Source organism: Juglans microcarpa x Juglans regia, chromosome 1D (assembly GCF_004785595.1).
Source record: "Juglans microcarpa x Juglans regia isolate MS1-56 chromosome 1D, Jm3101_v1.0, whole genome shotgun sequence".
In the NCBI taxonomy this organism is placed as follows: Eukaryota; Viridiplantae; Streptophyta; class Magnoliopsida; order Fagales; family Juglandaceae; genus Juglans; species Juglans microcarpa x Juglans regia.
Window position 1 is genome coordinate 37,701,449 of NC_054594.1, and position 144,179 is coordinate 37,845,627.

The following is a 144,179-nucleotide window of genomic DNA, read 5'->3' on the forward strand; positions in this document are numbered from 1 at the left end:
TCTACTTGATTTTCATTAAACTTTTTGAGGTTCCAGATTCCATGGTTCTCCTTTTCCGTTACTTTTTTTTTTTTATCTCTTCCCCCATGGCTATTAATTCCATTTTCTCGTATTCAAGATTTATATTTATGAATTAATTGAGGTTTTCATATGCTAAATGCAATATTTTTTGTGTCATCAAATTCTCTTCTTAGGTGGAGTTGACACTGGTGCAATTACCATGATATGGGCAATGGCAGAGCTTGTTAGGAGCCCAAAAGTGATGAAGAGAGCACAAGATGACGTCAGAAAAATCGTTGGAAAAAAAGGAAGAGTCACTAAAATTGGCACGGATCACCTTCCTTACCTAAAGATGATAATGAAAGAAACTTTTTGGTTGCACCCTCTAGCCACTTTGCTTCTCCCAAGACAAACCATGGTACCCTTCAAGCTCAACGGTTATGACATTAACCCCCAACCAGTCATACAAGTTAACACTTGGGCAATAGGACGAGAACCCCAATACCAGAAGAACCCGGAAGAGTTCATCCCAAAAAGGTTCATCGATAGTTCCGTTGATTATAAAGGGCAAAACTTTTGCTCTCCTTCTCCATTACAGTTCCTTGTAATAGCCATGGGAAGAAGCAGAGATAAAGAAAGCATGTACATTATTTGAATCTTGCACTCGAAGATCTCACATATCAGATCTTAAAGCTTTTAACTTTACTTTCATTGATTAGCCAAACAAACAGTGAAGCTTAAAAGCAAGCTAGAGAGCAAAGATCCTCCTAAAAGCAAAAGCAGTAGAGACTGAACAATGGAGGTAGAAAAATGGGGTTCACCATGAGTCTGAATCTGCTACTTCTCATAGCCATGGTGATCACCAACATCCTCTCCCTCTACCATCTCTCCTCCACAATTCAAACCTCTGGGAAACCCCAGCTCTGCCTCCTTTCCCTGACTGACTTCTTCACCAGCTGAACACCATACACGCCACCATCAACCGCCTCACCCGCCTCCAACCCACTCCTAATCCTGCCACCAAAGCCGCCGCCACCACCACCACCATACCATCGGATCTCCTCCTCTACTCCTTCCTCTCTCCTATCGCCACCTCCTGCCACTACCACCCAGACCTCCTCCACCGATATATGAATTATACCCCATTCTCTCTCTTCCCCTAAAACTCTGACGAGGTAGCGAGTCCCTCATCTTGCGTGGCTGCCATCCACTCCCTCGCTGCCGATGCTTCTCCAAAACCCCACTAAAACCCACCTCGTCTCTTTCCCACCAAAACCTACCAAACCGCCTCACCGTGCCTTCGAGGTTTCTTCGGCTCTTCGAGGGGACTCGCCGTCTTTGACGGGATGTGCTTCGTGAAAGGATCGAGAGAGAGAGAGTTCTTGAGGAGGGGGAATGAGGAAGAGAGGAAACACATAGAGGGAGGGGGACTGAAGGAAATGCAGAAAGGGAAGGGGACTGAGGAAGAAACTGAAACGCAGAGAGGAAACGCGTTTTGTTTTTTCCAATATTAGTGTGTTTTTTAAAATATTTAAAACTATTTAAATAAAATATTTAAAGAAAAGTGCACAGTCTGCATTAGACCGCACGCCGGCTTGACCGAGTTGGGGGATCTACTCAAAAATTGTAGCATCCGTACAGTTTTCAGTAAAAAGGTGTTTACCATGGGTACGATTTAGATAATGAGTTGAGATAAGACGAGATTAAATAAAAATTAAAAAATAAATAAAATATAGTTAAATTATTATTTTTTAATATTATTATTATTTAAAAATTTAAAAAAATTAAATTACTTATTATATTTTATATAAAAATCTGGGAAAGACATGATAACTTATATATGAATAATATTTAATATTATAAAACATACTAAAAATAACTTCAATTTATTATTTCGTGTAATGTTGGTAAAAACTAATTGAGAATCTTGTTCAGAGCTCACACTCTCTTCTTAAAGATATAGATAAAAAAAAAATACACAAATCATCGTCAAACCGTAATTTATTTTGCGATTACTCTCAAAATGATTAATTTAGACAATAGCTCATAGCTAGACTACTAAAAAATTCGGATTAATTACGAAATCAATACATGAGTTAAATGGAAGTTTTGGATAGTGAGTTGAAATGAGATGAAAGTTAAAAGTTAAATAAAATATTATTAGAATATTATTTTTTAATATTTTTTATTTAAAAAAGTTGAATTGTCTATTGTATTTTATGTGGAAGTTTGTGAAAGTTTTTATAAATTGATGGCTTTAGACCTTGTTTGGAAATAGATTTCATCCCAAAATTCTCATCTCATTTCCTTCTCAAATATCATTCAAATACAAGATTTTCAAACTAATCATTACAACTTTCCCAAACTTTCAAATAAAAAATAAAAAACAATTTAATTTTTTCAAATCTCTAAGCAAAATAATATTATAAAAATATATTCTAACAATAATTTATCTTTATAATATTTTTTATTCAACTTTTTCTCTCTCATTTTTCAAAATCTAAAAAATACTCAACTCAAATTATTTTACTACTATTACAAACTATCTTACTATTATTCATAAAATTCTCATCTCATCTCACCCCCAAACGAGAATTCACAAAATTCTCACCTAATCTTTATAAAGTTTTCAAACTAATGTCACGTGAAATTGTTAATTAACGAAAAATTGATTGAGATATCTAATCGTGAGTGTTTTAAATCCAAAAACCAATTTGTGAAAATTAAAATCTAGGTCTAAATTATAAAAATGTAAAAATTCACCCCAGAATTCTGTAATAAACCCAAAAGATGATAACATGCCTCCTTAATTAGTCCACATGATATCACTAAAGAGAGACGATTTGTTCGTATGAATTTTTTTAATTTATGCGGTATTGCCGCATGGACTGCCATATGAGTTTATAGGGTACATATAATAAATGAGCTTGTAGAGTACATATAATTAAAGTTGCTGCCCTTGTAACACTTTTCTATATGGTAGACTTGGGCCCCTAACATTTATTCTTGTGATAATATAGCATTTAACCACACAAGTAATTTGGGAAATTGGGAAATCCAACCCAAAACACATATTCATACTAACGGTACTTCTTCATCTCTTTATAAGAGTTCAAAGCCTGAAATGCAGAAGTGCTGAAGTCCCATCAAGGCCCTTTGCTTTGAAGTAGACACAGTAGTCTCTTATCGTGGTTTCCCTATACTTTGGAGGATTGTCTTCTGATAATAACTCCTTGATGGGTTCGTAAACTTTTCCGGTAGGCAGATAAGCTGTGCAAAAAAAGCTTGCCACAGACACTCTTGGACCTGCCCGGCTTGCTAAGACTCTGTGTTCAGCGCTCCTAAACGTGTCATTCGTTATAAGCTGGAAAAACCAAGGGGAAAAAGTTAACAAATTGAAATTAGCAGCTACAGAAAATGAAGTCCGGCCAGTCTTGAATTTGGAGCATCCAAATCAAAATTGAGAAATACCAAGAGATTTAGCTGAACCACACCAATTGAAGTAAATAAAAGTAGCAAGTACTGTTGTATCATTAGTACTTAATTAGTATCCAAAGTAGAATGTTCTCATTTGTTCGTAAATGAGAAAATTCTGACACTAAAGCAGAACCAACCTTGGTCCCTTGACATAACGTCAATTTCAATCGCCCCATATCATAGATAAGACCAACAGGTCGTTATTAAATTGTGCGCTTTAGACCGTTCACTTCCATAATAATGACAAGGTCCCCAGCAAGAGAAGACGAGTAAAGAGCACAGCACAAGCCAATGATCTGGCCTGGTGGAATCTGCAACTCTTTGGTAGTGCCATGTCCGTGAGACCAAGAGATTATGTGTATGTAATTACAATGCATTGACAAATATGAAGTGCATGTGATTAGTAAAATAAAGGATAAGAAAGTGCAATATTTAAGGATGTCCAAATCCAGTAACAATTAATACCCGAGAAGACATGTACAAGATTCATGTGAAGAGGCTTGCCTGTAGAAGATCTCCAACGTTAACAACAAGAGCCCCAGGCACGGGGGGGATGTCGATCCACTTGTCCTGATGAAGAATTTGGAGGCCACCAATATGGTCTTGCAGAAGCACAGTAAGGAAGGAATTGTCAGCGTGCCGAGTTGCGCCCAATGTCAACTCTGGCTGTGGGCAAGCCGGATAGTAATGGCAAAGAACTTGGAGCCCCTCAGCGCAATCAATGCCATTTAGGTGCTTTGGGTTTAGCCCAAGAGCCTCCGATAATAGTTCGAACAGTGAAATCCCCAACTCCATCACTAGCTTCGAGTACTCTTCCAGTATGTCTCTACAAGTATATATTAAGATGGCATATGTCATTCTCCTGTCTCTATGTAAACGTTAAAGTCTCCAAATTATAAATAAAAATTTAATAGGGGTCGAGATCGAGTCAACAAAAATAAGCATTTCATAGTTCAAGTTTTATGATATCTGTAAGGGACAAATTAAGGCCAAAAACTCTAGATGAAACTAGACGAAGTACATGACTGAAAAAAGAGAGAATGCAATAGAGGATAAAAGGTTAGATGCATGGGGCAGCAGGCGAAAGAGGAGGCCAGTAGGCCACCACAGAGAGAAAGGAAGAGTAGAATCTTTAACTTTTTTTTTTTCTTTTTTCCTCTTTCTCTCTTACTTCTTCAACTTCTTCCTTTGTGACAAAACTATTGTGCGACAGAGACCTAAAAGCCAGATTTGAGAGCTTGTAATCACTCCTTTCATAGTGAAATCTCTCCCCCACGCCTTGTGACTCATGCTACATTACTGAACTATGTAAAATCTGTATTTCATTTGTTTTCTGTATTTCATTTATTTGGTCGAGCCATAGATGCGTATCACTACCATAAGCACTAATGAAAAGCCATGAATACTGGAATACTTTCTTACTTGTATTGCATTAGTGTAGTGCCTTTGTACACGGTTTGTACAACATTCTAGAGAATCAGAAAAGAATAAAAAGTAGTTACAACTTGAGACAAAAAATATCTACGGTTCCACTGCAGTGACACTTGTTCTCTCTGCTGTGATGTTTGTTGCACTTAATTTCTCTGCTGTGATGTTGCTTGTTGTGGCATCAGTGGAGTCTATGTTAATAAGCACCACCGTCCACAAATCATCCCCAGCATCGAAAAAATGCTATAACAATATCGAAAGAAAAAATATGGAGTTGTCATGATCTGAATGATCTTTTTATGGGCCACGAATGATCCGAAGCACTGCTTGAATGGTGGATAAGATTCTTAGGTGATAAATCAGAAAATAGAAAAGTATATATTTAAATATAAGCCAAGGTGTACTCGTACGCATTAATTCCATGCCATAGCTAACCATTGAACAGTAAAATAAATAAATACAACCCTGTATTACTCGGATCAACTTAAAACACGAAACCCATTATCTCAAAAAATTCTTGGTAGATTCTTTAATTTCCTAATTCAAACTGGATGTGTGTGACATAATTCAGTTGAGCAATGATCAGACGATTACAAATTCATACAAAGTTGTGAGATCGTTTTTAAATTACAATATTAATCCAAAAAATTAGAAATTGCATACCAGGTATATATATATATATACCTGCACGGAGCTGGCAGTTGTTCTGACTTGGGGGATTGGGAGCCATGGAACACGCAAACGTATCCCTCCAATTGGTAGACGGTGCACTATAGAGATCGAAGTTGGTGTTGTACACAACCGGTTTCATGGGGTCACGGTTATAGAACTCTTTCTTAATCTCAGTATCTTGCTCGTAGAACCTCCGCACCCCTTCCTTCATCTCCTCCAGAACACCCACAGGGATCCCATGATTCACCACCTGAAAGAAACCCCATGTCTCTGATGCATCACGAACCGCTTCCACAACCTCCTTGCGTTTTGTTACATCTTTTTCGATGCCTTCTAGGTCTATGACAGGAATTGAGCTAAACAGATTGTCATGATCAGAAACTGAGTTATTGTCGAAGCTGTACTCCGGTGGTAAATGGAATATACGAGGGATCTCGGTAACCCCAGCATCTACAAGTCCTTTAACACCGGCTTTTGTGTCGTCAAAAGCCTTCAATTCACTTGCTCTATCGTAGTGATCTGGCTTGGGTGCGGCTGCGACTTCGGCTCTCATCATTTGTTTAGTAACTGATCTAGTACAAGTTCTGGGAGACGGACCTCATTCTATATAAATTAACTCCAGCCGTACTAGTGCTAAGAGAAGAACTCGTCAAATTTATCTTTAAATTTTAATAAAAAATTACATATTTTTCATATATTTAAAACCTTTTTATCCAACGTTAGATTAGTCATTGAATTTATTAAAATAATAATATAATATTATTTTTTAATAATAATAATTTTTTTCATATTTTATAATTATACTAATCATATATTAATTAATAATTTAATTTTATTCTTACATTATTATTACAAGTCGGTTGAAAATTAAACGTGAATAAAAAAGACTATTAGAGATCAAAAGTGAATAAAAAAAAAAAAATTGATGAGTGAATAGTAACCCTTCAAATTTAAAGAAACACATCTATTACTGTAGCTCAAAACTTTACACGTATCTCTTTAGTTAATCCAATGTCTTCTAATAAAATTCATCATATTTTACATTTGGATAGAGTTTTAATGAATCTAATATCAATGCTCTAACGAGCTAGACCGAATAATTCAAGTCGGGATAGTTGTCGGAATTATGCATAGGGTCGAAAAGAGTAATTGGCATGTGGATAATTATTTATTTTAAAAATTAAAATTTTTTTTATTAACAACAGGTGTCTATAAGAACGTCTCAACTAATTTTGAGAGATGTATAAATTCTCAATAAAGAATTTCTCTAATCTAATAATTCTTAAAAATTATTTACACCCATGAAAATTTAAACCTTAGATATGGGTAGCAAATCCTAGGTCTAAGATTTTTACCGCTTCAGCTAAATCTTAGAGATTATTTTAAAATGTTAACCTGAAAAAATGAAATAGATTTTATTATTTAATTATTTTATCTGAGTAAGTGGGTCAAAATTTCGAGCCACCGAAATGCTACCAGGGTCCACATGAAGGGACCACATGCAAGCTACCGAAATGATGAGCTAGCTCTTGTAGAGCGGCAACCTTTTGCATACAAGCTTAAATTGACCCACTTCTATTGACTTTCGAGACAAAGGCGAATTGACCGTTGAATGCGGGTAAACTGATCACGGGAATTGCCCAGTACTTGAATCCTGGTACAATGTTAGGCCTCTTTGATCGTTCCTTATTTTAATTGTTGACTACTATTATCATTGATTAATATATTCATCGTTTATATACACTATACACTATATTTATTTTTAATTTTTAATTTTAATTTTTTTAAATTTATTTTATTTTTATTTTTCTTTAACTAATTGAATTATTCTATTTATCATCTATACAACACATATTTAGGAAGAGAAAAACATAAAATATATATATATATAATATTTGATGTGTGAAGATGATAGTAAAATTTTTCTTCATTAAAATGTGGAGTCTACATGCTATATTCATGACTTTCATAAAGATTGCACAAAGAGTGATACTACTCTGCTGCTCAGAATAGCCTGTTGCAAGTAATCGGTAGTTCAAAAGTATATTTTTTTACTTTTTTATTCATATTTTTTTATCATTTTAAAATATTTTTAAAAAATATAAAAAAAATATTAATACACTAATAATTACTTACTTAACTATTATGTAAAAAAAATTAAAATATATGAAATATAATGAGGGGCAAGTTGAACGGGCAATAACATTTGGGTGCGGCTACTATGGCGTCCCATCTTGACCGTTTTCTTTTTCTTTTCATATTTTTTTAATATATTTAAATACATTTAAAAAATAAAAAATATACTAATATACTTAAAATCACTTTCTTAATTACTAAATAAAAAAAATTAATCAACGATCAAATAAAGATGTCAACTTAGACGATATAGGAAACTTTCTCGTAACATTTTTATTCTACAAAATGTTTGGTACATATATACGGGATCGTTTCCATATCATTGTCTGCCATTGAATTCCATCGGATCACATCATGTCATCCAACAGTAATGATGAGTTATGAGAGAGCAATCGTTGATTGGACACATTTTGTAGTGTATAATGTACTCTAATGTATGTTTCCATTTTTTGTAAATTTTGTAACTTCCTTTGTACAATTAAAGTGTTCCTTCTTATCAAATTATTAAACTTTTTCTAAATTTTTATATAAAATATAATAAATAATTTAATTTTTTAAAATTTTAAAATAATATTATAATAATATTTTATTTAACTTTTAATTTTTATCTAAAATCATCTCATCTTACAATCTAAACCGCACCTGAGCCAAATAGAGATGACCTTATATTATATGATTGTTGTGTTCCTTCTATTTTTTTTTTTTTATCATATTCCTTCCTTTGTGAGTAGTAAGAGTATTGATATTGGACTCATCAAATGAGTGTCATATTCAAAATTTGATAAATTTGTATTTAAAATTACTGTATTGGATTTAGTATACACTAAAATCTTCAATTTTGAGCTACAGTACATTTAAATTTATCTCTAAATTTAAAGACTAACTGATCACGCTCTATAACCATTATTTTATTTACTTAAATTGTTATTTCTCAATTTTGAGCCACGATATATTTAAGTTAGAAAATAACAATTTAAGTATCAAATTCCTTAAACTACAAGAAATTTGTGATATTCCTCTGTAAAAAAGTTGAAACAAACGAAAAAGTCTCAGAAAATTTTGGAGAAGAGGTGAGGGTATTAGAGCATTCACATCTCATTCTCCATAAAATTCTCTATAATTTAACTAAAACATACATTCCCTAAAATTTTTTCTTAAATTTTACTCATCTTTCAAAAACCTTATACATCTCATTCTCAATCCTTTATTTATTATGTTAAAATAATATTTCTCTTTTTTTTTATTACTTTTTTCTCTCACTTCCATTTACAAACTTAACTACTCAATATTTTTTCTTATATTTTGAACTATTACTCTAGTGAATATTTTAAACAAAAATTTAAATTATTTTTTTTTGTGGATATGATAATATTTTTTAAATTAATTTTTTATATTTTCGTTATTAATTAAATTATTTTTAAAATTATTATTTAAAACTATAACAAATATGAGTATGAGAGAAAGTGTAGATAATTGGAATAAAAACTTATTTTATGTACTAGAATAAAATATTGATAAAAAATAGTTTATGGGATGAATAGTGATTTCCTATATTTAAAAAATTATTGTTCATTTCCTAATCTTTTTTCTAAAATAAGAATTCGGATATAAGGGATATTTTGATCAAAATTATAAAATAAACCTCAAATAATAGGGAATCCGGTGCTTTGGGACACCGAATATGAATTCTCTTACCATCGCCTTCCCTAAAATAGCTTTGTGGCTAAATCTTGAGAAGAAGAAAAAGAAAAAGAAAAATAAAATAAAAAACAAAGAAAACAACCCCAGATCCAATTTCCTACTATCGGGAAAAAGTTTAATATTGTAGCGACCTTCAAATATTTTTAGATGTATTTTTTTTCAACACCTCTAATCTTACATACTTCCTAGATTTTACTCCTTTATCTTTTTTCATCAACACACCTATTATATATGATTTTATAGAAGATCTAAGAAAAAATATAGAGTGGAATTATTTAAATAAAATTATTATGAAGAATATTTTAAGTTTTTTTGTTCTTCTAAGCAAAAAAGAAATATAATTGATGAGGGGTATGGAATTTTAAGAGACTAGAAGTGACAGTAAAAATAGAGATACAATTAAAAAAGATAGAGAAGAAATAAATAATCATATTTAAATAAAATAGATTTTTTAAAAAAAAAAAAAACAATGGGCTGTATGGTGTTTTTAAAAAGTGCATTGCTAAAATTATTATTAAAAAACTGTGTTTTTTACCAAAATGAAAACCTTTAAGAAAATAAAAGTGATACAATCAAATGGATTTTAGAAAAGTAAACTTATAAATTAATGTGACTTTATGTAATATGTCAGATTTATTTTATAATAAAAATAATTTTATAATCTAACAAATCACTTTAAATCAATTTTAAAGCTTTTAATGGTACAGCTAATCAGCTACATTTTCACTATTTGGAGGTAACTACGTGGCAATCCCTATTTGGGAAGGGGCCGCCAACAGCCACTCGTCTCTTTTGTTTTTTCATTAAGTTTACTGTTTAAATGTTTTTTAAAATTAATTTTTAAACGTTTTAAATTTTGAAAGTTATTTAATCTTTTAGATTTTATATAGAACTCAAGAGATGTGAAGGAGTTCCATATGAGTTTGTAGAGCAAGTAAATATAATTAATCTTTTTTGTGTTATAACACTCTCCGATATGTATGGTAGACTTGGGCCCCTGACATTGAACTCTTTTCATAATAAAATATACTAATTATCAACACAAAAAAGGGCCACATTGGGTAGCTCCAAAACAAGATTGAAAAGTAAATTGGAAATTTAACTCAAAACATATATATTCATAGGTTGACACTTTTCTATGTCTCTTGCAAGGGTTCAAAGTCTGAAATGCAGCAGCGCAGAAGTCCCATCAAGGCCTTTGTTCTTGTAGTGGGCAGAATACTCTCTAACCGTGGTTTCTTTATACTTTGGAGGATTGTCTTCTGACAATAACTCCTTGATGGGCCCGTATACTTTTGCGGTCGGCCGAAGACCTGTGCAAAAAAAGCTTGCCACAGACACTCTTGAACTCGACCGGCTTGTCAATACTCTGTGTTCAACGCTCTTAAACCTGTCATTTGTAATAAGCTGGAAAGACCAAAGGAACAGGAAAAAAAGGTTATAAATTAGCAGCTACAGAAAATGAAGGCAAGTCTTGATTTTGGAGCGTGCATCCAAATTGAGAAATACCAAGAAATTTAGCTAAAATGCATTTTGATTACTATGATGAATTGGGTGAAGACTTGCCTGTAGAAGATCTCCAATGTTGATAACAAGAGCCCCAGGCACGGAGGGGATGTGGATCCACTTGTCCTGGTGAAGAACTTGGAGGCCACCTATATGGTCTTGCAGAAGCACGGTAAGAAAGGAATTGTCAGCGTGCTGGGTTGCGCCCAATGTCAACTCTGGCTGTGGGCAAGACGGATAGTAATGGCAAAGAACCATGAGCCCCTCAGCGCAATCTATGCCATTTAGGTGCTCCGAGTTTAGCCCAAGAGCCTCCGACAATAGGTCGAACAATAAAATCCCCAACTTCATCACTTGCTTCGAGTACTCTTCCAGTATATCTCTACAGCACATATATATTATACATGTGTGTGTGAGTGTGATATAGGTCATTCTCCGGCCTCTATGGTATACGTAAAATTGCATGAAAGTATATATTAAAAAAGAAATATAATTTATTAAGAGAAAAAGAGTGTTTCATAATTCAATTTTTAGGGGAACATCATACACAATACTCTCAAAATATCACCCATTTTAAAATCACCTTCAAATATAAATGTCAATAAAAAAATATGAGTAGATTGTTCCGTGGCTTGCAAAAGAATAAGGGTTCAATTCAAATCAATTCCACTGATTCCATTTGAATTAATCAAAAACCGAATTGATTTTAGTGAAGTGTTTGAATTGCTTGCAACTTCAGTTCTATTGACCAATTCCAGTCAATTTCAAACATCTCGTTTAAAAATGATTGCAATCAATTTTAAAAACTTATCTCAAAAGAATGATTGCAGCAATCACTCCTACTCGAGATTGAAAGTCGTTGTTAAAATATAACAATAATAATCCAGAAAAGATTACAAATTGCACAGGACGTTCGTGCGTGCATACCTGCATGAAGCTGGAAGGTCTTCTGACTTGGGGGGGCTGGGAGCCATAGAACACATAAATGTATCCCTCCAATTAGCAGTGGGTGCATGGTATAGATCGAAGTTAGCGTTGTACACAACCGGTCTCATGGGGTCACGGGTATAGAACTCTTTCTTAATCTCTGTATCTTGCTCGTAAAACCTACGTACCCCTTCCTTCATCTCCTCCAGAACATCCACAGGGACCCCATGATTCACCACCTGAAAGAAACCCCACGTCTCTGATGCATCACGAACTGCTTCCACAACCTCCTTGCGTTTTGTTACATATTTCTCGATGCCTTCGAGGTCTATGACAGGAATTGTGCTCAACTCGGTTTCATCAGAAACGTCAGGTACTGAGTTAATCTTGCCGAAGCAATCCGGTGGTAAATGAAATATACGAGGGATCTCAGTAACCCCAGCATCTACTAGTCCTTTGACACCGCCCTTTGTGTCATCAAAAGCCTTCAACTCGCTTGCTCTATCATAGTCTGCAACTTCGTCTCTCGCCATTTTCCTCCTCTTGTTAGCTTGGTAACCGTTGAAGTTCTACGAGAACGGATCTTCTGCTATATAAATTAGGACCAGCAGAATCTGATGATATGAGATGGGATAGAAAAGAGGTTTTATATTTTATTTAAAAAGAGATGATCATCAGAGTGACCAGAAATCTTAAGAAATCAATTATTCTTTAATTACCACCAAAAACTTTAAATCAAAAGTGGTAAGGATAGCCAATACACAACTAATATACAATCACATAATACAATATTAATTTTTTTTAAGAAAAAATTTGAATTAAGAACAGAATATTTTATTATAAAAAAAGTGTAAAATAGTTGTATATTAATTGTGTTTATACCGAGCCTCAAATTAAAATAATCCTGATGTTAACTGTGTACAAAACCTCGTCCAACCATATTTTAGATTTCTGTTTAAATCCAAAAATAGACAAAATCTTACAAAAATATCTTACGTACCCCAAAACCAGCGTGTCAATTGGATTAAAAATTATTTTGGATATTAGAAAATCCAACAAATTTTGGGCTATCAATGACGTTGCGGCCATATTGCCCATATTGATCTTAAGGTACGGTTTTGCGGGTGAGATTAAATAGTTTTAATGAAAGTTAAAAATTAAATAAAATATTATTATAATATTATTTTTTAATATTATTATTATTTTAAAATTTAAAAATTTTGAATTATTTATTATATTTTATATGAAAATTTGAGAAAGTTGTAATAATGAGATGAGAACTCATTTTATCTCATCATTACAACTTTTTCAAATTACCACACAAAATATAATAAATAATTTAACTTTTTCAAATCTCAAAATAATAATAATATTCTAACAATATTTTATTCAACTCATTTAAAACTATCTCAACTCATCTCTAAATCTAAACAGAGTCTAAAATCTTCCCAGAGAGAGTCTATCGACTTGCTTTTTTTTTTATACTTAGTAATTAAGTAAGTGTTTCTAAATAATGTTGTGAAATATCTTTTTTCTTTTAATGTTTAAAGAGATTAGAAAAATACATTAAAAAATGGCATGTGGATAGTGTGGGACGCACTCATCGGTGGCCTTAGCACTACCCTTCTTAAATTATCAAGAGGGATGTGTGCTTTAACATCTGATCGAATTCAACATGTATACCCCAATATGTGAAAGAGAAATACTAGTATACCATCTGAATTTACTCCATCATTTTGATCTGTATTTTATTTTATTTTTTATACTTAATAATAAAGAAATTTATTTTTAATGTATTGGTGTATTTTTTATTTTTAAAAAATATTTAAATATATTAAAAAATATGAAAAGTAAAAAGATAAAAAATAAAAAGATAAATTTATATTCGCGGCACGCCCAATGATTACTGCTGGACGGCAGCTAGCACTCCTCCAAGAGAAATTGGCATCACATTAAGAAAGTCGGGACTCAACGGGCTTCCACAGTCCAGGCCTCAAATTATACATTCCTTTATATTCGACTGGATAAAATTCAAATCTCAAGCCACTGATGCCGGCACATCTGCATCTCCAACATTGCACTGCAATCAAGTTTACAGCCTAAAATGGCGCAAAGGAGAATCAATGCCATCAGTAGCGAGGTAGTCAACAAAGTCCTTCACTGTGGTTTCCCTATACAGCGGTGGATTATCTTCCGATAAGAGCTCCTTGATAGGTCCATACAGCTTCGAGGATGGCTGAAAACTTGTGCTGAAAAAGCATGCCACCGACACTCTAGGGCCTTCATTGTTCGCCAGTACTTTGTGTTCAACACTTTTAAACTTGTCGTTTGATATAAAGCTGAACATTCCAATACAAGAAAAGAAAAGCATTAGCTTTTTTTAAAAAAAAAAAAAGCATTAGCTAGGATCGATAAAGATTGAAAAACAAGAAGTAGGAGAGAGGCTCCTTAATTTAATTGCTGCTTAGAAGTTGAGAGTAAATTTGAGAAAGCAGATCTATAGGCTTGCCTGCAAAAGATCTCCAATGTTTACAACTAGGGCTCCAGGCACAGGATGAACATCAAACCACTGATTGTTATGAAGAACTTGGAGGCCTCCAATATGGTCTTGTAAAAGCACTGTAAGAAAGTCATTATCAGAGTGCTTGCTTGTGCCCATGGTTAGTTCTGGCTGGGGGCAAGCTGGATAGTAATGGCAAAGGACTGCCAGACCTTCAGCGCAGTCCATCTCATTGAGATGGTTTGGGTTCAGGCCCAAAGCTTCGGACAATAACTCAAACAAAGAAAAGCCTAATTTCATTACTTGCTTCGAGTACTCCGTCAAAACATCTCTGCAATTCCATCAACGAATCATACAGAATAAACTACAATGCCTCGTATATAATCTGTTAACAGAGTACCGTACAGGCCTAGATTTTTGGACTTTGGAAAGATATATATATAATATAGTTCAAGTCATCGCGTACCTGCACGCCTCAGGCAATTCTTCAGGCATGAGAGGATTAGGAGCCATAAAGCAGTAAAAAGTATCCCTCCAATTAGCCGCAGACGAATGATACAAATCAAAATTGCTATTATACACCAAGCTTCTCGTGATGTCGCGTGTGTATAATCTTTTCTTTACCTCGTTGTCTTGCTCGTAGAACCTGCGCACCCCATTCTTCATTTCCTCCATGATGCTATCAGGGATACCATGATTTATCACCTGAAAGAAACCGCATGCCTCCGATGCATCTCCAACTTTGTCGATAATCTCTCTACGTTGGATTGGATCTGTATCGAACCCTTTGAGGTCTATGACCGGAATACCGAGTTGGGTCTTGTTGGGATCCGTCGGATTGTCCAAGTCCTCGGGTGGTCGGATGAATATCCGAGGAACTTTCGTAACTCCAGAGTCTACGAGTCCCTTAACCCCGGCCTTCGACTCGACGAAAGCTTTCACTTCAGTTGCGCGGTCGTAGTCAGATTCAACCAAAGCCGAAACTTCAGCTGTGTTGGTGACCACCATTTTTTTTTTTTTTTTTTTAATTAGCAGCTAGAGCTCTTGAAATTCTTTCAGGAAGCAAAGTATATGGTGCAGATTATATATGAGTGGAAAGAGAGCATCATTTTTCTGATAAGGCTAGGCTGTATCTTAGACGAGACAAGCAACATAAAATAAATCAGCCCATTTGTATTGACTTTCGGGACAGAATCCAGTGCACCATTGAATCGGGAGGCGAAATCTTAGATCGTGGAATGCCACTTATTGTATGTATCATCGGACCAACTCTATTGACTCTGCATTATTGCGCGCTACTTGATTGTTTGTTATTTTAATCTTTTTGGTAATGGGAAAGTTAAAAACAGGAGAACGGCATTTGCAGTATGCACAACCACCGAGTAATATTTTTAAAAAAATAATAAATAAAAAATTTATATAAAAAATTAATTTTCTAAGAGTAGAAGTCACAACCTACAATTTATGTCAAGGATTGGAGGCTGCAAGCTGAAAAGGACAAGATATAAATAAGAGGAAAAGTAGCTAGAAAGGGTTGGGAGATGGAGAAAATGGAGACTTGGATTCAAGGAAATGCAAGATAGAAGAAAAGGAGACTTTACTTTCAGTTACTGATAGAGTTATTATTTTATTACTATCTATTTACTACTTATATGTATTTGAAATTTTTTTTTTATCATTTTTTTAAGTATTTTTTTAACATCGTTAATCATTAAAAAAAATTAAAAAATATATAATTTTATTAATAGTCACTTCCTTAACCATTAAGTAAAATAAAAAATTAAATATAAAAATAGTAGTAAATAGATAGTAGAAAGGTAGTCTATCATTTTCTTTGCTTTCAGGCAATAGGGACCTCAACTTTATCTTCCCCAACCTCTCGTCCTCTATTTTACTGCGGTGAAAGATGTTGGAAAAATCAACACAGCGGAAGGGATAAAAGCGGTAATAAAATAGTACACTTATGCACTCAGTGACACCAAAAATTTAACGTGGTTCGGCAATTGTCTACATCCACAGAAAAGAGCTTCACTAATTAAATAGTGGTACACAAGAAAATATTACAGAGGAGGAGGATCACACTCCACTCAACTCAACTCTCTTCTTTTCTCTCAGAGCTCTTTGGGATCTCTCTCTTTTCTCTTCTTCTTGGGTGTGTTTTGAGACTCTCGCCGAGTGCCTCAATTTATAGGCGACTTGCTTCACATATGAATGCATTTATTTGCATTCAATAGACAGTTGAGCGTTGGACGCTGGGTGTTGGGCGTTGAGTGCTGATGGTTGAGAAGCAAGCAGTCATTGTTGACTGCTTGCTTGGGGCAGGGACTTCAACAATTCTCCCCTTCATGCCCATATACTTAGATGCTCTTCATCCCAACTATGTCTCTGCATAACTCAAGCTTCTCACTTGTAACCACTTTCGTCAGCATGTCCACTGGATTCTCTTTCGTATGGATCTTCACAAGCTTCAACAGCTGTTGTTCCATCGCTTCACGTATCCAATGATAGCGGATGTCAATATGTTTGGTGCGATAATGGTACATTGAATTCTTGTTCAGATCTAGAGCACTTTGACTATCACAATGTACTTTGTAGTCTTCTTGACTAACCCCTAGTTCTTGGAGAAAACGCTTCATCCATAACATCTCTTTCCCAGCTTTCGCTGTGGCAATGTACTCTGCCTCTGTTGTAGATAAAGCAACACACTTCTGCAATTTGGACTGCCAAGAGACAGCTCCTCCTGCAAAAGTGAAGAGAAATCTTGAAGTAAATTTCCTATTATCCAGATCTCCTGCTATATCTGAATCTGTATAGCCTTCCAAAACTGGTTTAACTCCCCCAAAACACAAGCACATCTTCGATGTACCGTTTAGGTACCTGAGAATCCACTTGACTGCTTCCCAATGATCCTTTCCTGGATTTGAAATGAATCTGCTCACCATGCCTACATCATGAGCAATATCTAGTCTGGTACAAGTCATTACATACATTAGGCTTCCTACTGCTGCAGAGTAGGGGACTGCTTCCATTTCATCAATCTCTTTCTCTGAAGAAGGACACGAGCTCTTGCTTAACTTGAAGTGGTTAGCAAGTGGAGTATTGACTGGCTTAGCATCTCCCATGTTGAAACGTCTGATGACCCGTTCAACATATTTTTGTTGTGATAGCCACACCTTTTTGACTCTCCTATCACGAACAATCTTCATGCCCAAAAGTTGCTGTGCTGGGTCTAAGTCCTTCATGTCAAAGAACTTGGATAGTTCCTTCTTTAGTTTGTTAATCTTGGACCTATCCTCACCAACGATTAACATATCATCAACATAAAGAATGAGTATGACAAACTTGTCATCCTGGAACTTTCGAACATAGACACACTGATCTGCAACAAGTCTCTTGTAACCATGACTCATCATGAATGAGTCGAACTTCTTGTACCATTGCCTCAGCGCTTGCTTGAGGCCATAGAGGCTTTTCTTTAGCTTGCAGACTAAGTGATCTTTCCCTGGAGCTTCAAACCCTTCTGGTTGCTTCATATAGATTTCCTCCTCCAAATCTCCATGGAGAAAGGCTGTCTTCACATCCATCTGTTCGAGTTCCAAATTCAAGCTGGCTACCAATCCGAGTATACTCGGATTGACATCATTTTCACCACCGGGAAAAATATCTCGTCAAAGTCGATTCCCTTCTTCTGCTGGAATTTTTTGACAACCAATCTGGCCTTGTGCTTTATCAGCTTTCCTTAGCCATCTTTCTTCAGCTTGAACACCCATTTGCTCTTTAGGGCTTTCTTTCCTTCAGTAAGTTTCACCAACTCATAGGTCTGATTTTTCTGCAAAGAACTCATCTCTTCTTGCATTACCTGCAGCCATAGGCTTCTATCAGCATGAGTTTGAACTTCCTGGAAGCTCTCCGGCTCCCCCTCATCAGTAAGCAGAATATAGTCTGATTCTGGATATCTCATCGACGGAATCAGTAGGCGGCCTCTTGCCGATCTTTTTGGTTGAGCTCCATCAACCAAAGAAGGTTCATCACCATCTAAACCTTGTAGTGGTACACCAGCTGCTGGTGGAGAGGGTTCTTGCTCTCCCTGCTGGACACCCTAAGCTTCTTCTTTTGCTTCTGGATCTCGATCCTGCATATCCTCATTATCTGTAGCGAATTGTAATGGTGCAGGATGTGTATAGGAACTAAGCTCTACTGACATCGAGGAAGCTTCAGTTCCTATATGCTGGTTTTCATGGAACACAACGTAACTACTTCTGACAATTCTCTGTCACTGGATCCCATAGCTTATATTCGAATTCTTTATCTCCATATCCAACAAAGATACATGGAGTTGTCTTGACATCGAGCTTCTGTCTCAGCTCATTGGATACGTGTGCAAAGGCTTTGCACCCAAACACTCTCAGGTGAGAGTAAGAGACATCTTTTCCAGACCAAACCTTATCAGGAACTTCAAATTCCAGTGGTGCAGAAGGTGATCTGTTGATCAGGTAACAAGCAGCACGAACAGTTTCACCCCAGAATGGCTTTGGTAACTTGGTCATACTGAACATGCATCTTGTTCTTTCAATGATGGTCCGATTCATTCTTTCGGCCACACCATTGTGTTGAAGGGTATATTGGACCGTCTTCTCATTTCAAATACCACGATCAGCGCAGTATGCAGCGAACCTTTTGGAAACATATTATCCTCCATTGTCTGTTCGCAGGCACTTCAACTTCTTTCCCGTCTCTCTTTCCACTAGGGTGTGGAAATTCTTGAAGTGCTCGAAAACCTGATCCTTTCACTTCAAAACATAAACCCAGACCTTTCGTGAAGCATCATCAATGAATGTCACGAAATATCTGTTACCTCCCAATGACTCTTCTTCCATGGGACCACATACATCAGAGTGTACCAGACTCAACAACTCTGATCTTCTCTTCGTAGAGGAATTGAACGAGACTCTGCGTTGTTTGCCAAACAAACAGTACTCACAAGGGTTTAACACTATTCCTTTGGCAACCTTGATGAGTGCCTTCTTCGCAAGCGTATCCAACCCTTTCTCACCCATGTGTCCGAGTCTCTTATGCCACAGATTCGGTGAAGCCTCGTCTTCCGCTGCATTGAGGCTATAAAAACCAATCTTCACATGGGTTTTGTACAACGTACCGCAAATATTTCCTCGGGCGACAACCATGGCACCTTGTTACAGCTTCCAAGTGTCATTGCTGAAGTAGCTATCATAGCCCTGTCGATCAAGGGCTGTTCCCGAAATCAGGTTGAGCCGAAGGTCAGGAATGTGTCGAACATCTTTCAACACCATGGTACAACTAACGTTGGTTTTTATCTGCACTTCGCCAACTCCCACGATCTTCGAGGAACTGGCGTTCCCCATCCTTACCGTACTCCTGCTTTGTACGTAGTGAAAAATTCACTATGGGAAGTGGCATGGTATGATGTTGCTGTGTCTACCACCCACTCAACATCATGGCTTGCAACGTGCAGACACGTCTCGTCACTGGTGGAGAGTATTGCCACATCTCCCGAAAGAGTGACAAGGGTTTCACTATCTTCTTTCTTCAGCTTACTGCTTTGACCTTGCCCCCTTAAAAACTTGCGGCAGTTTTTCCTTATGTGGCCTTCTTTGCCACAATGGTAACATTTCATGTTACCCGTCTGCTGGTTCCTGCTACTGCTGGACCTTCCACGTGGTTGAGACTTCCCTCTATTTCTGCCTCCACTTTTTCCTCTATCATCACCTCGAGGCCTTTCTCTACTCTCGGTGACAAGGACATGAGTTTGATTCATGCTTGTCTCTTTTCGTCTGGCCTCCTCATTAAACAGGGCATCATTAACCATCGTCATGGTAAGTTTGTCATCTAGAGTAGAGTTACTGAGGGAGACCACCCGCGTCTCCCAACTATCTGGTAACGAACTGAGAAGTAGCAGGGCTTGCTCTTCATCACCAAGATTCAGGTTGACGGATCCGAACTGGTTAACTAGGTTTTGAAACTCGCTAGTGTGCTCGGCAACAGAGGTGTCGCTCTTCAACTTCAAGTTAACAAGCCGTCTCATCAAGAGGGCCTTGTTTCAAGCAGTCTTAGCTTGATACATATCCTCCAACTTTTTCCAGAGGCTATATGCATCTGTCTCTTGGGCCACATGGTGAAAAACACTATGGTCAATCCATTGTCTGATCTGACCGATAGTCTTCTTGTGCATATTTCTCCACACTTGATCCGTAACTTCATCTGGCTTCTTTCCTTCATCTTCCAAAGGGTCAGACAGATCTTTACAGTTCAATAGATCCTCCATCCAAGGCTTCCAAAGACTGTAGTTTGAGGCAGTCAGCTTTATTATGGTGCCTGATGCTGAATCCTCCATAGATTTAGATTGATTCTAAATACAAAATGCAACTACTGGATCTTCAAGATAGAATATCGTAAAACGGACAGCACCGTTGTGTCCGGAATGCTTGATTTTGTTGGAAACGAGTCTTGTTTCGTCAAAATCGGACTCAGGTAGCACAAGGAATGAGCAATAGAACCAAAACAGGAACACTGTCGCGCATGCAGCACGTGGCGCGACTAACAGCGCGTAGGCGCGTGTTCTTCACACGCCAAAAACTCACTGGTGCGCGTGAAACGTGTAGGCGTGTGTATATCACGCACCTTCAAGAGTCAATGGCGCGTGGACTCACGCGCAAGACTCTCTCTGGAGTGCGTGCGGCGCATGCCGAGAGTGGGTATCACGCGCTCGTGCCTCTCCTGGGCTCGTGTGGCGCGTGTCGAGACTGGGTATCACGCGCTCGGCCTCTCCTGGGTGCGTGTGGCGCCTGTCAAGAGTGGGCTCACTCTCCGATATTCAGACGGCGCGTGGAGGAGCGTGCGGCATCCGTTCGGCCTCTGGTTTTTATCGCTTTTCTTGTCTCGATGAGACGAACACAGTGGTATGCTCAAATTTGAAAACTGAGCTACACACTAAAAACAAGTTTTCTGTAAAAACTCTTCCCAACAATCGCTCTGATACCACTTGTTGAAGAAATCAACACAGCAGAAGAGATAAAAGCGGTAATAAAATAGTATACTTATGCACTCAGTGACACGAAGAATTTAACGTGGTTCGGCAACTGCCTACATCCACAGAAAAGAGCTTCACTAATTAAATAGTGGTACACCAGAAATATTATAGAGGAGGAGGATTACACTCCACTCAACTCAACTCTCTTCTTTTCTCTTCGGGCTTTCTCTCTTTTCTCTTCTTCTTGGGTGTGTTTTGAGACTCTCGCCGAGTGCCTCAATTTATAGGTGACTCGCTTCAAATATGAATGCATTTATTTGCATTCAATGGACAGTTGAGCGTTAGACGCTGGGTGTTGGGCGTTGAGTGCTGAAGGTTGAGAAGCATTGTTGATTGCTTGCTTGGTGCAAGGACTTCAACAAAAGAAAGCATAATGTGGCAATGAAAATTTCCACTTCTAGGCAAAGGAGACTTCACTTTGGAGGCAACAGGGACCTCATTGTTTCTCTCATTTTTCTAATTTCTGCTCCTTACTTCCATTTCAAGCTCTAAATAAACACACTGAACTAAACAAGAAACCACCTTTCGAGCACCCCTATAAATCATGCAATCATACATCCAACCTTGACAAAAAAAAAAAAAACAAAAAAAAAAAACAAAAACAAAAACAAAAATGCATCAACAATCTACAAATTGACTCCACTTGGGAGGAAGATCAAGTTTAAACATGTATCTCGTAGGTTGTTTAAACCTTGTAATTGAACAATATGGAATTTATATGCTATGCGTATATCTTTCATAATTGCATAAATGTTTGGTACGGATGATTATAAGAGATATTGATACCATTACTTCTTTTATCAGAGATGGATATTTCAAATGAAAAAGAATGTCATGCAAGAATTTTGGCCAATACAAACCTACATAGATATTTTAACGCTATGTATTTCTCTCGTCCAATTATATTATCCAAATCTGATAAACAACTCCGACAGTTTCTTGGGCATTACATACATTTTAAATCCATAATGTCGATTGATTAAATTCAGATTAACAACAAATTATACAAAGATTTACAAATAAGACCTATGCCAATAGTAGTCAAAGACTCAACATCATCATTCTTCAATCGAAGTTGTTTGTTAACTCGGCCTTCATCGGATGTTATTTTCTCGGTTTATTTTTTTATCATTTTCCTCACTTTTCAGATGACTGAAAGTCAAATGGAGAAAAGTTTAGATTATTTGAGTTCGGAAACCAGCTTATTTGGGTAGCCAAATAGCCAAAATTGAGCAGTAGAGGTTACAAGTCTATCAAGCTCGAAAGGCCTCAATTAAAAATGAACTTCAATATTTATTTGACCAACCTTCAAAAAATTTACGAACGAGACCAAAACTCATTAAAGCGTTTGAGGTAGGATCGTAGAAACAACCTGATCAAGATACACTTGGATTTTTTAGAGCTAAATAAACTATAACACATGTGGGTGAGGCCCAAGATGTCAAATCATATTAACGGATCATGTTCGTGTCGTATCAAGACATATATATTATACTATATAGATCAATTCGAACACGACTCGTTAAGTTTATCATACCAAAATTTCAAATCCTAACACGACCCATTAATATAACAAATTGTGTCGTATCAATTTGTTTTGACCCTTTAGTGAATACTACGAAATAGGTTAATACAATAAGATCTGACTCATTTCAATCCGTTTATGTAAATAGGTTAAACAAATCTAAAATTAACATGCTTGGTCTAATTAAGTTTAGCATAATTTTACATAAATGTTAAAATCACAATATTTATAAAAAATATAAAACTAACTACAAGTCTAAAATTATAATCCATATAATAAAAATATCAAAATTAAAATCTCAACAATTTTACTTATAAGTGTATAAATGTAACTTTAACTTTTTTAACGGATCATAACGAGTTATAATAGGTCAACCCGTTATCAACCCATTAAGCAATCGTATCTTAACAAATCAACCAGTTTTGATTTGAACTCATTAAGACTGAACTCAAACTCGTTATTATCGTATCTTATTCATGTTGGATAAACAGATCGTGTCACATATTGTTACCCCTGGGTGATGAAGGTTTTATCCCACCTAACCTGACAAAAGGAACAAACATATTTTGAGTAATATTTACTAATAACCATGTAGGATACCTAAATACCACCAAGGTGGTAGCCCAATTAGTACAAACTAGTATTCTATAGCCTTGAAGTCAGGAGTTTAAGTTCGACATAAGTCCAAACCGCTTGTGGGAGTAGTGCGAGTCTATTAGATGGGTGTTAGACCAGCAACAGTTTGGTGGTGCTGTGATGACGAACTCGTCCATTGGGCAGTAATTATGGCTCAAACCGAACATTCCACAATGGAGAAGGACTTCTATAGTCACACCCAGCAAAGGTAGCTACGCTAGTCACCCCCACCTCCCCTTTTGAGAAAAAAAATATGTAAGATACCTAAATGAAGTCGAGAATTGTTGGCTCCTCTCAACCTTTGTTTTTGTTGGTTGCAAGGAAGGAGGAGCCAAGGATTCAAAACTAACAATAGCAGAGAACCCAATATAAGAAACACCACATCCGACCCGGATTAATCAATCCAAGTTCTGACACATATCCATAGATTGCAAATCTTTCTAAACCAAAACTGAAATGTCCATAAATAGGCTCAATAGGAAACAGCACCCCTCAAAACAAAAATCGATTTTTTTTTAACCCAAATCTGTAACCCTAATCTTTTGAAAGAGAAGCACTGAATGACATACAAAATTAGTTCCTGAACAATACGGAGGCATAGTTGAACCGATCAACTTGCATAACCCTTCTATTACCAAAATTTCCATTCACACTGTTTTGGATTTGGGAGCCTTTTTCCTCAGTTGTCTCCTTGGCATTGAGTTCTTCATTCCAATGAAGAAGAGCAATGCTCCCAACAATGCCAAATTCTGCAAAACCCAAAACAAAAGGACAAGATTAATTAATTAACAATTCACATGAGAAAATAGATTACCTCCCCTCCCCCTTCCCTTCCCAGGCACCTCCAGGTGACAAGCCTAATCAAAAGGCAGCAAGACTAACCTGTGTAAACTTCAGAAAGAGTTGGGTATATTCTTTCTTCTCAACATCATAGTTATAGAAGTCGTACAATATTGGAGTAGCGATTGCCTGATGCAGAAGCTGTGCAAGTAAAATAACAAAAATTAATACTTCCAAATTTTTAGTGGATGAAGCAAGAAGAGGGATGCAAAGATTACAAACCAGAAGAAAAGCTCCAAGAGAGTTGCCAAAGATGAAAAGAAGACCCCCCAAGCCCTTCAATACCATTGCAGCAGCCACTAAATGTTTAATCTGCCAATAACTCCAACAGTCACAATTCATGCAAAGAAATTGACAATGCAAATGAAAATTGACCATACAGAAACACAATGGCAAGATGATAAAACAAAAAAGAAGGCCTCTCTTACTTGAACTTCTGGCAGTTGCAACCCAGTCTGAGATGATATGTGATTTGACAAAACATTGAATTTTGGTCTCAGATACTTTTCTGCAGGTCCACCATCAACACCAAAATCATTGAACCTGTAAATGGAAACAACAATTTGATCTGACCCCAAGAACAGCCATTTGGTACCAAGCATTGATGGTGTACATTGCAAGATTTAGATATGTAGACTTTGGACAGTTATAACCATTTAAAGCTAAATGCCACTGCTAATTAGTTGAGTGATAATACCGATAAAACAAAATTAGTTGAGTGATAATATTCAATATGCCAGTTCCTATAATTCCGTGAACATAATATGCAGTAGACTGTAATCTAAAATTTTTAGAAGTTTAAAAGTGCCTTTTATGTTTCAAACAAGGGAAGTTACTGCACCCCCTGTTCTTGGTGGGACCAAGTACAAAGACTCCTTTTTTGGCAACATCATCTTAAATAAGACTAATCACACAAAAGCACCGGCATATTCTACTAAGATATCAGGCATCTTCTAGGAAAAAATCAGAAATATTTTTAAGGACAATTTTCAAGGGCAGCTTCAATTGTACCACAAAAATCAGCAACACAAACCTCCCATTGGGCCAGTCCAAAAACCCACCACTTGCATTGGAAGATAAACTATTGCCTAGTTTAATTGCTCTCCACAATGTCATATCTGGGATACTGTATCATTTTATATAACTCTTCCTACATATAAAGAACTTATTTCAAACCCCAAAGCTGTACAATACAAATGGTGAATATACTTAACAAACAAAAGTACAGCAGCACAAAGTCATATAGCACCAGTGAAGAACATATTACACTGATGGGGGCTCACTAAACTATTGAGAAATGTCCTTCAGCCTAGGATCTGTTAAAAAAGCTTTTGCTATAGAGAAAATAATTGCTTTAAATTACCAGTTGTTTGGCAGGAACATGATGGCGAAACATTTCTATTTCCTCCCATGGCCAGGTGACATCCATGCATTTATTTGCAAGTTATATCGGAAGTGTCAAGAATACTACGTTATTCTTTCTCCTGCTTTTTTAAATCCATATAGGTTTCGTTTTATTGGAAAAGGGGCACACTGGCACTTAATTATTGTTGACATCAATATGATTCTTCCAGATCCATACATTACTTTCCTTGAATCAAAACACCTTATATATACCGCAAGAAGATTAGTAACCTCGAAAACAATAATGCATGGTCCAAGTGAACGTTCCAAAGAAACAGGAAGCTTTCCAAGAATAACATCCAATCTCAAACCATTATGACCCAATGACTGTAATGCATATTATTTTCAAAAAAGATGCTATACCACCAAATTGTAAAAATCTAATATGTTAAAACCAACAGAAGCAAACTTGTTGCAAATAGCTTTCTCTACTAGAACCTTACTCCTTAAAAATCTCATGACTTCCCAATCAGAAATCTCATCTCAAAGAGTATCTTTCATCAGCATCAATACCATTTTCTATCAACTTAAGATGATGCATGCTATCATATAAATCTTAAACAACAGCCAAAGCCAATTATTCAATACAGTATTCAAAAATTCAATGTTTCCAAGGTAGGGAAAAGACCTAATACAGCTTTTAAGATACAAAAATATCCAGATTAGGGACTCAACCCATCTTTTTTTTTCTTGGCACCGGGTGTCCGAGAACAGCATCCCAACTAATCCTGGAGGTGCATGGGCCCTCTACAAGGATTTTCCCGGAAGTGTACCTCAGGTAATTCAAGGGAAAAATCTCTTAGTCCAATGGCCCCTAAAGATTGTTTCCACCCAAGGGGATTTGAACCTTAGACCTGAGGGGAGCATACCCTCAAGCCCAAGGCCTTTACCACTTGAGCAGCCGATTTCTCTACTCCCCACCTCTAATCACAGATGAGGAATCAGTGCCAAAGATGAAGAATTCAGTATCAATGATAGTGTTAATTAAACAGTTTCTTGCCGTCACCAAAGTTCTGGTAAGGTTAAGTTGCAGCCTTATTTTGATCAAATTGTAAAATGAAATCCACTAAACCAATTGAATGGCCAGACTACCAGTCAGTCGTCTGTTATAATGTCAACTTCTGCAAAATTGACTAGAAGCCTCAAGTGGCTTTCCAGATCAATTTCTGGAAAAATCATACAAAGTTTTATGATGAAAAGACAAGTCAACCAAAAACATAATAATAAACATTACTAAACCCATTATCCGTACATCATTGCGATTACCTGGTCCAGTCCTTCAAGCAAATATGTAAAGTTCTATAAAGCATAACCTTATTATAGATTCACAAATTGAAGGTCGTTATAATAGCACAATTACCCTTTTAAAAGAAACCACAAACGCGCAGATCGAGAATACAGACAGGCTTTTCGCAATGAATGGAAACAAAACGTTGACAAACAAGAATATCAGAAATATCAATAAATAAACATCAACCCGACCAAAAAAAAAAAAAAAAAGCCACGGAAACAAAATTTACAACCACTAGTTTCTAAACTCGAGAAAGAAGAGTTATAGCAGATCATACTATTCCAATGATAAAAGTCTAGATCGATTATCAATTATATCAGATCCAATGGCTTCAAAGTTCAAAGCAGCAGAAGCAAGGCTAATAAAGCAGTTTCAAAACCCCTATATTTTCTACCAGAATAACTCTTCTAAAGCAACCAGTACCCAAAACAGAAACAACTTTATTTAGTTCATCGGGAAAACAGATTAAAAAGACCAAAAAAAACACGTCTAAATATATGTCACGCAGAACATGCGTTCTTAATTTGCAAGTGGCCGCTTCACAGTCCCATAAGTTTAAAAGCCTATACTTTCCCGAACCCCGAACACCGGAAAAATCAACTATCTAACTTTCGAAAATTTTCAAGCCCGTCTCATTTCCCACACTTTTTTCAGCAGCGAAACAGAGCATATCTCAAACACTTGAAAGGAAACAAAAATATGAGGAAAGGAGAAAAAAGCAGATCTAAGAGCTTACTCTTGATAAGCAGAGAGAATGAACACGGAGGCGAAGAGGACTCTCCCGACGAACGAGACGAAGGCCATAGCTATACGGACGGGACTCGAAAAAAGAAGAAGACAGAGATTCGAAACTTGTTCGGTTTGAAAAAATCAGAGACAGACAAGGGGAGATAATATGAGCAAGACAAGGAACGACGTCGTAATAAACAGAGAGAGAAGCGTGTTCGCGCTTTTGCCGGCTAAATTGGGTCTGCAAATTTCGGCTATACCGCACTTGCTAGTCTATGTATATATAATATTAAAAAGAATAGTCATACGGTAGTGTTGTACTCGCGGGTGTGCGGGAACGAGGTGAAACTCGCGGTAATTGCGTCGCAGTGGTGGAATACGAAGGGTAACACGTATGATCATCCAATGGGATTCATTGGATTCGATTTATATTGATTACGTGGCAGTATGGCGAGGCGAGAATTGAGTGTGTACGTTTGAATGTATCTGATTTGTTCTCAGACCAGCCGTACTTTCTACGATGAGGGCGCCCTCATGCTTCCCTTCACCAGCTTGCCATTGATCAATCGAACGTGGGATTCTAATCTCAATCACATGCCGTTCATTCATCCAACTAAAGTGTGATCAGGAGGGAGTTTATAAAGGTTGTATCAAGAGGATGCATGTTCTAGTATTAGCATTAAGAAATATGTTCTAGTTACAAAAGAATTTTATAAAAATAAATTTATAAATTGATATTATTTTATATAATATGTTAGATTTATTTTATAATAAAAATAATTTTATAATCTAACGTAATACATCAAATCATATTAATTTATAGATTTATTTTTATAAGATCTATTTGTGGCTAAAGTATTTTTTTATATACACTTGGCATGACAATGATAAATACAAATAGAGTATAATTTTAATTAATTATATTTTATATAAATTCATATTCCTAAACACGTTGTTTATAGTAAGATCATATTAATTTTATAAAAATGGATAATATAAATATTTTTATGTTAACTAATGTGATTGATAAGCATGCTATTAATCAAGATTTGTGTATGATTTATGACGACTTGAATCATGATCTTAAGACTTTGAATCATAGTCTCCTATCCACAAAATGTCGTGTGGTGGAATTGTACCATTAAACCAACAACCCTTTCTATAAGTTTTGACCCCAGAAGGTCATCATTCAGTCTTTCACATATAAATGACTGAGGGCATGCATTTATAAGAAGAAATATTTTAATTACAAAAATAAATTTATAAATTGACGTAACTTAATGTGGTGCGTCAGATTGTAAAATTATTTTTATTGAAAAGTAGATTTAAAAGATCTTATGAAATCACGTTAGTTTATAAATTTATTTTTGTATAATCTATTTATATCAGTAGCAATTATCAAGTAAGGAATTGTCTGAAACATTTGTTTGGTAGGAGGAGTAATTTATATAAGAATTTTATGACTAAACATGAATCGCATCCAACCTTTTATTTTGTTATCTTAATATAATTGTAGTTAAGAGTTTCGGGTTTATTACTAGCTTGTGACGAGGTCATTCATTATTTCTCTGGGTTGAATTCAACGAGGTTTGAACATCACCCATTCCTCAGTAGGTACAATGTAGTTGTCGCGAGCTTTCCATGAATTGCTAGCAGGATAGATAGTAAAAAGGCCCCATGATTGTTTTGTTTGAAGGTTGAAGGCCTAATATTTGTGTCCATGAACACCAACAAAATTAGCTAAACAATCAAATCTCATTCAGTAAACTTACTTGTTTAATTGCCAAGAATATCATCAGCAATCGGAAGGAAAAATAAAATAAATCAGCCTCTGATCCCACAATTAATATGTAAAGAAAGTAGATAGTGGGCGGAAAGAAAAAGAAAAAAAAAAAAGGTAAAAGGTTGCCAATTCATAGGCAGTTGCAAAGAATTTGCGAGATTTGAAATCCAAGACAACTTCATACAAAAGCAATGAACGAGACAGCCAGACAGCTAGGCATATGCTACTTACACGACGTTCCAACCTGGAACCCGTTATTAAAGGCTTGTGGCCGACCTGATCTCTATTGAGAAGTTCTACGCGATTTAGGAATATATTTATCTTTGATTTTATAAAGAGTTATCTCATTTTTTTTATTAAATTTTTTATAAAGAAAAATATGTGTTTGTACATAGTATTAGAGTTAAGTTAACTTATTACTGATAATAAGTTCCTGTGATCTACTTATGATGATAGTACCAAAAATATCAGCCCACACGTGAGAGGACGTGTTGAGAAGTCCCACACGGCTTATGAACAAACTCATCCGAAATTTATAAGAAATTACTTTACCCCTCCTATTAACATTTTAAATTAAAAACTCAATAATGTAAAATAAAATATTTCGTATTTTATCTCATATCATATTATATATGATACAGCTAGCTGCACGTGAATGAACAGCTCACATACAAATTAAAGGACTGAAAATTAAAAGCATGAATCTAGATGCTACCCAAAATTATTCTGCCCATGACGACGTTGCTCCTAGATAATATTATATTGACGGTTTGATAAATCCAATACTTTCTTATAATTTTCGATCGGCATGGACTGGACTGATCAGTACTTATCACTGTGTATAGACCGACTGACTACCTATAAACATTTTTTATATAGTCTTTATATATTACCGATGGCATGCTATCAGAGACGGTAGTGGGCGGGCAATGAGTTTCCAATGTATTATATTTATATACATTATTTTAGTATTAGTTTATTTAAACATAATAAGTAGACTTCATACAACTACATTAAATACCGTAAGGTGCATATATTATTTTTATTTATCTCATTATCAAAGAAAAATTTCTAAAACACAAAAATTAATTAGTCTCGTACGTGCGATCCAACATCCAATGAATGATGGATCTCATCATCCTATATGAATATATCATTCAAATGCCATTTATTGTTCTTTTGAGTAGGCAGCTCGTTCTGAAATTTACAGTTACTCCAAGTATCCCATTTAATTATCAATCGATTATAACTTAGATGTGGTGGGAGGAGGGGTCTTAACTTGGATCAGACTCCACCCTTTTACTTTTTATCAAGAGGTAGGTGAGAAAGTTACGTTTCTTTAAAAAAAATTAAAAATAATAATGCAATGTGTGTCATCTCTCAGTGGTAGATTCTTGAAGGAAGTAACTTCCAAGCGTTTCTATTTTTTTTTTTTTTTTTTTTTTTTTGGTTTTTGTTTTGGTTCTTAAAACTCGTCTATGCTAGTATGCTTTGTTTATCAGCAGAACACATTATTAATTAGACTTGGGGTTACGAAGGATACCATGTTGCTAGTATTTTTTGTGCATGATCGGTACAATGCAATTCTAACATCCAAGGCCAGCTCAAAAGGTGAGCAACCAAGGCCTCCTCCCAATGCCCCCATTCTTGACCAGTTAAGTAGCTATTGGGAGCTGGCATTGGTCAGGATGTGCCGGCAGTGTCCTCTCAAGCCGGTAGACTCTAACATTGTGCTCAAAAAGACTGATCTCACTGTATTTCCATCATAAACCAATTCTGAGTTGATGTTGATAAGAATTGAACCCTTGGCCTTCGAACGTATTTTCCATTCAAGTTCTAGTAAAATATTTTGTTATGAGTCTACTGAATAGAACTCATATTTAAAAATCGACTTATAAGGGAATGATGCATAGGGACTTATAAACCACCAAGCAATCTCATACTTAGTTGATGTAGGATCGTAACAACCACTATCCTCCGCAGTCGACATTCACGACTGTCCTGGTACTTACACAGGCTAACTGTGCGCTAGGTCTTTCCTAACCTTAGACAAACACTGCTATATATGCTGACATCACTCATGTACTGCATAATTACAACCGTGCCAACATAAATTGCATACGTGAAGTGACTCTGATATTATTTATTATAAATTTACTAGGTAGAACTCATCTTTAAAAATCACCTTACAAGAAAAGTGTACTAGAGACTTGTAAACTACTAATTAATTTTATACTTAATCGATATAGGATCGTAACATATTTTTAGCATGGAGTTCAATTTCTAATCTCCTGAAGGGTACTATTGAGGAGGAGGAGGGGAGGATTTGGCTTCTTAGGATTGGATGAAATTCTAAATTTAGGAACCGTGATGGAATCCCAGTGCTATTAAAGAGAAGCAACGATGCGAACTCAACAAATAGGACAAAAAGAAACAGTTGGTGTTAGAAGATTCATCTGTAAAGAAAGGTTATAAGTTGTACTCCTCCGTGTAATTGGGTTTTTCGAGGATCCAACAGGGTCAGTGTAATTGATATCCTAACCCAAAAAGAACATTGACTGGGCTGGGCCTAGGATGTCGCGGGATTCCAGCTCCTCTGCCTAGCCATTGTACAAACTTTAAAACAACTTTAGGCGCCGCAGATGTGGTTGACAGGCCGAAAACAATGACAAAAACAGAGAAAAAAAAATAGGAAAATGCTAGATGACCACTGGGGTTCGGCTGGGTTTTAGTGTTTTTTTATATGTGTTTTTTTTAGTTTTTTTTTTTTTTTTATATAGATATTTTTAATAATTTTAAATATTTTTAAAAAATAAAATAAAAATTATAATATTATTAAAAAATACTTCATTAATAATGAAGTAGAATAAAAAAGTATTTTTTTATTATGAAAGTATTTTTTTATTCTACTTTGTGATTAAAGAAGTATTTTTTAATGATAATATTTTTTAATAATATTTTAAATTTATTTTATTTTTTAAAAATAAAAAAAAATTTATATAAAAAATAACTTTAAAAAATACACATAAAAAAAGTAAATGCTAAGCCCAACGAGCTCCCAGCGGAGCTGTAGCATGAACCAAAAAAATAAGGTAGTGTAGTTGGATCTTGATTATAAATGTTTTAGGTGCCCAAACCAATGTGCTTTTTGAAGGTCGAACATTATATATGTTTTGTTTTTCTTATTACTATTTTATTATTATTATTATTGGAAAAAGGTATTCAACCAATAATATTATTATTATTAATATTAATATTATTATTATTATTATTAACCTCAGAAGTTGCAAAGCTGCGTGACATCCACTATTTGAGTTGGTTTATTTAATGAGGCCGACCACACCGCCGTGACCAGTTCTTTTTTTACAAGTAGCCGTATTCTTTACATTTAATATAATATTAGATTTGGTCCACGTTGGCAAACTACTAAAACGGAATTGCCGTTGGGCACGACACTCTGTATGAATAATGCAACAAGTCCAAGCACGCAAGCAGCGCATGATTTGCTGGGCCAGTCAACGATCACCAACTTCGAACGCCCACGATTTCTCTACTACAGCAATTGATGTACAATATTTTACACTTTGAAAAGAAAAAATCACAATATCTTACGCGTTACGCGTACATCAAATCAAATTTTTTTTTTTTTTACCCGAAAGACATATTTTTCTATGTATGTATCATTGTATATTCTGGAGGAGCTGTCCCGTTTTTGTAAATGGCATTTTAGCAACGATATTTTTTTAAAAGAAAAGTCTTATTTACAAATCGATATTTAATTTATTAACCAAAATTTAAAAATTAAAAAGGCTTTTAAATTAAATACCACCATGTCACCACTGGCATAAAATTATAATCCAAAAAGTAAAGAGGACTTATTTTGAAAAGGATGCTTTTAAGGACGGTACAAAATTTCCTAGCGACAAGACAATATAGATAACAACAGATGTGGGCCACACACGTGTCGATCATATCTCTCAAGTAAAAGGTTGAGGATTGACCACGTTATCGGGAGTTAAGCCGTTGGATCTCTGCGGACTAAACAAAATCTAGACCGGTGAGTTATTTTCAAGGGATGGAGTTAATTAACGAATGTTTGTTTTGAGAAGATTGTCGGAGACTTCTATTCTATTCAATTTTGTATTCTTGTAATAGTTTAATTTATCTATGCTATCTTAACTTGCAATAAAAAAAAAAAAAAATTAACGAATGAATGGGATAGATTCGTAACGTAAAGTCCGTTTGAAGCGTAAAGGGTCAAAACCCGATGGTGGAGTTGGGACTGTGGGAGAGATACAAGTTAACTTTACAAAAACCCACCCATGGATTTTTGGGTTGTGGGGTCCGTTAAAGGGACCGTCAAAAACGCACCCAACTCCGGCTTTGACCATAAAGTATGATGCTATTTTATATGTAATTGTTTACCCTTTCTATTTTATATATTTTGTTTCAATATATATATATATATATATATATATATAATAAACTATTTGTTTACATTATCGGCTGGCTTCTAATGTTTTACTTTCGGCTCGGCTTCCCAGCTTAGACTCGGCCCTTTTGAATGGCATTCATTCGCAGAAACAAAAGAAAAACACCCTTTTAAATAATGTCATATTTCGAAAATAAAATAAAATAAAAGAAGGAACTCTACCATTTGCGAAATAGTCAAGTTTGTGTGGCAAGAAATTATAATTTTTAGACGCTAATATAATTAAGCACAAGGAGTGATGTTGGTGCAAATATTGAACTAATATTATCTATTTTCAATAAACTCTATTTTACAGAATTTTTAAAATTTTACCTGGATATTCTCCTATTCAATCCATTCGAATCTTATCTTTTTATCTTTTATTATAGAGAGATTTAGATCTTAAAAATTATTTCCAAATATATTTTAGATATTTATATATGATGCGTCATAAATGTTTCTCTATAATATATAAACTATTCAATCTAAAAAATAATTATTAAATTAAATGTTTCTCTATAATATATAAACTATTCAATCTAAAAAATAATTATTAAATTTGAGGAAACTTACATGTTAGCTAGTAGTCTCTATGGGATTTTAGAGTATCTCGATTTTATTTAGTTTAAATATAAATAACACAATGTTACTTTTTATATTAGATTTGATATCCCCAATTACATATATAGATTGATATCATGTATTTTAAATAACTTTTTATTTGATTGGTTGATATAGAAAGTAATTTAAAATGCATTACATCAATAAAATATCTCTATATATCCTTAAATCCTAATAATTATTCTAATGCTAGGGTAGCTTGAAAAACATAGTAGTTTTTTTTTTTTTCAATATATTATTTTCTTTATTGTCGTTTCCTCTTAAAATAAATCAAAACAATGTTATAGAAAAAGTTGTTCTCTCTCACTTTTTAAAAGCTTGAAATGATTTCTTCGCAAACTAATCTTCACAAATATTCCTAATCTCAAGTAGCAAAATAATAGTAATAATAATAATGATCTCAAATCTCGCATCATATCAACAAACTTAAATGTTAAAATTCCACAACACCTGCACAACCATTTTATCATATTTTTTTTTTATATAGGAAGATAAAACTTTTATTCAAGAACAATCACAATTACATCAAAATTTCAAACCAAATAATTTGTGAAATACACTCTGAGAATGAATCCCACCAAATTACTAAGTCATCTAGATGTATGGCACAATTTGCCAAAGTGTGAGCCGCTTCATTAGTCATCCGTCCCTTATGTTGAATAGAACATTTTGGGAACATTTTCATCATATTCTTTCACCTTATAAATAAGATTATCCCATAAAGATCTTGATTCACATGCTTCAGTCAATTCATTTACTATAAGTAGTGAATCACTTTCAATAATAATTTTATAAATACTCATGGGAATACAGATTTGTAGCCCTCTCAATATAGCATGAAGCTCAATTTCCATTGGGTCATTCACTCCACTTTCCTTCATACTTGCAGTCACGATTACTTCATAGGAAGTATTTCTTAAAATAACACCCACGTCTGCTCTATTTAGAGTTTCAAAAGCAGTCACATCTACGTTTAACTTCAGTGCATTTTGAGGAGGAGCCTACCAATAGCAACTTGAAAGCTTTCTGGTTTGTTTCTGAATTCTAGCTTCTTTGTAATCCTTAGCCAAAATCAAAGTATGCTTAATTACTTGGTCTATTGTTAAGATTTTATTTTAAAAAATCCTTTGGTTTCTTCTATGCCATATGCTTCAAGCAATAAGAAAGAACTTATCAAGATCTTCATGTTTACCTTGACTCAACACCTTCAAAGCAATTTGCATAATATCCAACTTAACATCATCTGCGCTTAAGTCAGGAAAGTATTGCTTCCACGAATGCCTTACAGAGGGGCAATAGCATAATGCATGTCCCACATCTTCCTCCTCATCTGTACACCATTCACAAAGAGCTTCCTGCAATGCAATATGTGCCGAGCTTTCAGATTCCTTCGAGTTGGAAGTTTATTTTTTCAAGCTCTCCATGCAAAGATTTTGACCCTATTAGGCACCTTCATTTGCCAAAGTTTCCTCTAATCTGCTACATTTGAACATTCACCATCTTGCTTAAAAAGCTTTTAAAAGAGATCATATGCACTCTTCACACTGAAAATTCCAGACTTATCATGTTCCCAAATAATGCAATCAAGCCTACTCTCTGTACTAATCAACACTTTGAATACATTTTCTGCATCTTGAAGGGGTAGTAATCTTCTAACTTTTTTCACATTCCACCACTTTGTTTCTTCATCAATGAGGTCAGCTACTACTAGAGATTCATGATCATGTCCATGAAGAGTGCTCTGTATCAATTTATGCCTAGGCAGCCAATAATTAGTCCAAACATTAATAAACTTACCATCCCTAACCCTCCATATGCACCCTTTTAGCAATAATGTCTTTGCTTCCCATATTCCTCTCCAAACATATGAAGGGACATACCCCAATTTTGAATCACTAAAACATGAAGCAGGAAAATACTTGCCCTTAGAAAGCTTGTGCAACAAAGTTGTCTCCTCAGGCATAATCCTCCAAGCCTGTTTTGCAAGAAAGGATTGATTGAAAATTTGTAAATCTTTAAAGCCCATATCTCCTTGTGTTTTAACCTCACACATTTTCTTCCAGCTAACACATCTAGTTTTTCTTTCTTCCTTCTTCTGACCCCACCAAAAATTTGCCATCATATTTTCTAATTCACTGCAAAGGGTATTTAGTATTCTAAAGCATCTCATTGTGTAAGTTGGAATTGCCAATACTACTGCCTTAATCAATATCTATTTACCTCCTTGTGATAATAACTTCTCCTTCCAGCCATTCAACTTGTGCCAAACTTTCTGCTTTAAATCTGAAAAGGCTTGCCTCTTGCCTCTCCCCACAATAGGAGGAAACTTAAGATATTTTTCATACTGTTGGTAGTGTTAGACACCCCCCCCCCCCCCCCCCCCCCCGAGAAAGCCATTATTTCCTCTTGTTGATTGCTATGGACATTTTTACTGAACACCATTGAGGTATTCTCTTTATTCACCCTTTGACCCAATGCTCTTTCATAGATATCAAAGAGGTGCTGGATATTTAAACAAGTTTACAAAGTGGCCCTGCAAAACAACACATTGTCATCTGTAAATAAGAGATGATTAAGCTTAGGAGCTCCTTTGCAAATCTGTATACCTTCAATCTATTTTGATCTCTCAACCTGCTGTAATAAAGAAATCAATCCCTCAGTGCATAATAGAAATATGTAAGGGGAAATGGGATTCCCTTACCTCAAGCCTTGAGATGGAAATACAGGACCTTTAGGCACCCCATTCACCAAAATGGAAAAAGAGACAAATTTCACACAAAGCATTATCAACTTGATCCATTTGTCACCAAGTCCAATTTTCTGCATCACAGCTTCTAGAAATCCCCATTCCATCCTATCATATGATTTACTCATATATAGATTTAGAGACATAACGATTTTCTTTCCAACCTTTTTATAGCCTGAGAAAATGCACCAGAACCATCTTATCATTATTCATTAGCAATTATCATTATTCATTGGCAATTAGTAATGTTTAAATAAATTATTGTTCATAATAAAGGAAAAAAACCCTGAGTGCTATTAAACACCCAATGCCATATTTGATTTTAAACTTATAGGACATTCCTAATAAAAATAAGAAAAAAACTCCAACTCATTCTAGACATGATGTTGAACATCGGTTGAGCTTTAGTTCAATATTGTATATCATCCCTGTAAGGGGATCCCCCCCCCCCCCCCCCCTCCCCCTATCCCAACGGGCCTAAGAATGTCAATTAAGGAAACTTAGTTGCAAAAGCCCAACCCAGAACAAGCAGAGTCTCCAACCCGGCCCATGGGTAGGCTCCCCTAAACGCAACCTACTTCAGGGAACATGTTGCAGAGGTTGAGACTCGCCAACTTGGAGACTCCTTGAATAGTGTATAGCTCTTGAGTGCTTGTCTGTGAAGTGAGTTTAATGTACGGGGTACACTCGATCTTCTGACATGAGGGACATCAACGAACCACCAAGAATGCTAGTGGGGTGGGAAAAAATCAGAGAATCACGCCGCATTAATAGCATCACTACTCGAGCTATACGCCACGTTAATGACGTCGTCGTAGAGTCACTCCGCATTAAAGGACTCTGACAAAAAGAACAATATGAAGGACACAGACTCCATAAAGGCAGACACGATCTGTCCCCCCAGACTTATGGTATAAATAGCAAGTCGTACGAGAAAAGTCTCTGATCTCTAGACTCTCTCACTTATTTATAAACTTTCAAGAAAATTTACTAACTTTGGCATCGGAGACTCTCTAATCCCAAGGCTGCTCTCTCCCAGTTGTCTCCTTTCTTATCTTTTGCAGACTCAAATTCTGAAGATCTGAGTTGCTGGAGCCTGGCCCAAAAGCATGTAAAACACGACGTTAACAATCCCCTTTATAATTACTAAGAGAAATGTTTAATTGTAAGTTATAATCTTGTACGTATATAATTTATTTATTATAATTATAAAGAAATAATATACGTGAGACTTAATCATTACTATAATTAGAATGATTGGAAATAAACTTATATGCTAAAAATAACGGTGCATAACAGATAATACATCAATAATCAATAACTATTTTACAACTTATTTCATAACTAATTAATATAATTATGCTATTTTATTAAAAATAAGTTTAATTTTATAAAATTATCATATATTTAAAATAGAGAAAAATATTATTTTGCAATAGGTAAATCTATCAAAGTGTCGAAGAACTCGAAAATTACAAATTACAAATCTAATAAATAAAATAAAAACACGGATAGAGAACATATGGTCAACAACAATAAAAAAATAAAAAAATAAAAATAATGGCGAATCGGTCATTAACAACAAAGAAAAGCTGGAAAGCCGAGCCGAGCGTTACAATACATATTATTATTCCTTTTGCCCGCTTTTGACTCTCTGTGGACCCCAAGAACGTGTGTTCCCCAGCAGACCCCTTTATATACACCCACACACCTCCCTCCTATCTTTCACGTATCTACCACAACTTTACTTGAGAAAATCACCCACACAACTCACAAGCAACCAACCATGGCCGATTCACAGAGAAGTAAATCCAGCGCCTGCGTGGCAAACCGGCGGCAGCCCAGCCGCTTGCAACGGAGAGCACCGGCGTCCTTGCAGATCAGCACTCCCGCTTCGACTTGGAACGTGGCCATCCCGCTCCTGTCGCCACTTGCGGCGTCGCCGACTTCGCCGAAGTTGGTCACTGATCGGACGGTGGATATGAGGTCGAGGGAGGAGTCGAGGCAGCAGTGCGCGGAGCCGGAGAAACTGGTGTCGTTCAAGAAGTGGCAGCACCCGGCGGCTCCCTTCTGCTACGAGCCGGCTCCGCGTGTCCGGCCGTTTGTACCCGTGTAGAGAGGAATGGACCTCCCCGACCCTCCCGTCCGCCCAAAAAAGCAAAAGAACAGGAGATAGGAAGAATAGGATTGTACGATCGACAAATAGTATGCAAATCTAACGGTGTGCGTGGGGATGGGTTTTTCTTTTTTCAACGTTAACATTGATTTGTGTAAGCTGTACAAAGAATTCTTAATATAATTGGTTTCGCAAAACGAATTTCCTTCGTTGGCATTGTTTTACTTTTACCCAATGGATAGATATTGTTAGTGCGGTATGGCATAATTGCAGTGAAATGATAAGCAATTCTTTTATTCATCAACACTTGTTTTGAGTGGATCTTTCTGTGTAAGGATTGCATCTTACTCTTTTTTTCACCATTAATCAGTACTTCTTACAATTTCTGTTGCGGCCAATGATTGATGGTGAATTTAGCCGGAGGGAGGTTGTTATCGGTATTCTCTTTCGTTTGTGGTTTCTTCTCCTTTGTAATTTGAAGACGAGCTTTTAATTTTCTTCTTTATTCTCAATTTAGTATTTTTTTCTTTTTAAAAAATAGACTTTATTCATAACGGAGTTACAGCTTTAACTAATACATACAAAAATAAATAAATAACATTACAAACTAACTACTCACGATTAAGTTTTATATTTCACAAAATTATTTATAATTGATATGATCTTTAACTTCTAGAATTTTTTACAAATAAAATGTTTGATTGACCACATTTTATCTAAAATAGAAATTTCAAACATGTGGTACTGCTATTCACACTGATTGAAGTGATTTCAATATAAGAAATTTAGGCATGACTTGTGGTACTGCTACAGTGCTATTATTAACAATGTGAATTGTTATTTTTTAAAATTATATGAATGGAGTTACCATTCACAAGGAAAATTACACGCATACAACCTTTTGTTTTAAACAAATAATATATTAATAAAATAATATATTAAAATAAATATTTTCGATTTAAAACATAATTATATAAAGTGTTTGTCTTGTTGTAGCACTATTTATACATGTTTATATAATAACAATGATTAGCCAAATGCATTTAAGAGATAATGGGTTGATGGTTGGAACAATGAATCCTGATTATAATTATTTTTGGTATTTAAATGGATAATGTCATTTTTCTTAATAATAGGATAAACTAGTCTTCTTTTCAGTATCTGCAGGTCGATACGATCCGATTCGAGTGGTCGTACTCAGAATAACCCAAAGAGCAATAATGCATGTTTAAATTAATAAATGCAAACATCAAGCTTACGCAAGAAAAATGTATTCTATTTGCTTTTGAATAACTGTTCTGTGTCTGATCTACAACTACAAGCAAGCACCTTGGTCCTCCTCATCTTTAAAAACTACTAGTGTTATTTTAAAATTACATCAATTTTATTTATTTATTTTCTTGATAATAGCATTATTTATCAGTTTATTGGGTAAAATGTGGTCCCAAGTGTTCTATTATTTGCCTGCCTTGATTTTAAAAATAAGCTCCGTCTATCTCTACGACTCTTATAAAATTTAAAATAAAAGCAAACATCGGCCTTTTTGGTTTTTTCCTGATTTATTTGTCCGCATTAAATTCAAAATAAATTATAAACATCACTTATCACAGTACCCAAAATTGCAAGGAGAGGCGTCAATGTTGATTTGGCTTGAGTTAGGGCCTAATGCCCATCTTCCGTAAAGGATAACTGGTGCATGGACTTTGGACGGATAGACCCTTGCATTAAGGATATGAACAGAATGGTGATAAGATAATTCCATGATATCAGGAATAGATCTTATCATGGCTAAGTCTTATACGAAGTTGATCGATTAACAATACTCATTCTTCATGCCTATATATAAAGACAATAGATAACCCTCTGATCATTTGATTGAACATTTTTAAACTATCATCTCTTATTTATTGTTGATATAGGCATCAGAGGTGTCTTAGTCACATTGTTACTAGTTGCAGGTGAACAATCACAACTGGTGGTAGGACACATCTTTTACAGTGTCGTCATCTGTGGGATCCTGTAATATGTGATTTTAGTTTCTCATTGGACTTCAATGTGGTTTCCTCATGCTGACAGTGACGCATTCTCAAGCAACTCGTGACCTAGACGCAACGCCTATAGACATGGAAACACGATTAATAGAGATAGAAGAAAAGCTGAAGATGACATTGGACGCCATGGAAAACCTGAGGAAAGAGAATGAGAAACTAAAGCGCCGCAATATCGAGCTCAGCAACGCTACCATTGTGGCGCCCTCGACCCCCACGTGTTATTTTTGTGGAGTTCGTGACACCGGGATGATGGCCACATGGATCACGCACCCCAACGACCAGTGCTCAAAGTGTGTACAACATACAAAAATGTACAACATAATATTCGCAGCAGAGAGAATAAAAGGGTCTTTCTTTATTAAGTACCAGAATTGTACAAAAAGCAGTAAAATAACTTTATAAGAATTTTACAGTCTTCCGACAGATAATTTAAAGAAAACAAATAACATAAGAGAAACAAGTTCCAAAACACTGAACAACACATCAATGACTTAAGCTTCTGGCGGAGTCGGTCCTTCAGGTTCATACTCGGGCTCTGCGTCAAACTCTACAGCACCATAAAACGGAACCGTAGGGTAAAACACCACAATGAGATTATGACATCTCAATAAGTAATTAGCCAAAATAACATCCAAGAGATTTAAAACACATTTATATAAACACGTGTCTCCATACGGACAAAATAACAATCCACATTCATTTTTCCCTAAAATACCATTTTTATACTTACACCAAAAATCTCATTTTTAGTCTCAATCATATTTATTATGAAATTACGCATGCACCACGGTCTCCCCTATGGACCATTCGCACACCCTGGCTCTCTTCGTCACATCACGGATAACGTCCGTGCATGAGATTTCGTAACGGGCAATGCCCAGTTTCGCGCCCAGCGCGTACATGGCCAAGCATCCCCTAACCTCGCTAGCCAAAAGGTCACGGAATCGGTACGAGAGCGTTATTGTCTCGTCCGTTCCCGTCGTCGCCCTGCGACAACTCAGGGGATGTCACGTCAGTCTGTTACGCTCCAGAGTGACCAGAGGAGCTCTACCGAGATAATACCCCATCTCGGCTTGGGGTCGTGTTACACACGCACCCACATATTCAGTAACCAATGCAACAGACCACGTAACATCACAACACATTTTAATAAAACCATAAATATACAGTTCAATTATTTAATAGGAATATATAATTCATTTATAAAATTAATCATTTATTTACAATTTCACCATTTCCACAATACACGTCATACCCCGTCCTCCACACCGGCCCAACGACACAGAGAGGAAGAGGCAAGGTGGAGGCGGCGGCTTGCGGCTGAATTGCAGAACAAAGGCTAGGATGGCGTCGGCAGCAGCTGCGTGGAGGAAGGAAGAAGAAGAAGACTGCAGAAGAAACTAGAAGAAAGGAAGAAGAAGGAGCACGGCGCAAGGGAGAAAGAGATGAAGCCCTAGTGGTCATCCTCCAAAACGACGCCGTATTGATAAGTGGGAGTTGGGTTCTCATGGGCCGCACGGGCTGGGCCCTGCTGGGCTGGGCTTCGGCTCAATCACACACACACACAAGGTTGAGTTGGGCTTCGGGCTTCACACAACACTAAGCCCAAAAACAAACACTCACACACAGCCCACAATAAATAATCACTACAATAAAATTACACAAAAAAATACTAACACATATATAAAATAAATAATAATAAGGAAATTAAAAACCCAACATACCAAAATAATTAACAATAAAATAATACACTTAAAAATAACATAAATAAAATAACACAATAACATAATTAAATAAATAATTAAAAACCCATAAAAATAGGGATCTCACAACCATGCCTAGCCAAAGTGAAGAGGGAGAAGGAGAAACATATAGCAATGAGGGAGTAAATGCAAAGGATGTGGAAAAGAATAAGTTGCATGACGAGCTACGTAACCTCACTGGCAAGTACGAGGAGATGGCGAAGAAGATTGGGGATTTTCCTTGGTGGAACAGCTGTCAAGCCTCACAGATTTTCCTTAAAGTGCGGAAGTAATGGTTGTACTACTCCCGCCAAAGTTTAAAGTGCCATAGATAGATATGTATGATAGGTCCAAGAGCCCAATAGATCACCTTGAGAACTTCAAGACATATATGATATCACACTCCATGGTTTCCTAGGAGAAATTGCTTGCTGAGTTTTTCCTCTAACCCTGAAGGGAATGGCGAGACGATGGTTTGGAACACTCCAGCTGGGATTGATCAATAGCTTTGAAGAGTTGGCCACGGCGGGGACCAAGGAAGAAAGCTTTAGGAGATGCCGCCATCAAGCCCGTCCTACTCCTATAGGCCTCACCCGATTCTTCCTCCGGGCGAACACCCCCCAAGTCAACGACCTCACTCACTAGGCCACTCATAGAGACACCCTCCTCTAAGGGAGATGACTCAACATCATCCCTAAAAGAGAAGGGAAAGGGATAGAGGGATAGAAATCTGGTCTCTGCAAGCCTCCAGGTCAAGCGAAGGAGTCACTCCCTTTGAGATAGTGGTAGGCAAAGAGTGGGGAGTTGAACTTTTGTCCCCACATTCTTCTTGAAATTCTTCGACAATAGGAGGGTCGTCGTCCTTATCACCACTCTGGGTACCGTAGTCGCCTTGGGCACCATCTTGATTGCCTTGAGTTTCCACATGGGCCGCTAGGTCAACAAGGCCCAAAGAAGAAACGGTGTCCACATCCAAATTGACCTCACCGCTAGCCTGTGGCAAATCGGAGGCTTCAAACGTAGGAAATTCAAACGTTGGGCTAGATGCCGAATCAAGCTGTTAAGAAGGAAATTTGAAATCAAAAGCGGTCGCCAGGTTAGAAAAAGCTTGACCCATCAAGCCCTCGAGGTTGTCAAGACTTGGAGAAGGTACATGAGTAGGTGAACTACAAGGGGTAAAAGATGAGGTACTGTGAGGTTGGATGGCACAGGGGAGGCGCCAACACCTACGCCTGCAACTTTTTTTTTTTTTTTGGCTCTGGGAGAAGGCGTATCCATAGCAGCGAGGCCAGGGCACTTCTACGAGGCCTTTGGAGTAGTCTTAGAGGAAGTTTCTTTGGGGAGACGGCGCGACGAACTTGGTTAGAAAAAGACAACCTTTTAACATTCGAATGGTCAGACATCACCAAGAAATGATCAATATTAGTGAGTGTCAGAAGGACCTCGGTCCAAATCTCGTCCTCATGTTCAGTGACCCAAGCGGCGACCTTGTCGACACGGCATTGCTCTCATTCTGACAGAGGGCTTAAAGCCACCACCAAACCTTTGTCATCTAGGACCTTACTCCAGGTGGCTCTAATAGGGAGTTCTCGATGCGCAGTCTCTGAACGAGGAAATTCTCAACCTACACCAAAAACAAAAAAAAAAACTTTCTCGTCCATTGTTTGGCATTCAAATGGTTACTCTCAAAACAAGCCAACTGCTGATTTTTATCCGAAAACTACAAACGTTACCTAGAGAGCTCCTCAAAGAATAAAAAGTCATGAACTCTCGGGTGGTAGTTTGGATATTCTTCCCAAACGGGCTCCAAGACCAAACGGGACACAATACAATAATAGAGAAGAACAAGCCATGCGTGAGAGTGAATTTGCGCACGTAGGAGCCAACTTCAAGAGATCAAGAACGTCGCATATTGGATGACATAAAGGAAATCAAAAACTATGCGTGAGGGCGCAGACAGATAGGGCAACCTTTTTGGCAAACCCTTCTTCATCAACACAACCTTGACGAGGAAGTTCGAGGAGTATCGAGTCTGGGATCCCGTAGGAGTTGCGCATATTCACCAAATCCTTGGGGGTGAGAGTGGAACGCCACCTGAAACCTTCGAAGCGTGGAATGTCTTTCACGATGGAAGACTCCAGGACAGAAGGAGTCTGGGATACATTTCGCATGGCCATTTTCATGACGAATGAAATGAGGAGAAAGGGAAAATAAGTAAAGTTACAAGCCAGGAATCATGAAGTGGGAAAGTCGAAGTTGTGGGAACTCAAGAACGAGAAAAAGAACGGGAAAGATTGGAGGGAAGACGAAAGAATGAGAAGAGATGGAGCAATGAGGAAAGGAGATTAGGACTGTGGATCATCATTGCCTGGCTAAATGACGTGATAGGGAGAGAATGTGGTAACAGTTACGGGATAACGTATGCACATTCTTCGAGTTTTAAAATTCCCGCTCCTTTAGGAGTGGAAACGAAAAGCGAGCTAATTAATGGACTAGTTGGGTAGCCCATGGGTCTCGAATCCTTTCTTTGAGTAATATGAGATTTATATACAAAAAGAAAAAGAAAGAAATCTTTTTATTATGAAATTATCCATGCATACACGCGAGAGGAATTAATGGAGTAACTGAAGGAGTTAATGTTGATTTGGCTCGAGTTAGGGGCCCAAGGCCTATCTTCCGTAAATGATAACTGCTAAAAGGAATTGTGCATCGTGAATGGACTCTAGCCGTTCTATTTATTAGGATAGATAGACCTTTGCGTTGAGGATATGAATAGAATGGTGATCAGATAATTCTGTAATATTAGGAACAGACCTTATTATGGCCAAGTCTTATATGAAGTTGATCGATTAATAGTACTCATCCAGTATTCTTCACGTATATATAGAGATAACATGTAATCTTCTGATCGTCTGACTGAACATTCTTAAATTATTATTTCTCATTTATTATTATTATTGACTTAGACATTAAAAATGTCTTAAGCACATCGTGCCGCCGTTATTAGTTATATGTGAACGGTCACAACTGGTGGTGTGAAACGTCCTGTACAATGAGGTAATTCCCAAGCAAATTGCTGCTTTTAACTACTGTTTTCTTTGCTTTGCTTGCTTTCTACGTATGCCCGTTTCCCCATATTCTATATTATACAGTGTTGCCAGATTCCTGCATGCTATAAGCTTGTTTTTAGCATAAACACATGCATGATATCTACATATTCTATATGTTAATTGCTGACTTTTGTTTCTTGAATGCTCTGCACTGTAGTTGCTGCAACCTGCATGCTGCCAGCCTGCATTAATCCTGCGTGTGACACTTCAAAGCGTTCGATGTTTTGTTTGCGTTTTTTATATTCAATCTCAGCTTACAGCAATTTATGAATGTCTACCTACCATCGGTGAAAAAATATAAACAAAAATTATTAACCCGGCCCATTTCTGACATTTCAGTACTTGAAAGATCATTAATATTCAAAGCAACAGTTGGCAGACCAAACTTGCTAGGACCCATTAATCTACGAGAAAACACTACTTAAATGTAGATGCAACAAAGATGATTCATAATAAAGGAAAGTGGGAAATTCAACGGGGCGAATTAATTCTACACCATACACGCATGCTCAATTGAATGGTCAGTCATACATACGTACATATTATATATATATATATAATTTTAGATATAAATTTCACACTCTACACATTTATTTAAAAATATATTATTTTATTTTTTTATTCATATAATAAAAATGATTCCAGATATTTTTATAAATATAATATAATAAAAATATAAAATGACATAATTTTAAAATGAATATGCAGGGTGTAAGGCTTATAGTAGCACAGCTCTCTCTCTATATACATATATATATATATATATATATTTTTTTTTTGGTGTCCAGCATTAATAATGAGTCCTAGCTAGCTAGAAGATTAATTAGGTTACCGACTAGTTTATCATCTCCGCTCAATGATGTCAAGAGCGAGTAGATTTGAAGGTGAACATAGATTCAAAGTACAGCGATTCTTCTCTCTCTAATTAGTCTATATATCTAACTGTACATGAAGCTTGAAAATATTCATTCCTATCAGTCCTTCAACACGCATCTTATCAACTTCTGGAAATACTTGATTTACTGTTACACTTAAATTATAAATTGTGTTGCATGCAGTTAATTTCAAATGGGACATGATTTTCCTGTTGGAGGGACCAGGCGGTGGTTCATCTTCATAAACTTTGTCAAGGACAAACCAGATCAGGCCCATTGATTTGATATTGGAGAAAAGTCGTTGTTGCTGGACAGCTTGGGGAATTCTAGAGCCAGGACACCTCAAATCCAAGACCAGTTCAGAGAAAAAGCAAACTCTAGAAACTACAAGACCAAACATTTAACGTCAACCTAAATGCAAAACTTGCAGCGCTTGTCGTCTCTGACTATTTCGCGATAAATCTAGATCGTAGAGGATTAGCTATTTGCTGCAATATTAAACTCTAGCCAGGTCTCTTAACTAGAGAGAACAAAAAATAAAAAATTACGGAAGGTTTCTACCCATATATATGAATATCAAAGGTTCAATTTGAAAGATTGCAGTCTTAAAGAGTTCCAAAGTAGAACGAAAGAGCAGCCATTAAAATATAGATAATATCCCAATTGAAGGAATTTATGAAGTTAATTCATTTCATAAAATCGATTCAATAAAAGAGGATTGTTTATTTTTTATAAATATACCAAAGATCTTATCTATAGATAATGTGAGATTATTCCTCAACACCCTATCACATGTAGATCAGTATTTTTTTTATCCTTGTCATGGGATAAGTAGTGTGCGCCTCTATTTATCTTATGATAGGCTCTGATGCCATGAAAAAATTCATGAGCCTAACTCATCTCATAAAATCGGTTCAACAAGAGAGGATTGTTCATTTCTTACAAACATATCTAAGACATTGTTCATAGGTAATATGAGATTATTCATTAACACTAAGTGCGGTATTTCTGTATTTCTGATAGCCGGAGACAACAGTAGGTTAAAAAAGAAGAGTATTGATACACATACAACACATTTCACAACAATGTTGTAAGATAGAATACTGCTACTCATCATCTCAATTTCCATCATCTTTTCATCATTTTATGATGTAACATTAGGTGATAAAATTATTTATTACATTTTATTTTTGAACTTGTCATTTAATACCACATCATAAGATGATGAGAGTTATAATGATGAAGAGATTTTTTCTAAGTTGCGTACAAATCATTTTCCAAAAAAGAAAACGTGATTTGGATGCCTGATTTCATTTCAATCGTGTTTGAGTGCAGACTCCAGAGTGGTTCAATGAACGAGCCAGAACAAAGGCACGAAGCGGGTAGTTGAGGAGGTTCCCTGTAGTCCTTTGACTGCAAGGAGCTGGGCCTAGTTCAGCTCGTTTTATACTATAATGGGGCTTGAGTCGTAATGGCCTGCTAAGATTAGGGCGTGTCCCAAATACATGGACAACTGATTGCTGCCTTACTCAATACCCCAATATCTTTCGGACTCAATTGACTATTCTCAAACGAAAAGAGGAGTCCAAAACTTTTGCCAATTAAAGCCCACAAAATATGTAAACTCGAGAGATTTTATGAATGCACGCCACTCTCGAAAGAGTTGTTCCGTATATATCTTGTGTCTATTGATATTATTATGACATATATTATTAATCAGTTTGTTAACAAGTTTATTGATGAGCTGCAGTTAGGGTTGATAGGGTCAAAAACTCTTAAGATCTTAAGACAAAATAAAAACCCACCCCCACCTTCACCTCTACGACATGGACAAAAACTCCCTTGCTACCATGTAAAATGAATATGCTAATGCACGGCAATTACTAAGCATCAACCTCTCTGGTCTCCTTCATGCCTCTTTTTCCTCTCCGTCTTCTTCTATCTAACGTATCTTTGAAGACTTTGTTATGATCCTTTTTCCACTTTTTTCCTAAATAAAAGTCTCTACAAGCACATGCAATCATACTCATATACAATGATTCCATTTCATTGAATTGACATACATACACGGGAGTTTTTATATGTTGATCAGGGTTCCCCCTAGGTCCAGAAATGAACATAACTTACCCATTGATTTGAAATGAAAAAGCGCCCATGCACCTCAACATCCAATTAAGTAAGGGGCAAGAACATGGCTAATTTGGATACTAGATTTGTACGTCTTCTTAATTTTTCTGCTCCCCTTGTCAACCCATCCAATCGCCTAATAAACAAACAAAATACATCACATTAAATTTTGAGTGATTCTAGGCTGCCACCAAATTAAATTTTGAGTAATTCGAGGTTGTTACAGCTGGACGTGCACAAAACTCTTTTTTTTTTTAATTTTTTTTACTTTTTTAACATTTTTAAATATTTTTAAAAAATAAAAAAATATCAATACATTAATAGTTACATTCTTAACGAATAAGTAAACAAAATTAAAAAAAAAAATTAAATATATGAACGGTCAAAATAAAAAGAGAAAATAAAAAGACATACTAACATTATACTTAAATTTTCCATTGATTTATTCACACCGATAATAAGAGTTGTTTCTCACACTTGACTTACCTCACATTCTAAGGAAACACTTGGAGAATTGATTCCCCCCATGCATCTTTCTTCTTGTCATTATTTGGTTGCTCTTTCTGTACTGATCCGAATCTCCATGTGGCTGGTCTTTGCCCCTAAGCATGCTCTGTCTCAAGGAAAACAAGCTACCAACTCCCACTTAGTCCAACCTTTTGACAAAAATCCCCTCGTAGCCGGTCACATTTCATCCAAATACATCATTTTCTCAAGATAATACATATATTATTCTCGCTAATACAAAGTCTTATATTGCAAGCTACACGCTTGAAAGGGATTTTAGATACGGGCATTTTATATTATCTTCATATATTGACGTCACTTTAATTGATTCTTTTGTTTTCTTGCTCTTTTTTCTCTTTTGTGCGTGTGAAAAAGTAGCGAAAGCAAAGGGAACTATCATGAGTTGTTAGGGGAAGTTCAGCTTCCAACACACCCATATTGGCTGTACTTCTGTGAAGCAAATGCAGGATCAAGATGGAAGAGGAGCAAGTGACACCTAAAGCAAATTAACCCAACACTTTAGTAGCAAACTTGTAAGCCAACTATTACCATATTTCTAAACCACTAACAATGCTAGTCCACACCAACTTTTCCCCGTAATTTGCAGCTGCTGCAACCCACAGAAGTTTCTCCTCAGATTGACCAGCATATGCATGATGGGCACACTCCGCTATTATTCAATTTGTTAAAAATATAATTTAAATAATTAAATCTATATCTTTTCATTAGTTTAAATCTTCGAGATAAGCGGTGATTTTATACTTTCCTAATCAAGATTCAAACACAAACAAGTTGCTTCCTTCTGCCATATATGTACACTTTGACATTAAACTCCAAATTGCATAGCAGTTTGCCTACTAAATTGACTTTTAATTTGGGGGAGATGGGGAGGGAGATTAGCAAGTAAAACATGCTTTTGAACCACTTCTTCATGTCATATTGCATGCCCAGATTCAAATGCATGAACCCCAAGTAAAATCCAACCAAAGTTTGATGCATTTCCACTGGGAAGGGTGTCGATCCAAGTATGAATGAATGTAACGTGTCCTTTCTTCCACCTGTTACATCACAGCCTGTACTGTATGTGTATCTATGTGGCTCTTTGGTTCTGACCTAGAAAAAATTTGAAAAAAGATCAGATCTACGGCGAACGTATAATTTCGAAGAGAAACCAAAAGCAATTAATACTTGAACCGGAGATTTGAGCTAAAAATTGTCCTTTACTTGTGCACTTCTTCTAGGGCCAGTCGGCAAGGGCAAACCGCGCACAGTCGGCTTAAAAAAAATAAATTTTTTTTGTCACGTCAATTTAAAAAAAAAGAAGAAGAGAAACGCGAGAAGATGAAAACAGCAAGCTTCTTCTTCAAGCTACTCATATCCGAATGTTCAGGAAACACGTTCTAAGTTTGGCCATGCGGAGAAAGTTTCAGAAATTTGCTTTGCTTGTTGAAAGAAAGTGGGAAAAATACTGAGAATTATCGTCGGTTTGATTATTTTCTTCTGAAATATTCTTCTACCGAAAATCATAGTGTGGGTCTGAAAGCATCATCATCTCACGGTGTGGGTGTTTGTCTTCTTCTTCACAGTACTCTACCGGTCTTCGTCTTCTTCTTCTTCACCGTGTGGTAAGAAATCATAGTTTGGATTGTGCTTTGAATGTAATGGATGAATATCCTCTGTTTTGAAGCTATATTTTGAAGCTCTGTTTTGAAGCTTGAAAACATGTCTAAAAATGTATAAAAATGCGTTTCGGTTTTTCAAAACAGAAGCACTAAGTGTTTTTCATTTAGGGAACACAACACAGAAGCACTAAACTAAGTGGGCTAACTATACTTTTCCGCTCAGTGGGCTGCCAATAGGAATCCCCCTCAAGTGTGTTTCTTTCTCTGTTGTTTTCCTCTAGGAGAGTATGACAAGCTAGCACATTAACAAAAGAACATGAAGCGTCTTTAACAGGATCTGCACAATCAACTATCATTATCTTATCATGTTCAGATGCTCCTTCCATATTAACATCTGTATCCTCAGTACTTTGTTCCTTGATACATCCACCTCTAGATGTGCAGCACTCGGGCTTATTAAAACTTATATCTTCAGAAGTCACAAGTTGCAAGTCTGAATCTACAGTTTTTGTTTTCCCTAAATCAATCATACCGTTAGCTTTGTTGTTGGCTATTTGCTCATCCACTTGAACACAGAGCCTCTCGACAGGTTCCTCATCAATTTCCATCTCCTCATCACCATCATCATCAACATGATGTAATAATTATTAACTTGATGGTGGATAGATATTTCCAACACCATACTAATAATACTAGTATAGTGTTGGAAGCAGAATATACATGCAATAATTATTAACACTAATAATACTAGAATAGGTTTAAAAAAAAAAAAATTATTGCATGCATGTTATGGAAGCAAACATGCATGCAATAATTATTGACACTAATAATACTAGTATAGGTTTAAAAAAAAAAAGAGAAATTTGTGCATGCATGTTATGGAAGCAGAACATGCATGCAATAATTATTAACACTAATAATACTAGTATAGGTTAAAAAAAAAAAAAAAATTGTGCATGCATGTTATGGAAGCAAACATGCATGCAATAATTATTAACACTAATAATACTAGTATAGGTTTAAAAAAAAATAAATCCAGAACATGCATGCAAAAATTATTAACACTAATAATACTAGTATAGGTTTAAAAAAAAAAAAATTTGCGTGCATGTTATGAAAGCAGAACATGCATGCAATAATTATTAACTTGTTGCTGCTATGGTTGTCTACTTATCTATATGAAATAATTAGTTGTGAAAGTAAATTAAATGTTTGAATTGTTGCAAAAAGTTTAAAAAAGCCGTTATTTTTCGAAGATTTTGAATTCTTTGAACTTTTTTCCTCCAATAAAAATAGTTGTACAATTTTGTTTAATGCAGCATGTCAGCATGGAAACAGGGAAAGAAAACTCATCTCTCTCAACACATTGTACCTCAAATCCCTCAACTGCGGTATGTTATATGATTCTTAATATTTGTTAGGAGTTTGTCAACCTCCTACTTGCTAATTATCATTATTATTGTTATGTTAGGACATCCCAACAACTGCTTCAAACTTTCCAAATTACATGCACGGTTACAGACCAGGGCCTGTATGGTCACCGGCTTTTATCACATATCCAAATGCATACCAATGTCCAAGCAACATTCATATGGTGATGCAACTTCATTGTTGGTTTTTTTTTTCCTATTTTTTGGAAGTTTAATTGCTTTCTTTTTTAGCAGAATACTGGTTATCCATTTTAATATGGGATGAGACCTCCGACTCCTCCCATAGATACAAGCTCCGATACAACTGAAAGATTCGAAGAGAATACACCCGAGTGTAGGGAAACTGAAGCCCCATGTTCCTCCTCTAGGATTCATGAACAAGGTGAAGAGGATAGGCCAGATTCAGGGAAAACTGGCGATGGCACTACCGAGACACCTCCGTTAGACCGAATGGATGGTGGTGATATGATTGAGGAGCCAAAAGTGGGGATGAAGTTTGATTCTTTTGAGGAATTAATGAGCTATTATAAACTATATGCTAAGAAATGCAGGTTTGGATCCATGACACAAAAGAGTGAAAGGGATGACGAAGGGAGTGTCAGATATGTCACTCTTGGTTGTGCCTGTGGGGGGAAAGCTTGGAATAGGACAATGAATGTCGCCAAATCACGACCGACAGGAAAGACTGACTATAAGGCAATGATTAATGCCTTAAAAGTTGGGGGAAAGATGCGGTTGACCATAGTTCATAATACCCACAATCACGGGTTGAGTCCACAGAAATCCCGTTTCTTCCGATGTAATCGCGAAGTTAGTGATACTGTAAAAAGGGTACTAGATACCAACGACCTAGTTGTCATTCGAATGAATAAGAGTTTCGGATCTCTTGTTGTGGGTGCGGGAGGATTTGAAAACCTCCAATTTTTCGAAAAAGATTGTCGCAATTACATCGATAAGGCAAAACATTTACGACTTGGAGCTGGTGGTGCTGGAGCGCTTCGAGACTATTTTTGTAGAATGCAGTACAAGAACCCCGGCTTCTTTGCCTTGATGGATTTAGATGATGATGATGGGAGGTTAAAGAATGTCTTTTGGGCAGATCCACGCAGTAGGGCAGCTTATCAAGATTTTGGTGATGTGATAACATTTGACACCACGTACTTGACAAACAGATACAGGATGCCCTTTGCTCCCTTTGTTGGTGTAAACCATCATGGGCAGTCGATTCTCTTAGGAGCAGGGTTAATTTCCAGTGAGAACATAGAGACATTTACATGGTTATTTCAGACTTGGCTGCAGTGTATGGATGGTATAGCCCCGCCAGCTATTATTGCTGACCAAGACAGGGCAATGAAAAATGCAATAGCCATTGTATTTCCAAAAACCCGACATAGATTTTGCCTCTAGCATATGCTGAAAAAAGTCCCCGAGAAGTTTGGCTCCCATCGTGCCTACAAAAGTGGCCTAAAAACTCAGCTGATGAAATGTGTGTATGACAATCAAACTATTGAAGAGTTTGAAAAATCGTGGGAAGAGTTAATTAGCATGTACAGTTTGCAAGAGAATGTTTGGTTGGAAAGTTTGTACGCTGAGCGCACACATTGGGTACCGGTATTTCTGAATGAGTATTTTTGGGTTGGCATGAGTACAACACAACGGAGCGAAAGTATGAATGCATTTTTCGACGGATATGTTCATGCCAATAAAAACTTGAAGAAGTTTATCGACCAGTTTGACAATGCATTGAGAAAGAAAATCGAGAATGAAATCAGTTTGGACTTCCACTAATTTAGCGTTACAATTTCATGCATATCTAAATCTCCAATCGAGAAGAGATTCAAAGAGTTGTACACAAATGCAAAATTCAGGAAAGTTCAGCAGCAAGTTATGAGTGTGCTCGATATAGATCCATCTTTACTTAGACGGGATGGTTTGAAGAAGACCTACCTAATAGAAGATGAAATTTGTATTGAGAAGTTCATGAAACATGTTACATATTATGTGGACTTTAATGAGAAAGATTACGATATTAAATACTCATGTGAATTATTTCAAATGAAGAGAATACTGTATAGATATATATTAACTATATTAAAATATAACGGAATAAATTACTTGCCAGATTCAAATGCATGAACCCCAAGTAAAATCCAACCAAAGTTTGATGCATTTCCACTGGGAAGGGTGTCGATCCAAAGTATGAATGAATGTAACGTGTCCTTTCTTCCACCTGTTACATCACAGCCTGTACTGTATGTGTATCTATGTGGCTCTTTGGTTCTGACCTAGAAAAAATTTGAAAAAAGATCAGATCTACGGCGAACGTATAATTTCGAAGAAAAACCAAAAGCAATTAATACTTGAACCGGAGGTTTGAGCTAAAAATTGTCCTTTACTTGTGAGGTAAAAAGAAAACAAAAACTTACCTTTGTCTCTCTCAAACTTGTCCCATCCGATCCAACAGGAAATTCAGAAATTGCACAGAGCATTAACAGTGACTCAACGAGACTAAAATTTGGTCAAAATTTAACTAAAGTGTACAATAAATTACTTAATAGACTCAACAAATAAACAGTCTTAAGTTATTTGGCTGGCCAAATTTGGCGGCTAAATATTATTTTGAGAATAAATAATTCCTTCCCGCTACCTCTGCTCTCCCACGCAAGAAGGAAAACTGGAGAAAAATTGTGCTCTGTTTTCCTCTCTTTCATTGGAACTCCAGCAGCTGCAACCGCCAAAGGATAGCCCAAGCGCCACCGAAGGATAGCCGTTGAATTGCAGCAGCTGCAACCGCCGAACGCCGTCGACTCCTACAATTGCCACCGTAGCCACTCCATTTTTCCTTTTTCTGTCTTTTTCTTTTGGTCCGTCGACTCCATTTTCTGGGATGGCCTTCATAGAGTCTGAGAGACAAGCATGAGTGGGTTTCTAGCCTCCATTTTTTTTGGGATGGCTTCCTTTTGCAGGGATGGCCTCCATTTTTCTGGTCGTGGGTTTCTGATGTTTGTCGAGAAAGAATGTTGGCCGTGGGTTTTTGAAAGATCAGTGTCTAAAAAAAAAATAGAGCATTGAGAAACATGGGAATGCTCCCATCCCACATATGGCCATGGACTCCATTTTGCGCATCATCTGTATCTGTGTGGCATCCAGGAAGGATTAGTCATGCCTTTTGTCATCTTTTGGATTGACATTGTTCGCCTGCCTTATCTCTTTCTATCATCAAATTCATCTCTCAGTATACATCATATGATTGTATTAAGTTATGCACATTTTCCTCAATTAAAAAAAGGGCTTAATGAAGTCCGAATGGTCTTTGAGTGTTCCGAATGTTCTTTTGCTATTGTCATTGATAGAAGAGTTCTTGGTGTTCATAAAAAAATTCTGTATGAAGATTTAAGCTCAATGCAAGAAAACCTACCAACTGTATGATAAAATTACAATTAGAATACGTGTACTTTTTTAATAATAAATAAATATTAAAATTAAATAAATGAAAATATCAAAATTAATAATTTAATAAAATAGTAATAGATTTATTGATCCTGTCATTTGATATTGATAAAAAATGATTAGTTAAATTTATAAAAATAAATTTTTTAATCAAATTTTATCTAAAATTTGTTGAGGCCACTACTAATAGTCTAATCATCTAGTTTTTGAACAACTGACCTTATTCTCACCCTTCGCTCAACTATAATCAACTGTGTTTATATCTCTTTCAACTATGTTTCTATTCAAAAATTTATGGGCAGTTATTTTTGGTTTAATAAGTTTTTTTAAATTTTGTTTAAAAACTTTTCAACTTCAATGCAAACCTATTTTAAATCTTAAAAAAAAAAAACCTTTTTTTTTTTTAAATTTTATTCATCTAGTTTTCATCTCCATTTCCATAAAAAAACACAAAATTAGATTTCTGTAAAAAACATAAAATTTGAAACAACTTTCACAAAAACGTAGAAAAAGTTTTTACAAAGATTTTGTTCAAATAATTCTTTTGAGTTTAGATTTGGATAGTAAATTGAAATGAGATGAAATTTAAAAGTTGAATAAAATATTATTAGAATATTATTTTTTAATATTATTATTTTGAGATTTAAAAAAGTTAAATTATTTATTTTATTTTATGTGAAAATTTATAAAAATTATAATAATAAGATGAGATGAGTTGAAAATATTTATTAATACAAACTAAACCCAATTTAATAAACAAAATAAGAACACATCTGAATCTTTTTTGTCCAAATGACGTATTATTTTTTTCTACCCTTTTTTATAAAGTTCAATAAAATATATCTCAGAATTTTTTCAAAACTTCTCAAAATTGAATGGTAAAATTCTACTAATAATTAGACATGAATGAAATATTGGTTGGTTTAAAAAAAAAAAAAAAAAAAGTCCGACTCCTCATACCAGCTATTCAACGAAGGAAATTTCAGTGGACTTGTTACTTTTTGAAAATAATAATAACAATATTGAAAAGGCTGAGAGTAGCCAGAGGTAATATTGTACTTTGAAAGGGAAGGGAGTTTCACCGTCGGACGGACCACTTTCAAATCCCTTTTGAAGCAAATCATTTCCTTCATTCACCGCTTCTCATTCAGTCCTCCCAACTCCCAAAGTGTGCGGCTCTCAGTCAGAACCCTTTTGCTGCCATTGTTTACAAGCCAACCCATCTTCTTCTTCTTCTGTGTCTCGATTTCGCACGCCCATTGTCTTCTCCACGCCTATTCAAATGCGCCGCACGCGAGCTATCTTCACCTTCACTTTTCTATAGCACGCGAGTGTGGTGTACCGATATATGATTACAACAGATCTGGCTTTTATGGTTTGAATTCTGCGCTTCTACGTTTTGTTTTGTTTTCCTTAGCTTGAAGGGAGCAATGGTTGCGGAGCCTTGGATTGTAAAGATAGGTAGTCAGGTAAGCTCCAATATCAGACACAAGCTCCTTCTCGAACCTTCAAAGAGGAAGAGCCCCAAGAACAACCATGTCCCAAAGCAAACCATAGGCATCCTTTCCTTCGAGGTAGCCACCGTTATGTCAAAGACCGTTCTTCTCCATAAATCCCTGACCGATTCCGAGATCTCCAAGCTCAAGACCGAGGTCTTGAAATCCGAAGGAGTGTTAAACCTGGTGTCCTCCGACGAGGTCCACCTTCTGGAGCTCGCTCTGTCGGAGAAGCTCGACGACTTGAACCGCGTCTCCAGTGTGGTGTCTAGGCTGGGCAAGAAATGCACCGAGCCGGCCTTGCAAGGGTTCGAGCACGTGTATGGGGACGTCGTGAGTGGGGTTATTGATGTGAAGGAATTGGGGTTTTTGGTAAAGGATATGGAGGGAATGGTGAGGAAGATGGAGAGGCTTGTGAATGCGACGGCGAACCTGTACACTGAAATGGAGGTTTTGAATGAGCTGGAACAGTCGACGAAGAAGTTCCAGCACAATCAGCACAAGGAGAGTAAGAGGGCTTTCGAGGAGAAACTGATTTGGCGCAGGCAGGACGTGAGGCATCTCAAGGAAATTTCCCTTTGGAACCAGACGTACGATAAGGTTGTGGAGCTCTTGGCCAGGACGGTGTGCACAATATACTCTAGGATTTGTATCGTCTTTGGGGACCCTGCAATGAAATCGAAGAACAGCCAAAGTGGGCTTGATTTGCATCGTCGTCTCCAGACGGGTTCGGGCACGGAGCAATTGAAACGGGTTCTCAGTAAGAGTAGTGAGAGCCATTCGGTGGAGAAAAAGGTGATAAGCTACAAGTCTCAATTTGATTCTCGGAGGGGTGAGGTAGCACTGTTTCGACCCGAAGAGCTTAGTTTCCCGTGTGGAACGAGCCCCGGGAGGCTTTTCATGGATTGCCTTAGCTTAAGCTGTTCGGTTTCCAAGTTTGATGAAGACGATGGTGACGGTGATCGAGACGACCGGATTAGCCGAGTTTCAAGAGTTTGTATCTCTGGCAATGCTGGTCTGAAAAGAGAGCACGTGAATTACTCTAATCACGTTAATCGATCCCAAACTGGTGTTCCATTTAGTGGGGATCAACGAGAATATCAGTCCGGTGTAATGCAAAGTGCTCGTTTCGGTCCCAAGAGCCGGTTGACGGTCTATGCTCCTTCCACCACCGTAGGAGGCTCTGCTTTAGCCTTGCATTATGCAAATGTCATAATTATCATTGAGAAGTTGCTTCGCTACCCTCATCTTGTGGGCGAGGAAGCTAGGGATGATTTGTATCAGATGTTACCTACGAGCTTAAGAATGTCTCTGAGGACTAATCTCAAGTCCTATGTCAACAATCTGGCAATATATGACGCTCCTCTTGCCCATGATTGGAAGGACAATCTTGATGGCATTCTAAAGTGGCTTGCGCCACTTGCACATAATATGATCAGGTGGCAAAGTGAGCGAAATTTCGAGCAACACCAAATTGTTACGCGGACAAATGTTCTGTTGCTTCAGACACTCTATTTTGCCGATAGGGAAAAGACAGAGGCAGCATTATGTGAGCTTCTAGTTGGGTTGAATTACATATGTCGCTACGAGCATCAGCAAAATGCGTTACTAGACTGTGCCAGCAGTTTTGATTTTGAGGACTGCATGGAATGGCAATTGCAATGTGGAGCTACTTACCTTCATTGACCACATTGGATATCATGAATATATAATTGGGTGGTAGAGCATTTTTTTTAGTTCCTGATACAAAAATGAACTCACAGATGATAGTTCAACAGGATGTGAATATCTGAGCTTCGCACACTGAAGACTTTTTATTGTTAAGGACTGATTTACTAATGTATCATGTTGCAAGGTACAAGAAGTTTGAATTCTGAAGTACATAATTCCAATTATTTATGCAAAAGAAGTATCGTTTTCTTTCTTCGTTGGATTTGTATATATGTTTGTATACAATCAGTAATTTTTCCTTCTCAAAATGCCAGTATTGATTGCAATTTTTACTTCTTATGCATGGAGTCAGATCATTTATTATATAATGGTGAAGTACATGTTCACTGTTCACTTCGGCACATTGTGTAGTCAGTGACTTGTGTAAAATCTCGTATGGTGCCTGCCTCTTTTACGAATGGTGACATCTTAAAATCATCTTGGAACAATTGCATCCTTACTGGTGTTAAAACTGGTAGCTAAAACTATTTCTTTCACTTTAGCAAACATGGATTTTGAAGGTGTATTGAATAGTTATTCTCTGTAGAAAACTTGCCATCAGTGTAACAATCGAATTGTGTGGTTGATATGCCTCTATTGTAAACGTCAATTTTTATCCCCTCCTAAGGAGATTTCAGTCCACCAGTGCTTTGATACAAGAGTGAGTAGATTCTCTTCAACTTTTTAGTATAAGTAACAGAAATCATACTTGAAAGCTTTTTTATCATCTTGGAACTCGGGTGTCCTGAATTTTCTTATCTAATTGATGCATCTCTTTAGTATGGTTGGTTCCTCTAATCCTCTTGTATTGACAGCTTCTGATCCTCTTAATATTAAGCAAATCTTCCTGTATATCTGGTTGTTTGAAATTATGAAATAAATAAAAGAACGTGTTTACTAGGACCTGGAATCTGTTGTAGTTTATATTCTTAAGTTTTCTACTACATACATTATAAAAGTTTTATATGAAAAGGGAGAGTATGTTCTCCAATGCTCTTATCCCAAGCTAAACATTCATATATTTTTATGATTTCATATTGAAAGATGTTTTTTTCAGGATACCATTCTTACGTCTCATTTGGATAGTCAGATGAGATAAGATGATCTGTAAATAGTAGTAAAATGGTTTGTGAATAGTAGTAAAATGGTTTGAGTTAAGATGTTTTATGAGATTTTAAGAAATGAAAGAGAAAAAGTTGAATAAAAATATTATAAAGTTAAAATATTGTTAAAATATTATTTTTTAATATTATTTTTGTTTTGAGATTTGAAAAAGTTGAATTGTTTTTTGTATTTTGTTTGAAAGTTTGAGAAAGTTATAATGATTAGATAATGACTAGATGAAAAAGTTGAAAATTTGAAATTGAAAAGTGTTTGTGTTTGTGGTGTTTAGATGTTGAGATGAGATGAAATGACATGAGATGAGAGCATCTTGCAATCCAAACGGGACAAAGAACAAATGCCTTTTGTGAAAGGATAATTTTCCTTTCCCAATTTTAGGTGTGGAGACTTGACATATATTTTTTAGCATGAATAGGATGGATATATATTGAACAATGTGCATATATATCCTCTAGGGTTTGAGAAGAAGAGTTATGTTTCATTGTGTTCTAGTAACCGCCTGAAATCTGGTACTTTTTAGCTTGGGCTGAGTTATATATTGTGATATGATCTCTAGTCTCTGCTTGTTCTGTTATAGTGTTTCTAGTGTAAATGCCGTTGAGACTGGGATCTGGATCCTCGCCAATGTATAGGACATTACAGATGATTCGATTTCATTAATCTTGATTGATATTTTGATATAAACAACCAGGATTTTGACCACATCAGCAAAATTCTTTCTAACCAAAACATTTCAGAGCCTGACCTCCTTCATCACTTGTTGTCGTCGCTAATAAGCAATGCAGAGCCCACTCGCTGTTCCCATTTGGTGAACAACAGCCAATGAATGCATGATCATCTGAGAAGTCAAAATTCATATGAAAGTACTGCATGCCATCTGATCTGTAAAGAATGATGTGCGAATTCAAGTTAGTTAATCTTCTTCTTCTCTCTCTCTTTTTTTAGAAAGCACCATAAATTGTTAGAAACATTTTATATACGTGTTACTTCTGATCTCATATCAATTGTATATGAGTTTTTAAGAGGCTCATCGAAGGAATGAATCTCTGCCTGTGCATAGCAAGCTTTCCTACGGTTCTGGTTGTAGTGCATAGCAAAATGGGTTCTTTTGCTTTTTAATTTTTGCTTAAATTTTTAATAGTTGGTTTCCTTTATAAAATGCTCGACAGCAAAATTGACTCAAAACCATTTGATGGAAGTGCAATAAACAGGCAGAAGATGGAAGGCCAATTTTCAGCCTAAAAGATAATCAATGAATTTGGTTGGTCCAACAAGGAAAGCATGTGCCATCCAGTGGCATTAAGCTGGTGAAAAGGGCATTGACTATGATAATAGAAGAGCCTTCAATTTTGTGGTTGGATGTCATTAATTTTTGTGGGGATTTCTGACACAGTGAAAGTCAGCCCCCGAGTTCTCTGTTGTATAAAATTATAATAGCTGCAATTTAAAGGAAACTAGATATTTTGAAGTTTTTCTTAAACAGAGAAGAGGCAATCGTGTTTCGGAATTATTATTATTATTTTTATATATATTTATTTTTTTTAAAATTTTTTGGATGGGATAGCGAGTAGGGCTCGAATCAGTCTGTTTGATAGTTCGCTTATACTCGTCCGGTTAAATTCGAATTGAATTCGACTTGTGAAAAGAAAAACTCACCTGTAAAAATAGATATCCGCTCGATAGTAAATAACACATCTAACAAAACTCGATTCAGCTAAGACTCTTTAAGGACTACTCATTTATACTCGAGTCGATTCGTTAGTTCGATTCAATTAAAACTCATTTATATATTAATAAATATATATATCTATGTATATATTTATTATATTATTATAAGTGGCTATTGAGCCGGCTACAGTAATAATGCATTTTGTCTAGGTTCGAACGCGGTTTGAACTAGGTTCGAATCGACGCCGAACCGGCCGATATCGATTTTCACTATTTGTTGACGTACGCTGACCGGTTCTCCATCGATTTTAGCTGGTTCTGAGCTCCGGCGACTGGTCTGAGTCGGTCTAGGTCGGTTTCTCAATTTTTTATATAGTCTTAAGTTAGTGCATGTATTTTCCGTGTAGTTTAGGGATATATTATTTGCCTTTTAATCATATGAAGGAAATGATTTTATTTTGTTTGTGGGTCAGTTCCCTATTTTTTTGGTCTTCCCCCTTCCTCTCTCTCTCTCCAGACCCAAAACGCCGCCCCACATCCCCTATCCAACTCGCGCCACTGTCGCTGTCACGTTGACCCAAGCGCAGCTCTCTCCATTCTATATATCTCCCGAAACCAAAACCCTAATCTCCATTCTGAAACCAAAATTCATTTTGTTCCAATTTTCTCTGCCGCTTTCACCTTCCATAGTCCCAAAAATCCTTGTTTGGTTCTCTCTGTGAGACGCATTGTTCTGGTTGAGAATAGATTGAGGCAGTTACGTTTTGGCATGATTATCATTGACGGAGGCTAGGGTTAGTTCTCGATCTTTATCGCTCCCTCCACGAGTGCCTTTCTCTCTCTGAAATTCCTTGTATTCATGCTAAGAATTTTGTGCTATTCAAACCCCAGGTCCTGATAGTAATACAGCTACATGTGAAAGCTCTAGGATTTCTATTTTTAACATATTTGCTTGGCCTTCAAACTATAATCCTGTTATTCGTTAGGGTTTCTTCTCTGTTTCATGGAAGTGAACTCCTATTTAAGAATCATTGGATTTCTTGTTCTTCTTCTATTGTTGAATTAATTCTATTTTTGTTACACAGTTCGAATTTTCTCCACAGATATGGGGTCTTCTGTGCGTGTTGTTATGATCTGCCAATCCATCTTTAATTAAAGATGGAGATGTAGATAGGCTTTTTTCTTCAATATAATTTTCTTGACATTGCCTTTGTTCTCGTACTCTGGGTTCTTCCTTGTGAAAATGTTTCTTCTCTTGATTGAAAAATAGATGCTATTAAGCTTGGGTTTGATGAAGGACCTCTTGAGTTCACAAAATATAGGTGAGTAAAGTTGGGGCAGTTACGTCGCGAAGTGGTGGTGGTTCATGGTTGTGAAGTAGGGTTGGTTGTTTGGGGATCACGCCCAACCCCATCGCACTTTTCATGGCAACGCCATAGTGAGCCTTACCACCAGAGCAAGCCCAACGCCACAATGAGCCTCACCACAATCCCGAAGTTTCAGATTTTATTTTATTTTTTTGTGCATGTTTGTTTTTTGAATTTCATTTTTTTTTTTTGGGTAGCCTATTGCAGAAAAAAAAGTTACAAGTTTTACAGGCTGAGACATCTTGAACTATTGAGTCTTCTAAAAAAAGTTATAAGTTTTTGGGACATAGGTCACAGAAGAACAGCTTGCAGCTCTGTTTATCAACTGTGGAATGATCATGGAACTTTTTCTACATACGGTTTTGGCATAGGGTGGTTGAGATTTTGATCTTAAACAAGTGCTTTTATGCTTGAAGTTTGTTGACTGTCGAATATTTGGTGACCCTATTTCTATACTTCGTTTTGCCTTTATTTAGTTTACTGATGAAGGTAATGTGTAGTTATAGGTTTCTTAGGTTGATGTCAAACTCTTTTAACTCTTTTTTGAATGAGTCTGTGAAGGAGTCTGTGATCATCCTTCTGATATAATTTTAAAATTTTATTTCTTGTTGATGCTTGGATAGTTAGATTATCATTTGCAAGAAATGCACTAAAAGGGATAACCTTTTTTTTTTTTTTTAACTCGTATCGCTTTTGTTGAGTTTGAATCTGAGGGTCACTTTCATTTTTTTTTTTCTTTCCGATTCTATTTACATTGGAGAGTCTGTGTTAATTAATTAATTTTCATTTATTTTTGGTTGTTTGATTTTCGCAACTGGGTTGGGCTGGGTCTGGCATATTTCTGGGTATGCTTTACTTTTTACTTGTTACGGTTTTCATTGCTTTTTGCTGGCTGTTTGGTAGTTCTAAAGATTCCCATTGTTTGCTTTTTCCCCCTTTCCGTCACACAGTGGTCTGGTTCATGCTTGCAATACTTAAACTTAGAATTTTCTTTAGTGTTTTTTTTTTCTTCTTTGTATGTTTCCTATTGTCTTATTTTTTTGGGTTTGAACTGGATGTAAGATTTGAAATTAGTGATATTTCTTGCTCTGTGTTTGCTTTTCGACAAAGTGGAGATAATGGAAAGGGAATGAAGGTTTGGCAGTTTGAATATTGCATTGTTGTTTTCTTGGGGTTTTAAATGATGAAAGAAAGAAATAGAAATGTGTTGGATGCTAAAATATTGAGTTTTGGTTTGTTTCTTGTTCAAAAGATCAAATGTTTTATTATTTATGTTGTAAATACTGAAAATTTTTTATTGGTTTTATTTTCTTAGGACTTAAATGATGCTGATTTCTTTTTTTAAAAAAAGTTTCTGAACCAAACTGATTTTGAGGCATTTATTCAAAAAGGCTCACCCAAATGCATATCATATGTGTGTTCTCTTGTTAGAAGCACAAATTTGGTTACAGAAACGCTTCAGGCCAGTGTCACCTGTAAAGGCTTATTATCGGAGATGAATGAGGACATGCCACGTAAGGAGTTGATGAAGACTCTGGCCTCTTAGCGCTGCAGTTGTGCATTCCCCCACCCCCTCTCTCTCTCCCGAACCTTCCATTTGCAGAAATCCCTCTCTCTCACTCTCTCCTTCCCTCTCTTTTTCTCTGTAATCAATAGCTTTCAGACCATGGCCGACTTGAACTCCTTCGTCTTTGGAACATTACCAGCTTCTTCTTCTTTTTCTTGCGATAATCATCTCTCTCTCAAACACACACTCGCTAGTGATCCAACTAATTATAATAGTATTTTTAAAATTTTCCCATGATCAGGAACAGTTGATTATAAAGCCAAACTCCGCCCTCGGAGTCGTATAATCGTGGCGAAAGGTGGTAGGAATTGCTACTCTTTCGGGGCCAACACCGAGTCCTCTGCAACAAATTCAATTTTATCAAATGGAATAACTTCTGAATCTGTTTCGTCTCCACGTTTATCACTGATACCCATTTCGCGAATTCTGAAAGGCATCCCTCACAGTCCTCACTTTCTTCAGCTCCGAAGCTACTCTGAAGTGGCAAGGAAGAGTTTGATGGCCTGGTGGGATCGAGCATTTGAAGAAACAGTCGAAGAAATCCATACTCAAAGACTTTTCCAATTTAAATTAAGTCACAAATATCTAGTCAGTAGCAACATTAGCCGATGCAAACACAAACAGCAGCAACAACTTCCACAATTGAAACAATAGCCGTAGCTATGGACTTCTGCAACTCCAACATCGATCAGCATTAAAAACTCTCGCAGTTTGTAACCACCTAAAATGCTTGTAAGGTGCTTAACTTTTGAGTTAAATTAAAAAAAAAAAAAATACTCCAACATGGACATTTTATCTTTTTAATTTTACTGATAAAAAAAAATAAAATTAAAGCATCATTGATTCTTCTTCTTTTACATAGCAGACGAAAGAAGACCATGGGGTCCAACTTTTTAAACAAATTTATTTGTTTAGTGGAATTAACCAAGGTGATAGAGGAACTCCATTTGTACAAAATGTGGATTCGACGATTGAAGAGCAAGGCCGTGTCTCGTAGAATGGAAAAGTGCAGGCTGGTGAGTGTCATTTTGAGTCAATCACGGACGTAAGCGTGATGTCGGGCTAAGGATTTCAATTTTGATCTTGGACAGTGAGAGTAGTCCATTTTACTTTCAGATTTCGGGTTAGGATTTTCGTGAAGGAGAGGGAAGGAGAGAGAGAGAAAGGGATTTCTGTAGATGAAAGGTTCGGGAGAGAGAGAGAGAGGGGGTGGGGGTATGCACAAAGATCCCCTACAGCGCAGAGAGCCAGTGTCTTCATCAATCCCTTATGTGGCAAGTCTTAATTGGTCTCCGATAATATGCTCTCGTAGGAGACATCGGTTATAAGTTATTCTCATTTGGTTATGGTAGGCCGTTTAGGGACAACCAAGTAATGGAAATCCCTGAAAATGCATGGAGAGAAGACCCTTATGGCATGGCTCTTGGAAATCATATAAACTATTATCGTCCCAAAATATTAAAGTCTATCATTTTACCCTCACAAGAGGTGAGACCCAAATTTTTTGCCTTTTATTTCTTAGGAAATGCCATGGTGATGGAGTGAAGACATGAATTTGTGCTTTTTTTTTTTTTTTTTTTCAAGATTCTTTTTCACTTATTTCATATTTGAATTGGGGCAAAAGTATCTAATAAGTTAATTAATTATTAGGTCATTAGATTGATGCAACTAGGCAACGTGCTTTGCACGTTACTCCCGACCATGTGTGTACACACTCATATATATGTATTAGCTAATAATATAAGTATAGCACTTTTATAATTAAATATATAATATGTTACCTAATTATTTATGTTTATATATTGAATATACTTTATAGCTAAATTTTATAATTTATACAATAATTAGTCAATAGGATTTAATAATTTCATATATTAGTATGTAGAAATCATATATGGAATAAATATATGCTATCATATTATATGTATGTATTAATAATATATGTATGCATATAATATATTGTTATTATGGATAAATATTAACTAGTTAGATATTAATTATTTATGATTTTTTAAAATATTATAATTCAATAGAGGTTTTACTTAGTAGTTGTACAAATTTAATATTTATCTAATTTATTAATTATTAAATATTATTAAAAATAAAATAAAATAAACAATTCGAGTCGAACTCGAGCATAACTCAACTTGAGTGTAACTCGACTCGAGCTCGAATTGAGAATTTAGCTTACCGAGTTGATCTCGAATGAAAAATAAATAAAAATCTCGAGTTTGAGTATTTTGAGTCAAGCTGACATCTACAAGCTAAAGACCGGCTCGACTCAGCTTGATTATAGCCCTAATAACAAGTAATGATTTGTATAGTCTCAAAATAGACAAGTTTCGTTCAATATATTTATATAAAGTTGGACTCCATCATGAACAAGTGTTAAAAATTCTATTATTTTTTCAGTGAAATTCACTTTTTTATAAAAGATTTGCTTGTTTTAAACTTGTATATAATATTATTCTTAAATAATTCTTACTTGATGTACAACTAATGACAGTTTCTGTTGTGAGAATTATGTATCTAATATTATTTGCCATGAACAGAAGCAACACGAACCTTTTGACCTAGAATTTTTAATAGGATTTCTTAAGAAACTTTATACCGTAGATCTCGTTTGAATGTTATGCATTCTAAGTTTTTGAACAAGATTTTAGTGTATGAAATAATAAATAGATAGATACATCAAATAAGAAATACTGATAGCTTGTTGAACCGTGTGGGATTAAATGATCATACAATTTTTTTTTTTTTTTTTTTTTTTTTTTTTTTTTTTTTTATCTCAGGAGAGGTTTGGATAGTGAGTTGAGATGTGATGAGTTGAGTTGAAAGTTGAGTAAAATATTATTAGAATATTATTTTTTAATATTATTATTGTTTTGAGATTTGAAAAAGTTGAATTATTTATTATATTTTGTGTGAAAATTTAAAAAAATTATAATAATTAAATTAGATGAAATGAAATAAATTGAGATGAATTAAAAATATTTTTATATCCAAGCCGGACCTCGTTTATTTTTGTAAGGAAAATTCTCATAGACAATTACAAGTAATAGAGATACTTTCGTTCGTGATTTTTTTTTTTTTCCCAATCACACAAAGCTATGTGGCATATTTTAAATAGCTGTTTTTTTAAGATATAGATATATAAAACCACTTAAAATCTGCTACATAATTAGTGTGATCGGTATTCCTCTGAATAATAAAATCTATTTCATTGGTCTATATCTCTTGCTTTAGAGAGATAACCTTAACCTCATAAGATCTTTGTTATTTGATTGGGCTCAGAAACCTCGCCGGGCTTGAAATTTGAATGGGCTTCGAAACGCAATTGACGGAGCGACCAGCTAGACCCGAAAGGAACCCCGATGCCGTACGTTTTCTTTTCCTTCGTTTCCTCGGCAAAGAAACGGAGCGTCGAGTATGTAAAACCTCTGCGGCTGCCCCAAAACTTGGTTCGTCACCCGCGGCCCGTCAGTTTTATCAAAATTCTAACACAAAATCTGAAACCTTGGAAGCAGAAACGAACGCCGACTCTGTGAATCCTTCTAGGAATGAGTTACAGAAGGTTCTGCTGCGAATCCTTTTATCGCTCACATTCATCTTTCTTTTACACATTTAACATTTTAACGCAATGTGCCGCAATTAACCTTATATTCAATTGATTTTATTTCAAATTCTCTGTAGTTTTTCTTTATTTCCTTGATTATGAAGATCTGGATTTCAAACAAACTCGGTTGATTGTTTTCTGTTTCTTTTTTCTTTTTTTGCTTAATTCAGGTCTATCTTATTGAGTTTCTCGTAGACGTGGGTTATTGAAATCTTAATTTTGGTTTTGATTTTGGGTAGAGGTGTAGGGAGCGGGGGAGTGAATTTACTTGGACTTGAGGTTGTGCAGAACCAATGCTCTTTGATGCAATATTATCCGTAAATTACAAACGCGGTCATTCGCGTATTGTTGAATTCAGATTTTCGTTCCTCGATTAGTATGAATCTAGAATTGGATTAGTTTGGCTGAACGCGATCAACCATTTAGGGAAAATTGCAAGCACGACAGGAGAATAGACAAAATAAACAACACACCCTGGGGAGAGGGGGCGGGGGATCTGATGTAGATTTATATTATTAATGTGATGGTTGGGAATCTCTTGACAATAGGTGTCTATTTTATTTATTTTTATTATTCCTCTGTGATTATTCTTAAACATATACGTGAGAGCATGTAAATGTGAGTCTGCCTGGAGGGTAAAATTATCAAAAAGTTTTGTTAGAAAGCAGGAGATGCATTCGTTTGTTTTCGCAGATGAGATGAGATAATATGAAATGAGTTGAGATTAAAGTTGAAAATTGAATAAAATATTATTAGAATATATTTTTTTAATATTATTATTGTTTTGAGATTTGAAAAAGTTGAATTCTTTATTTTATTTTGTGTGAGAATTTGAAAAAGTTGTAATGATTAGATGAGATGAGATGTGTTGTGAAAACAAATGAGTAAGTGGATTTCTTTCTTAAAACTTTCTCACTAACATTTCTTTTGTGGGAGCCAGACTCAGTTCTATGAAATGTCGGACGGTACAAACCCTTTTCTAATTCAAAAGCTATCTGTGTATTGGAATGCATTTGAAATTGGTATCTTCCCAGTACTGCTTTTTCCCTGTTTTGCAGAAGTCTCTGTTAAGTGTATGTAAACAGAAAGATAACCATCATAATGTATGGTATAATTTTTTGTTCATAATTATGGCATAATTTCTTTCTGTACAGGGAGCACCGTGCTTTCAGAGCATCTCTATTTGATGGGTTTGATGGCCTTGAGGAAGGTGGTCTTAGGGTGCCCTCATCACACTCCCATGGAACTGATGATCATGACAATGAGAACGCTGTAGACAGTCTGCAAGATAGGGTTATATTTCTTAAGAAAGTAAGTTCGGTATAGGAAAAAGGATGACCGGTGTTGGTGAGTTCTCTGGCAATGAGTTTCATGTGATGAATACAAGTCTCCAAAACTGTCGTATATAATCCTAACAATCCCAATATATCCAGTAGCATGCATAATTATAAAAAAATATATATATCCAGTAGCATGCATAAATGTATTACAGTGCTCATTCATTGGATAAATTCCCTGTGGTTTATATATTCTTTAGGGCAATATTGTTGGGGACTACCTTGGAAGCAAATATTTGTTTTAAGAGGTGTTCTGAAAGCATGCTCATCGTTTTGAACAACATTATGTATAGGCACAGTTTTTATATGCCATGTCACCCGGCTCATGCCTGTGCAGACTGTCACTCTCTCCAAAAGATGCATTCATCAAATCTTCTTTTGTCACTATGTTAGGATTACATATTTGTGCACCTTTATGCAGGTTACTGCATGCTTTCTTACTTGTATCTAAAACTGCCATTATTTATGCTGTACAGAACTGAGATGGTGTATGAATGAGTTAGTTCGTTAGAGAAAGGATTAGAGTCATTCTTTTTAGATGTAATTTCCTTACAAAATAACTTCTTATTGATATATTACCTACCGACAGTTAACAGGGGATATACATGAGGAGGTGGAGAGTCATAATCGTTTGCTTGACCGAACGGTAAGTGTGTTACTGACACCCCATATGAGTGAAAGTTGTTTCATCTATGTTGTAAACCAGTTCTATTTAAAATCAGGGTAACGACATGGATTCATCAAGGGGCATAATGTCAGGAACCATGGATCGGTTCAAAACGGTACATGGACAAGATCTACTTTACCACCTTGCTTGTCTTTCTTTTTATTTTATTTACAGAGCTGTCATAATGGTTGACTAAGGTGATATCATTACTGTGTAGGTATTTGAGAAGAAATCAAACAGGAGAACATGTACTTTTGTTGCATGCTTCGTGGTTTTCTTCTTAGTTATATTTTATCTCATGAGGTAAATAATTATACTGTGGTAATTACTGTCATTTGCAAATTGAATGCCGTACAAAAGGGGATAACCATATCAATCATTGTAAATTTATTTTAAAGTTGTAAACTCAATGGTCTACCTCTGTGGAGATGCTCATACTATGTAACTATGGTATTTATACTCACTCACCTATTCTATGGTATGCTATCTTCTTAACTGTATGTTTCTTGCAACAAAAATATTTGGACATGTTTCATTGACTGAAATCGGCTCTCCTATGGTTTATATACTCAATTGCCAATTCTATGGAGTTCTGATGTATTTATGTTAACTCTGGGGGTCAAATAATTTTCTAAATTATAAACTTACAATTCTTTTTTAATCTTCGATACAATAATTCCTAATTACTGCATTACTAGTTATAGGCTTTCCTTAACAATCTGGACTGACAAATTTTCCAAACTCAAATTTGATCATCATGAAACTAGTTTTCTTTTTGGGGCGTGATTGGATTTCAAGTTTTACATGCCACTGTCTTTCATGCTTGTTATCTGGAAGAAGTTGCATACCCTTTTTTGGCTTCATTTGAATGCCATTTTAGGGCTTCCTTAGCAGCCATCCTTGATAATTCCGTGCATGCTGATGTTGTGTCATGAAGATAGTCACACTCATGAAGAGCTTGGTACTTATTCTTTGATCAACTGTAATATAGGTTTTGTGGTATGAATTTTCTTGCATAATAATTAGACATCGAGATGAAACTTGACTCTCTAGTTTGAGTATTTTGAACAACTCTTGTCTGTTTGATGCTGATTGGCCTATTTCTTTGCAGGGTTCTCAGATATTTCATGCTTGGCTGAAGTCTATTGTTAAGAATCCATTTTGCTCCTTGGTCGACGGATGCTGCAAAGTACAAAACATGTGCATCACCGTGTATTAATCCTTTTTTCCTTCTGACAAGAAACTGATATGGGATTGAGTCGTGGTTTCTCTGCAGTTCTGCCACAAGATTGACAGAGGTTCTATGTTAGCTCCAATGGCCAGTGGCTGAAGGTGTAGGCAGCCCTGCCTCCCCGGATTGAGTTTTGAAGCTGTGCGTTGAATCTAAACAAAATATATTTTTTTTAATAGAATTTATTGTGTTTCTAATTAGGGACTAAAATCAGGCCAATAAGCAAACTGAGGATTTCCCATAGCTTCTTCCTCGAATATTTCTTCATAAATAGATTATCTAAGGATCTGACTTCAACTGCCCAGATATTGTTGACCTAACCCTGGTTCTATGCATTCAAATTCCAACGGATCATTTCAAATTTTAGAAGTCTAGATATCCACCTAAAGTTCATTTACGGTAACCCTACAGCCAACTACTGAGCCACGTGTGGCTTGAAATCTCCGTTGGATCCTCCCAACCCGTCTCTTGACATTCTCCCCCATTTGTAGCCGTCTTCATCATTTCTTCCTCATTTTAGCCGTCCCCCCGTGTTCATATCCATCTTTTATCTTGGGTCCTTAACCTTCAGTTATTTCCCATACGAAGGTACACTAGGCATTATTATATTGGTGCATGTTGGCCCAAGCGGTATGCTATAGCTGCATTTGCATTTTGTTTCAGTGAGAGAAGGAAACGTTGAATCCCCACCTTCCCTGCGAAATTTTTCTCTGGCCAATTACAGAAAGAAAGGGTCTTTATCAGTTAGTTGTTCTAGTACTGGTTGGGCATCCAATTTGATTGGGGGGATCACGTTTTTGCTTTACCGGAATTATCTCCTTCCGTATAGCCTATATACCCAATGTATGCCCGAGACATTGAAATTGGAAAAAATGTAATAGGTAGTACTAACCAATGGGCAATTTGTTCCCAGTGATGGAGCCTGAATTTGATTCTTGTTGGATCTCAAACGCGTAACCCCTAGATTGATTTCGGGCGCAACCAACTCTAGGCCCAAAACTCTCTCTCTCTCTCTCTCTCTCTTCGCCTGCAGAATTGGGTTATAGATCTGTCTTAAAGTCATTTGGTAGGTATAACAAAAGTTGCGAAGGCTAGCGAAGAGTCTTACGAATTTAATGAAATTGCAGGGTTTCCAACCCCTTGCATGAAGGTACTAATTTGCAGGAATCTAAAGTCCCCCAAATTGTTACCCTGTATAGGGGTTTTGGATTAAATACAGGATTAATTTGGAACCCCTTTAGACTGTCTTTAGAAGACAGAATATCCGAGTACTATTACCAGTCCCTAATTGCCTCTAAATTCTACTGTGGATATGGCAGTATGCATATTATACGTTCTTTCATCGCGGGAACTTGGACACAATAGAATACCTTCAACTATATGTTGTGGATATTACAACGATTTTGTGCTCTATGTTTCTGTTGTAATTATTTAGTGAGAGAGAGGAAAAGAAAAGCTAATATACTCGAATATTATAATTACAAGCATTCAACATCATTAACACGCAAAGCAACAATTGGATATCAGGGCCCAGGCAACTTCAGCTTCTAAATTTACTGGCAAAGCTGCGTATGTATGTATGGCAAATCGAACCAATTTGCCGTAAATTAGCAAGTACTATAACGGGAATCAAAGCCAGGAATCTCCGCTACTCTTTATACCATGCTAGCTCATGACTCCCACATTTGAACCTCCCTCGCTTTTTGCCTACAAACCTACTGTTGTATCATCAAGAGAAATCGACAACTTTTGATAATGATGTCATTTCATTCATAATTCGCATATGGGGGTGCTCTGTGATAAGATTACAATACCTGAACCCTTATAATGACCTATCAATTCCATCTAATATACATAGTAGGTCGTGATCATTGTTTCTCAAATTTTGGTTCAAATTCCACTATATGCATATATATATATATATATATAGTCATTAATATAAATTTCACAACTCATGATGCATTCCTAATATTAATATAAATCAATATATATATGTCAAGAACCTGATGGTCTGATGGCATATGACCCGGTTCTCCAAATGGAATGGAGAACCTGAGTTCAAACCCCCCCCCCCCCCCCTACCCCTCTTTATAAAAAAAAAAAAAAATATTGATTTTCTCACTAACACCTTATGTGAAACTCTTAACCATTATTTACTTAATGAGTTAAGTTTATTATATCACATAATTAATGAGTTTATAGTTGACAACAAGACTTGTGACTCCGAACATGCACATCCGTTTGGTTTTAATAATTTATATATGATAAATAATTATTAGAAAATTTTCATCCTTTCATTAAAGGAAAAATCTATTTATAATCTTTTTTATCATCTTCTCAACATCTCTTGATGGATGTAGAATTAAATGATAGGCTTATAAGTGAAACATAATAAATAGTCTCTAATCATTTAATATCACATGATGAACGATGAGATGATGATGATGAAATGAATGATAAGACGTAGCATTACTCTTTATTAAAAATTAGTGATTAGGTAAACATTTCGAAAGTACATGAACCATGCACATGAATCACTCCTATATATAGACCCCAAATTGCCTAAGATCTATTATATAAAAAAGTGTTTATATATATAAGAATAATCGTCAATTGAGAAAATCATGGCTGCAGCCTCCTAATTAATATACTCATTGTGGCCACCATTTCAAAGTCCAAACACTTCATTTCCACCACTCTTGTGACTTGTGAGCTAGCTAGGGAAATAACATGAAAAAGGTAATAGTTTTTAATATCAGCCGCACACAGCCGTATTTGAAAAAATTAACGGACACGATAATACCCCTCACGCATCTTGCCCTTTGGAATTTTATATTACTTTCACCACCACGTCTTCTACGGAGCCTATTAAAGGCATGCGGACGGCCACCTGGTCCCCTCATTCTGCGAATGTGGACACTCGATCACCACAGAGTTGAGGTGAGGATTTTATGAGGGAGTACCTACTTAATTTTTCTCTCTAATTTATTACATTAAAAAAAACAAAAAATAGTTATTTTTTTAATATATTTAAGTTATCAACCCAACCAACTATTAAAATAAAATTAAAATATTTTACTTACAAACCAGTATAAAAAACACTCTTTATACAGTGGATATGACATAATTTCAAATGTAACATATTAAAAATCAAATCTAGTGTAAATCAATTTTTTTCATCTTAGCAGTGTGAATGACACAAGCTTGACATAGTGGTGTACGTATATCTTTCACACCGACTTATAAGTAGATCAAGGATTCGATCTAAATAAAAATAATAAATAAGATTTGACATGATTATTTTATATTGTGGAATTATTTACGTGTGATTTTATTTTTATAAAATTTTTTGCCACTGTCTTTCGTCTATTTTGATATATTATATGAATGAGTCGATAAAAAACTCATCAATTTCAAATGGATTATTAGTGAGAACTCCTAAAAATTTAAGGAAAAATAATGAATTTTGAAGTACAGAAAAAAATATTATTCTATTGTGAAATAAAATTTTTGAATACATTAATGATCAATAATGAGTGAAACATAAAATAAACAAGCTAGAAAAGAAACAAGTACAACTATTCCAATTCAATTCCGCATAAATATATAAATAAACATAAACTCATTTTTCATTGTTGTTATAATTAGGGCAAAGTCAATATGCCCTAATTCCAAATTTGACTCTGACTTTGTTGGAGTTCGAATTTGAATTTCGACTCTGTCTTCGACCACTACAAACTCCACTCCAACAAGTCAGAGTTGAAATCAGACTTAGGTCGGATCCACAACCACCCAATCACAGATTACAACCACCCAATCACTGAAATCACCTAAAAATAAAACCAAAATGCAGATATAAACTCAGATTAAAACCAACAAATTAAACCCAAGAAAATTGACATAGATCGAGAGGTAGAGGGTGTTCGTTGCTTTGGTTCCATATCCATGTGCTCTATCGTTCGATCGACTGCGCTCGATAGTGTTGGTTACTTTGACGGTTCTTGATGTCTTAATATCCTAAACGAAACCGCAGATCTTTGAGAGTGAGTGAGAGTGAGTAAGTGAGTTGGACGACGAAGGGGAGTCGATCGACGATCGCATGGCGGGAGAGGACAGAGAGAGGCGATGGGCTGAGTTAGGACTTAGGGTTTCTAAGAGAATCTGAGTGAGATGAAAGTGAGGATGAGGTTGCGCCGAGGGGGGGGGGGTGTGGGTTGGGTAGAATTAAACTTAGTTAGTGAACGTAGTCAAAATGACATCGTTTTTATAGCTTTTTTTTTTTTTTTGGGGGGGGGGGGGGGGGAGGCATAGAAACTATAGTCAAAATGTTGCATTTTTCTGAGGAAAAAGAGCGCTTTATGACTGAATTTGGGTTGTAGTATCTTTTAGGTTGGCCTGTTGTAGATTTGGGCTTCTAAACCCAGCTTTTTTCCCATTTTGGGTTTTTTTTTTTCTCTTAACCCTAAACTAAACCTTGTTTTTTTTAAACCCTAAATTTAATTTTAATCTTAATTTTTGTTTAAGCCTTAAGTCTTTTATTTATGGTTTTTAGAATTGTTAGTATTGGTTATTAATAAATCTTAATTCACTAGTGTCTAATTATATGTTATCATACTATAGTTTGTTAGTATTGATCATTCTATTTATAGTGCTTATAACTTTTTTATTACTCAATTTAATTGTTAGTATTGATTATTAACAATTACTATTTAAATCGACTTGTACTATAATGTTTAAATAGAATTTATTATACTAGTGTTATTATACATTAATATTACATTTTATTAACTCATTATACTTGTACTATACTAGTGTTTAACTTATTCATCTTATAGACTTGTACTATAGTATTTAATTAAATGTTATTATAATAGTATCTAACTTATGTCTAACTTAATTATATACTAATTATGTTCAACCCTAAAGTCTCCTCTCTGGTGACATTTCCAGAAGCAGCGAAAATAGTCTTCTCTGGTGAGAAGAGGCTCTGTGAGGAAGGCCCGGAGGGTTCTCAATGGAAGAAATTGAGGATCTGTGTGGTAATTTATGTTTAACGGAGGAAGATGAAACAATAGTTGAATGCCCTCTGGGTAGTGAAGAGGAAATTCTACAGAAGGGTGAAAGGAGTTTGGTTGGGAAGATTTGTGCTGATCGGGCGGTAGGGAAGGAAATCATAACAAACACTATGAGAAAAAATTGGAGAATTAGCAAAAGGACCAATTTTTTTGAAGTGGAAAAAGACGTCTTTATAATCACCTTTGCAAATCATACGGATAGGCAGCGAGTCCTTGAGGGGAAACCATGGCTGTTTGACAATTATCTCTTCATACGAAAGCCTTATGAGGGTGGTTTACAACCCGGTAAGATGATTTTTAATGTTGAATACTTTTGGTTGCAGATATATAATCTGCCATTGGGCTACATGACTAAGGAGTGGGGAGAGCGTATTGGAAAGTCTTTGGGACAAGTTCTTGACGTTGATGTAGATGAGGATGGTATCGGATGGGGGAAGTACTTGAAAGTGCAGGTAGAATTGAATTTGCAGAAGCCAATTACTCAAGGTCGAATTATTATGGTGCAAGGAAAAAAGCTATGGTTGCCTTTTAAGTATGACAAGCTCCCACATTTATGCTTTATCTGTGGATGGATATTACATGGAGTTTCTCGGTGTACCTTAGTTGCTGATACTGATCGTTCAAATAAGCCACAGTTTGGCCCTTGGCTTCTTGTTGACGATATCTTTAAACGCTGGACTTCCTTCTCAAATTCTGATGCAAGCTCTGAAGGAAAGATGGGAGCAATGAAAAACATGGATCCCAAGGTCCCAGTAAATGATGGTGAAGGTTCAGTGGGCAACATTGGCATGGGGCGACGGTGGAAGGAATCTGGGCAGGGCAATTTTGGATTTTCTGAGAAGTGCAATGCCAGAACGGTTGACAAAAATATCGGCATGCAAGTAGGAAAGGATGTCACTGAGTTAGAAACGGCTTCAAGATTGGAAGATAAGGGGATTAGGGGGTTGTTAATCACATAGGAAGTTAACTCAGAACATTAGGCAGGTTTTGATTCTCATCCTGCAGGGCGGGAAACTTCGCCCCAGGATATGGGCTTAAGTGGTATGGGCCAGATAGAGATGAATGAGTGTGTGTCTTTGGTCTGTGATAAGCCCATTGATAACAATGCAATTAAGAAAAGCCCCCGACCTCATAATCTATTACCGGAGTCTAAAATAGATTTGGCAGTTGGGAATTCTTCTACATCTCAATTTGTGAAAATTTCTAAAAGCAATTCTTGGTGGAAACAAAGGTCAAGGGGTCAAGGTGCAGAGCCAATAGAGCTAGATTTTCTTTCTGAGGCAAAAAGGCCTGCTAGGTCGACTACAGATGATCCTACAGGTGTGTTTGGGCATAAGAGAGGTAAGCTTTTCTCTCTTGATCCCATCGATGATTGTAACGTTGAAGCGGCGCAAGCTGGGATCAAGCCTTGCCAAGCACCATGAAAATATTCAGTTGGAACTGTCGGGGCTTGGAAACCCCCGAACAGTTCAAAGCCTTAGTTTCCAACTCAAGGCAAAAGCTCCCACTATGGTATTCCTTATGGAAACTAAGTCGAACAATGAAAGTGCTTTAAGAATAGCAAGGAAAATGAATTATGAGAGCTGTGTTGCCGTGGACGCTATAGGTAGGAATGGTGGCCTAATGATCATGGGGAAGTAGGAGATAACACTGGAGTTGGTTAATTATTCCCAGCGACATATCAATTTAATTGTTAGACCAAATGACAATAAACCATGTTGGTTGTTGACTACTTTTATGGGCATCCTGATTTGAGTAAGAGAAGGGAGGTTTGGCAACTTCTGAAAACCTTTAATCTGTGGAACATGGGGTGGTGCATTATAGGTGATTTTAATGAGATACTTTCTCATGATGAGAATGTAGGTGGCAGAGTTCGAAATGAATCACAGATTGGTATGTTCAGAGAGGTTCTTCAGGAAGGGGATCTTTATGACTTGGGGTGGAAGGGTTGTAAGTTTACATGGAGTAATAGGCATGAGGATTCCACTTTTACTAAAGAGAGGTTAGATCGAGCTTTGGCAAACAAAATACGGTGGAATGAATTTTATGATGTTAAAGTAGACACATCGAGTGCTATGTGCTCAGATCATCATCCAATTGTTCTAGTCTGCTCACAAAGCAGAGGTCCAGCAACCAGACTTCAATTTCCTTTCAAGTATGAAACTAATTGGGCTAAAGAGGAGGGATGCAAAGAGGTTATCGGTGCTGCTTGGTAGAAGGGGGAGGTTTGCAACCTTATTCTAGTCGTGTACAACAGAAACTAGAGGTATGTAGCAAAGAACTGAAGACTTGGAGTAGGAATCTTAATAAAAATAGAGATGCTACTATTAAACAAAAAATTAAAGAGATCAAATAGTTGGAAGTGGAGGAATGCTCAGAAAATATGCAAGCCATTAAAAGGATTCAAAATGAGTTAGGTGTTACTGGACCAAGAAGATTTGAAATAGAAACAACGTGCCAAGGATCATAGGTTGGCAAAAGGTGATAGAAATACTAAATTCTATCATGCTTGTGTCAACCAAAGAAGAAACAAAAATATGATAAAGAGGTGAAGGATGGATTAGGGCAGGTACTGGAGACGAAGGAAGACATAGCTAGTGGGTTTTGGAACCATTTTCCCCAGATTTTTCAGTCCTCTCATCCATCTTCAGACTCTAATCAGGCTTGTTTACTTGGGGTGAAACAAAGAGTCTCTTATGCTATGAGGGAACAATTGGACAGAGGTTTTGATAAAGAAGAGGTTGTATATGCTTTGAGACAAATGTCTTCTTTAAAGTCTCCAGGGCCAGATGGCTACAATGCAGGTTTTTTTCAGGACCATTGGGATGTTGTTGGCGCAAATGTTTCAAAAGAGGTGATGGACTTTTTAAACAGTGGTAGCATGTAATCAGGTTTGAATCATACTCTTATAACTTTGGTTCCAAAGGTCAACTCCCCAAAAACTGTAAATGAATTTCGACCTATTAGTTTATGCAATATGTGGTACAAACTCATTTCCAAAGTATTAGCTAATAGGTTGAAATCAGTTTTGACAAAGCTTATCTCTTGGAATCAAAGTGCCTTCATTTCTGGACGTTTGATCAGTAACAATATAATGATTGCTTATGAGTTTCTTCATTCAATGCACTCTAGAATGAAAGCAAAGAAGGGTGTATGGCCATTAAATTAGATATGTCAAAAGCTTATGATAGGGTGGAGTGGGGCTTTTTGGAAGCAATGCTAATTCGGTTGGGATTTGGTGATCATTGGATTAAGTTGCTAATGACTTGTGTAAAGTCTGTCACTTATTCTATAGTGGTAAATGGTGAGCCAAGGGAGGTTATTATGCCTTCAAGGGATCTAAGGCAAGGAGACCCTTTGTCTTCTTATTTGTTTTTCTTATGTACTGAGGGTCTTAGTAGTTTGTTACAGCAAGCAGAAGTGACGGGGGTGATCAAAGGGGTGGCAGATTTTAAGGGAGGCATAAGGATCAATCATCTCATTTTTGTTGACGATTGTGCGATTTTTGTGGGTCTAAGGAGGAGGAATGGTTTAATCTCCTTCATATTTTACATATGTATGAAGCTGCTTTTGGTCAAATGTTAAACAAACAAAAGACTTCAATTCTCTTCAGTTCTAACACTAGGGTTGTTGTTAAGGAATGTATTCTTCAACATGCTGAAGGTGTTATTTGTGACAATTACAACAAATATTTAGGTTTACCTACTGTTATGGGTAAATCTAAATATGACACTTTTAAGGGCCTCAAGGACAAAGTCTGGAAGAGAGTTTCAAGTTGGAAATCAAAGTTCCTTTCTACTACAGGCAAAGAAGTTTTGATCAAGAGTGTACTTCAAGCAATACCAGCATACACGATGAGTGCTTTCAGGCTTCCAAAAGGGCTACTCAAGGAAATTGAAATGTTGATTGTAAAATTTTGGTGGAACCACAATAAGGATGGCAAAGGGATTCATTGGAAAAGTTGGTCCAATCTAGGAGCTGTTAAAAGTATGGGAGGTTTAGGTTTTCGTGGTCTCAATTGTTTCAATAGAGCCTTGCTAGTCAAACAAGTTTGTAGATTCATTCAAGACCTTACATCTTTGGTTGCCTGGGTATTTAAGCAAAAATATTTCCCAACAGGCCAATTATTGGAGGCAAAAACTGGCTACTGCCCTTCACATATTTGGAGAAGTTTATGCTCAGTGTTGGATCTGGTCAAGATGGGGTATGTATAGAGAGTAGGCAATGGCAAGAGCATCAAAACTTTGAAAGACAAGTGGGTCCCTATTCCCTTTACTATTCAGATTCAAACTCCTATGAATATTTTGGATGCTGAGGCTACTGTGGATGCAATTATTAATGAGGATTCTAAGTCCTCGAAAGCAAAAATGCTGTACTCAGTTTTTAGAAGGGAAGAAGCAGATTGCATAAGCAAAAATCTAGTCAGTTTAAGGGGCATGAAGGATAAAATAATATGGGGTTTAGTTGAAAAAGGATTGTTTTCTATTAAATCTGCCTATTTTATTGATTTTAATAGAAAGAATCAAAGTATGGGTCAGTCTTCTATGTCTTTATCATACATTAAGTGCTGCAAGAGGGTGTGGAAGCTAGACTGTACAGGGAAAGTAAAACAGCTGATATGGAAAGCTCTCAATAATATTCTACCTACAAAAGAAAAAATCTTTAAAAGAAAGATAGTTGAGAATGCTATGTGCTCAATCTGTTTCTCGGCAGAGGAGTTAATGTTACATGTCTTGTGGCAATGTCCTTCTTCTGTGGATGTTTGGGGGGAGTTGAATAGCCCTTTACAGAAATGGAATTAGGATTATTGTGACTTTCAATCTTTATGGTGTGATTTGGTTTCTAGATTAGATGATGCTAACCTGATTAAAGTGGCTGCTATTTTTCATGGTATTTGGAAGAGGAGGAATGATTATGTGTTCAATAACAAGTTCAGAAGTCCTTCTTTTCTATTTCAATTCGCAACTCAGGATGATAGAGTTGTTAATACACCACATCCACAGGGTCTGAATGAACTTATGCAGGAGAGAGCAGCAACTAAGCAAGGATGGATTCCACCAGGTGAAGGTTATTGAAAAGCTAATCTTGATGCAACGTTTGTTGAAGAAACAGAAAGGATGAGAATTGGGGTGAAGTTCAAGCAGTTTTAGCTGGCTCTAGAAGTGCCATTCAATCTGCTGCATTAGCAGAATGTTGGGCTCTCAGCAGAGCAATTACTTTCTGTGATGAAATGGGATTGAGATGTGTACAATTTGAGAGAGATGCAAAACTTGTTGTAGATGCTGTTAAAAAGAACACAGTAGATTACTCTTGGAATGGTCAACTCATTGAGGACATAAAGGGCATTCTGATGTCTCATCAAAATTGGTCTATACAGCATGTGGCAAGAACTGGAAACAAAGCAGCCGATGCTGCTGCTAAGTTAGGACTATCTCTAATTTCTAAACAGATTTGGATAGAAGAGGAACCACCTGAGGTTGCTCCATTTTTTATTTCTGACAAATCATGTATTCTTTGATTCATGAATGGAATTTCTTTTTTAAAAAAATTAAATATATACTAGACTTAGTATTACATATTATTAATATTACTATACATTAGTATTACATAGTAGTAATACTATGATGTTCATTGTTTACATATATTAAACTATTATTATTCAATTTAGTCTATTTATATTATAGTATAAATATATTATTTTATAATAATTAGCTCATACTACTTACTAGTATATTACTGAATTTAACTAATCATATAGGTTCTATTTATGTAAAAAATATATAATTAATATATATAGAAAAATACATATATGTTTCACATGTTCAATATTGGAGTTGGAGTCTGACTTAGTATTACATGGTCCGACTCTGGCTCCGACTTTCAGACCAAAAAAAATTCGACTCCAACTCCAACTCCAACTCCGAAGTCAAAGTGGAGCTGAAGCAGAGTCAGATTTTCGCTCAACCCTAGTTATAATGTTACCACTTTCGATTATTTGGGTCTTCCTTCATTCATTGGTCGTTCCATAAATGATACTTTCAAAGAGTTGAAGGCACGAGTTTTGGAGAAAATTGTAAGGCTGGAAAGAAAAAACTATTTCCACAAGCTGGTTGGGAATCTTAACAAAATCAGTTGTTAGGCATTGCCAACTTATACAATGAGTTATTTTTAGTTGCCAAAATCCTTTTGTAAGGATTTAGAAAGGATATTTGCTAGGTTTTGGTGGGGTCAATGTGGATCAGAAAGTAAGGTGCATTAGGTTTGTTGGAATAAAATGTGTACTACTAAACTTCGTGGAGGGATGGGTTTTAAGAACTTATAGGTATTTAATCTGTCTTTGCTTGCTAAACAGGGTTGGCGGCTGTTACATAACCTCAGTCTCTACTGTTCAGAGTTTTTAAGGCAAATTATTTTCCCTACACATCTTTCTTGAAGTCAAAGTTAAGGAGTAAACCTTCCTGTGTTTGGAGAAGCATCTGTGCAACAAAATTTTTTTTGCTTCAGGGGTGTATATAGCGAGTTGGGAGAGGGGATCCAATTAATATTTGGCATGATAGATGGGATTGAATTTCTACATCCGAACTCAACAATTAGGGAGTTGTTTAATAGGATTCAAGAACTTGAAATGATGTGTTGATAAGAGCCATTTTTCCTCGTTTTGTGATTGAGCATATAATTCAAACTTTGCTTTCTCGGTATGATGATCAACTTGTTTGGAATGATAATAAAAGCAGAGCGTATTCAATTAAGTCTAGGTACCACTTTGCTTTGAGTTTGTTAAATGCTTAGGGGAGAGTGGAAAGTTCACATTCACAAGGCAATTATGAGTTTTGGAGGAAATTGTGGAATATGAATCTACCTAATAAAGTGAAGAATTTTGCTTGGCAAGTTTGTACTAATAGTTTGCCCGCAAAACTGAATTTGATGAGAATGAGTATTATATCCAATGGCACTTGTGATCAATGCAACCTGAAATTTGAGGATAGCACCCATGCTTTATGGAGGTGCTTAATTGTTAGAGAGGTATGGACTGATAGATATAATATGGTTTTAAAGTTGTTGGATGCTGATATTGAGTTTGATGTTTTGCTATGGGATTTAATGGGGGCTGATACGTCTATAGTTCCTTCTTCCTCACTATTGTGTGGGGTATTTAGAAATATAGGAATCTTCGATTATTTGAAAATTTTAATTGTGTGCTTCAGGAGGTTGTTGATAATTGTTTTTGGTATGTTGAGAGTTTCAATACTACTAAATCTAATCATTTGATTATAAGGAAGGAGAGGTTGCTATCTTGGAAGCCTCAACTATCACGTAAAGCCAAACTGAATTTTGATGGGAGTTTATTGAGACAATCTAAAAATGTAAGAATTGGAGTCATTTTAAGGAATGATAAAGGAGAAGTTTTGTTAGCTTTGAGTTGAAAGGAAGTGGGTGTGTTTGATGTGGATGATATAGAAGTTTTGGCTACTTTATGGAGTTTATATATGATTTTCCATTTATATCTTTGGTTTGATATTAGAAAGAGATTCCTTGACTATTATTGAAGCTATAATATCTAGGGAACCTAATTTCTCTAAGCAAGGTCCTTTAGTTGTGGAAAATCATCCTCTTCTTCAACGGCTTCAAGATTATGAGGTTCTCCATGTTAATATACAGGGTAATGAGGCAGTCCAGTGGTGGCATCAATATCTAGATATTATTGATATGTTGAGAGTATTGCTAGATGCTAGTACGTAGTTGTACATATTTGTATATGGTTTATTCATTCCAAATGAAATCTTTTTATTATATATAAAAAAAGAAGAAGTAAGATTATGATATTGGTATAGAAAAATCGGAGGGTTAGTTTTTTTAGGCCAAGCCCAATTTTGATAGAGATCGACAAAGCTTAAGTTTTAAGCACTCACGCACACACATATACATGTATATGAATTATGAATTTTATTTGAGAATATGTGTGAAATATTCTCATATAAATATTTTTTAAGTTCTATATTCAAATTATATTCAAAACTAGGGGCGGGGAGCCATGTAGCCCCCGGGGGCACTCCCTGGTCCGTCCACACATGTTAAGATTTGCATTATTTTTCTTCTGTACCATATAATAATGTCGTCATGTTATTTAATATTAAATTTCTAATCTTTTTCTGTTGTAAAACTATTTTGCTTTATTTGTTTATGCAGCTGGAAAAATAAACAAACGCCATATTGATATTATTAACATTTCCTTTAGTACCAATGAATAAGATATATTCCTCTTCGAGTCATACTCAAAAGCTAGAGTACCATGAAAGATAATTTTTCAAAAATCTTAAAATATATGAAAAATTCTATTTGTAAGCCGGTGTGTAAATTACACCCTTAATGTTATTGACATGACAATATTTGATTTATAAGATAAATTTTAAAATTAAATCTCTTACAAAACAAGTCTTGTCATGTAATTGAAATGGATGATGTGTTTTACATATTGGCTTACATGTTGAATAACTCTATATATATACAAGTCCAATACTTTTTCTTTTTTAAAGAAGGGGTAAATTATTTGAGGAAATATAAAAGGTTCACTACAATAAAAGGTTATACAGATCAGACATGGCGCTCGATCGGTGATGAGAAGAGTAGTAGATTTTGAATTTTTGGGGCATTTAAGCTGTTCAGAGGTTTTAAACCTTTCTCAAATTGCTTCAGAAGTTATACATGACACACACACACATATATGCATGATATTATTTACATATATCTCGAGTACGATTATAATTAATTAGGCTATATATATTATGCATGATATAGCAATTATTTTATACGATTTTCTTTCCTGAGAACGATCATAACTATATATAACCTTTGAGTTTCAACCGTGCAGGCATGCAAGACGGCTTATAATTGGGTTTGTTTGGAACTATTTTCTAAAATTCTTTTATATAAAAAAGGAAGAATTTTTGTCTCAAAAATCAGTAAAACATAGGACAAGAGTTTTAATCAACCGTTCAACAAGATTGATAACTCTCGAACAAGTCTAAGGTTTATTTCAATACAAAGTACAAGATACAATATTCAAACACAATAACAATACAAGATACGAGAATACATTATTAGGTATTCAAAGTCATTTAAGTATTTTAATTATTAAGTGTATTTTAAGTATTTTAATTATTAAGTGTATTTTAAATATCCTAATTATTATGTATTTTAATATTAAGTGTATTTTAAGTATCCTAATTATTATGTATTTTAATATTAAGTGTATTTTAAGTATCTTAATTATTAAGTGTATTTTAAGTATATTAATTATTATGTATTTTAATATAAGTGTATTTTAAATATTTTAATTATTAAGTGTATTTTAAGTATCCTAATTATTAGGTATTGTTATTTATTTGTTATCTAATAATTGTAATTTAGTAATTAATCTGTTTTCTGTGTTTAACGTTCAAACGTGTTCAAACATGGAGAACCATTTGAATGATGTGATATTGCGATTGAACGGTACCAACCTAGAATACGAACTAGAGAGCAAAACACAATCGCAAAACACAATCAATCATACCAAAAATCAATTCACAATGAAGATAAATACACAAATACATAGATTCGATGCCAAAATCTATAAGTTATGAAATCTAGACATATCTTGAGCTTTGAAAAAAGAAATAACTTAATAAACACCTACAAAATGGTGTTTAAACAAATATTATCACTATAATGAAGAAAATGAGTTAATCTATATAGAAATCTAACAAAAAAAGATACCTTGAATCAATATAGTGGTAATGTTTATAGATTTCGTAGAGAGAATGAAGGATTATGGAGAAAAAAGTGGAGGATTGTGGAGAAAATGGGTGTTTTCGGCGCTGGTTGAAGAATAAGAAGTGAGAAAATGAGAGAAGTGCGGCAGGCTGAGGGGTTTTGAAGGCTTTGTAGGTTTTAGAACTTATTATGGTGAAATGTTTCGTTGTAATAAGTTGTCTATGTATTGAAATGGTACCGTGCTAATTAATAAACCACTTATTACAGTGGAATAAGTTGTCACCTGGGTCATCGTATACCGTTCGAATGGGTCAAAATGACGTTCGAACATGAAAATTCAATGAGCGTCAAAATTTTCCCGCTTGCAAAAATCTTGTGGAAGCGATCAAACAGGTCAAAATGGCGTTCAGACGATTTTCTCCGTTTCATACACTTTCGCGAGAGACAATCCGCCACTATTTCGTGGGCGCAAAAAATTCTACAAAATGTTCGAATGCTCTTCTTTATGTAAATTACAGTTCGATCATGTTACATGCGGTCGAACGTTGTTACTGACTGTTTGAACATACTACAAATTTAAATATTAGTAATTTTATCTCTTTTAATCGAACTATAATTATAATTACTATAGTTATATATTAGTTAGTATACTATATTAGTTATATCTACTATAGTAAATAATATATAATATAGTTACACTATACTTACTATAGTTACTATTATAAGCTATACTATAGTTACTATTAGAAGCAATGATAACTATTATAAGTATAGTATAAGTATAGCTATTATAAGTTATGATAACTTTACTCATTTAAGTTATATAATAATATAACACTAAGTATAGTTACTAGTTAATACTATAGCTATTAGTAGCTATAGTAATAGTTAAGTTAATAGCATATATAGTACTATAGTTATAATATAGTTTAATAGTATGTAATAGTTATATACCTTGAATCAATATTTTATAATATATATTATACTATATAGTAATATGTAATAATATAGTGCATACACGTTAGAACAATACAATACAGCTTTTGACAACAAATTTGAACGAGCAAACAGTCGAACGGGATGATACACCGTTCGAACGAGACTACACTATAAGAGGACCCATCACCACTAATGACTCATTTCCATTCAAAACCAAAAAACATTCGAACGATAGTCGTATCGCCATTGTATCACCGTCACTGTCGACCAACAGTACCATTATTCAAGATGCACCTTTTTTATTTCGTATTTTTGTGCTTTTGTTGTTATTTTTCATTATTATTTGGAATATATATAAAACTCATTTTAAGTTTAGATTTAGTACTCTAGGGCTGTAAACACAAGGCCGAAATGTTTCTATGGACATTTCGGCCTTGTGTGTGTTATTTTGTTGAAGAAATGAAAGGAATCGGTAGATTCTTTTCGTTTCAATGGCCACTGAGTTGACTCAGCCATTGTTGAGCTCAATCTAGTTACCGTTCGAGCGTGTTTATACCGCTTGAACGATTAGAACCCAAACACCTTCATTAGTTCGAACATAAGATTCCTCATTCGAACGATTAAACACATAAATCATATTTAAATTGTTTCATTAATTATATAATTTTATAATTGTTTTGTATATTATATTTTGTAACTAATCTTTTTAATTTTATTATTTAAATTTCAGGTTGAAATGTCTGCTAGGGGAAGGTCAAAGCATGCCAGACCAGGGGAACAAGGTTCTTCTAGTAGTACGGTCGATACATTGTTAGGTCTAAAATTTTATTAGAGCGTCAGGTGAAGATCGACGATTTTCAGGATCTTCTTTTCGAGGGCTGCTCCTTCACATCAGTGTTTGTGGGGCACGGTTGGTCATCGATTGTGGACCACAGGGACGAGGCATTCTAGTTCGTGGCATATATTGATCTCATCACCGACATTTATAGAGGGCTTAGTGCCTCCAGTCTAGATGTTGATGGTAAATATATTATCAGCATACGAGGTATTTCATTCATGTTCTCGGCAGACATACTTGTTGATTTTATCGGCATCACACTTTTGGAGACTATATATCCAAACGTGGTGCCCAAGGAGTCTACAGCTGATGATGAGACAATTGAGGACGAGGGCATTGATAATGATGGACTGCATGGCCTCTCGAATGCTGAGGTGAGGCAGTTGGTTGTTAGTCTAGATGCTCCTCCTTATGATGGGATGAAGAGCATCAAACAAGTTCATTGATCAGATTGCTGATATAGTGCGTACAGAGATCCAGATTGCCATGTCTACTCATCTGACACAGATAGAGACAAAAATAGATGCAATCGAGGATGTCCTCAAAGAGTTGGAGACATAGTATTTTATATCTTTTATTTGTATTTTGTTTTATTTTTGGTATGGACAATATTTGATGTTTTGTAAGTTTAATTAATTATGCATTATATTTTTTTTTTATAAATTCATTGTTGATTACTATTATTATTTATCTAATTGATTAAATGTTTTATTAAATTAGTGTCACCGTTCGAACACATTATTACCATTCGAACGTTAACTGACCGTTCGAAAATTGGTGATCTACATGTTCGAACTGTAAATCAATTTCCTGCGCTTAATCAGCCAAGTTTTTTCCATCCTTGAATAATTATTTTATTAGGAAGGAAATTTATCGTCCCTAAGTTCGAACGGGTTGCATGTTTTAGTATTTTTCGGAATGAAATCAAAATTTCATCCTTAGATGTTATTTTTGGGACAATTTTCATTTTGTTCTAAAGAAAAATCGTCTCAATAGCTCAAATTTGTTGTAGTGCTCACAAATAATCGATCTCGTTGCAAATATCTTGTCATAAATCTCATTTTTCTTATATTGTTATTGAGTCCCGTAAAATTTATTGCTACTTTGTGTAATATATATTAAGTGCTTAATAAACATTGTAAAACCCATTTGATTTTTGTCTATTATATAAAACTTATCAAAGGCTTTAGATCAATTCATACAAGAACCTTAGAAGTAGAATCTCCCAAGTCCCAACAGCACTACCGCTACTTGAAAACATCACTTAATTTTCTCAACTTCTCCCACGTTTCTATTTTTCCTCAACTTCCTGCAAATTGCAATTATCACACAAATGGATAAAAAAATTACGAACGAAAAATTGAATATTTCTGTGAATATACATACCATGGGGAGTCCACTAGTGGCCATATTAATAAAGTTATCTAAAAGACTAAACCACTTCCATCATCACGTGCAAGTATACTAGCTAATAATTAGTAGCATATTAAGAAGATAATAGGGCCAAGAACCAACTTATATACATATATATATATATATGTATGTATGTATGTATTTATGATATAAACTTCAATCTGTAGCAACTTGCACAGGCAAAGTACTCCAAAGACCCGAGGAGATCATTTTTTAATATACATGGATGGAAGGGGATGAACTTGAGGCCACACCAAAAATGTGGCGTAGGGCCGGATTCAAAGATCATATTCAAAGGGAGGCATGGAAAATTTTCTGAGCAATCAGCAAACAGTAGCAGTAACACTGGGTCCTCCCAGGCTCCAACCATCTCTCTCTCTCTATATATAATAGATATATATTATATATACGTTTGTTTATGTCAGGCCCCAAGAAAACGACGTACTCGCCACCTGCCCTCGCGCACGCGACCCCACGAAACCCTAATTTCCAAGAGCCCTAAAAGCAGAACTTACTAGGAAAGTGGGAAAAAAAGAGAGGAGAAAAAAAATTATATATATAACTAGCTCCCCAAATCATAACAGAGAAGAGCTGACAACATAGAAAAGTAAAAAAAAAAAAAAAAAAAAACATTTTTCTTTGATTGTTTTGTTTATAGTTACTTTTTTTTTTTTTTTCAAAAAAGAAAACAGTGTACATATAATACAAATGTCTCGGTGCTTTTGTTTATTTTCTCTCTCTCTCTTTGTGCTGGATTCTACCAAGGGTTTTGCATCTGTACCATGTCCTCTCAGCCGAGATCGATCTCTTCTGGGTTCTTGATCTTATTAATTTAGCTTCACTTGCTAAAGGGTTCTCTCTTTCCTTCTCTTTACTTGATTCTTTGCGCAAATTGAATCTAATTCTCTCTTCTCATCCTCTTTCCTCTCTCTTTCTCTCTGATATGTTCCCTCGTAGTGACTATTTTAGGTCATAGAAGAATCCATACTCTTAGTTTCTTGTTCAACTATTGTTTATGACGTTTTGAGCTCAAAATTCTCGAAGAAGCGAATAGGACAAAGAGCAATCCATCTTCGCCCGTTACAAGACGACTAATTAAATCGTTTGGTCCCCTTACTTTCCAGTTTTTGTTGCCTGAATTTGCAACTCTGGCTAATCCGTGGTGGACAGGGCAATTGGGGCTGCCGGGCATGGACCCGGCAGCAAATTCTTCTGTGCTAAACAAACGCCATAGCGAGATTTCCATGAACGAAAGCAGCGGTAGAAGTAGCGGTGGAAGAGGAGATGAAGATGATGATAGAGACAACGGAGACGAGCCTAGAGAAGGAGCGGTTGAGGTTGGCAATCGTAGACCAAGAGGCCGGCCTCCCGGATCTAAAAACAAACCGAAACCACCAATCTTTGTGACCCGAGACAGCCCAAACGTGCTCAAGAGCCATGTTATGGAGGTGGCTGGGAATGCTGACATAGCAGAAAGCATTGCCCAATTCGCTAGGAGGCGTCAACGAGGGGTTTGTGTGCTTAGTGGGACTGGCTTCGTGGCCAACGTGACCCTCAGACAACCTGCAGCACCTGGCGCTGTCGTAGCACTTCACGGAAGGTTTGAGATTCTGTCTCTGACCGGGGCCTTCCTTCCTGGACCTGGCTCGACTGGGCTGACGGTGTACCTAGCAGGAGGTCAGGGACAGATCGTGGGAGGAAGCGTGGTAGGTTCCTTGGTTGCGGCTGGACCAGTCATGGTCATGGCCGCAACGTTTGCTACTGCAACATACGAGAGATTGCCTCTCGAAGATGATGAGGAGGCGGGGAGCGCAGGGCGTCAGGGTGCCGCAGCAGGAGGTTCCCCACCCGCAATTGGAAGCAGCGGCAGCGGGGGACAGCTGCACCCTTCTGGGCTGCCCGATCCCTCATCGCTGCCTGTTTATAATTTGACACCAAATCTACTCCCCAACGGTTCACAGATGGGGCACGATGCTTATGCTTGGACTCATGCACGGCCCCCTTACTAGATCCATAAGATATATTATATATCAATCTTCTCTTCTGTTTTATTTGATTGTTAGGGAATGAAATGGAGATAGAAAAGATGGGAAGAAGAGAAACCACTGGGTGTTCTTAATGTATATTAGGCTTTCTAATCTGTCTAGCTTGGTTATCCTGATCTCTGTTTGCAATAAAAAAAAATATGACCGGTACTGTCTTTTTAGTTTTTTAACCGCACAAACTGAATTATTAATTGTTTGTCTAGTGTTTGTGATATCCATTTTTTAGGTTGGATTTCGTATTCGATATGCATATAATATTTTTCTAGTAGTATTGTTATTGATTTAATGTGTGCATTCTAATCTGACATTATGGATTACACTTGCAGATAAAGGAATTCAGGTCATTTGAGAGGCATTATCTTAGAATATTGTTTACTACTGTTTGTACAAATTATCAGCAAACTTTCATGTCTGTTTTGACTTTGCATCTGATCTCTTTATAATTTTTCTCACAAGAGCATTACATGATTACAATATACGATTTTGTATTTATTTTTAGTTGTCGTTTGGAGGAACATGTATGAAAACTAGGGTTTTTGAATGATTGCTGTATAATATATACTTGCAAGTTAATGTTATTTGTAGTTGCACTCACAAACTAAAGGGATGAAAGGAAATACACTTTCACTTGGGGAAGCCTTCTGCTGAAGTGTGTCTCATTTCAACAAAGAATTTGTGTATGAAATATATGAATGATTTCTTTGTCCATTAATATATCATTAATTTTTTATTCTTTTGTCAAAAACGATTCCCATGAGGAGATATCCACTCTATTTGTTATTTTTATAAGCGGAATTCAGTAGCTAATTATAAACATTTTATATTGTTTTGCATTTTTTAGTAGTAGATATACAATATTATAATATTTGATTATACTTTGTAAGCAAGAAACTGATTTTAAATTGAGGGTGCAATCTCTCTCCTACACACATACTGCTTATAATTAATAAAACAAGGCAAAGTTCAACCATGTACGAGAAATGGGTTCAGATAGACTGCTCGCAAATTATTGAATGGTATCGAGGAGAAGCTGAGATGTTACATGAACTACGACATAATGTTCCTCTGAATTTTGATCTCTTTGTCCGGCACCCAATAGAGCTGCGTAATGTATCTAATTCTGCTAAAGCATTCTACATAAGGTAGTCATGCACTTAATTGCTTTCATGAGTCAAAAGCAGTCCACACTAAATTGCTGACAAAAAAGGATGAATCATATTGTAAAGTAGATGTAACGTTTTGTATGCAGAAATCATGTCATGAATTTGTGAATTTTCTTTTTATAGAATCTCTTTGTGGCTAAAAATTTCTCTTTATATATATTGATATTACTCTGTTTTATTGATAATTCTTTTCGCTTTACTTTTGTATATAAAAATAGTCAAAAATTAATAAGAGTATCATATATATATATATATAAGGGGCCGTTTTTATTGAGTCAACAAATCAGGCAATCCTTATATATATTTCTGGTTCGATATTCGATGTAGTGACAGTTACTAGCTTGTAACTCATGTTCTTCCGTGTTCTTATTTTATCATTAACAAACAATATCAAATATGCATATTTTAACAAGTGATTTGTGACATGTAAGCACCACAAATAACCATAAACAAGCTTCTTTATCCGGGAATTTTATTTAATTTTAGCTACAGAATTTATTTAGCATTTTTTTCTCTACGTACAGAAGGTATATATACCAGCTAGCTAGGTTTGAAAACGCAGTGCGAATATTTGATATTTCGGGTATGATTTACTTCTTTGATCCAACCTCTCTCTCTCTCTCTCTCTCTCTCTCTCTCTCTCTCTATATATATATATATATGGTCATCATGTTATGTTAATATGTGCATTTTGAGTCTTGAGAGAGGATCAATCCTCAAAGCAGGCTTTCTCGGAAGCCGAAAATCGTTTCAGCTAATACGCTGTACGATTTTTTAATTATGCAATCATTTCCGGCCTAATTTTTGCATCATCATTTTTTAAAACAATGAATATATATAGTCGACCCACAGACCGCGTGCTGATGAATTCATCAGCATGATCCATTTTATAATAACAATTTCTAATTTTGGTTGCGTTTCATGATGTATCTTTCACGTTTTATTAATGAGGCATATGATCATCACAGACTATATTATATATATATATATAGTTAAGCACAGTATTAATTTAATTAGTAGCATATATATTCTAATAGACATTATAATATACTTGCTTAATTTATAATATTATGATATCCTGGCTAGTACTTAGCCGCGGGTAGCGATAGAGGAATCGAATACGAAGTTTGTAATCTTTTTGCATTAAAAACTTACTGTAAATTTAGCATTTTTGGAAAGAATACGGCAAGGCATGATTTAGTTCTAATTGTTTAACAAGCTGTATTACTACGACTATTAATTTGCTGCTAAGCGCATTTTCTCCACAAGCTGGACGCATATATCAACGGATCATCGATAATATTAGGAATCACATGATGGACCATTAGCTTAACTTAGGGCTTGTTTGGGGTTGCATTAAGATACTTGAAAAATGTTTAGATAGCTGTAAAAATACTTTAATGATAAAATTAGGTTGTTTGGTTGATTCATATTAAAGTACTTTTTAAAATGTTAAAAAGTACGTTTCAAGAAAAGCATCCTACCTCCAACGTACCATTCCGGATTTTGCATAACGTAGTCACACTTTTAAAAAAACTGTAAATGGAAAAAAAAAAAATACCTATATAACTTTTACAGAATTATAGTTTTGCCCTTGTCAATCCCATTTTATCAGTATTTTCTATTTTAATACCGATAAAATACCAATATAACTTGAGTGACAGTCTTATTTTATCAATATTTTCTATTTTAATTTAAATTTCAAATTTTAAATTTTACATATCAGTGCGTATGATTATGTAAATATTTTTGTAAATATAGATAGCATTTTCCATCTTTAAAAAATCAATTGACCTTTTGTGTCATTTCTACTTCAAAAAGTATTTTTTAATTTGTTTTCAAACAAATTTAACATATTTGAAAGTACTCTGGACATATAGTTTCCAAACAGTAAATAAATTCTTAATAATAGTGCTTAATTGTTCTTTTTTGCTCTACAACTATAAGTGATCTTAAGCTAAAAAGTGCTATATTACCTACTACAATCCCAAACATGCATTAAGCAATTACCTAATTTTACTTCGATAGGGAGTTGTCCTGACAGCCTACAATTAATTTACGCGACAGTACCTTATAATTGAATTAATTAGAAGGATCAATATTCCAATACGTAGCTTTTTTTTTTTTTTTTTCCAGGTGTTTTACGTACGTATATATATATCATGTAAACACACATACACACTCGATCCTAGCTAGTGTGTTTTCTCAATTGTCCTCAATATTTCATATCGCCTGTAATATTTGTATCATGCTATTAATTTTTTCCTTTATGAACAGACTGATTACCACGCCATTATGCTAAACAATCTTAATTAGAAGGTAATTATCATTCTAATATCGCTGAATGGCAGTCTCTTGGCCAGTGGTAATAAAAAGGTTTTTAAAACCTGTCTACATGATGTAGATTGATCGATCATGTAATTGTTATTTCATTTGATATATTTTCTTTTTATTTTCATTTAAGATAGAAATAAGATCAGGGGCCGATGATCATCTCGATCGATCATTAGTAGAAAATCATGATCGTTGTTTTTCATATGTTTATTATTAGGGATAACAAATTTTTGTACTCATTGATCACGTGATATATATATATGTGTGTGTGTGTGTGCGCGCGCGCGCGCATGTGTGTATTATATATACACATATACGACTGATATATCATGAACTGGCAAACAAAATAAGTTACAAAAATATTCAAGTAAATTAATGGTACCATTAATTCCGATATATCGATTAAAATATTATAAGTACTGTGTTGTCGGTCAAACTTCCTTGAGCCAGCAAAAGATGTCCAAAGTTTATAAAGTTGAGAAAAAATTTGATATCATAGTAGTACGTAATTTAACTTCCACGAAAAGATGTGTTCTACCGAAAGGATCCTAGAGGTATGGCAGCATGGAGGACCCTCTTCACATGGATTCACATGTCATAGATAATAAACCTTAATATAAAACTCTTAGCAACTTGGATACAACATTCCAACGCTAAAGTCGCAATAACAAAGGACCCTTTTGCTTTCAATGATGTATTAGCCCTTTCATTAATATAATCATCATCCAACACCATTAAAAACAAATATATTCTCCATATCCCTTTTCTAAGTCATGTAAGGCACACTACCTCTTGCAAAGTACATCGCTATCTGTGAGATAGTGAGAATTCATATTTAATTTCAATAGTTTGGGGGAATCCACTAAGTTTACATTAATGAAGTTTAAAAGTTTCAATGGATGAGGCAAAGACAAACATCACAAAGAGAAATCCGGAACATGTTCGCTATCCTTTCAAGTCGACATTGATGCTGAAATTCAATCTCGCTCTGCCCTTGTCGTGGAGTACACGTCATCTTCGACCTAATGAGTCGTAGTTTAACCTAATTTTGAAAATCAATCAATGTCTCTTTTCACGAGAGTGAAAAGGCAACTTTTGCAATAATGGAGTGTTCGAAGATGAACAAGAGTCTTTATACTATATGTGATAATTGTCAAAAGATAAATACCCCTAGAATATTGTGCATGGCTTGAAAACTATGGGCATAATACTACAAAGTTTCCTCGTACCAATTCACCTCCAGTGTGTCTGAAGATCAAGGATATATAATTGCAACAAAGATGTGGTAATTGGGAAAGTTAAAAGGAAAAGACACTAAAGGATCAACTAGTAGCCTAAAATGGGAGCTCTCTTTTAACTGAGAAAGGAAGACATCTCTATTGGAGGATCAAAGGAGGGTTTCTTATAATATCATTCAACTTTGAGACTTAATAAATAAGTCTAAAGTTCTCATATATTGTTAGGGGCAAGTAGAGGATTAAGGGTATTTATAAGAGAAGAGCAAGTAGACGATGATTTACTTCCTAATTATGGACACCTTAAGGGTATTTTTGAGAAAAAAAAAAAGAAGAATAAGAGGAATCTTCTTGCAAATATTCTGCTTAAGTTGTAAAATGAACTATAGCATATACCAAACAAGCTGTAAAGACCCTTATAGGGTTTTATCTTTTTCAGTGGTTAAATCCTCCTCGTATGTGTATTCTCAGTTAAGAGGAAGAGGTGGTATCATACTTAAAGGCTCATGGATCAATTTATGAAGTGTGCAATGAATAAGTGTGCAATTCATTGTATGTAATACCCTATACTGAGTGATCCGTATAAGTGGTGAATGAGATTTCACATTATTTAAGAGAGAGAATTTATTGATATCTATAATGATTTTCAAGGACTCCAATTAGATTATTCACCGGTCCTTTTGAAGTATGACCTTAGATGTGGCTTGAGCCTATCTTGAGTTGTTACATTGTATATATTGATTTTCTTTTTACCTAAACAATTAATTACTTATTTAAAAAGAAAAATATCTTGTTGATCTTGAGGTTGGCAAGCTGCATATACTTTAATTCAACAAGGATCATACATGTATCCTAGATGTTTTTAAACCTACAATATTAGAAATATTACTAGGAATCATATTTTTCAGATCGTGAGTCAGGCCAGGTACTTTTACTAGGAATCATATGCAGGTCAGGTACTTTTTTAAGTTGCATCTTAAATTATCAAAGTTAAGAATAATTTACATCCCAAAACACCATATTCTTTCAATATGCACCTGGCCTGCATAAATAGTAGTAGTGAGAATTGAAATCATTCATTTTTGAGTAAATTGTCTAAAATGACTTTTATACAAATACCAAATTTTGTATTTATATACACATGACACTTACATTAAACTATATTAATAACAAAATTAAAATAGAAAAATTAAAAAATAAGATTTATTTGTTTTTATTCATCGTTTGATCTGTTCTTTCTAATTAATTCCTTACTGCACGCAATATTTAATTATTAGAGAAAGCAAAAGAGAAAATAAGTAGGCGTTTTTCTTGGGCCGTTTCTTTCTTTTTTGACATGAGTAATATAAAGTTGCTTGGAGATTAATTTTTTTACCATGATCAGATAGTACTGACACACCTTAGCTAGATATATAAATCGATCGCTGCTCATGATCATCTAATTAAAAAGGAAAATTAGACGTTACAATGAAGCTTCAAATAATTAATGGTTCTTTTTTCTTGTGTACGTACGGTAAGAATATATAATTTATAAATAAAATCTACATGATCTCGGTCATGAGTAGAGTGCTCATATTTCAAACACACCCAATTTTGCAATCCACCATCTTGTAATATATATATTCTTCTCCCAATACACGAAAGTTACAAATAAATAAATATCAATCAAGCACATACGTACGTACAGAAGCAACTAATTAGTCAATCACATTGCAGAGAACATGAATGTTAGACAACTAACTCAAACGCTAGACATGATCAGTAGAAGCTAGCTCCTAGTAAACCAAGCAGTATTAGTGTATTAAAGTTTATTTTAATCACCTGTATGCACGTGCACCCACCTTAGTTAGTGTGTTACTCACTTTTACTATATATTGTTTTTACTGTTTGATGAAATATACGAAGTATTTTCCAGATCCTTCTATTTTGTGCCCTAGTTCTCTGTATCTCTCATCATGGTATCAGATGTAAACAAACCCTAGCGCCGTTTCGTCTCATCTCGAAAATGGCCTTTGACTCTTTACCTTCCCCCCCTCCCGCTGCTCCTTCTCATCAACATGAGGATTACTCTAATCCTTTCTATCTTCAACACGGTGACCATCCCGGTGCTATTCTCGTCTCTCAGCCACTAAACAGCGATAACAATCTTACTTGGAACCGGTCTATGTCCATGGCCCTTATTTCCAAGAATAAGCTTTGTTTTGTGAATGGTGCTTTGCCACCGCCTCCTGTCTTAGATCCAATGCATAGTGCATGGATTCGGTGTAATATAGTGGTTCTGTCATGGCTTCTCAATGCTATGTCGAAGGAGATCGCATCCTCTGTCATCTATATCGATTTTGCCGAGGAGATGTGGAAGGATCTAAAGGAAAGGTTTGCTCAAAGCAATCGCCCTCATATTTTTCAGATCCGAAAGAACATTGCATCTTTAACTCAAGAAGCTTCATTTGTAAGTTCTTATTTTACCCGTTTAAAAAGTTGTTGGGGAAAAATGGTTCATTTTCGCCCTCTGCCTTCATGTTCTTGTGGAGCTATAGAGAAAATCGTTGATTTTCAACAAGAAGATTATGTTCTACAGTTCTTGATGGGCCTTAATGAATCTTATGCTTATCTGCACAGTCAGATTTTACTTTCTGATCCATTTCCCCCAATTAATAAGGTTTTCTCTCTTGTTTTACAAGAAGAGAAACAGAGAGAAATTGTATCTGATTCTCTGACTCCTACTAAATCTGTTGTCATGTTTTCAAATAGAGATTCTACTCGAGATTTTAATCGTGGATCAACTGGACCACCTGGATCTAATGGATCCAAACATGGCAAGACTTTTGTTCCTCGGAAGGATCGACCACACTGTACACATTGTGGTTTATCAAGGCACACTATTGATAAATGTTACAAGATTCATGGGTATCCTCCTAGATACAAACTGAGATCCTGAAACCCTAATGCTAATCAAGTGTCTCCTAGCCAATCTAATTTTTCTGATTCTGTTTTAACCCAATCATTTCATTTTTCTCCAGAGCAATGTAAATAGCTCATTACATTTCTTCAAACTCAATCTAGTGTTCCCTCTGTAAATCAAGCAGGAACAGTTTCTGCATTCTCTAATTATTCTGTACCCTCTACACCTGATCCTTATTTTTCAGGTACTTCCATTGTTCTTGCTAATCATACTCATAATTCTAGTCCATCTCATTCTTGGATTCTTGATTCGGGTGCAACCGATCATATGATTGGTCCCTTATCCCTTTTTTCTTTCATAAATTCTATTGTCAATATTTCTGTCAAATTACCTAATGGGTCATATACTCAAGTCACACATAAGGGCACGGTTAGACTTTCTGATTCCTTTGATCTAACTGATGTTTTGTATGTTCCAGCATTTACTTTCAACCTTATTTCAACAAGTAAATTAGTTTCACAGTTTTCATGTTTTCTTTTATTCTTACATGATTTTTGTTATATTCAGGACCTCTCCAATTGGAGGACGATTGGAGTAGCTAAGCAATCACAAGGACAATATCATTTAGTGCAAGTACCAGGCATTACTTCTATTTCTTGTAATTCTGTTGATAATGATACTTCACCTCATTGTAATTCTGTTAGAAATAATTCTTACATATGGCATTGTTGACTTGGACATATTTCTAATTCTAGATTACATGACATTGCTTCTAACCTTTTTGATCTTACATCTCAGCATGTTAATCATTATGATATATGTCCTCTTGCCAAACAAAAACAACTGTCTTTTCCTTTGAGTACATCTCATACAACATCTATGTTTGAAATCATTCATTGTGATATATGAGGACCTTTTTCTATACCCTCTTATAATGGCTTCAAATATTTTTTAACTATTGTAGATGATTTTAGTAGGTGTACTTGGATATACTTACTTAAGTCAAAATCTGAAACTCGATCTTATATACAAGCATTTTTTAACTTTATTGAGACTCAATTTAATTCAAAAATCAAAACTGTTTGTACTGATAATGCTTTGGAGTTTGATATGAAATCCTTTTTTGTTGATAAAGGGTTATACATCAACTTAGTTATGTATATACTCCTCAACAGAATGCTATTGTTGAAAGAAAGCATCAGCATATATTAAATGTTGCTCAAGCCATCAAATTTCAATCTCATATACCTTTAAATTTTTGGAGTGATTGTGTTTTAACTACTGTTTATCTTATAAACAGAATTCCAACTCTTATTCTTTCCAATAAATCACTATATGAGGTGTTATTTTCTGTTAAACCCCAATATAATCATCTTAAAATTTTTGGTTGCATTTGTTATGCATCCATTCTTGGTGGTTCTTCAACCAAATTTTCTCCTCGAGCTCAAGCTTGTATATTCTTTGAATATCCAGCTGGCATAAAAGGGTATAAACTCAATAACATTCATACTCACAAATTTTTAATTTCAAAAGATGTTGTTTTTCATGAGAATATTTTTCCTTTCATATCAGATTCTATAACTCCATTAGATTTTGGTTTCCTTCATGACCCTATTTTACCAGTCTCTTTATCAGACACTGTTCTAAGTCCTCTCAGTCTCCATCTCATTCTCAACTAGATAATTCATACATCATCTAATATCCCATCCGAATCTTCCAATCCATAAAATGTTTCTGTTTCCATTCCAACCCGAAAATCCACAAGAAATAGAAAAACCTGACTACCTGCAACATTATCATTGTTCCTTGATCAATACTAATGAAGTTACTCCTTTTCCTCTGGTTGATGGTTCTTCAGCAACAAGTATGGCGCCCTCGACCCCCACGTGTTATTTTTGTGGAGTTCGTGACACCGGGATGATGACCACACGGATTACGCAGCCCAACGACCAATGCTCAGAGTGTGTACAACATGCAATAAGTGTACAAAAATATTCGCAGCAGAGAAATAAAAATGTCTTTCTTTATTAAGTACAAGAATTGTTCAAAAACAGTAAAAATAACTTTACAAGAATTATAGTCATCCAAGAGATAAATTAAAGACAGAAAATAACATAAGGGAAACAAATCCCATAACGCTGAACAATAAATCAGCAACTTAAACTTCTGGCGGAGTTGGCCCCTCAGGTTCTTACTCGGGCTCTGCATCAGACTCTACGGCACCATAAAACAGAACCGTAGGATAAACACCACAATGAGATTATGACATCTCAGCAAGTAATAAACCAAAACAACATCTAAGAGATTTTAAAACACATTAATATAATCACGCGTCCCCATACGGACAAATAATGCAGAAAACGATATCCACATTTCATTTTCACAAAAATACCCCTTTAACAACTCACGCCAAAAATCTCATTTTAGCCCAATCATAACCATTATTTTATTATGCATGCACCACGGTCTCCACTATGGACCGTCCGCACGCCTTGGCTCTCATTGTCACACCACGGGTAACGTCCGTGCATGAGACTTCGTAACGAGCGATGTCCAGTTCCGCGTCCAGCGCGTACATGGCCAAGCATTCTCCAACCTCGCCAGCAAAAGGCCACGGAATTGGTACGAGAGCGTTACCGTCTCGTCCGTTCCCGTCATCGCCCCGCGACAACTTAGGGGACGTCACGTCAGTCTGTTACACTCCTGAGTGACCAGAGAAGGTCCACCGAGATAATGCCCCATCCCGGCTTGGGGTCTTGATATACACGCACCCACATATTCAATCACAATTCCAACAGATAACGTGACATCACAGCACAATTTATTAAAAACGATAAATATGCATTACAACAGTTTATTGGAATAAATATTAAATATCTCATTTACAAATTCATAATAATTACAACAATACAGTTTACAACCAATTACACGCGTAATCCCGTCTTCCAATCCGGCTCAAGGCCCAATTCCAATAACTCCAATTAACAATTACAATCTAACACTTCAATGGCCCAAGGTCCAATTTTCAACAAAACCAACAGTTTTACAATACAACACCAATTATAATAACATCAATTTAAATCACTTGATTCGCGATGGAAAATTATATACAAGAAAACGGAATAATTCTGGAAGATCGTGAGAAAGGGGCGTTGCCAAAGGTGGCTCAACGGCGGCAACAGTGATTCAAGAATAAGACAGTGGCTTTTTTGGTGAGTTTCTCTCAAGGAAAAGTTCAGTTTATGAAAAAGGATGGAAAACAACTCACGGAAATTACCAACAATTTACCCAAAAACCGTTTGAAATTACACAATTTTAAAATAAAACAGAGCTCGGCAAAACTTCACAAGCTCACGGATTCAGCAACTAAAATTCTCAAAGCAAATCCTTAAACACCTAGAGATGTAAAATGCTTTAAACAGGAGAGGAAAGATGAAGAACTAAGAGGATTTTATTGAGGAACCCATGGACTATAAATAGACCGAGTATGGCGGTTTGCGAGGCATGAGTGTAGCACGGGTGGAAGAAAAGCAAAAACGGCAATACAAGCCATGGAGGAAATGCGTGGCAGAGAGGGTCGCGTGGTGAAGTGGCGGGCTGACAGCAGCCTTCGGTGTACATGCCGAAAGACACGGAGGCAACAATGGGAGCTCGAGGTGGAAGGAGGACCGCGTGGAGCGGCAGCTGGACAGCAAGTACTCGGAGCCACAACCAAGCGACACGAAGCTGCCAAAGAAAGGTGGAGGTGGCTCATGGCAGCTGCTGGAACAAGAAGGGAGAAGAAGAAAATAGAAGAAACCATAAGAAGAAAGAAGAAGAGAGAAGAAGAAGGAAGAAGTCCAGCGGTAGGAGAAAACAATGTGGAACCCTAAGTTCCTGACCGAAACGGTGCCGTTTGGAATAAAGGGGAGGGCCTGGGTTCACTTACGCACGAGCTGGGCCCTGCTTTGGGCCAATTCAATACATCACACACACACACACACACACACGGGCTGGGTTGAACTTAAGAGGGTTGGGCTTCAGGCTTCACACAACACATGGCCCAAAAACAAACATAAAACACACACACACACAGCCCAGATAAAATAAAAACACAGTAATTAAAGAAGTCTAACCAGGAAACACAAAATAAAATAAATAAAATACCATAAATAAAATAACACAAACAACATAATTAAAATAAGACATTTAATTAATATATACGGAAATATAAACACAAGTAAAAAAATTAGAGATCTCACAGCAGGTATTGTCTATCCTATTTCTTCATTCTTATCATATTCCAAAATTTTTAATTCCTATAAACATTTTTGTTCTTCTGTTGACTCTCTATATGAACCTAAATTTTTTTTCCAAGCCATCAAATATCCTCATTGGTGGGATGCAATGGCAGCTGAAATCAATGCTCTTGAAACTAATAATACTTGGGTTTTAACTGACTTACCTACTGGCAAGCAATCAATTGGTTGTAAATGGATATATAAGTGCAAGTTGAAATCTGATGGCACTTTAGAGAGATATAAGGCATGTTTAGTAACCAAGGGTTATACTCAACGTGAGGGCATTGATTATTTTGATACATTTCCCCTGTTGCAAAGCTATTCATAATTGGGAATTACATCAATTGGATGTAAACAATGCATTTCTTCATGGAGAATTGGATGAAGAAGTTTATATGAAATTACCACCTACTTTTTTGAAACCTGGAGACACTTGGGTATCCAAGTTACTTAAGTCTTTCTATGGCTTAAAACAAGCTTCTCGTCAATGGTTCTCTAAGTTCTCTTCCACTTTAATTACTTATGGTTTTAATCAGTCTAAATTTGATTATTTTTTGTTTACAAAGTATAATGATGGTTCTTTTATGGCACTATTGGTGTATATTGATGATATTGTCATTGCCTCTAATAATTCCACATCTGTTGCTGACCTTAAGGAATTTCTGAATTTACATTTCAAGCTGAAAGATCTTGGCAATTTGAGGTATTTTTTGGGTCTTGAGGTGGCAAGATCTGCTAAAGGTATTTCTCTTTCTCAGAGAAAATATGCCCTTGAGATTGTTACTGATTCTGGTTTTCTTGTTGCTAAGCCAGCCACTTCTCCTATGGATCAGAATTTACGATTGTCCAAAACTGAAACTTCTGACCTTTTACTTGATGATCCAACATCTTATAGAAGGTTAATTGGTATACTCCTTTATTTGACACTCACTAGGCCTGACATTTCTTATTCTGTGAATACTTTAAGTCAGTTTTTGGATCATCCACGCCAATCTCATCATGATGCTACTCTTAGAGTTGTAAGATATGTTAAGGCTATTGCTGGTCAAGGGCTGTTCTGTCCCAATTCATCCTCTCTAAAGCTGAAAGGTTTTTGTGACTCAGACTGGGCCACTTGTCCTAATTCCAGAAGATCCATCACTGGTTTCTGCATCTCCCTTGGTGATTCACTGATTTCATGGAAGTCCAAGAAACAAGTGACTTTTTCAAGATCCTCTGCTGAAGCTGAGAATCATTCAATGGCTTCTACTTGCTACGAAATAAAATGGCTCACTGCTTTACTTGCTGATTTCAGAATTGTTTTTTCTTCTCCATCTGTTTTGTACTATGATAGTCAAGCAGCTTTACATACTGCTGTTAATCTCGTTTTTCATGAGAGAACAAAACAAATTGAGATAGATTGTCATTTAGTTAGAGACTTGATTCAAAATGGCACTGTAATTACTTTACATGTTTCTTCTGAACATCAATTAGGTGATTTTTTTACTAAGCCTTTAGGAACAAATAGATTTCATAGCCTTTTATCCAAGCTGGGTGTTATTAATTTACACACTCCAGCTTGAGGAGGCCTATTAGTGTATTAAAGTTTATTGTAATCACCTGTATGCACGTGCACCTTAGTTAGTGTGTTACTCACTTTTACTATATATTGTTTTTACTGTTTGATGAATACGAAGTATTTTCCAGATCCTTCTATTTTGTGCCCTAGTTCTCTCTATCTCTCATCAAGCAGCCCGCCCATAAGCGTCCTTTTTTTCTAATCTTATATCACTTGCATTAAATAAAATGTTATGTCATTACTGTTTATAAGTGAACTAATTAATACACACATGGATTATATTATATACTCGATATATCGATTGATACATATTTTAATCCAATTATATATAGTTATTACCAGAATATTAATCTGCGTTAATAAATTGTGACTAGTCGATCCTTACAATGTCGATGAACCACAAGGGCGCAAAATGCATTAAATAAATAAATTAACGATTATTAAAGACATATATATATATATATAACCCTTATTAATAGGGGTTTTCCATATATATACACACTAATTCATATATGGTTTTGGCTCATGTACGTATTTTCCCTTCTTTTTCTTACAGATTTTGGCTGTATTTTTGTAGAAGACCAGTACTGTATATAGTATTCACGATGTTATAAGAACGCCAACCACGTACGTACGTACGTACGTATATAAATTAACACTTGAATTACTACTGATCCAATGACCATGACTAGCCTAGCTATTACTCTTGATCTACAATTCTATATTTCAGAGGCAGATATATATATATATATATATATATATATATATATATATTTATATATATATATATTGGGCACAGACCTAGCTAGCTACAATTAATGAGTACTAGTACTGTTGTAAATTCTGGGGTTAAGGAATAATCTTAAATATTCCCAAAGGTTTCCTGATCCAAACATCATATTTTAGTGATCGCCACAAGAAGATAGGCCTGCCCAAATTATATGCATTCCACTTAATCATTTGATTAGCACGATCGATATTGTAGCACTCACGCACATCAGATCGATCAGTTCTGTTACTTTGTGATCATAACTAGGAAAATGATGCCTGCGCTGCACATATAATAAGCATATATATATATATATATATATATATACGTTCCCCTTTCTAATGATCAAAGCTTGCAGTATTATTGCAAGCATGTACTGGTCCGGTAATTGATACGTACGTACCTAGCTAGGCGCTGAATCTCATGTAAAGATACAACTAATTAACTTAGACACGTATTATATACTCTCGCATTCATATATAGTACTACTTCTCAAGTACTTCCATTTTTCTTGTAATAAAATCTCCAAATATATGTGAAGTATTAATTAATATTGTTTACTAGAATCAGATTCGCAAGTTAATTTCCAGGATTTGGCTTGAATATCTCAATTTTCTTTGCATTAGCTCGGGATCAAATTCAGCGGATATTGTACTTCTGCTCTTGAGGTGATCGGGTTCTTATACGCAAGTTAGTATATGTGGTTTGAATGAGGATTGGACCTAAATATAAACAAAACCCTCGATTCCTGAATTATGATATATGTTTCATTAAAATATCTTCTAGATCTCTCAATTAATGTTTGACAATGGTGAGCATGATGATCTGCATGACAACTTAATTGTCGAGTTACAACAAAGGAGCTCATCATGTCATCTTCAATTTACTCCCACTATTTAATATAGCAACTGTACTTATCTGTAACTGCAAGTTGTGATTAACAGTGCCGACGTTCATGAAAGATTACAGTTACCGTGATTTCTGAATTTGTCTTCGTAAACATATACCTAAAAGGGAAATAACGAATGGTAAAGGAGGGTTTGTGAAAAGTTGAAAACATGACGAAGACAACAGAGGCGGCAAGATCGGTACTCGAGGTGGTGGGACCGGCTGAGACACCGGTCCGAATCTAAAACGGAAATGTTGACCAGTCTATGATATGCAGCCACGTGGCAGCGACAAATACTCTTCAGTCCCTACAAATCCGCGGGTTCCTTGTAAGTGTAACGACAACCTTTATACTTTTTTTTGGATGGAAATAGTCTCATTTCATTAATGAATCGAAGTTATAACTGTGACTTGTCAATACATGAAAAAATTTAGACTACAAGCCAACTACGCATAAGTTTTGAGACTTCTTCACACACAAATTTCTTTATTGTAGATATTATCTTTAACTCCTCAATAAACTCTCTCGTAACAGAGAAAGCAATCTGTAAATAGAACCTGAAGGCCCTTCTATCCTCTTAGGGAGGAAAAGTGCGGGACACTGCTATGGATACTAAATCCAATAGTCTATTTCTATTTTATTAAAAACAAGAATAATAAGAAAACAATTAAAACACATTAACAACTAACAACTACTAACTAACAACTAAACTACAAAACCACAAGCCTCAGTGTGACCCGGACGTCACACTCACCGCAGGCATCGGCATCTCGAGCCCTGATGACACGAGCACCCAGCTCACGCATGGACACAACAGCCTCCACTACACAAGTAGCACCTACGTGCGAGCACAGGTCGTACGATATCACCGGCCATGACATCGCCCCTACTCTCGAGTAGCTCTTGCCCCAGATTACGGACGATCCAAAGGCACAACACCTTACCTGGGTCAACAAAAGAGCACAAAAACAAACATAACAAAAACTGGAATAGAACAACAAAGAAACAGAAGACCCAAGCGAATGAACAGTGCACGATGCGTCGGCAGTGGCTCGTGCAGGGTACTAGTCACTCGGAGAGGAAAACCGACGGTCAATCTTGGAAGCCTTGGAGTCAAGGAGTCCAGAGATGCCGAGCATGGCATCGGCAGAGGGCTTCGTGGTGGCACGTGATGGGCACGCGTCGACGAGATCTTGAGCTTCATCTTGCGCGTGCAGGCTACGCTCCACTCCGATGAATGCCAAATTTGGTGGTCTTGAAGATCGGCGGCTGGGTTTCATCCCGGTGAGGCGCGTGTAGGAGGGTGACAGCTGCAAAGACCTGAACGGCGATCCTCCCTTATTCGGCAAAAACACAACCTTTATACTTTTATACCCTATGCATGACAGAAAAGAAAAAGGCTATTATGCTGCTCCAAATGTACCACTCAAATTGTTTGATGAATTTTTTTTATTTATTTAGTGATTAAGAAAGTGATTTTAAGTATATTGATGTATTTTTTTATTTTTTAAAAATATTTAAATCTATTAAAAAATGTGAATAAAAAAATTTAAAATAAAATTAAAAAACAACTGGCAGTTAAGTAGAGCGGGCTATTCTGGGCAGCAGAGTAGCCCGGCTCGACAGAATATATGCCCGGTTTGGATACACAAATCTATCTCATCTCATCTCATCATTATAACTTTATCAAACTCCTACACAAAATATAATAAGCAATTCAATTTTTCAAATCTCAAAATAATAATAATATTATAATAATATTTTATTCAATTTTCAACAAAATATCATATCTCATCTCATCTCATCTGAACTGCATAACCAAACGAGACCTAAAATTAATCAAAGAGTTCTTCTTTCAATATTAGTGTATTGTGCCAACCAATAATGAAAATTATGATTAACCCTTAAGATTAATTATTTCCATGATTTCAACCAAAAAAAAAAAAGATTAATGGTTTCCAGATCGATCAGGACCACCATCATGACTTCAATTCTTTCTCCTAATGAGAAGTAATTAATTTTTAATTGGATTGGCCCGAGAAGGAAGCAAAGTAGCAAACCACACGGGAATGGGATAGGTCCAAGTCTTCAAGAGGGAATAGTCATCACCAACCGTGTGTGTACGTAGTATGTATGAGACTATGAGGCATGGAACTTTGGGTGGGAGGCCGCTTGTGATCAGCTAGCTTTATAAGAAAATTGTCTGATCAGTTATTTTTTATAAAAATGACTATTTTTCATAAAATAGAGTTTCTTTGGTCGCAAATTCTTGTAGGGCACGCTTTTCCTATATATAACGATTGATTTCCAAGTTTTTTATATATTAAAAAAGAAATTACCACGTTTCTTGGGGATTTCGTGGTTGTGTTCTTTTTTCAAACCATTGCAATTTGTTTAAGCAAATTGTTTATAAATTAATACAAGTTGTGTCATCTCCGGCGCCCATTTACTATGTGACAAACTGGCATGATGTACTGTGTGCTTAAGTACTATCATCGACTTTAATTAATACGGCCATTTGTTGAAGAAATAAACATTAGAAATTAGCTTCTCTAATTCCCTATTTTCTCATGTGTTTGAATTATTTCCTTATGCAGTACTCGATCGGGCCTTGATATTTCCTTATACATGCATGCACTGCTACTGCTAGTCTAATTTAATTAATAATTCTGAATTCAAATATAATTCGTCGAACCAAATTAGTCTTTCTGGACCTTTGGTCACGCCAGCCTGCCAAATCAATCGACGTCCTGCCGGCCAGCTTCTTTTTTTTTTTTTTTTTTTTTTATAAAGATCGTGTTAAACATCATTAATATGTGAAGATGTTTAACATATTAATGATGTATACTTTTGATGAGTGCTACTAATCATTGGCTTAATTCATCATCAGGACCATAGTCTGAACAAACTATTATAAAAATAATTCATGGCTAAGTTTCTGTGACGCCTCCAGATTCTGCTTGGGATCGGACGGACATCCGAAGCATCGGGACATGCAACACAAGGTTACCTACCCCCGCTCATGACATATAAGATGCAATATTCCTAACATGCATCTAGCATTATATAATATTCACAGCAGATAATTTTTTTTTTTTAGCAATACTATGCACCAAACTTATAACATCCCAAATAGTTAAAATATAAATCATGCATACTTAAAACATCCACGATTACATCACGGGTCTCAGAAGACTGTAATCTCAAAACAACGGAGACGTGGCTCCAGAATTACTTTGTCAAAATACACTATTGGGCTAGTTCGTTGAGTAACTGGCGTAACTTGACTAACGATGCCAGAATACTATCCGAAGACCTAACTATGGAGGCTGTAAGCTCCGTGTTGCATCTACGACGTCTAGTCAAACTCCTTCAGGCTGCCAGTGTTTGCTCCCTGCTCTGATCCTGACACATCGCCTACCATTCGGGGGGAATGGTAATTGAGACTACCACAGTGAGATTTGATTACAAATCTCAGCAAGTTGACAGGAAACTTCTACACAGGTTAATGATGCATGCATGGCAGTAAAAGCATGAATGCATAATCAAAGTCATAAGTAAGCATAACATAACTTGACATATAGCATGGCATAAATGACATAATTTGAATTGAAACTGAAACTTAGTTTGAGTGACATGGCATGTACGTGAACTAGCAACATAGCATGAATGTGAACTTGAAATATAACATGGACTTGAAACATAGCATGAACGTGAACATACATAATTTGAACATGAACTTGAACATAACATGAACATGAGCATAACATAACATCAACGTGAACTTGAAACATAATGTAAACATGAACATGACATAACATGGACGTGACCTTGGACATAACATGAACATAATATGACATAAACATGAACTTGAAACTTGACATGAACGTAAACTTGAACATAATATAACGTGAAACATGACTTGAACGTGAAATACATGAACGTGAAATCTTATTCAATAGACTTAATTAATAAAAGTGACCATACGAATACTACACGGGTCCCCTTAAGCCGTGTGTCCCTATCGATTACCGCATCACAACACATGTGTTTATACCAGCTGTGAGTGTGTTAATACGTATTCCACAGTTGTTGTGGCCCCACGTATTCTACATGTCACAATTGCTATGTCTCACGTAGTGTATGCTCTACAGTTGTTGTGGCCCCATACTTCATGCTCCACAGTTGTTGTGGCCCCATGAATTGTTTGTACAACACTTGATGTGGACACACGTAACATAATGTGTGGTTCCATCAGCGTTAGTGCCTGGCGTGTTCCGGTGACCAGCTAGTTAGGCCTCATTCGCAACCTGTTAACTGTAATTCGTCAACCCAAGGAATTTCACACATATTTAGATACTCATGCATGAACAAAGGAGTTCCATTAGGATATTACCACATCCTAGCACTTAGGGTCGTGATTGACATGAATAACCTAACTAGCATACATGACATTTCGTAAAGTGATGTGACATGAACGTGACATAAACGACAGAAGTCCTAACATAACTTAACGTGACATGAACGTAAGTTGACAAAAATTATATAAAATGTAACAAACAACATTTTATAACATGGCATAGATGTAACAGACTATTTCGTGACATGGCATAACATGTAACAGAAAATATTTCGTAATATGGCATAACATGTGATAATGAATATTATGTGACATGATATACATGTAACAGATGACATACGTAATTTCACATACTTGCAACAGATAGTAACGTGTGACAGAATATATTATATAACAGATAAGTATTTCGTGATAGAATAATTCAAGTAAAAGATAAACATGAGATGACATAGCATGGCATGTCATGGCATATATAACAACAAATGAACATAAAATGTAGTTCCCTTACCCATCACACATACACGGTAACCCGATAGTAAGTTAAGAGCAAACTTACCTCGATCGTCGCGCTCTACGAGATTAAAGCGCGAAACACAAGGAACTGTAAGAGGGTAATCTAAAAGTTAGAACTTTAATTACTAACAATTAGAAATGTGACAAGAGACAACTTAGAGTAAAATTACAATTTTACCCTCTACATGTGGAAAAATGACCATTTTACCCATAACTTAAGGATTTCACATCCTAACTCCAAAAATTATCAAAATATACATTCCTCATGTAAATTTTATCCTAGAGTCAAATTTCAACTCAGAAAAATTTAAAATCATTCACAACTATGGAAAACTCACAATGGCCAAAACATTCATAGGCCATTTCTCTTAATTTTGGTTGCAATTTCTTCCATCTTCAAAACCTATGATTAAACCAAAATATTTTAACAAGGTTCTTCCTATCCTAATTTTAAAAATACACTTAAAATATACATTAAGAAAAGCTAATCATCAACACTAAACTTTTTAACAAAAAAGTAAACCTTTAAATCACAAGTTTTGGCCTTAATAAAATATCTCCAAGAATTTCAAAAAAATAAATTTTACTTCTAACACATTCATAACATCATCCTAAGATCAACCATGCTTTAAATAATCAAACGAAAGCCACCAAAAATCATAAAAAAACACTTGGAGTTTTTGGTTTTAAACTTAGTCCAAAACATAAACTTTTCTCTCCACTAACTTTGATCAATCTCTTGATCCATGGCTTAAACAATTGTGATATTTAAAATAAAACATCTCATGGTTTAAAAAGGTATCCTAAAAAATATCCAACCATCAAACTTAAAATCACATGGCTAAAACTCCATAAAACATGGATCTAACCCAAAAACATCAAATCTTAGGCCTAACCGAAATCCTCTTGCATTGAAAAATCATACATTTAAAACTAATACTAAATATCTTCAAAATAATATCTTAACATGTATATAAGAAGTTTAGGATCATCATATAAAAATATCAAAGCCTTTGGAATAAGATTAAACCACGAAATATTCAAACTTTCACAGAACAAAAATTGTTTTTCAACTTCCAGTTTTCAAGTTTCTAAAGCTAAGGAAATCCATCATCAAAAACTTTATTCATGCAAAAAAACCTCAATGAACATTCATAAACACATGATAACAACACTCCATAAAATGTTCGGACCAAGATATGTCCATTAGCTCGGTCAAAAATTCCAAAACATATCATACTCTCCAGTTTCACGCCCAGAATGACATTTCCATAGTAAAAAATACTTTTGACTAATCAAATGTACATGGATTGGGACTAATAAGATATACACCGAAACTAGATTTAAAGACGAACAATTTTTATGAAGGAGTCATCATGAGAAAATACCTACAAATGGTAGAAAATGGCCACACAAAAAGATATAGAAATCTGCCCGAGAGAGGTTTTTGGGTTTCTCTCTAAAAACGGGAGAAAGAAGTGATAAAATGGAGAAATATGTATCTTGCACGACAAAATCTCTTAATAAAATCCATCACTTCTCAGAAATCTTCTATGAGTAATCCACTATGCTTAAATAATCATCTCACCGATGCTCCATAATCCTGATCCTTAGCTGGACTATTCAAAAATTATCTGAAAAATAATTGGAGATAAGGGGTGAGTTATCAACAACTCAGTAAGCAAAGGACATATACTAGTGTGTAAACATGAGCATTTTCACAGAGTTCAGAATGCAGAAACAAAACATTTCAGTATCAATATGCAAATCTCAAAAATACATATTATCCGAAAATCAGAGCGACTTTTCAAACATTTCATATTCAGAAACCAACTTTTCATATTCAAAGACTCATTTGGCACAACATGACTGAAGATCTTCATCTTATCATATCATATCAGAGCATCATATCATAATAGAGACCATGTTTAACCCCCGTGGTAGGGTTGTGCATCCTGCGGAAAGTCAAGCAGAACATAAATCACCATGTTATCAAAGCAATTGCACTCAGAACAGAAAACCACTATTATATTCCGTGGCGGGCCAGAGGTCACTATTATATCCTATGACAGGGCCAGATGTCACTATTATATCCCGGGACAGGGCTAGAGGTCACTATTGTATCTCGTGATAGGGCCACATATAAGAGTAAAACAGAATCAGAATCACCATATCAGAATCAAAATAAGAGTCAGAACAGAATCAGAAAGTCATGCTAAAGGTTTTTCAGATGCCACATCATAATAGAGTACAAAACATTTTCAGAACAGAACAGAATCAAACATAAGTTATGCACAAAATTTCATATTCGCTCTCTTTTTTAAAGTTCAAAAATAAAATGTCAAAAATAAGCTCATGTCTACACCAGTCATGACAGAAAATACTTTCTTCTTAAACAGAATCTCATTAGTAATGTAGAACAAATATCTGAGATTGTTTTCAGATTTCTTTTCATAGCAAAATATGCACATTTTCCAAAAAGGACCTCAGTTCATTTTATTTTATACAAAGTCTAGCATAGGAACCCCGCTTACTTGAACTTCTTAGCTTATTCATAAATTCTTTACAACAGTACTGAACAATTGTCACTCGTCACCTATAAAACTCATGTAACTTAAATAAATCTCCAGTGAACAAATAAATCTCATATTACACCTGAAGTACATATTTTTAATTCCTCAATACTTAAAATTCTCTTAACTCTAAATATCATCATTTTCTAATTTCATCAATATCCACTTAAACGAATCCATACCGAAGAGAGTAATCGAATAAATATTATGATAAAAGAATACCGATGTTTTTAAAAATACTAAAGTACCCATAACGTATTATAGATTAATAAAATAATATAGCTATTTAAAATCCCATAAAATAAGGCCAACTTAAAAAACAAGTTCAATTGAAAACTAAATAGCTCAAATTAACAATATAGTCATATTTTTTTTATGTATAATGAAAACCAAGCCCATTCATTATAACACAACCAATTAAACCAAGACCATTAAAACAAAATCCATTAAACTAAATCCACGTAACAATATATCTGAAAACGGATGGCAGTTTCGTAGTTACCAGGAATATCATGACCATAAAGTTTAAAACTACATGTTAATATTTTCAAAGAGTGCAAAGTTTCTACTTGTTTCTAGGTAAACATAAAACACAACAAAGGAAAAAAGGAAACCAAAAGAGGAGGTGCGACGAGGCTCACCGTGAGGGAAAAGTGGTCGCGGCAGAACTAGGCAAGAGAGGGGCATGCAATTCAGAAAGAGAGAGAAGAAATCTGAGAGAGAGAGAGTTTACGGGATGAGCAAGCCGAACGTGAGAGAGAAAACAAAGAGGGAGATTACCGTGCGGCGGTGGTGGCATGAGGCGGACCCGGGGTGACGGAAAACCTCGCCAGCGGTTTCTGGGGCCGCAACATGAAGGAGCTCTCGGTAGGTAGTGGTTGTAATGGCTCAAGGTAGGAGGAAACACATCCTCTGTTTCGGGAGTGAAGAACAGAGGCTTGCAGAATGGCTATTGAAGGCTACACGGCTGGGTTCACGGCTGGGTCACGGTGGCGACGGTCTGGGCAGTTGGTTACGCGCGGTGGACAACCCAGGTTGCGTCCGCTGATGGTGAGGTCGCACGGGAGTTGGTTTTTAAGGGAACAATACACGGAAACAACTACCAATTGTCTCTCGGGCTGGGCTAGACTGCGACGCCCAGTGGCTGGGAATGGTTTCAAGGAGGAGTTTGGGTGATGGCTGTTTACGATGGAAGTGGGTTGTTGTTTGTTTTTACGTGGAGAAAGGAGTTTGGCATCGAACTAGGAGGGCTGGGTGGTTCTGCACAGTGGTTCAGCGATGGCACAGGGTAATTCTCAAAGTATAAGATGAAAGTGTATCTTTATATGGGTGATAAGAAAACTTTAGAGAAAGTGAAGAGATAGACGTGCATGGGTAGTGCCGTGTGTGGGAAAATAAAATTGGAAAAAAAATAAAATAATACTAATTATAGTGCAACCAAAAAATTATACCTTAAAGCAAAGAGTAATTTAATGCAAATACTAATTAATTTCAAGAAAGCACATCAAAGTAAATTTTCACAACCTAAAAATTATAAAATAAATTCAACGAGAAATCTGATAAATTTTAAAACAAGAAAAACAATATTTAAAATTAATTAAAATAATCTTTCACTAAAAATAAATACACTATAAATACGGGGTATTACAGGCTATGTGACATAAAGTGGAGAGTAATGAGGGCAAAGGACTGCCTGCAGCAGCTGTGAGAGATGGAGGTTGATGGAGTGGACTTCTCATCACATCAAGGCACTAATGGGTTGCAGCCAATGGCAGTGGATGGTCTGCCATGTGGGGGAGGAAACTTCTTCAAGAAGCTTTGCCAAGGTGGCCAAATTCGTGAGCCTTGGTGGGTCCCAACTAAGTGGGCTTCAATTTGGGGTTTAAAGGGGGTTTGGTTAGGGTTTGAGATGTTATCAAGCCCAAAACCAATTTTTTTTTGCCCAATCAAATTTCCAAGGTTTAAAATGTTGGATAATAATGTCATAACAAGGATTTGATTAATTAATAGAATGTGGAAGTGATTTAATCAAATGATTAAAAACAATGCTAGAAATCGGATTAAAAAGGGTTTGGAGGCCAATTTTAGGGTTTGGGGAAACCGTTTAGGGTTTTGGTTTCAATCAAGCTTTTGGGATTTCAATTAGATTCCAACCATTTAGGATTTTGCTAGGGTTGAATCCCTATTTGGTCTAGCACAATTTGATTGATCAGATGAAACAAAGTTTTGCTTAGGTGGCGTGATCTCACACCTTGACTTCATTCACAAATCCATCTAATGGTTCCTCATGGTGCCAAATGTCTAATACTGTTCACTATGTGTGGCTAAGATCTTACCAAGTGTCCAAATAAAACTTCTATAACCTAATTTGAACATTCCACACTGTGATTTTAAAAAACACTGCACTGAGTGCGCTTATCGAGGTTACTATTCACTCCAAAGAAATGCATAATAAACTTAGTACTGAAAAATCCTAAATATTCATATTAACCTGTAGTGAAAATCGTTTAGCGAAATTCAAGCTCGAAGTACCCCTAAAAATAATTTCCCAATTTCGAACAGTCATTTCATCCGAAATTATGAAAATTGGCTATTGCGCCATAAAATCATAAATAATCAACTAAATCTAATGGTGTAGACCAAAACACATTCTGACACCTCTAACTACCTCAAATAATTAAACTCATATTTCTAGCATCATAGTGAGTGATAACACTGACTATGTTGACAGACTAAACCTGCGCGATTGGTCGATTCGTAAAAACTTACAGAGTTTTCACGAAATTCTTAAAATAAATAGAAATTCTACCAGTAAATTTCTAGTGGGCTGTTACAGTTTCTCTATCAAAAAAATGCATAAAAACACCTTGATCGAGGGGAAGAAATTAATTGCATAGATATTGCAAGCATGCGACCTTATTTATTACGTTTTTCAACACCTAACACTTGGGCTCATTCATTACGTGAGAGGTCGAAGTAGAGGCTTATATTCGACATTTAAGTTTTTAACAATGGGCTTACCTAGGAAATTGTGTGTACAATGGGCTTGGATTGGATGCCAAAACTCGCTCAATCTAGACCCAGATACTGCTACATTTGTTTCTTTTAAACCCAAGGCAATTAGGAGATAAATTGCTTAGAAGTTAGAAACCCAGCACTGCATGATGCATCAGCCCACATCTTCTTTAATTTATAGGTATTTTTGACTTTTTTTTTTATTTTAATGTTAATATTCTTGGTATGAATCTCATATATGTGTACCTGGAAAAATCTTTAGATCTCGTTGATTGTCCCACTGGTTTTTAAGGTCCGATGAGTCTTCAAATGATCGCTAATCATATTGTTTTTTACTTAAAAAAAATATATACCTCGAGTTTTGAGCACTATGTGTACCATTTCTTTACACTTCACAATAATCTTGCCCTCTTGCCTGCGCAATAGCCCATCGGCATTGGCGTTCACCATCTCCTTCCTCAAGAGAGGACCCTCTTCGTCAAGTACCTAGTCGGCCCATGTTGCAATTCCAGTCAGCTTCAATTCGAATACCCAGGTTGCAATTCCATCCCCTTTCTTAAGTACCCAAAGGCTAGTACGACACTACATTACCAGGTACCACCAAACTCATTGTCGTAAGTATGTTTCATTCATAGATCAGATGAATAACACTACACATTATTTACATTCTTGTAGATCAAGATCATTAGATTTTAAATAAAATACGTACGTCGTGTGTATATAAGATTTGAAAGATGCACCAGCAATTAATTTCGAAGTAAGAGTTTAGAAATAAGAATGGACCTGAAGGACCTTGAAGAGGAGTCGTTGATGGTGGAGGAGGCGAGAGCATATGCACGGCAAGGAGAGGGAGACTGAAATGTTATTTGATTTAGAAATAAGAGTGTTTTGATGAAGTCTATGATAAAGTGAGATCTTTTTATCTATTCCTATATTTGGACCGCAAATGAGTAAAAAAAAAAAGTCCAAAAAAATTGAACTGTACGTAGCACTGCACCTTAATTAATTACGACGGACTTTCTGGAGTCCTGAAACTCGTCTGGCAAGAGTTGAAAAAAAAAAATGGCAACTTCGTCCGGTGGCCAATTAACCAATTAAAAAGTGAAGGCTGTGACAGCGAGCAATTTGATCCACCAAACTCTTTCTTGAAACCATTACGAGGCTAGGCCAAGTCATAATCAAACAGTGTATCATTAATCTATTCACTATAAGCATGCATTTAACAGCAAAGTCGAGATTACTCAATGCAGAAACCTTTACTTTTTTTAAGATAATTGCTAAGCAACTTTAGAATCTATCTCTACTTGCCCAAAATAAAAAGAGAAGAAAATTGTGTTAAGAATCTCTATATATATTGGGGCAAGAGCAGGTTTTAGTACGAGTATTTCAGTGTTGACACCTTACCTTAGGAAGGACGCTGCTCGGATCTGCTACAAGACAAACTACATATATATATATATATATATATATGAATCTGTAAATAAACAGGATTAAATTGATTTTCAGGATTAGTTGCGTAATTTGCACTCTATGCCAATCTTGAAATTATGAGCAGTCAATCTTCCACACACAATCCTATGCGTTTCTGTATCTTTTTTCTTTGTCATATATACTTTTTCAAAATACAGAGCCCTTTGACACAGACTTTAATTTTAGTCCTCCCAAGAATAAAGACTAAAGTAATGCCAAGAGGCCTTGAGGAGGTATCAGGTATGAAAGCCCATCTCTTTCCACCCAAGTTGTCGTAGATTAAGCTGCAAAAAGAAATAATAGATTTAATACTTTTTCGCATAACAAATAAACAAGTAGAGATATGGAGGACTCTAGATTCACTTCATGCAACCCAAGGCATGACAAGTCCAATTTTATCCTATTTTTTGTTGGGATACATGGCCCCTGGCATAACACTCCGTTTCCAGATAAAACAAATCCCAGGAGCTGTTTATTAGTTTATCCGAGAGAGAGAGAGAGAGAGAGAGAGAGAGAAAAAAGGGTGGATGTTTACTAGGCAATACAATTTTTGGACAAGTTCCATGATAGGATTGATGCTCATCCATCAATATCCCCAAAGCAACACACATCAAATTATTTGGTTTTTTCCTTCGAACCAACAAGTTTGACCAAGTCGTTGTTGCTTCCTAATAGACAACAGCGAGCACAATACACATGTTGATGTTAGGCTATTTTCTAGCTAGTTTGCATTGGATCTCCATGCATGCAACCACTACTACTAGACATGGTGCTTCAGATTATTGATTGCCATGAGAGTTTCTCGATCGAGTTGCTTTCATATGTTTTTATTATTATTATTTGACCTGAATATGTACCTTAGATTTTATGAATTTGGATTATAAAAAAAAAAACATCGTTATTTGCGTTGAAGAGAGTTAAAAGAGAGATAAAAGATTTTTTTTTTTTTTTTTTTTTTTTTTTTTTTTTTTTTTTTTTTTTTACCGCCCACTGGATTTGGGGAATAATTAGAAGTGGGTGGTGGGCAGGATTCATGGAGAGTGATATATATGCCTAAGATCTATGGCATAATGTTGACAAGGATTTCACCAACCTAATGATTCAAAATGAGCCACCGCCTAATACCACTTTTCCAAGAAACGTTGTAGCTAGCAATTGATAGATAGGCAAAAGCGATAGATGGCAAATGACAAATTAAGTATGTGTGGGAGAATTAGTCAATAATCCTAAAGGATGTAAACGTCAAGTCCCCGAGATATAATAATGGTGATCGATGGAAGTGTTCTTGTTGGGATTAACTGGTTGCGGTGAGTGGTGTTATATTATAATAATAATAATAATAATAATAATAATAAAGGAAGCTCCTGTTTTGGCCTTTCGGGGGGGCTGAAATATTAAAAGCCAACTTGGGTTGATAGGGGGGGTTGTGTCATTTGTGGGATAAGTGGAGGGTCCACGAGATATGAAAGTGAAACAAAAAGGAAAGAGGCCATGTACGTGCTTATATTCTTTGCATGGTTTCGGAGAACAAGTAACCACACGAAGATAATCAATCAACCCGCCCATAGCCTCCGGCCATATCTTTCGAATCTATTTTCTCTGGAAATAATGACATCTTGCAGCTATAAAGGGAAGTTTATGCAACCAATTTATTAAACGAAACCTGCAGAAAATCGTAGATGGGAGCGCCTGTACGTACGTGTATATTCTAGATAGGCTTCATTGCCATTCACGGCCAATGTGTTATCAAAGCTAATTTGTCCTTGAATCAACTTACTTTATGCAAAACCTTGTTTTACAGCTTCATTACCACTGAAAAGAAAGTGTTACGCTCTCTCTCTCTCTCTCTCTCTCTCTCTCTCTACACACACACACACACACATATATATATACAATCTTTTTTTTTTTTTTCAATTATCCCGGGCAAAGGTGTTTTTATTACGCATCTTTATGTGTACCTGGAATACTGTCATCATGCTTTTAGTACTCTCTCTCTCTCTCTGAGATGGATAACAGCGAATAATATTAATATGAAAACCTCGGATATTCCTCACCGAATGGATTTAACTAATACCTTGTCGGTTTTACTCCGTCGCCTTGAGAAGAAGGAGAAACAAAAAAAAAAAAAAAAGTCATTGGATGACTTATCTTTTTGCATGCATAAAACCAACAAGAAGCAACAATGGCCTTGAAATTAAATACCAAAGCTTTTGTATTACTAATTAAGATGACAAATATATATAATACAACATGAATTAGTAACAATTTATAATCCTTGGATCTTTTTGCATTGACAAGATGCTAATGAATTATTGTTGGCGAAAACAAAAGGTTCTAGCTCCTATATACCCACAAAACACAAGTTATCGTACAATATTGAATCGAACTTCTTTACGAACGATAGTCCCTAAAATTTGTTTTAGCCGTTCTATGATTGTCAATAAATTGATTACCAACTGAAGAAAAAAATTTATGCAAAGATAACTATACATTATGGTTCATTTTCAGATACCCGTCAACAAACATCCCAAAGTAAGCATCTTTTGCTCAAGACATTGTACGATATTGTACGATAATGTCTCCTAGCTGCTCTACCGCTTGTATGAAAAACCTGCAAATTAACTTTATACACTTTCCAAGATACTTTAGAAATTAAAAAATTAGAAGGGTGTATTGAAGATAGTTTTAATTACCTGAGATTAGACACGAAACTATCTATGCAATACAACAAAACTCAAACACGTAGAGGTACGTCAATGAAGTGTCCTAATTTTGTATAGCATTTTGGCTATGAATGTTGTGTATAATAACATCTCTGAGCTGGAAGCTTGTACGGGTACTGGGGGAGCCAAATAAAGTTGTTTGCTTATTTTTATCATGAACCCGAAGAGATGCGAAAGAATTCTGACAGCTGCAAATCTCATAACTTACAGCCTGTCTCGTCAGATTTGGTTTGCCTGCATCAGGACTCTTCTAAGCTCGTTGGCAATACCCTGCAGCAGAACTGGTTTCCGAATGATTCCATTCATTCCAATATGCATACATCTTTCCCACATGTCTTCATCAGCACTTGCTGTCAAGGCAACGATCAGTGGCCAACTACGGCTACGAAATTTCCGAATTCTCATTGCAACTTCAAACCCATCCAACTCGGGCATGTGAAGATCCAATAAAACGATTTGGATAGAAGAGCCTGCAGGGCCAATAGCACTAAGGCATTCAAATCCAGAAGAAACAGCAGTGACAACGCAACCTAGCTTTTCAAGAAGTTTTCGCGTCACACCCCTGTTCACATTATCATCATCAGCCAGTAAAACTTGTAAGCCTCTGAAGAGAGAGTTAGAGTGTGCGTGCTCTGAAGATTCTCCAGGTTCTGAGATGGCTACTGCAATGGATGGTCGCAGTTGAAACCGAAGAACAAGTGCCATGCTTTGAGCAAAACCTTGATGATTTGGGACAACCCGTATGTTGCCTTGCATCAACTGCAACAATAAAAGAGTGGTCAACAAACAATAACAATATTAACTGTTTAAAATCAGACTATATGTTACGATTCCATCTTGATAATGCAAATACTGTAGTGACCCTTTACAAACACAACAATCGCAACAATGATTACCAGAGTCCCCCAAATTTTAAGAAATTTTGTACACCAACAAATTAATCATGTGAATTGGAAGTACCACAGTAACCAAAAGAGCATCAAACCTTATTCTTTCCAAGCAGTCTCAATACATGAAAACTTTTACAGCGTAAGAGCAGCTAATATCTTTGTTTTAAGAATGACTTGTCTTCAATTTTATAACCAATCAAGACTTTTCCTGCGGAAACCTTCTTCAAAATTATCTTTTTTTTTTGTTTTAAGAATTTCATAATAAGAAAATGAAAAGTGTTTCTGAGTCTTATATTACTCAATAACATCACATGCAAGCGTGGACACAACCTATCATTCTCACCTGCACTAGCTTTTTGCAAATGCCGAAGCTCAAACTCTCCTCAAGTCCATCACTGGTGTACCTCCTACCACCAGGCTGTGCAATTGAAACTGAACCCTCCAACTGAGAACCACTATTTTCTATTGCAATCTCAAGTCTAATATGTACATCCACATCAGAGGAGCTATGTCTCCAGGTTGACCATCTCTGATCATTCCTTCCCTGGCTTCGACTCTCAGAGAAAACCCGGAGTATCACAAATCCCCCTCCATTGTTGCCAGCCAACAGGTTCCCAACCATATGCAAAATCACCTGGAAAACCCTTCTTTCATCACCCATTACATGATCAGGCAGTGACCTCTCAACCTCAACTGCAAAGCCAAAGCCCTTATAGACACACAAGCACTTTGCTAGGCAAGCTGCTTCTCTTATCATGGAGTGTAAGTGAAACGACCTCATCTCCATTGGAAATCTTCCACTATCTTTCCTAGAATTGTCCATTGCATCATTTATCAAGGTTGATAGAACACTGCTGGTCCTCACCATTGTGTCTACAACAGTTCGCTGCTCGTTGCTCATATTCTCATCCTGCAACATTGAAAGCAAACCCAAAATTGAGTGCATTGGCCTCCTCATCCCATCACTCATTACCTTTTGAAAGGAATTTCTTGCCTGGCTTGCCATCATAGCATTCATCTTTTCCTGTTGCAATGCTCGATTTCGATCTACCAATTTCTCTCTCATGAGCTGGGACTCTTCAAGGAGTGCAGCATGGGAAAGAGCCACGGCAACCTGATCGGCAACAACCTTAATAATCTCAATTTCCTGGCTGTTCCAAGATCTAGGTTGTCCACTTGGAAGAACCAAAACCAATATTGCATAACGTCTCATCTCAGGAGTTCCCCCTTTAAAATTGGAAACCCGAAGCAATGGCATTCGTATTGCAGCCACAGGTCCTGGTTCACCTGACTCTCCACTGCTTGCAGCAGCAAGTGCTGACTCAGGGCTAAGGATATTCACTTCATCACTCCCCTTGATCCTTGCAACATCTGGATCAGTAGTTGGTATAGAAGAATTATATGTATCTGAATATTTCCTCCCATAAGCTTCATGGGTCAGGTTCATCTGTGTTTTACCCTCATTAGGCATCCAAACTGCACAATTCTGCAAACCCAAAGTTTGAGAAAGCTCCACAAGAGTTGTGTTCAGAATCTCATGCCTATCAAGCGATTTCCGAATCTCATGAGTAAGCATCCGAACGTGCAATCCAGCTTCTTTCTGTTTCATTATTATTCCAACCTCTCGTCCTAGATCCCAAGTCTTCTTTTTCAACATGAATTCCCTCACCTTCACTTTGAGAAGTAAAGGGATGAGAGTGATGAGTGTTATAGCAGTGGCACATGAGACCAAAGCAGTGAGAATCTTGAAGACGGTGAGAGCCAGCATTAGCTGAAATGGGTGTTGGCTATAAGTCCAGCCATTGAGTAAATGGGTCAACCCACAAAGAACGATGAAGGCAATGAATTGAAAGAGAACCCATTTGAAAGGGACGTTCGAGCAGCTGACAAAGTAAAGTAGCTCGATGGGGATCGAGAAGTAGGCCACAGCAATTAAGAAATCACTCACTTTCTGGCACTGTAGAATGCTGTCAAAACTCAACAAGCTACCCTCATCTTCGCAATTACATCGGGGAAATCCATTATCAGCCGCAGATACCGATAAAAAAAGCAGTAAAATCAACAGCCCAGATGCCAATGCCTTTAACATTGCATCCAAAGACTGCTTCTTCAGTCCATTTAACAATAAAGTTTGAATCTTCCAAACCCCCAGTACAGACTAATTTTCTGTAACAAAAATGTCTTCAACTATAACCTCAAGATTCCAATCGTCAATACTCATTTCCTGTCAAAGAACATGTTCAACACAATAGGATACTTACTAAAAATCTGAAGAATTTTACTGCAATGCTTCAAGATCTGACACACCAACTAGCCTAAAAAAATTATGAAAGCTATTTATTTGTTAAAGCAGAACAATTTACCTTAACTCTCTTTCTCCAAAATATTTCCTTAATCAGTTAAATATAACTTTTTGATACTATAGTAAATTCCTGAATACCACAGTGATGAAAATGACGACATTTTCCTCAACCGAAATAATATACCAAAAGAAGAAGCCAAGCCAAAGACCTTCCCGGAAAGAAATAAAAATAAAACCCACAAGCAAGAAAGTATTTTAAACCGGAGAAATACCCACTAACCTTTACAACGCAAAAGACCGGAAAAGACCCAGAAATGCAGGCCAAAAGTAGAAAGCGTACCCGAAGAGCCACACCCACAACTATGGATTTTGCAATCAAGCGCAGCTTCGGATCTTTATCCTTCTTCACCACCACATGCAGAGGCTTTAGACACTGCAGCCCATTAATCCAATCCTTTTTTGCTCTCTCTTCATCAAGAAGAGAAGACAAAATCCACACCGTCCATGTCAAAAATCCCCCTCCCCCGCCACCGCCCCCGCCACCGCCTCCTCTTCCTCCATTGGATTAAAACGTGAAAGAAGCACACAAACAAATCCCAATACGCCTATCAAACCCGGCTATTCCACAACCAAGTTACCGGCTGGCCCAGGCCGTGTAAGCCGCAGGTCCTTCACTACTAGCTGAAGCACGTAGAAAAGCCAAAACCGAAAAGGACTTTATTTTTTATTTTTTTCTCTCTTTCTTTTTTACTTCCTTTTCTTTGCTAATCTTCAGCTACCAGCCTACCTGTTAATAAAAGAAAATTCTACTATTATGACCCTTTCATATTCTCCATCTTAACCTTTCCCTCCTGCGCCTATCTCTCTCTTCGTTTCCAAATTCGTAGACGAACCCAAAAAAAATACGCTTAGCAGAATTTCAGAGAGAGACAGAGAGAGAAGGGGTTTTCCGCGCCGTTGTTTCGTTGGGGGCAGGGGTTGGGGGGAGGGGGGGAGAGAAAATAAAGGAGAGAAGAAGGACAAGGTGGGGGAGGTGGTGTGGGACCCGGGGGTTTACATGAAGAGAACTTAGACGCTCTTTCGAAACATAACGTCCTAGTCAGTCCCCCCGAAAAAAAAAAAAAAGTAAATTGTTTTTCCTTTTATTTTTAGTTTTTGGTTTTTTCTCTCCGAAACGTTTCTTTCTCGCTTTGATTTACGAAACCAAACCCGCTTGTGGTCGTGGCCTTATAAAATATTTGTCGCAGGGAAACGTGGCATAAACGTAGAGCTGCGGTGGACCGTGGTAACATAGCAGCGAGGGCGCGTGAGTTGCTAACGTCCTGCTTGGTCCAACTCCGATGGAATGGGAGTCCTTGTGGCTTGCCTGGAATAATATCACACACTCCCATTCACGTCACACCAGTATGACTACTGCCCTTCTCTCTGCTCTGCAGCATCCTAGAATTTTTCTTCTCTTTCGTTGTTTACTTGTAATAAAGGTGTTCACGGATTTCATGTTTTGTAACTGGTCGAGTTCCTCTCTCTCTCTCTTTCTCTCTCTCTCTCTCACAGAACACAACTGAACTGAAGGACAATAAATAAGAACATTCTCTTGATCTCCCTCTAATTTCTGTTCTATATATATATATATATATATATATGTGTGTGTTAATTAAGCTCCTACTTCTCCCTCCTTTTCCGATCGGTCGGCGGCCTCCCTTTTCTCCCCGGCCACCCCCTCTTGGCTCTCTCTCTGTAGATTGTAATATAGAATTTATAATGCCCTGATCTTCGATCGGCCACTGATCTTCAAATTAACTCAGCTACAAGGGTTGATACATGAGTATTGAGTTTCACTACTCCGGCCTGAATTCAAATTTGCCTTGCTTCATTCCATTCCTATGCCGTGTGATCAGCACCAGTACGTAGGGGTGTAACTTATTCGGTCTGGTTCAGTTTAGGATAAAATTTCGGATCGAACCGGTATGTAGTTTTGTATTTTTCAAAACCGATTACGTACCGATTACTCTCCTAAATCAGTATCGGTCCGGTCCGGTCTGGTTTTCCAGTTTTTTAAAATGTAAGTTTATCATTAAAAAATAAAAATATGTTAATAAAAAAAAACTGATTCAAAAAATCTGTTATAAAAATCTGTTCCTATTACAAAATCTGCACTACTAAAAAAATCTGTTTTAGTAAAAAAATCTATTTAAGTAAAAAAATTAGTATTAGTTATAAACTTATATATTAGTATAGCTATATAATAATATTAATATTATACTATTAGTATAGTTATATATTAGTATTAGTTATAAATTTATAAATTAGTATAGCTATATAATATATTAGACTATATAATAGTATTAATATTATACTATTAGTATAGTTATATATTAGTATTAGTCATAAACTTACATATTAGTATAGCTATATAATATATTAGACTATATATAATATAATTTAATATATATATTTTATGTTTAAAGTATATGATCAATTAAATTTTCATCTTCAAAATTAAACTTTTATTTTATAAATTATAATAACATCATCTTATATATAATTATAATAATAACATATAATGAAACAAATTACAAATGTTCATATTTAAGATTAACATTTTATGTTATAATTTATAAATTATAATATGAAATTATTTCATATATTATATATAAAACTTATATATAAAATATTAATTTTTATATTTTTTTCCCAACCGGTCCGGTCCGGTCTCGAAAATCGTAGAACCGAAACCGAACCAGTTCCAGCCGGTTTGCATAATTCAAAAACCGGTCCAGTTTGATCCTGTCCAACCGGTTTGGTCCGATCCGGACCAGTTTTTCGGTTTAAATTTATACCCCTACCAGTACGCGTCGATATTATTGTCAGTAACCATAATATATATGGGGTAATATCATCCGATTCGAATCTATGTGAAGTAATGAATTTTTATATCACTATAAACCCCATGCATTAGAATAGTAATATGGGGTACGTACCCTTATACAAGCAGCCCCAAACTACATCCAAATTGGACTATACATATATATATAAAATATATATATGAAAACCGTTTTCTTATATTTAATTAATGCAATTTTAATTAGAAAAAATTAAATATTATTAGATTCTAACTCGAAGCCAGATTTAAATCCTTTGTGTACGTAATTCATTATATATAGTTAGGAAAATTTTATAAGGCATTAAAGAACCGTACTATGAGTTCATATTTGTTGGCAAAATATATCCTTTAATTTGCTAATTCGTCTTCTTCCTTATGAGTCTTCTAATTTTTAATGTTATTTGTATAAAACTCAAAACAGTTGAAGCTAGCCCCATCACATGAATTCAACGTCCTCTCTCAAACAAAATAAAATATTAAATATACTACAAATTTCTTATTAATTGAGGGGAAATTATTAAGTATCTCAAGAATAGATCTATAAGATATGGTCCATATATACTTCTATCCTAATTAATACAATGTCATGTAATATATTAAATTTATAGGAATCTAGAATTACTCCTATACAAAAAAATCTAGTATAATTTTGAAATGACAAAGTTATCCCTTATTATCTAGGGAAACTACCAAACATGACGGACCGCCAAATCCACATCCACCAACTCGATCAACACCATAAACCACGATGACATTATTTTGGCTACCCAGACCCCAACAACGTACACCACCCCCGATCCACATCATGGCCACCCAAGCCCTAAAAGAAGCCACCAAAACCCATCAAAACAGCTGCATGCTACTCATCGTACAAAACACGTGTACCTAGCTAACATCAATTGAATCTTTAAAACAGTATGAGTAGCATGCAGGATTTATCAGTTACTATTGCTACAAATTCAAATTAATATGGGATATCTATGTTCAGATTCTACCTTAATTGTGTTGAATATTACTTTAAGAATATGAATTTGTACAAATATATAGAAGAAAAAACTTAATATCTTCTTTGGACTATGACAATATTAGTTAGTTTCTGTAAGATAATAGACAAACTTGTTTCAAGGAATTTCTTTATTGCTAGAATTATCAAATGACAGATTATAAGAGTGTATATATACACGAGTACAAGAAACAGATTTCCTATCTTTGTGCAGTATTTGAATGTTTGAATTTGAAAAACTTTTCTGTTACAGAATCAAGTAAAACCAAAGGATCACATCTCCTCCATCTTAAAACTGAAGCACCAGTTTCGGCAAATTGATTGCCGTATCATGAGTTGATTTCAATCTCCAGTGATTTCGGTTGGTTGCACTTCACTTGTTATAGCCTGATTTTCAGCATCAGTTTCGATCTGTAATTGATCTTCTACACGCCCCCTCAATCTAAAGGGAAGATCACGAACATTCAAATTGAATTGCACATTTTGAAATTTAATAGGCGACAATAGTTTTGTCAATGAATTTGCTAATTGATCCTTGCTTGAAATGAATTGTACTGAGAGTAGTTTTTGAGCCACTTGATCTCTAACAAAATAAAAATCAATTTCAATGTGTTTTGTGCATGCATGAAACATAGGATTGGAAGATAAATATGTCGCGCCAATATTATCGCACCAAAGAACTGGTGGTTGATGCATAGCTATCCCAAGCTCGGATAGGATGGATTTTAACCAAATTAACCCGGCTGCTCTATTTGCAAGTGACTTGTATTCAGCTTCGGTGCTACTTCTAGCCACTATTTGTCGTTGTTTACAGCTCCAAGAAATGAGATTAGGTCCATGAAAAATGCAATGTGCACCAATTGATCGACGATCATCCCTATCGGCTGCCCAATCCGAATCTGAATAAGCTTGTAATCTGAAATCCTTGGCTTTGGTAATTAATAAACATGTTGAAACTGTGTGCTTAAGGTATCGAAGTATCCTTTTAACAGCTTGCTAATGTGGTTCCATAGGTTTGTGCATGAATTTACTCACTTTATGGACTGCAAAAGCCAAATCTGGACGTGTAAAGGCTAGGTACTGCATACTCCCAACAATACTTCGATATAGCCCTGCATCACCAAATGGAGTGCCATCATTTGCTGTTAGATGACAAGTGGAAGCCATCGGAGTGCTGCATGGTTTGGCTTTATCCATTTTGTTTCTCTTGAGCAACTCAACAATATATTTCCTTTGAGTGAGGTAAAGTCCTTCAATACTGTGAACAGCTTCTACGCCAAGGAAAAAGTGGATATCGCCCAGCTCTTTGATAGCAAAGGACTCTTTCAAGCTTGCAATGGTCCTGTTGATAGCATTAGAGTTTGAACCAGTAATTAATATGTCATCAACGTATATCAAAAGGTAAACAACCTCAGTTTTTGTTTTGAGAATAAAGAGAGAATTATCAGCTTGACTTTCACAGATTTTCAAAGACTTTAGTTTGTCCGACAGCTTTGAAAACAAACACGTGGAGCTTGGCGTAGGCCATAAAGTGATTTGTGAAGCTTGCATACGTGATTCGGAAATTATGGATGAACATAGCCTTGAGGTTGAGTCATGAACACTTCTTCTTGTAAGTCACCGTGCAAAAAAGCATTTTGCACATCAAGTTGAAGTGTCGGCCAGCCATGTGAAACGGCAATTGATAGGATTAGCCAAATTGTTGCATGCTTTACAACGGGACTGAAGGTTTCTAAAAAATCAATTCCTTCTTGTTGATGAAAGCCTTTGGCAACTAATCGAGCTTTGTGGTACTCAATAGTTCCATCGGCTTTCCTTTTAACACGGTAGATGCATCGACATCCGACTATGTTAGCATTGTTGGAAGGAATGACTAGAGACCAGGTTCCATTCTTTAAAAGTGCATCAAACTCTCGGTTCATTGCTTCTCGCCAATGTGCATGTTTGGATGCTTCCGTATAACATGTTGGCTCATGTTGGAGGCTGCAGTTTATGTGATTAAGGCCTTTGGAAGAGGATAGCGAATATAGTCATCCGAATGCCTTCGAGGTTGATGAATATTATTCTTGGAACTCGTTAGCATTGGATGAGTATTCAAAGCTTGCTGTCTTGAAGTGTGTTGCTGATTGCAAACCAAGTCTGAGACTAAAGATGGAGCAGCAGGTGCATCTGTCCCTGCAAAAGAAGAAAGACGTGGTGCAGATTGTGTGATAGTGGAAATTGAACCCGGGTGCAAATTTGTAAATCTGGTTTGATTTGAAACAGTGAGATTTGAGGGAAGAGACACGGTTTGGATAGAATTGGAGTCGGATGAAATGCTTTTGATGGGTGGAAAAATTTTTTCATCAAAGATAACATGCCTTGAAATATAGATTTTGTTTGTTGATGGATTAAGACATTTGTATCCTTGATGACAGATGCTATATCCAAGAAAGATGCATGCTTGGGACCGAAAACTCATTTTATTTTTGTTGTATGGACGCATATTTGGCCAACACGCGCAACCAAATACACGCATGAACATGTAGTCAGGCTGTCGATGATACAGAATTTGGAAGGAAGATTGATATTTAAGGACAGGTGTTGGGAGGCGATTGATGATATATGTTGCAGTTTGAAATGCATCTTCCCAGTAAGATAGTGGCAAGTTTGAATGAGCCAACAAACTTAATCCGACTTTGACAATATGTCGATGTTTACACTCAATAGCTCCATTTTGTTGGTGAGTGTATGGACAGGCTAAACGATGATTGATTCCTGTTTGTTTGAAATATGTGTTCAAGCGACGGAATTCACCACCCCAATCCGATTGAATGGCTTGAATTTTTCTTTCAAAGTGTTTCTCAACATACGCTTGAAATTGGAGAAATACCATTTCAACATCGGATTTAAATTTCATTGGAAACAACCAAACAAATTTAGAATAATCATCAAGGAAGCGGACATAGTATTTAGCTCCAGTAGTAGAAGCTACAGAGGAGGGACCCTATACATCACTAAAAATTAAATCTAAGGGAAGAGTAGAAACATTTTGAGACAAATGAAATGGTAAATCATGACTCTTAGCTTTTTGACATTCGGAGCAAATTGAATGGAGATTATGCTTGTCGACTGGAATGTTGTTTTGACAGAGGACTTTATTGAGAATTGGTGTGGAGGCGTGTCCAAGGCAACGATGCCATTCTCGAGTGGAAGCGCGAACATCAGAGAAGACTTGAGGTGTTCGGGTGTTGGTGGTGAATTGATAAAGGCCATTATTGAGGTGGCCGTGATGATGGACCTTCCCCGAGTAATCCTTCACAAGAAAGAAGTGATCATGAAATTCGAAATACATACAATTATCAATACAAAATTGATGCACAGATAATAGATTCTTTTGAATTTCGGGAACAAGGAGAATGTTGTTAAGAGTAAATGAAGAAGTAGGAGTAGAAAGTTGAGTAGAACCAGTTTTAGCTATTTGCAAACCTTGCCCATTTCCCACTAGAACATTATCTATTCCATTGTAATCTTCATTTTGAAGATTCAGATTGTTGAGATCATTTGTCACATGATGAGTAGCACCCGTATCTGCATGCCATTCAGTGTTCCAAGTTGGTCCATTAGCTGCTTCCATTACTTGCTTATTTTCGGGCTTGACTGAATCCTGGTAAGTAAGATCAAATCGATGGTAACACTTCCTAGCCGAGTGGCCTAGTTTGTTGCACACCTGACAAATGATTGAAGCTTGATCATTGTTCCGAGTATTATTGGTGAAACCACCACGATTACCTCGCCCTTGTCCACGATAATTTCCACAACTTCTAGTTGTAAAAGACTGATATTATTTTTGGGCTACATTTATGGATGCTTGTTGGATGGGAGAAGCAAGTTGATGCCGAGAGATGCGAGATTCCGTTGTGAGTAGCAGCGAATAAATTTCCTCAAGAGAGACTTTTTTTGGTCTTGCTGAGATGGAAGCCACAAAGCTATCACATTCATGTCTGAGACCTGCTAGCACATATGTGATGACATCTTCAAAGGTCATAGGTTGTCCTGCAATAGCTAATTCATCCGTTAGTTTCTTGATAAACAGAAAATATTCAGTGGCTGATTTGTTGCCTTTGGTGGCAGTCGCTAATTGAGTGCGAATTTGCACAGTTTTCACATGAGATCGGGATGAGAAATTTTTGTCCAATGCATTCCAGACATCATGAGAAGTAGTGTAATTAACCACTTGAGCAAGAACTCCTTCCGAGAGAGAGGACATGAGAGTGCTAAGAATAATGTTATCTTGGCGTACCCCAGAGATTGTAGGTGGGATTGGGAATGATATTATTATCGAATGAAATGGTTTTTGGAGGCATTGGAATAGTACCATCAAGGTAACCAAAGAGGTCTTGGCCACGAAAGTAGGGAACTAGTTGGGCTTTCCAAAGTAGATAATTTTCAGACGTAAGCTTGACAGTAACAACATTGGTTATGGAAATAACAGAGGAATTGTTGGTGCTGGTAGGAGATGAAGACATATTGAGAGACTTTTGTCTTTTTGGTGGTCAGTCTGATACCATGTAAGATACTAGAGAAACTTGTTTCAAGGAATTTCTTTATTGCTAGAATTATCAAATGACAAATTACAAGGAATAGATTTCCTATCTTTGTGCAGTATTTGAATGTTTGAATTTGAAAAACTTTTCTGTTACAGAATCAAGTAAAACCGCATGATCACATCTCCTCCATCTTAAAACTGAAGCACCAGTTTCGGCAATATTGATTGCCGTATCATGAGTTGATTTCAATCTCCAGTGATTTCGGTTGGTTGCACTTCACCTGTTATAGCCTGATTTTCAGCATCAGTTTTGCTCTGTAATTGATCTTCTATAGTTTCCATCAAATCATATATTTATGATCATTTTTGCCTTATTAGTAAATATTTTGTTTCAAATTTTGGAATTAATTCTTGTTAAAGTCGTGTTTCGCACATCTTTGGACTGAGTTCCAGTAATTCGGGTCTTGGTCCTCACACCTCCACACTTAAGAAAACGCAGAGAGTAGGGGGCCTTGGTGGAGGCTGAGGATTCTCCGATGCTTAAGTCAGTATATCTGCTTAGTAGTTTGTGCAAGTGCTTAGAGGAATCAAGAGGGTTCTTCGTACCTGGGGGTCGGCTTTCATACTAGGTTTCTGGGTGGAGACAATCCATACCTTGCCTCAGAGAGTTCTTGTCACTTCAACTATTCACTTAGTCAGAATCCTTTAATGCGGCGTGGCTCTTAGGGCAGCGCCATTAATGAGGCGTAGAGTTCGGAGAGTGACGTCATTAATGCGGCGTGGCACCCTGAATTTTTATCCTACGGATCTTCATTGTTAAGCCTTTCCATGCCTGCTATCAGGAGATCGAGAGTTCCCCGCTTCTCTCACCCACCTGCCTGCATAGGTTCCTGAGGGTTGGGTGTCGGTGAGTCTCTTCTGCCTTTACCATCCATTTTTCCCACATGAGGGTAGCTTCATGGGTTGGTTTTGCTCATGGGCCGAGTACTCTGTAGAAACTCATTGACTCCTTTTAGAGGACGGTTGTTGGGCTTGATCGGGCACTCTCTCTTCATCCCCCAAAGATCCTTTATGGGCTCGCTATACGGACCAATAAGGGGAAATCCCCTTACAATTCTGATTTTGATTTTGGCCAAATTTTTTGTAGGATTCATGTTTATTTTTATATATATTTCTCATACAATAATTTAAATTTTTCCATTTTTAGAAAAATCTTCATAATTTTGAATTTTGTAACTATTTAAGTTAGCTTGTGGGCTTCATAAAATAATTTCAAATTTTACTATTAATCAATATTATTCAAAGTTTTCTCTATATTTTGGATGAATCTCTTGTTTTCTCTACGTTGATCATCTATTAAAACTAGTCGTAAGAAATAATTTAAATTATGTCTAGCATCAGTTGGCATCAAAGTTTAAGTATCTTTACAGGGTTATATCTCATCAATTTCCATGGCCAGTGGTCGTAGTCGTCGTGGATAGGTTTCGAATGAGGAAGTCTCGCACTTTGATCGTAACATTTAGGATGTGATAGTTGAGGATTTGTAGAGACAGGTTGCAGAGTTAACCCGGCGTATAACGGCGCAGGATATCGGTGATCGTGAGATGACCGATTTTGATTCTAGTTTTGAGAATCCGTATCACAATCATGCTCTATTTTAAAAGTATCATGGTAGGGAGGAGCGTACGTTATGAGGACCTTGGTTTCATAGTTGATTTATCAGAATTTCTTGGTACTCTTCAAGCTGAAGATTTTATTGATTTATTGTATGATGTTGTGTGGGTTTACTACTCTGATGAAGAAGAGTTTGAGGATGAACCTTCTTCCATAGGGCAGAAGTACTCTATACCAATTTACGATACCTATCCTGATGAAGATAACCAAGTAGATGAAGTAACTATTTTTTATTGAAAACATAAAAAGTTTGGAAAAGGAAAATGGTGGTGAAGTTTTGAAGTTCGAAGATCATGAAACAACTTTTGAGACAATTAATTATGTTGATTTTCTTGGAATTGAATATTTTTTTTTGTCAAATTCTTATATGCAAAATATGTTTTTAGATTTGAGATGTGGGAAAGAAACTTGATTTTGGAGTAATATAAGATGCTCAATATTATTTTATTTCGAGCTGATCAAATTAATTTTAGTTTTTCTATGATCATCGGGATGATACAACAAAAGGAAAGAAATATTGGTCTAATTGGATATCCAAAAGATCGAGGTAAGAAAGTTTAGAATTCGAAGACGAATTCTCTTTAACCCAGAGAGAATGGTGCAAACCCAAATTGATATGGGGTGTCTAGGTCCAGATTCTACGTTGATTGCGTTGAAGTATTACTTTAAGAAGATGGTCTGCACAGATAGGGAAGGAAAAGCTTAGTATCTTTCTTGGACTAGGGCAATATAGTTATTTTCCATCAAATCATATATTTATGATCGTTTTTGCCTTATTAGTAAATATTTGGTTTTAAGTTTTACAAGTGATTCTGATTTCGAGCTTGGCTCGTTAATGCAAAATTTTATATCCAAAATTAATAATATAAAATTAAAATAAATGCATCAGTAAAATAATAAATTAAATACAAATTTACCTCATGAAGCTTTCAAGAGTATTATGGTTATGGTACAATAAATGACATTTTACATCATAATGGAACAAGTGAATCAAAAAATACTTTACAACAATAAATTATGAAATAAGATATATTAAACTTCAAAACAAAAAATGGGCTGTAAAATCAGTGAAGTCCTTAGTCTTCATGAATGAAGCCAGAAATCTTGACACAGTTGCCCTAGATACACTAATACACTAAAAAAATTAAACTTATTTTGAATCTCTTGCTCAAGTACTGCTAACTTAGTAATATTGTCAAATGATGTTTGACAGGAAATGCAAAACTTAATTTGCCTAGGCACATATTTATTTCTAAGATTGCTTGTATAATTTTACTGTGTAACTTTGTTAGAGTTATGACATTGCTTTGAGACAAGTTACCAACTGCAGTTACCAAATGCAGTTACCCAAGAAGTTACCAAAACAATGAGTATGCAATAGGCAATAGGCATGACTCATATCAACCCGAAAACAAACTATGAGGCAGACAACTGCAATAGGCATAGACTAATACAACGGGCAGTTACCAGCCACAAGAACAATCGAATATGCCAATAAGCAAGCAGTAGTATGCAATAGGCATACACTAATACCACAGACAGTTACCAAAAAAGTTATAAGTTTAGTAACAAGTTCACAACAAGTTACCAAAGTTTAACAAAATCAGCCAAACAAAATCAGCCAGGCAACTGCAGTTACCAAAACAAAATCAACTTAGTAACAAGTTCACAACAAGTTACCAAAATTCAACAAAATCAGCTAGACAACTGCAGTTACCAAACTTAAAAAAAATACAATTACATGAAGTTACCAAACTTCTACAAAGTCTGAAATCATCATGACAGAAGTCAACAAGTTCCTAAACTTGAACAAAATCACCATGAACATCTGTTGGACCCTTAGTAGAGACAATATTAGGGGCCTCAGTATTTGTAGTGTTTCCATCATCATCAAATATGGGCTCTACTAAGCTAATCTCAATAGAGCTTTCATTTTCATACTCCTCCACCAGATCAGCCAAATTCATACGATCATCCATTTACTAGGGTCTAATATTTTTTAAACACAAAACAGGAAACATAAAGTAAGTATATAAACATTGATCATACAAGTTATATTAATCAACTAAAATGAAAACAACCTTGTCTTAATGGCTTAAGGTACCTCCATGTAACGCCCCATTCCCGGAGGTCCGGAGAGTTAGCTCTTAATACCTAATATCAATTTAAATAACACAACTATAAAATCTAAAAAATCCCATAAAATATTAATCCATTTAATCAATCCAAATATCTAAGTTCCTACATGGGAAAAATAAAGAAATTCTCAATAACATAAATTAAAAATTCTCCAAAAACTCGAAATTATCCTTAACTCGTCAAATCAAAATATCCGAAAAATAAATCAGTTTACTAGCTACAACTCTCAAATAAGTACTTGTACCCTCGGACACTTATTCCATTACAGACATCACACTTTGCTAAAACCTCTTACTTTTGTTCTCCAGCTGAACCATCAAAATTATCTGAAAAATAATTAGAGATAATGGGTGAGTTATCAACAACTTAGTAAGCAGAGGACATATACTAGTGTGTAAACATGAGCATTTACAGAGTTCAGAATGCAGAACAAAATATTTTCTTTCAGAATGCAGAATCAGAATATTGTTTTCAAAATGCAGCGTAAGAACATGTTATCCAAAAATATCAGAGCGAAAGTTTAAAAATATTCATAATCAAAATTCTTTTGGCATAACATAAACTGAAATATCACATCTTATCTTATCATATCAGAACAAATACCATGTTTAACCCCCCGTGATAGAGTTGTGCAAACCTTGGTAGCTAACCGAGCAGAAACAGAATGTGAATCTTTCCCTTATTCATTCTCGGAGCCCCGAGTGTGCACATAGGAAAGACCACACAGAAAAACCATTTTATTTCCAAAGTGGGTGCACCAGAAACAGAAAAGTTGGTACCAACCCGAACAGATGCCACAGTTTTACACTCGCAGTAAGGTCAGAGCAGAACAGAAACTGAAACAGAATGTTGTGCCAGAGGTTTTCAGAAATCACATCAGATCATATCAGAGTACATAAAATCTTCAGAACAGAACAAAATCATATCATAACATAATTTATGCATAAAATTTCATATTCACTCTCTTTTTCAAAGTTCAGAAACAGAATGTCAAAAATAAGTTCATGTTTACACCAGTCATGACAGAAAATACTTTCTTCTTAAACAGAATCTCATGAGTAATGCAGAACAGATAACTGAGGTAGTTCAAATTTGTTTTCATAACCAAATATGTATATTTTCTAAAAATCAACCTCAATTCATTTTATTTTATGCAAAGTCTAGGATAGAAACCCCGCTTACCTGGATTTCTTAGCTTTTTCAGAATTTTCTTCAAAAATGTCGAACAATAATTAAGCGTTATCTATAAAATAATCACGTAATTCTTGTAAATTTTCAATTAATCACGTATTTCGATATTTAATCCTAAACTTCTAAAATAACCTATTTAATTCCTCAAAACCTAAAATTACAAATCATCAATTTCTAAAATCTTCAATGTTGATTTAATAATGACCAAAATATTTAAAATTCAGACCTATTTATTATTGAAAACTAACTATAAAGTTTAATACTGGATAATATAATTATCCCAAAATATTTTAAAAAATAAACCATAACTATTTTTCCAATAGACTAAACCATATCTAAAGTGTAAAAATAACATTACACTAATATTGTTTACTCTAAAAATAAAACTTTACTTAATAACATGTTAAAATACTTAAGTGATTTTCTGTAATCATAATTAAAATGTTCAAAATAAAATTTTACACTTGCTGTAAAAATAATATGGTACCATTAGTACAATTTACAAATCCTATGTATTTCTCTATACAATATCTTATAATTCCCACAAAGAACACGTAAAATAGATTTAGTAAAAACAAAAATCCCAACTACAACCATCCAATAAAAGGGCAATATTGTAGTTTCATACCAAAATAATATGTAACAATATATTTACGTAGCCACTTAGTATAAGAAAAACATGCTACATAGTGCAACCGTTGGCTAGGCAGGGGCGCGAGATACTTACCAAGAAAGGGGGAACTGCGTGCGGTGCGGAAAGGAAAGTGGTTGTCCCAATGGCACAGTTGGGGGCGGCGGCAGAACACTAGTTAGAGAGAGAGACCAACTAATGAGAGAGAGAGAGACGGAAGAGACGAAGATGGGAGTGGGTGAGTTCGGCGGAGGCTTACCGAGAGGAAAGCGACGGATCTGGATGGAGTGCAGCGCCCGGCGAAGCTCCCTGTGCAGCGGTGATGTCGAGGAGGAGGTTGGCGGCATAGGGTGGCAGGTTGGTTGCACACGATGGGAAAACAACTTCCTCTGTTTCGAAGGTCAAAAACAGAGTATGCCGTGGGTGTTCTTCCTTCCACGGCTGGGCGACGGTGGTTGGCTTTCCGTGGTGGTGAGGACGGCTGGAGGGTGGTGCGTTGTTTGTACAGATGGGTTGTTATCCACGACTTTGTGTGGTAGGGCAATGGCGTCACAGAAAGAAAAAAAATAGTGTTGTGTTACGGGCTTGGCCAGTGATTAGGGTGTTGCACGGTTTCGCTAAGGGGAAGGTCTCACAGTGAGGAGAAGAAGTGGCTATGGTGAGGCGTTGGGCCCTGGGTGATGGTCATTTACGGTGGAAGTTTATGGTGGCAAAGTTGATGAGCAAGAGTCGAGAACGTGGAGAAGCAGTGAACGAGAAGGAGTTATATGTGGGTTGCGTCGATTTCGTATGGGGGCAATGAAAGTTTTGGGCGGTGCATGGTGGAAATGGATTGTGTTGCGGAGGAGGGATGGGCGTCGGACTAGGAGAGGCTGATTCGTGCGACAGGAGGTTGAGGAAAAAAAATATGGTTGGCGGCAGCGAACGTAACAGAGCAGTTTCTCTAAGCATGGCTAATGTATGCGTATATATATGATGCGAAAATCCTAGAGATATGAGGGAGACATGCATGTGGAGAGAGCTGAAAACAGAGTCGTGTGTGTGCATGGAGTGGATAAAAATACACTAGAGACGTGTATAATCATGCATGCCGTGGATGAGAGGAAAACTTAGGGGTGAAAAATAGACGAAAAAAAATAAAACGTGTGGGGAAGAAATTGCTAGCTCATAAACCGAATGGGTTTTTAAGGTTTAAACAAGCGGCCAAGATCTCCAAAAAAAAAAAAAAGAATCATCGATTCATAATATAAAATCCAAAAAAAAACCTAAAATTTCAAGCTCAAATAAATAAATAAATAAAAAATCCATAGTCCAACCATAAAATTTCTGGGTCCTGGTGTTACACTCCAGAAGTAAAAATACTAAAATATGTTAAAGTAAAAAACATTTGACTCCAACAGTTTTTTTATATAGCCTTACCTTGATGGCTCAGTGTGCCTCCAAAATGGAAGGCTAATACAGTTGATATAATCAACTAAAAGATGCTAGAGTCAAACAATTTTGACTCGAATAGTTTCAATAGACTCTTGCCTTGGTGGCTCGATGTGCCTCCAAAAGCAAGGCACCTCAACAACATGAATACAAAACAGATTGGATAAAAAAAAAAACACTATTTCATAAACACACAACACCATTTCATACTTGAAGAAAGAAAATATTTTATGAACCAAAACATGATAAACACAACACCATTTCATATTTGAAGAAAGAAAATATAACACAGAACAAATTGGATAAGATTTATCAGATTAATCAACCAAAACATATTAAGATGACATAATTAAATAGTTGAAACAAGAACCAGATATAATAATTTATAACCAACCAAAATAGGTTCAAGAAAACATATTTAAATACTTGAAGCAATAACATAAACACAAAATAGATTGTAAAAGATTAATCAACCAAGACATGTTAAAAATGACATAATTAAATAGTTGAAGCAATAACCAAATAGGATAATTTATAACCAACCAAAACAGGTTCCAGAAAGCATATTAAATACTTGAAGTAAAAACATAAAGACAAAACAGATTGTAAAAGATTAATCAACCAAAACATGTTAAAGATTCTGTAATTAAATAGTTGAAACAAGAACCAGATAGGATAATTTATAACCAACCAAAATAGTTTCAAGAAAGCATATTTAAATACTTGAAGTTAGAACATAAACACAAAAGAGATTGTAAAAGATTAATTAACCAAAACATGTTAAAGATTCTATAATTAAATACTTGAAGCAAAAACCAGATATGATAATTTATAATCAAACAAAACAGGTTCATGAGGGCATATTTAAGTACTTGAAGCAAGATTATAAACACAGATCAGATTGGATAAGATTAATCAACAAGACATGTTGAATAAAACATCTTTCAATAATTAAGGCCAAAATCACCATAGGATTAGATTAATAAACCAAAACATGAACAATAAAGCATCATTAAATAGTTCATGCAAGAACATAAAGCATCATTAAATATCAAATAAATTGAGAGAACTCATAGCGGACTGGGAATTTTGCTTCAAGTACAGATCTATAGGCAAGCTCTTCAGAAGGTTTTTTCCACAATTTTTAGATGACTCATATGAAATATAAAACTCGAAATAGATATTTGTAAAATTGTAAACAATAGCAAAATCAATAAAGGATGAAGTTCAGCCTAAGGCCCTAACAAGACATGTTCTGCAATTACAAAAAAAAAAAATAAAGTATAAACTTATCAATCAAAGTGATGGGCATTGGACAATCACAAAACTACAAAAGCATGCATAGACGATTGGTGATGTATGGTAAAACAATGTCACACCACTGACCACTTAGGAGTTTGGCATACAGTATACTTAGATGATTAGATCTAGATCTACAACGTAACAACTAACAATATTACAATGTATAAAGAGTTAGGATAGAATCATAATGAATCTTCGAAAATACTCAAATAAAACTATAAGTAGATAAGATCAATCAAATCTGCCAAGTTCCCAAATCCCAACCAATTGCTTAGAAATAGGAAAATAACTAGGGTAATCGACTTATAGACAGAAGAATTGACGAACCAGTGAACCACGAACCATAGAATTAGGGATTGAGTTGGTTGGGAGTCATAAATACATGCATTTAATGACCCATTTGTCGAGGACCAGTTGTAATCTCAGAGGTTGAGATTACAGTCACGGCTATCCGAAAGAATCCCCGGTTGTAAGCATTCGAGAATCAAGGATTGAACCCTTGATTCCATCATTCCATGCAATGAGAGAAGGGAATGAGTGAATCGAAGTGTGAGTTTAGGGTTTCTCGATGGGTCTGCCGAATGAGAGAAAGTGGAGTGAGTCGAAGTGTGAATCTAAGACTTGAGAGTTGAGAATGAAACAGCGCAAAGGTAATTAGTAAAGAGTCTAAAAACTGTAAGTTTGTAACCCTAGGGTAATGGAATCAACAGCTTCTATAATATACTTTGGTTGATCCAACGGCCTCAGGCCCTCACAGGACCAACTTAGCTTAAGTACAAAATTAAATACTATAAGTCTATACTAATTTAAATATTATTCTATTTTAAAAAAAATACAATAGTCTATAAATTATAATACATGTTAATTGTTATATACTATAATTTTTAAAACTAGCAAGTAGTGTTGTGAAAAAAAAAATTATATTTATTTATAGTATTTAATTGTATAAAATTGTCTAACATTATATTTTATCAAACATTATAATTTAGTACTCATAATATAATATTATAGTTGTATTAATTAGTATAATATAATAATACTATTATACTAATACCGTATATTAACTATAAAATGAGTAGATTGATACTTGAATAGTAATACCCTACAGTCTTATATTTGCATAAAATAAAAATATTATTTATGCTTGTAGTTATAACTTATAATACATATGTATTATATAACAATTAGTACTAAACTACTACTACTAGTCACTAGAGTCACTACACAATACTCAATAGACACTAGTCTAGTATTCGAGTAGTATGAGCTTATTAATTAATAATAATAGATATTAACACTAAACATGTATATTACTATAGTTTATATAATCTTATGAATACAATATTACTAGAGTTTAGTGATTATTGATTAATCATATATAACGTAATAAGATTAATAACTAGTGATAAGTTATTAATAGTACTTTATAGAATGATAGAATCATAAATACGATGTAACTTCATAAAATATATAATGATAGAATCTAAAAATCATAAGTGATAAGTTATAGGTTAACATATAAGTTATGACTATAGCCTATGGCCTATTGCCTGTAAGCATAACTTTTGATATGACGATTCAATATTTGATAAGAATAAGATAAATATATTATTATGATATATTAATATTATAAATATATCATTATGAGTTTGTATCGTTTAATAATTGAGCTAATTTTTATATTTACGAACGACCCATTTAATATATGATTGGAGTCGATTTTGAATTTAATTAAGTTAAATTTGATCTGCTTATCGAGTAGCCTGTTCATTTTACAACCCTAGATGTCAAGATAGCTCGTAAATTCGTAACGAGAATCACGTAAAACAGATTACTTCCTCGACCTTTAATTGGATGCGAATTTGCAAATAGCACACGTACGCTAGCTAGCTTTACATTAACAACGCGACAACGCTTGAGTTCTTTTTTTTTTTTTTAATTGCATGCGATTGTCAAAAGAAAAAAAAAAAAACTATATATCAATATCAATATGTGACCCATCTTAGAAGTCCATCATGGGTGATCATGGTAATTTTTGTAAGTTATATATCAATATCAATATGTGACCCATGCATCATTATCAATAA

At 35.7% G+C, this 144,179-nt stretch overlaps 12 protein-coding genes and 1 pseudogene across 12 annotated transcripts; 8 read left to right on the plus strand and 5 right to left on the minus strand.

Annotated features, from left to right (window-relative positions):
• Positions 1-2,900: 2,900 nt before the first annotated feature.
• LOC121252018 lies at positions 2,901-6,148 on the minus strand (annotated as a pseudogene).
• A 4,419-nt stretch (positions 6,149-10,567) lies between these two features.
• On the minus strand, positions 10,568-12,456 carry LOC121252041 (1-aminocyclopropane-1-carboxylate oxidase homolog 1-like). Its single transcript, XM_041151506.1, has 3 exons — positions 11,848-12,456; positions 10,981-11,302; positions 10,568-10,821 (listed from the first exon to the last, which is right to left on the minus strand). The coding sequence occupies exons 1-3, from the start codon at positions 12,378-12,380 to the stop codon at positions 10,570-10,572; spliced, it is 1,107 nt and encodes a 368-aa protein (XP_041007440.1). The 5' UTR covers positions 12,381-12,456; the 3' UTR covers positions 10,568-10,569.
• Positions 12,457-13,836: 1,380 nt separating this feature from the next.
• On the minus strand, positions 13,837-15,444 carry LOC121252025 (1-aminocyclopropane-1-carboxylate oxidase homolog 1-like). Its single transcript, XM_041151479.1, has 3 exons — positions 14,814-15,444; positions 14,357-14,678; positions 13,837-14,186 (listed from the first exon to the last, which is right to left on the minus strand). The coding sequence occupies exons 1-3, from the start codon at positions 15,353-15,355 to the stop codon at positions 14,163-14,165; spliced, it is 888 nt and encodes a 295-aa protein (XP_041007413.1). The 5' UTR covers positions 15,356-15,444; the 3' UTR covers positions 13,837-14,162.
• Positions 15,445-23,943: 8,499 nt separating this feature from the next.
• On the minus strand, positions 23,944-28,119 carry LOC121252048. The gene is made up of 5 exons (XM_041151517.1): positions 27,846-28,119; positions 24,843-24,957; positions 24,637-24,726; positions 24,457-24,555; positions 23,944-24,323 (listed from the first exon to the last, which is right to left on the minus strand). Exons 1-5 carry the CDS (start codon positions 27,911-27,913, stop codon positions 24,222-24,224), a joined length of 474 nt encoding a protein of 157 aa, XP_041007451.1. The 5' UTR covers positions 27,914-28,119; the 3' UTR covers positions 23,944-24,221.
• An 11,058-nt stretch (positions 28,120-39,177) lies between these two features.
• LOC121252059 (uncharacterized protein At4g14450, chloroplastic-like) lies at positions 39,178-39,776 on the plus strand. The gene has a single exon (XM_041151529.1). The coding sequence runs from the start codon at positions 39,246-39,248 to the stop codon at positions 39,573-39,575; it is 330 nt and encodes a 109-aa protein (XP_041007463.1). The 5' UTR covers positions 39,178-39,245; the 3' UTR covers positions 39,576-39,776.
• Positions 39,777-53,489: 13,713 nt separating this feature from the next.
• LOC121247255 (protein FAR-RED IMPAIRED RESPONSE 1-like) lies at positions 53,490-54,446 on the plus strand. Its single transcript, XM_041145633.1, has one exon. The coding sequence runs from the start codon at positions 53,490-53,492 to the stop codon at positions 54,444-54,446; it is 957 nt and encodes a 318-aa protein (XP_041001567.1).
• A 3,095-nt stretch (positions 54,447-57,541) lies between these two features.
• Positions 57,542-59,909, plus strand: LOC121252068 (protein PSK SIMULATOR 1-like). Its single transcript, XM_041151540.1, has one exon. The coding sequence runs from the start codon at positions 57,920-57,922 to the stop codon at positions 59,669-59,671; it is 1,752 nt and encodes a 583-aa protein (XP_041007474.1). The 5' UTR covers positions 57,542-57,919; the 3' UTR covers positions 59,672-59,909.
• Positions 59,910-68,806: 8,897 nt separating this feature from the next.
• LOC121252075 (bet1-like SNARE 1-2) lies at positions 68,807-72,513 on the plus strand. Its single transcript, XM_041151550.1, has 6 exons — positions 68,807-68,993; positions 70,190-70,346; positions 70,962-71,018; positions 71,095-71,154; positions 71,257-71,342; positions 72,151-72,513. Exons 1-6 carry the CDS (start codon positions 68,980-68,982, stop codon positions 72,176-72,178), a joined length of 402 nt encoding a protein of 133 aa, XP_041007484.1. The 5' UTR covers positions 68,807-68,979; the 3' UTR covers positions 72,179-72,513.
• Positions 72,514-77,284: 4,771 nt separating this feature from the next.
• LOC121247263 lies at positions 77,285-78,304 on the plus strand. The gene has a single exon (XM_041145640.1). It carries the CDS (start codon positions 77,285-77,287, stop codon positions 78,302-78,304), a length of 1,020 nt encoding a protein of 339 aa, XP_041001574.1.
• A 12,711-nt stretch (positions 78,305-91,015) lies between these two features.
• LOC121252082 (AT-hook motif nuclear-localized protein 20-like) lies at positions 91,016-92,494 on the plus strand. The gene is made up of 2 exons (XM_041151562.1): positions 91,016-91,140; positions 91,413-92,494. The coding sequence occupies exon 2, from the start codon at positions 91,479-91,481 to the stop codon at positions 92,295-92,297; it is 819 nt and encodes a 272-aa protein (XP_041007496.1). The 5' UTR covers positions 91,016-91,140; positions 91,413-91,478; the 3' UTR covers positions 92,298-92,494.
• Positions 92,495-99,070: 6,576 nt separating this feature from the next.
• LOC121247272 lies at positions 99,071-100,003 on the plus strand. Its single transcript, XM_041145648.1, has one exon. The coding sequence runs from the start codon at positions 99,071-99,073 to the stop codon at positions 100,001-100,003; it is 933 nt and encodes a 310-aa protein (XP_041001582.1).
• Positions 100,004-103,518: 3,515 nt separating this feature from the next.
• Positions 103,519-106,382, plus strand: LOC121247279 (uncharacterized mitochondrial protein AtMg00810-like). Its single transcript, XM_041145654.1, has 3 exons — positions 103,519-103,662; positions 104,814-105,683; positions 106,362-106,382. Exons 1-3 carry the CDS (start codon positions 103,519-103,521, stop codon positions 106,380-106,382), a joined length of 1,035 nt encoding a protein of 344 aa, XP_041001588.1.
• A 15,683-nt stretch (positions 106,383-122,065) lies between these two features.
• LOC121252091 (ethylene receptor 2-like) lies at positions 122,066-126,297 on the minus strand. The gene is made up of 3 exons (XM_041151575.1): positions 125,590-126,297; positions 123,351-125,231; positions 122,066-122,876 (listed from the first exon to the last, which is right to left on the minus strand). Exons 2-3 carry the CDS (start codon positions 125,094-125,096, stop codon positions 122,337-122,339), a joined length of 2,286 nt encoding a protein of 761 aa, XP_041007509.1. The 5' UTR covers positions 125,097-125,231; positions 125,590-126,297; the 3' UTR covers positions 122,066-122,336.
• Positions 126,298-144,179: the final 17,882 nt, after the last annotated feature.

Excerpts from the sequence above, each read along its gene's own strand:
- LOC121252041 (XM_041151506.1), bottom strand. The coding sequence starts at position 12,380 with ATGGCGAGAGACGAAGTTGCAGACTATGATAGAGCAAGCGAGTTGAAG. Across the intron at positions 11,303-11,847 it reads GACCTTCCAGCTTCATGCAG|AGATATACTGGAAGAGTACT; the intron begins GTATGCACGCAC and ends TATGTGCTGTAG. Across the intron at positions 10,822-10,980 it reads ACATTGGAGATCTTCTACAG|CTTATTACAAATGACAGGTT; the intron begins GCAAGTCTTCAC and ends TGGTCTTTCCAG.
- LOC121252025 (XM_041151479.1), bottom strand. The coding sequence starts at position 15,355 with ATGGTGGTCACCAACACAGCTGAAGTTTCGGCTTTGGTTGAATCTGAC. Across the intron at positions 14,679-14,813 it reads GAATTGCCTGAGGCGTGCAG|AGATGTTTTGACGGAGTACT; the intron begins GTACGCGATGAC and ends ATGGAATTGCAG. Across the intron at positions 14,187-14,356 it reads ACATTGGAGATCTTTTGCAG|CTTTATATCAAACGACAAGT; the intron begins GCAAGCCTATAG and ends TGGAATGTTCAG.
- LOC121252048 (XM_041151517.1), bottom strand. The coding sequence starts at position 27,913 with ATGGCCTTCGTCTCGTTCGTCGGGAGAGTCCTCTTCGCCTCCGTGTTC. Across the intron at positions 24,958-27,845 it reads ATTCTCTCTGCTTATCAAGA|GTTCAATGATTTTGGTGTTG; the intron begins GTAAGCTCTTAG and ends TTCCATTTACAG. Across the intron at positions 24,727-24,842 it reads TGCAACTGCCAGAAGTTCAA|ATTAAACATTTAGTGGCTGC; the intron begins GTAAGAGAGGCC and ends AGTTATTGGCAG.
- LOC121252059 (XM_041151529.1), top strand. The coding sequence starts at position 39,246 with ATGGCCGATTCACAGAGAAGTAAATCCAGCGCCTGCGTGGCAAACCGG.
- LOC121247255 (XM_041145633.1), top strand. The coding sequence starts at position 53,490 with ATGGATGGTGGTGATATGATTGAGGAGCCAAAAGTGGGGATGAAGTTT.
- LOC121252068 (XM_041151540.1), top strand. The coding sequence starts at position 57,920 with ATGGTTGCGGAGCCTTGGATTGTAAAGATAGGTAGTCAGGTAAGCTCC.
- LOC121252075 (XM_041151550.1), top strand. Across the intron at positions 70,347-70,961 it reads GGGTTATATTTCTTAAGAAA|TTAACAGGGGATATACATGA; the intron begins GTAAGTTCGGTA and ends ACCTACCGACAG. Across the intron at positions 71,019-71,094 it reads ATCGTTTGCTTGACCGAACG|GGTAACGACATGGATTCATC; the intron begins GTAAGTGTGTTA and ends ATTTAAAATCAG.
- LOC121247263 (XM_041145640.1), top strand. The coding sequence starts at position 77,285 with ATGGAAGAAATTGAGGATCTGTGTGGTAATTTATGTTTAACGGAGGAA.
- LOC121252082 (XM_041151562.1), top strand. The coding sequence starts at position 91,479 with ATGGACCCGGCAGCAAATTCTTCTGTGCTAAACAAACGCCATAGCGAG.
- LOC121247272 (XM_041145648.1), top strand. The coding sequence starts at position 99,071 with ATGGCCTTTGACTCTTTACCTTCCCCCCCTCCCGCTGCTCCTTCTCAT.
- LOC121247279 (XM_041145654.1), top strand. The coding sequence starts at position 103,519 with ATGGAGGAAATGCGTGGCAGAGAGGGTCGCGTGGTGAAGTGGCGGGCT. Across the intron at positions 103,663-104,813 it reads GAGCGGCAGCTGGACAGCAA|TATAATGATGGTTCTTTTAT; the intron begins GTACTCGGAGCC and ends TTGTTTACAAAG. Across the intron at positions 105,684-106,361 it reads ACTTGATTCAAAATGGCACT|ATTTTGGCTGTATTTTTGTA; the intron begins GTAATTACTTTA and ends TTTTTCTTACAG.
- LOC121252091 (XM_041151575.1), bottom strand. The coding sequence starts at position 125,096 with ATGTTAAAGGCATTGGCATCTGGGCTGTTGATTTTACTGCTTTTTTTA. Across the intron at positions 122,877-123,350 it reads TTTGCAAAAAGCTAGTGCAG|TTGATGCAAGGCAACATACG; the intron begins GTGAGAATGATA and ends TTATTGTTGCAG.